Source organism: Antechinus flavipes, chromosome 2 (assembly GCF_016432865.1).
Source record: "Antechinus flavipes isolate AdamAnt ecotype Samford, QLD, Australia chromosome 2, AdamAnt_v2, whole genome shotgun sequence".
NCBI lineage: Eukaryota > Metazoa > Chordata > Mammalia > Dasyuromorphia > Dasyuridae > Antechinus > Antechinus flavipes.
The window spans coordinates 430,011,191-430,155,369 of NC_067399.1; the positions used below are offsets into that span (position 1 = coordinate 430,011,191).

The 144,179-nt window shown below is 35.2% G+C and overlaps 1 protein-coding gene across 2 annotated transcripts; it reads left to right on the forward strand.

The window, feature by feature from the left end:
- The first annotated feature begins 19,758 nt into the window (after positions 1 to 19,758).
- Positions 19,759 to 72,765, forward strand: SFXN1 (sideroflexin 1). Of its 2 annotated transcripts, none has more exons than XM_051978934.1 (12): positions 19,759 to 19,849; positions 43,502 to 43,562; positions 44,281 to 44,448; positions 45,039 to 45,209; positions 46,320 to 46,418; positions 55,053 to 55,128; positions 56,491 to 56,576; positions 57,627 to 57,754; positions 61,584 to 61,633; positions 68,704 to 68,753; positions 69,091 to 69,138; positions 70,491 to 72,765. In XM_051978934.1, exons 3-12 carry the CDS (start codon positions 44,285 to 44,287, stop codon positions 70,585 to 70,587), a joined length of 969 nt encoding a protein of 322 aa, XP_051834894.1. In that variant the 5' UTR covers positions 19,759 to 19,849; positions 43,502 to 43,562; positions 44,281 to 44,284; the 3' UTR covers positions 70,588 to 72,765. The 2 variants fall into 2 exon arrangements, with proteins under 2 accessions (XP_051834894.1, XP_051834895.1); XM_051978935.1 differs by lacking the exon at positions 19,759 to 19,849 and adding an exon at positions 29,529 to 29,611.
- Positions 72,766 to 144,179: the final 71,414 nt, after the last annotated feature.

The following is a 144,179-nucleotide window of genomic DNA, read 5'->3' on the forward strand; positions in this document are numbered from 1 at the left end:
AGCAATAGGCATGAAGTCAAAAAGACTCATCTTCCTGAGTTGAAATCTAACCTCAGACACTTCCTAGCTATGGGACCTGTTTACCACTGTTTTCCATCGGAACTCTTTACCTACTATTCGGTGCTTGAGCAGGCATAATTGGCAGCTCTAAGTCTCTTTATCCAAGCAGAGCTTGGCCAATCTTCTAATCGGCGATGATCAAATCTACAATGTAATCATCACAGCCTATAAAATAGGTCTCTGACCTCAGAATGAAGAAAACAATGTACAGAAAAGAACAAAATGTCCAGAATTTCCATGATGTAAAAATATGTAGCTTTCCTTTGATTCCTTCCCTTCCATAGTCAAAAATAATTTCTTCTTCCACAGTTGTCTCATAGAAGTTTCTTTGCATTTTTTTGTAAACTCTGGATTTTAATTTTATACTAAGAATCTCCCTTACTAAACTAATAAGTTCTATAAGGTCAGAAATAATGTTGTCTTCTTTGTATCATACAACACCTAGTTCAGAATCTAGCACAAAGTAAGTGTTCAACTATATGTTTAATATTAACATTTTTGAAAATATCTGCTTCATGTATAGGGTTACTTTAAATAGTTTAAATTTTTTCCATATAAACATGGCTGAACTACAAGGTAATGAAATCTCTATTCTTCCTGGTGTTCAATGATTCTACGAATCTCAGAATTTTAACTATGATTGTGTTTTTTTTCTGATTTTTTCATTTGGTACTTTCAGCAGACTCCTACTGAAAACATAGTCTTGCAGTGCCACTTACAGGCTTATTTAGAAATGAATAATGTATCCAAGAGAGTGGTAAAAAAGGAGAATCCTTGGTTCCTCCAAAAGAATTTTTCTTTCCTACTCCATAAAAACAAATATAATGTGAGGGAGAGAAGAAAGAACACTGAATGAAACATGATACAAATTGGAAACATATTAATCTAATGCAACAGTCATAACTTCAATCCAGAACTGAGAAAGTATAATCAAAACAATTCTGCTAGATTGCCCGGTAGCAGAGCCAGAGTGATAAAAGTACCAATTCTTCACACTCCTGTAATGCTAAAACCTACTGGGACCAGAATAGTGAGTGACCTCACTAAAATGGATTTGTGGGAAGACATGAACAAGAGATACACAGGTTGGATAAGGATTAAGAAATTGTTCATATCACTGGAAAGAATATCCATCTCAATGAGATAACAGATCCCAGGGATAATTAGAAGAATTGAAAATTCCTACCAGTATTAAGATTCCTTTTGAAGTTGTACATAGATTGATCTTAAGGAGATGGGAGATTTTAATAGAAATGACATCTAGGAGAGTTACATGAACTGATGCTAAGATGAGCAGAATCAGGAGATCATTATACACTTCAACAACAATATTGTATGAGGATGTATTCTGATAGAAGTGGATATCTTCGACAATGAGAAAATCCAATTCTGTTCCAATTGATCAATGATGGACAGAATCAGCTACACCCAGAGAAGGAACACTGGGAAATGAATATGAACTACTTTCATTTTTGTTTTTCTTCCCAGGTTATTTTTACCTTCTAAATCCAATTTTTCTTGTGCAACAAGAGAACCATATGGATCTGCACACATATATTGTATTTAAAATATACTTTAACAAGTTTAACATGTATGAAACTGCCTGCCATCTAGGGGAGAGGGTAGAAGGAAGGAAGGGAAAAATTGGAACAGAAGTGAGTGCAAGGGACAAGGTTGTACAAATTATCCATGCATATGTTCTGTTAATAAAAAGCCATAATAAAAAAAAAAGAGGTCCTTGAGGTCAAAATTGTTTTCATCATAATACTAAGAAGTTATTTGTCTGAAATATACCTTCCTTTCCAATTACATAATTGTGGGAGGCCAGATGTCCTTAATATACTTCAACCAATTCTATTAGTCTGTGTTTTCTTTCACAGCATGACTTACATAGAAATGTGTTTTGCATGACTACACATGTGTAACCTATGTCAAATTACTTGCCTTCTCATGGATCTACACTTAACACCATATACCAAGATAAGATCAAAATGGGTCCATGACCTAGGCATAAAGAACGAGATTATAAATAAATTAAAGGGACATAGGATAGTTTATCTCTCAGACTTTGGAGGAGAAAGAAATTTGTGACCAAAGATGAACTAGAGACCATTACTGATCACAAAATAGAAAATTTTGATTATATCAAATTAAAAAGCCTTTGTACAAACAAAACTAATGCAAACAAGATTAGAAGGGAAGCAACAAACTGGGAAAATATCTTCACAGTTAAAGGTTCTGAAAAAGGCCTCATTTCCAAAATATATAGAGAATTGACTCTAATTTATAAGAAATCAGGCCATTCTCCAATTGATAAATGGTCAAAGGATATGAACAAACAATTTTCAGATGATGAAATTGAAACTATTATCACTCATATGAAAGAGCGTTCCAAATCACTATTGATCAGAGAAATGCAAATTAAGACAACTCTGAGATACCACTACACACCTGTCAGATTGGCTAAGATGACGGGAAAAAATAACGATGAATGTTGGAGAGGATGCGGGAAAACTGGGACACTGATGCATTGTTGGTGGAGTTGTGAACAAATCCAACCATTCTGGAGAGCAATCTGGAATTATGCCCCAAAAGTTATCAAACTGTGCATACCCTTTGATCCAGCAGTGTTACTTCTGGGCTTATACTCCAAAGAGATACTAAAGAAGGGAAAGGGACCTGTATGTGCCAAAATGTTTGTGGCAGCCCTGTTTGTAGTGGCTAGAAACTGGAAATTGAATGGATGCCCATCAATTGGAGAATGGTTGGGTAAATTGTGATATATTAATGTTATGGAATATTATTGTTCTGTAAGAAATGAGCAGCAGGATGAATACAGAGAGGCTTGGAGAAACTTACATGAACTGATGATAAGTGAAATGAACAGAACCAGGAGATCATTATATACTTCAACAAAAACGATACTGTATGAAGATGTATTCTGATGGAAGTAGATTTCTTTGACAAAGAGACCTAATTCAGTTTCAATTGATCAATGATGGACAGAAGCAGCTACACCCAAAGAAAGAACACTGGGAAATGAGTGTAAACTGTTTGCATTTTTGTTTTTCTTCCCAGGTTATTTATACCTTCTGAATCCAATTCTCCCTGTGCAACAAGAGAACTTTTCTGTTCTGCAAACATATATTGTATCTAGGATATACTGCAACATATTTAACATATATAGGACTGCTTGCCATCTAGGTGAGGGGGTGGAGGGAAGGAGGGGAAAAATCGGAACAGAAGTGAGTGCAAGGGATAATGATGTAAAAAATTACCCTGGCATGAGTTCTGTCAATAAAAAGTTATTATAAAATAAATTAATTAATAAAAAAATTTACTTGCCTTCTTAATGAAGGGAATAAAGAAAGGGAGGGAGAGAATTTAGAACTCAAAATTTTTAAATAAAGAATGTTAAAATTGTTTTTACATGTAATTGAGAAAATAAATAAAACATTAATATACATACTTTAACCAAAACAACATATTGCCCCAGATTGGACCCAGAAAGCAGATATAATAATTAAACTTTTCTATTAAGCCAGGCATTAAATACATTTACAAAAATATGTAAAATAATGCTATTCTTCTCACTAATTTTTTTTGTAATTTTACACTATATATATTTTTTCATAAAAAATGACATTTAAATTAACATGTAACAGATGGTATTATTTTAAAATGAATACATATTTTAAAAATTTAAAAAAAAATGACATTTAGAATTTCAAATCCTAGTGGGGAAAGAAGATTAGCACAAATAGAAAGAACATTTTTTTTTTTTAATCCAGGACCAGTTTTACATTGATGGAATTAAAAAGTCATTGAATTTATAACCTTCTCAAATGATTGCCATCATAAACTTTATGCATCAGTTTTTAAAAAAATATTTTTGCTATTGTTATTTTTAATGAGGGAGTAGCTATTGTTTCACTTGTATCAATAATAGGGGGCATTCCCTCCACCAAAGCAGAATGGAAACTCATATGCAATTTAAAATCTAAGAGAGTTTTTTTTTTTTTTTTTTTTTTTTTTTTTTAAGGAGCTAGAGATTAAGTAGCTTGCCTAAAGTTATATAGCTTTTTTATGTCAGAAACAGGACTAAAACCCAAGCCTTCCTAACTCTAGAGCTGGAATTCTCTCCATGATGTCACTGTACATTGTAGGAAAGCAAACAAAATTCATTGAATTCAATTGTTGTGAGAAAAGTGTTTTCTTTTTAAATTATTAATATATTTTTATTTTTATCACTTTAATTTTATATTAGATTAAAATAATCAGCATATATTTAATTTGTTTTAATTAGTAAACTTCAGTAGCTCTAAATTGTCTTCAGGATCAAATACAAAATCCTTTGCTTGGTCTTCAAAGATCTTCAAAATTTAGCCCTCTCCCATCTGTTCATTCTTCCTGTACCTTACTCTCTGCCACATACACTTAAATCTAGTGTGTCTTATCTCCTTACAATTCCACAAATAAGACACTGGCTGATCCTCCATATCTGGAATACTTTCTCTCATCTTGTAATGCTGGAGAAACTGAGGCAGGATAGATATTAGAGCGTTATAATAATTTATTGGAGAGTTTGATTAAGTGACTGGATCAGACTCTCATCTCCAAGTATCCAGTATCAAATGTGGGGTCCCAAAGATTCTTTATAGGATTTAGTGATTAAAAAGAACAATGACAGGATGGGGGAGGCAGAGTGAGCACCAGACATTCTGATAAATTAGAAAGGTCTGGAGTCAAGATGTCTAAGATAGAGGGTCTTTCTCCTTATCTGGATTAAACATTCACAGTTTATAAACTTAGAGTAGCTAGCCCTAAGTTATATTAGTATTAATGGTTAGGAGTGGGGATATTGCAACCAGGCAGAATATTTCAGGGAAACTGAGGTAGAACAATTAGGAAAACTGAAGTAGAATAATCCAAGAAAATTGTGGCATAACAATCTCTACCTATTGCCTTCCCTGGCTTCCTTCAAGTCCAGCTAGAATCCCATCTTCTACAGGAAGACTTTCACAATCATTCTTAATTTTGATGTTTTTCCTCTGTTAATTATGTCCTATTGATGTTCATATACCTTGTTTCTATATATTTGTTAAAGATTTATTATTTCTTTTATTAGGTTATAAGCTCCTTGGGGACAATAACTGATATCAATTTAGTTTATTTCTTCTTTTATAAATCTGGGTATTTTATATTTTGGTCAATTAGAATCATTTCTTCTAAGGTAACAGCTTTATTGGAATGAAATTGCATACAAAACTTTCTGATAATTTTATTTCATCTTCAGTTGTTGTGTGATATGTATATGTATCTATGTATAACTTTGAATATGAGCAGTTTGGTTTTTGTCTCTCTTTTTAAAATCAGATAACCCAACAGTTTATTCTATTAGTTTTATTATTAAAAAAAAAAAACTCCTAATTTCATTCATCAATTCAATGTGGTATATTCTGAGTTTTTCTGGGATTTTTTTCTGATATAATTAAGCCCTTCTTTAGTTTTAAAAATTTAACTTTATTGCCTAATTTGAGGATTTTTTTAAAGTTTTTTTTTTCATTGCATGCTTAATTCATTGTTATGTCCTTTCTCTTGTTTAATGATGAAAGCTTAAATATATAATTTTTTTCTCTCATAACTCCTTTAAGCTACATACCTTACATTCGCTATGTATTATTATTAGCATTTTGTTTATGACAATGTTTAGTGTCTATTATTTGTTCTTTGATGTACCAGTTCTTTAGAATCATGTTAGTATCAAATACTTTAATTCTTTATTCACTAACACTATATTGAGTAGAATTTTGTTGCATTGTAACCAACAAATGACATGATGAATATTTCTACTTTTCTACATTTTTGAGGTCCTTATAATCCAATACATGGTCAAGTTTTCTAAAGATGCATGTACTTAAGAAAAATTTGTAAATTGCTTTTTATTTACCATTCAGTGACCTCCAGAAATCTATCTTTGCTAATTTTCTAAAGTTCTATTCAGGTTCTCACCTCATTTATTTATTTTTAGTTAGATTTTTGAAAAGAGTTCAGGTCCCTTTCAGATAAGGTAAATATGGGCAAGACCAAGAGAAAGCAGGAAAATTACGTTATGATTAAAGATGCTATATAAATTTCAATTTTTAACACATGTTCACCTAATTAACTTATTATTTAAATGCTGAAAAGAAAAGGTATGCAAATAATTGGAAGGAGGAAAAGGTAGTCAAATTAAATAGTGGAGAGCATGGGAGGACATATCTGAAATAGTGATTGATGCTCTTGATTAAGCTCAATTGAAGCACAATAAATCCTGCTTGGGACCTTCATTTTAATCATGAAGTTTATGTTTCAAGTCTGTTGCTTACAAACAACATATTGTTGAATTTTGTTTTTTAATTAATTCTGTTATCTTCATTTTGGGTGTATGCACATGCATAATTAAGTCTATTAATAGAATATTTCTTTCCATTCCATCCTGTTTTTTTTTCCCTTTACATATAAAAAGGTGTGGATTGTTTTTCTAATATTTGTGATCTATAACCAAAATAACCTAACTCTACCCTAGTGCAGATCTTCTCTTCCCCTTCCTAGAGGTTTGATCTTGCGTTTTTATGCTTTCTTCCTTTCTTTTTAATCCCCCTTAGTCCTCTTTCTTTTCAAAGAGTTTTTTGTTTTGTTTTGTTTAATATTGTTTGCTTACTTATTCTCTTAAACCACTATAGTTCCCCTTGTCCCTGATCCTCTTTTTTATCTCTTCAATTTACTATTTCTATATTTAGATCTTTATATGTCAAGAGTTGTAAGATGGAGAGTATATGCAATTGTGTTCAGTCTTTTCCTTATCAAGTTCATATGAAAGTGAGATTCATGTTCTTCCTACACTTTTTTCCATACACTTCAATTTATACACCTTTTTTGGTTGTGGTTTCCTTCTGTTCTTCCTTTATTTCCCAGTATAACCTTTTCCTCCCATTTTTGTCCTCTCTAAGACCATCAAAACAGGATAAAATCTTTCTTACCTACTTTTCTATGTAATTTTAAAAAAAGAATAGGGTTTTAAGATTGATGAGGTCTAGATTTGGGGTACCTAAATGAAATTAGGGTTTAGTTAAGGTCTAGTGGCAGGTTTGGGGTACAGGGAGTCAAGCAAAGTTCCCCTGCAACCTCCTTGGATTCAGCCCAAGGATACGGCGGTAAATGGGGTCTAGTAGCTGCGCAAGTTCCCAATAAAAGCATTTATTGGCCTGGAGAGCTAGATTGATAAAAGAGGTTTATTATTGGGTAAGCAAGGTTAAAGTATAGGCGAAGATAGAGATAAGGAGGGCACTGGACAGAGGGTCCAGTGGACAGAGGATCCTCACATGGTAGCCATGTTTGGAATCTCTGCAAAGAGGGGTTCCCAGCGGGGCCTTTTTATAATAGGAGACTTAGCTCGAGGGGCTTTGGGGTGTAGCCCCAAAGTTGGCTCAGATCCGGGTGGGGCTGGGACAGGTCTGGATCTTCTATTGGAATTCAAAGGCATCAGGATTTGTGAGTTAAAGGGCAATTTACATTATTAGCTAGGAGAGGATGGGAATCTACAAAGGAATCTTTCCCACATCATTTAGCTTGTTAAAACCCAGCCCCAAAGTCTAAGGAAATTGCTTGTAGTTAGAAAATAATGTGCAGTAAATAATAATAATATGGATCAGATATAGAATGGCTATTTTATTTTTATACATAAAAGAAATGCTAGAAATTGTGTGAGACAAAGACCACCGACTCAAATAAATCAAGGAGATTTCTCAAGGTAGAAGTAGAAAGGAATCTTATTACGATTTTGTGAGAAAGGGCTTCTCCCTGCCAACAAGCAGTCAGACAAGTAGAGGTGAGGTGCAGTCAGCAGTCAATGATTATATACCAATGATTATATATGAGTCTGGTGTAACACTCCCTATAGCCTGGACCTTTTCCCTAATTAGTCAGGATAAATGACCTCACATTCTAAGTCATAAATGAGGCAAAACTTCTAAGCCAACCACATATTTAGGATTATTAAATTACCTTATATGGAAGTTTTAATGCCAAGGTGGCCATAACTTAGTCTCAAAAGAAAAGGGTTGTATGATCCCATTCTCTGTAAACTACATGATTTCTGGAGAAAGAAACTTGGGCCTGGGACACAACTAAACTTCACTCAATTCTTAGAACATTGTTTCCATCTTGTGAGGTCTTAGCTTTCACAGTTCACTTCATTTAGAATTTATAAGCATAGATTTAATAAAAGTCAACAAAATATGATTCAGTAATTTAAGTTATGGCAGCTAGGTGGTACAATATATAGAATGTTGCACCTGGAGTCAGGAAGACTCCTTTCTATATTCAAATATGGCCTCAGACACTTCTCTGCTGTCTGGGCAAGTCACTTAATCTTATTTGTCTCAGTTTCCTCATCTGCTTGATCTGGAGAAGGAAATGACAAATCATTCCAGTATCTCTGCCAAGATAAACCCATAAAGGGATCACAAAAGGGACATGACTGAAATGACTAAACAACGGTTACAATCTGCCATAAAGCTAATTCTTAAAGCTCCTTAAAAGACAAAACAGTTTGCAGGACTGCTAACCAAGAATTTTTATAATTTGTCTCAAATGAACATTACCCAAACATGTCTACATGGAAAACATTCAGTGTTTTTCTTATTAGTGCTTATTTATTTCAATAATGTTAGAGTAGTTGCTGGGTGTCATCTTCCTTGACACCATTCATCTCTGACCTGCAATAGGACCTCCTGACCTCCTTAAGTCACACCTCTGCCTCAGTATATTCACTGTAGTGTACACTTCCCTAAGAGTAGAGAAGCCTAAGTTCACTTAGTTACAGCCCAGCAAATATCTTCCACATGGGAGATGTTGCCATATTATTAGGATAAAGAAGAACTCTACTTCTCACTAAGAAATTTCATGCTGAAAACTGCATTGAGAACTACAGCTGCATGAATACCAACCAGAAACTCATATTCTTTTAATTGAGGAAATATCCCTTTCTTTATCACCTCTTTCCAGAAGATTGACCAGAGAACCAATAAAGGCTTGTCACAACATTCCAAAGTCCAAAGTCCTTTCTGTGTTGACATATCTGAAGGTTAAAAGGAGCCAGAAAGTTGTCATCAGTCAAAGGACCAATAAATAAATCACCATGTCTTTGGTATTTCCTTTTGCTTCCAGAGAAGCTCTGGTCTGATGCTCCTTGGGTGGTCTCTCTAAGCCCAGTCATTCTTTGCTACACAGGAAACAAATCTCACTTTTTCAGGAGTAAAAACTCCCATTTCCTCCAATGGCACTTGGAAGATACTCCGGAACACATGTTCTGCTACAGGTTTCTTGGTTCTTCAGTTGTTTTTCATGCTGTCATGACTAGAACCTGATATTTGGTAATTTATCCATATAGTGTCATTGATTATATCTTCAAATATTTCTTGTTTTGGTTGGCATTAGGCATTACCCAGTTCCATGGTCACAAAAAAATCCATGCTTTCCCAGTCTGCCTTTCTTCCCTTATGGTCAAACTCTGGTACCATGCTTCATCTGCAGCTATCAATCATCATATGATGCATTCACTCTATGCTCAAGCACAGTGTCATGAGAACTAAAGTCTTGGGGATATATTCAATCAAAAAACATTTGATGAATATCTGCTATTTGCCAAGCTAAGTGCTGGATCAAGGTAAGTGGGGGAATGTATACCTATTCTATCAGATGTATCTCTGCTATAGAATATTACTTAAAGCTAAAATTATAACTATGACTGGGAAAAAAACAGCTATACCTAAATTTTCAGTTTAGGGTTTTGATATTTTGCTAGTACTCTGTCATTCTTCTACTCAAAAACTTTTGATGCTTTCTCACTACATTGAAATAACATATATATTCCTTATTCCCACAAATTTGACTCATTTTGCTTATCCTGGCTTTTCTCATATTACTTCCCTTAAGGTACTTTATGTTCTGATAAAAATCTGTCCCACAGTATAGCTATCTCCTGTTTTCTATAAGTTATATTCCATCTCATTGTCTTTGTCCTAAATGCTTGAAACAAGTCCCCATTCTTCACCAGATTATCTATTGAAATCTGTCCAAATTCTTTAAAGACCAAGCTAAGTATTACCTCCTATAAGAAAGGAAAAAAAGAAAATAAGCATTTATTAAGCACCTTATAAGTGCCAGGCATTGTGCTAAGTACTTTTTAATTATTTCTTTTGATCTTCATAACCAGTCAGGGAGATAAATGCTAATATTATCTACATTTTATAGTTGACAAAACTAGGGCAGATAGAGATTAATTTCCTTAATGTCATATAGCTAGTGTCTAAAACTAGATGCAAATTCAAGTCTTCTTGATTCTATGCCTAGGACTTTATCCACTACACCATTTCTCTTTCCTCTTGGCAATGGTGAGGTCTTCCTTCCTGTTTTCATCATAGAAATTTCTCAAACTCTAGCAATGTCACTTTCACTTATATCATAAGTTGTTTGTTTTCTTCATTTTATACTTGTCTTTACTATAGGATCAGATGTCTTAGAGCTGAAGCAACCTGAAAAATCATGTAATCCATCTTCTTAATTTTATGGATGAGTGTTATGGGCCAGAACTCTGAACTTGAAATAAGGATTCTTACAAGGTGTCAAGTCAGTGGAATTGATAAATACAATTGTTATCTAGTTTAGCATGGTGCTTAATAGTTCTCTAGTTCAGTACAAGTACTTAGTTTTTAATAGTGTTCTACAAGATTCACACCTATGATAATGGAGTATATAACAGTCAGCAAGGACTGTACAAGATTCATTCCATCTTTGGTCAGGCTCCTGGTGGCAGGCTCTCCTCCTGAATTTCCTCCATTGAGACCTAGTTACATCTGAAGGACCTCCAGAAAATTAGCCAATCCCCAAGTGAAGGAGATAGGACTTTGAAAGAGATAATAAAGGATTTTGACTTTAACACTTGCCTATTCTTGTGATTACTCAACTGAAATGAAGGCTGCCCTAAGACCTCAAGAAAACCAAACCAAGAATATTACAGATGAGAAAATGGAATCTCATAGAATGTAGGTAACTTGTCGAAGATCATGCAGGTAGATAGTAACAAGCTCCTGAAGAGTAGATTCTATGTTTTTTTTTTCCTCTTTGTGTCCCCAACAACTAGTATACAGTGTCTTGCATGTGGAAGATGCTCAGTAAATTGTGGTAGAATTGTATTGACTTCTTTCCAATTCATATGAATGAACAAAGGAGAGAGTACACTCTTCCACATTACATTTTTCATTTGATAATTCTCTTAATCACATTTAAATGAATGATTGATTTTGAGTATACTCCCTTCAATTATGCATTTCATAACCTATCCATCTCTGTGCCTCCTGCATAGCTCTGGCCCATGTTCTCACACAAGTTAATCTCAGAAGTCCAGTCAACTCTTCTTCAAGTTCTCTTGATCTTGTTATAACATCAAGGGAACCCATGAGCTGTCTTGTAGCTCTCCTTCACTCTTGCTTTGTGTCCAACCTGTTTTCCTTTTTAATAATACATTCTTTAATGGAATCTTCTACACAATTGATATGAAATTCAAATAGAAACAGATCCTTGCAAACAGTGTATTTAGAAAACTACAAATTAACATTATCTATATTGTATTGTGTTTTTGCTTATTTTTGTTAAACATTTCCTAACTATATTTTAATCTAGTTCCAGCTGCATCATGGAATTTTGCAGCTTCTGACATCTCTATACTATCTTTCCTTTATAATGTCTTGTTTAGAATTATTGGCTGGTATTTTTACAAAATTCCAGGATGTATTAGCAGTTTCTCTCATTATGCCTGCCCCTTCACATAGAACAGAAGAATCATGTATCTATTAAAACAAAAGTCAGAATGAAAAATCTCTCATTCCAATCCCAAAGAGCTAAATAAATAAGTATATACTAAATAGGTAAAATTAAACCCTCAAATTCCTTTTAACCTCTTAATGTAAAGCTGGAGAAACTGAGGCAAGATAGAGATTAGAGAGTTTTAAATATTTTATTTGAGAGGGAGAGATTGTGCTGGGGGCATGTTGTCCCCAGGGCTGATGTTTCAAAGCATCCAGCAGCCAATGCGAGGTTCCCATGAAATATATGTATATGGCTAACAGGGTAAAGTCCAAGGCAGGGGGATGGAGTCCAAACTCTGGTGATCAGAAATCTCCAAGAAGGGACCATCAATCCAGATTATAAATTCTTGATAATTTAGGAGGAGTTAGGAGCCAGGAATTCTGAACTCCCTCTTATCTTGAGTTTACACATTTTCAATTTATAACCTTAGTGTAACCAGCCCTAAGTTATATCAGTCCTAATGATCAGGACAGGGAAGGATTGCAACCAGGAGGGTTGAGGGGATTGAGGCAGAACAATTCAAGGAACTGAGGCAGAACAGTTCAGGAAAACTGAGGTAGGACAATAAAAGGGAACTGTAGCACAACATAAAAACTTTCTCCTATGACATCTCTCCTCCCCTCCCCCCAGGCCAAAAAAAAAAAAAAAAAAAGGAAAACCCTTTCTTTCCCAATCAAAAGCTCATATCTCATTTGGGGGACTATAATCCTTAAGGTCCTGCTTTCATAAAGGGCATGAAGGCCTGAGGCATCTTTTTTTATACATCTCAGCAAGAACATTTCAGTATGGAAACTAGGCTGGTATCTTCTTATGACAGGGCAAAACTAAGTCTAGAATCAGCTAGCAGCCAATTTAAATGGAACTTACACAAAGAACAGCTATTTTAAATTGCTTTGGTATCAGAACAATGGGAAGAGATGAAAGGAGAGAATCTGGAGAAAATTGAAAAGATTTCTATAAAGAGAAAGGAAATGTTGGAAAATAGAATTTACATAATCAATAACTGTGAGGACCGCATATTTTAAAGTCAGCCTGAGTCAGGAAGTCAGGATAAGGGAAAATCTTTGATCTTTATTCTTTGCAGAGATGAAGGGGAATGGCGATACAAAGTGAGAGCAATGGTGACAAAATCTGGCCAGCAGTGCCTCTCGCTCTCACACTCCACTCACCAAATCCTCTATGCAGTCTCCTATACAACACATCAAACTTGCACAGAGAGTGGGGTTGGGGCCATTCTTTCTCCAAGCATCTCCCGCTGTGAAGATATTCTCTTCTCAGTACCAGCCTCCATTTCCCTAATAGGACTTTGCAACTAGAAAGTCAGTCTCCTAGCAAAGCTGACTTCTCATGTAATAATAAAGTTCCATTTTTGCCACTTAATATTTTGGGTTCATGAATTCTTTCACAAAGGACCTGTGCCTCCGATCCAAAGGGGATTTCTACAACTCTCTGACTGCCACTAGAACTCCATCAAAATGAAGTGGCATACAGATTGGCTAAGATGACAGGAAAAAAATAATGATGAATGTTGGAGGGGATGCAGGAAAACTGGGACACTGATGCATTGTTGGTGGAGTTGTGAACGAATCCAACCATTCTGGAGAGCAATCTGGAATTATGCCCCAAAAGTTATCAAATTGTGTACACCCTTTGATCCAGCAGTGTTACTTCTGGGCTTATATCTCAAAGAAATACTAAAGAAGGGAAAGGGACCTGTATGTGCCAAAATGTTTGTGGCAGCCCTGTTTGTAGTGGCTAGAAACTGGAAATTGAATGGATGCCTATCAAATGGAGAATGGCTGGATAAATTGTGGTATATGAATGTTATGGAATATTATTGTTCTGTAAGAAATGAGCAGCAGGATGAAATGAGCAGCAGGATGAATACAGAGAGGCTTGGAGAGACTTACATGAACTGATGCTAAGTGAAATGAGCAGAACCAGGAGATCATTATACACTTCAACAACGATATTGTATGAGGATGTATTCTGATGGAAGTGGATTTCTTTAACAAAGAGACCAAACTCAGTTTCAATTGATAAATGATGGACAGAAGCAGCTACACCCAAAGAAAGAACACTGGGAAACGAATGTGAACTATCTGCATTTTTGTTTTTCTTCCCAGGTTACTTTTACCTTCTGAATCCAATTCTCCCTGTGCAACAAGAGAAATATTCAGTTCTGCAAACATATATTGTATCTAGGATATACTGCAACATATCTAAGATATATAGGACAGCTTGCCATCTAGGGGAGGGGGTGGAGGGAGGGAGGGGAAAAATCAGAACAGAAGTGAGTGCAAGGGATAATGTTGTAAAAAAATTACCCTGGCATGGATTCTATCAATATAAAGTTATTATAAAATAAAATAAAATATATTTTTTTAAAAAATGAAGTGACATATTCAAGAGACCATAAGTAAATTTAGGTATAGCTGGATCTGAAATAGCCCAGGCAATAAAATTCAAGACAGCCGCAATGAGGAAGATTTAGAATTTATTTGGTACCAAGCTCGGGACAGAATGATCAAATTCCGTGCTTTTCAGAACTAAAAAACAGCCTTATAAACATTTTTTGTTCAGCTTTGTTACATTGGAATCTGTGATTATCATTTTACAACAGGGTGGGAGCAGATATAGATAGATCAGTATCACCGCCCACCTGGAACAGATAACCTTAAGGGCATTGTTGAGCCGGCCTTTTGAAATACAAAAGAAATCCCCAATCTAACTAAGCAAACTTTCTTCTGCTGGCCAGAGGCGGAAAGGAGGGATTTGTCCATTTCAGATCATAAGATGTATGGAGAGGAATTTGTCAAATATAAAAATCCCAAAAGACCCATGATGAAGCATACTATGTGCCTCCAGAGAAAAAAACTGATACTGATAAGTTATTTTGGCCTATGCTCAGGAGAAAAACTAAGCCTGCATAAATAGATTGTGAATCATCAATATGTATAGCTAATAACTGAGTACACATGATAGAGGTTGAGATCATACAATACAACAGTATAGAAAGAAAACTGGAGCAGATAGGTGATAGGTAGATAGAGAGCGACCTGGAATCAGGAAGATATCTTCCTGAGTTCAAATCTGGTCTCAAATACATACTAGCTGTGAGCCTGAGCAAATCATCCCAGGAGTGGGCCCTCTTTGTCATTCACATGGATATAAAGCAGATAAAGAATCAGAAAAGTCTTAGGAATGACTGCACACCTCAAAGGAAAAACAAGGGTTTAAAGTACTTCCCTTCAAACAACCTTGCAAAGTAGATTTTATGCATGAGGAAGCTAGTCCAAAGTACAAAGGTGACTTTTACATATTCGCATAACTATAAGTTTCACAGCTAGCAAAGATCTGACCACAAGATCAATGCCCTTTCTACTACTCTGTAGCAAAGAACTACAGAACCCCTTATATCACTGTCTTGCTGTGCAAAATCAGAGTAGATTCATGCTCAATAACTGGGATGAGAAAGACACAATAGCAGATCTGTTATTGAAAATTTAGGTTCTTCTTCCATAAAATGAAAAGGTTGCATTACATGATTTTTTAAGACCTTATTTAATACTGAGATCCCACTAGCATCTCCCAATATAATTTTTATTCACTTGGGAAAGTATTTTCAGGCCCCTAAATGATGTTTATTCCACCCTGAATAATACTTCAATATTTATAGTGGAGACTTTTGAAAATTTTGTGTGACATAGTATGAAGTAAAAAGAAGTTTTCTAAAATGTACACAAGCTAGCTGAATTTAATTATGACTGTTAAACTCAGAGCAAATAATATCTCATTATATAAGTCAGCAAGATCTTATATCAGCTCTTTGACTTTTTATTGTATTCAGAAATGCCCTTGATTCTAGCTGACCTAAGCTTTGGATTTTTTTTTTTTCAATCAAAAACTGTTTGAATTTTATGTTCCAACACAAGTATTTTGCCACATTTGTTAGAATGAGATTAGTGGGCAATTTGTGCTCTGGCTTGCCTGCTCCTGTTAAATGGAAAAGCAAAAAATCAGATAAAATGTTTGTGGAAACAGTTACTGAAATTCTATCCCTAAAAAAAAAAAAAAAAATGACACTGGAAACTGAATTTCAGGATCATGTTTTTTTTTTTTCCTTTATTTGAAATTGTTAAAAGAGCACAATATCTATATTTTTAAAGTCTTCCTTCTTCCCTCTGCCTTCATTTTTTTCTACTTAAAAAATTACTTTTTTAAAATTTCTTTTTTCTTCTCTTTTCCTTTATCATCTGGCCTTCTTCTTTCTTTTCTTTCCTTTTTTTTTTTTTTATTATATCTTTTTATTTACAAAACATATGCATGGATAATTTTTTTCAACATTGACCCTTGCAAAACCTTCTGCTCCAAATTTTCCCCTCCTTCCCCTCACCCCCTCATCTAGATTGGCCTTCCTCTTTCTTCCCAACCTCTCTTTCCTTTTGCTTTTTCTTTCTCTTCAGATTATACATTTGTTGTCAGGTCTAGAAGAATATGTGACACATAGTATGTAGGCACTTAATAAATACTTCTGTATACAATTGAACTGCTCATTTCTAATGAAATGAAAGACTTTAGTGGAATCATTTCCTCCCAATGAGTCTGTTTCTTCTTGAGTTGAACAAGAAGACATCTAAGGGATCTTCTAGCTATAAATTCTATAATGTATTAAGATTAATGTGTGTTCTGTGGATGATGTGGATGATGAAAATATCAGATGATGGTAGAGACCAAAATGTTAGGGTTCAGTTATGTGAAGAATTTAATAATATCCATTCTCTCTGATAAAAGATTTATTAAGGAAAATCGGTTACAGATAAAATGAAGGGATAAACAGCAGAAATGGTAAATGTGAAATAGAGTTGGGAGTGATGAGATTTAGAGTTGGGGTACCCAAATGAAAATGAGGTCTAATGACAAGTTCGGGGTACAGGGAATCAAATGGAGCTCCCCTGCAACCCATTTGGATTCGGCACAAGGGTAGGGAGTTAAATGAGGTCTAGTGGCCGCACAAGCAGTTCTCTGCAAAGGAATTTACAGACCCAAAAACCTAGATTGATAAAAGAGGTTTGTTATGGGGATTGGAAGTAAGGTTAAAGTCTAGTTAGTAAAAGGTGTTAGGTAAAGAGAAGAGGGCACCGGAAACAATATTCCAGTAGGCAGAGGCTCCTTGGGATGTCAAGCACGGCATAGTTGGCATGTTTGGAACCTCTGCAAAGAGAGGGTTTTAGTCTGGCTCCTTTTATAATGAGAGATTTAGCTAAAAGGGCCTGTGAGTGGAGTCCCAAGTTAGCTCAGATCCGGAGGGGCTGGGACAAGCCCAAATCTCCTATTGGAATTAAAAGGGGTGCTTTTGACCAGATTTGTGAATCAAAGGTTCTAGCTTCTTGAATTGATAATGCATCAGCTAGGAGGGTTTGGGAATCAGAAAGGAATAAATCAAATCTGAAAGGATAGTTTCTTAAAGGGACCACCTGCTTCAGGAAAGTATGTGAAAGACAAGTTTCTCAGTGGAATTCATGATTACCTAGTAGAAAGGGAGTATCCCATAAGGTTGTAACATGTCCTTAGTTGAAAGGCTAAATCCTGAAAGAAACTTAAAATAGTTCCTTAGCTATAAGTTGGAGAAGTAAGGTTAAGAAGCATATGGAGTTAGGGGAGATACTATGTGGCATGGTGGAGGGATAAAGAGAAAGCCACCATGCAGCAGAGTACCATTTTATAGGGAAAATTTAATCTCAGGGACATGCCTGGGATTTTTGACAGGACATGCAAAGTAAGACTGCTCAAGCCCCCTACTGTGGATGGGTCTCAGTGATTTGACAGAACTTGGATTTCAGTCTCCATGACCTTTCCTGAGGGTGGAACCATGATTCCCCTACACCGATATCTATCAGTGCCTTATGCCTTCCTCAGGGATCAGTCCTTTAGTTTCCCTCTGTCCAACACTACATTCAATACCTCAACAAGAAAACTAACTCTGATATTTCCATATGCAACCTTCCCTTCATCCAGTCCTTGAACCTCTCACCCCCAAATTCTTCGAGTTTCTGCTGTGTTTTGTAGAGAGGGCTGATTCAATTTAGGAAAAAAAATAGACTTTATTCAAATGTGCTCCAGTTGAACTATAACTCTACCCTGTTACCCAATATGCATTAGTCTGTTATCTAGGGCAATATACAGTAATATCTCACACATTTATAGTTTTAAGTTTTACCAAAAGGCTTCCTCACAACTCTGAATTTGGTAATAAAAATCTTATCAAACCTAGAGCTCTTAGTAGGGCCGAGTGATAGGGTCTCTCATAGAGAGGAGAAATATACTCAAGTACAGAAAATTTGTCCCTTGTAGGAAAATAGTTAATAAAATGGATAAAATGTTGGGCCCTGGATCAGGAAGACCAAATCTGGCCTCAGAAACTACCTGTGTGTGATTCTGGGCAAGTCACTTAACCCTGTTTACCTCAGTTTCCTCATCTGTCAAATGAACTGGAGAAGGAAATTGCAAATTGCTTCAGTAACTTTGCTAAGAAAACCCCAGATGGGGTCACTAGACACTAGAGAAAACACTATTCAACAAAAAGGGAAATTGAATGGGCTAATGAGGAAGCTTGCAAGCCTTTAAGGAAGATCATAGTTGAATTTGCTAGTAAGGAAAGAGTGGAGCTGTGACTAGAGGAGGCTGATGATGTGGGAAGGAGAAATATTCAGCTGTCTCACAAGATTTCTTGGACCCAGAGTCATATGCAGAAGTCATACTTCAGGGACTGACTAGCTGAAAGATGGGGAGAAAGATTTGATACTGGCACACACCTAGACCCATCTTTTTTTTTTTTTAAACAGAATTTCTAACAACATGTCTCACGCAGACATATGGCATTTGTGCTTCTGGGCTATCTAATATTGGAAACTCACAATGATCGAAGGTTGGGGAGGAACTTTTGGGGCAGGGGGCAGAGATGACTAAGCCTTGTGGGAGGAGGAGCGACGGAGATACTTCTATTAGGGTAGTATGCTTGCTCTTCAAACTTTCCCTTAGAAATTGGATTTGAGGACCAAATAGAAAACGTGTGTGTCCAATTTCTCAGAAAAGGAGCTTTTTAGGGCTCCAGGACCTTCAGAAAACATGTCAATCAAGAAGTATTTTTTAAGCCTCTACTAGTAAGGCACTGTTCTAAGAGCCGGTCCGAATGCCCTGGGTAGAAAAGTGCTTTTCCAAGTCAACAAGGTGGATGATCTTAAAGGTATCTTCTAGATCATTATATACGATCTTCTAAGTCAAAATTTTTTAAAAATGTGGATTCTTATAACGTAAGGGGTTATGATTAATTATCATGAAATGTTCAGTTTATTTATCTATTTTATATATCTATATATCAAGGTCAGGTAAAGATTCTCTAGAGAAAAGGGGTCACAAATTGAAAAAGTTTAAGCCTTGCACCGCTAGGTTGCATACAATCACAAAAAAGGGGGGCTCTTCCCTTTTACTGCATTCCTAATGAAAGGAAGGTAAATTTGAACTCAGGTTCTCCACAACCCCTACTATTAAAGTACTGTTCTCCTGAGCTTAATTCTCAGTTCTTTACTTATCTTCTAGGAGCCCAGAGAAAATTTTCTTAACCTTTTTCGGCCCTGAATTCCATCTCACCGAAAAACGGGCGGAGTTGGACTGGAAAGCCTCCAGCCAACAGGGGTGGCTCCTTGCTAGGACTCGGGCGTGGGCTCAGGAGCTGGGCTGCGCAGGCGCAAGCGGGCGGGAGGAGACCGGGGGTGGGGAGGGGGGGTGGGACTGACTGGCGGGCTTAAGGCCGTGGGGCTGGCGGGAGCTTCTCTTCCGGGAGCAGCGGAATCGCTTGTAGAGGCTGCGGGAGCTAGCGGTGAGTTGGGCCGAGGCGGGCAGAGCCAGGGAGAGGAGGGTGGAGGGAGGCACCAGCAGCCTGGAGCATTCTATGGTTAGTCCAAGATCCGGGAGCGGGGACGGCCACCCCCTCAACATTCCACCTCCAGATACCTTGGACAGACCCCACGGATGACTTCTAGACCTGTCGTGGGGCTGGAGGGCACAGCTCCTATATAGGAGTCTTCCTTCTATCGGCATACCTAGGTCATCCACCCCATCCCCCTTTCTGGCTCCGACAAGTCCTTTGCTGGACTCTTGGGACTCAGGGAATAGCAGAACGGAGTCTGTCTCCAAATGGACATCCAAGATGGCGGCCGCCCAGGGGACCCTGTGCGACCGCCTGAAGGGGACAGCGGGAGTCGTTGCTAGGTGATGGACCTTGGGGAGGAAAGTCCTCTGAGATCCTCTACGCCTTAGCTTAGAAATCGTGTCTCAACCCATCAATTTACATTTGAAATTGAAGTCTGAAGAAGTCAGATGATTTCAGTTTGACCAACTTTTACCAAGTGTCTAATATATGACATGCAAATGTGACTTTGCTAGGTCACCCTGTTATAAAATGGTAGAATTCACATTGGAACCCAGATGCTCCTCGCTCTTCTCCAGGCTGAGGTTCTAACGCTTGAGGGATGAGATCCAGTATTGGCTAAGACCTCCTTTAAACTGTTTTTTTTTTTTTCAGTAAAGTGAGGATACTGTTATTTGTAATACTGATCTGCCACAGTTGTTGTGGAAAAGTACTTTTTTAGCCTTATTTATCATAAAAGTCAGCTAATTTTCTTGTTTAGAATTCGTTTAGCAGAAATTTATGTATTGCCTATTATGTTTGAGGCAGAGTGCAAAAGGAGAATAAAAAAATAAATAAGGAACATCTTTTGCCCAAAAGATGGGAATTTTGTGTTTTTTTAATATTTTGATGTTTTTCAATATAATTGTCTTCCTTTGTAAATCTATGTATTTTATATATTTACAAATATTCTAACAAAGGGGACAAAAAAAAAGGGACCTTGAGATCATTTTTAAAGGTGAAAAATCTGCCCTAAAGGAATTTAAGACTTGGAAATCTTAAAATGTTAGAGCTGGAGGATGCAACCACCTCATTTTAAAGAAACTGAAGCCCAGAGAAACTTGGTTAAAGTTACACAGCAAATTTATTATAGAGCCTAGAATAGAAACTCAGGTATCCTGATACAGGACTGAGAGCTCTTCCACTGTACCTCCTTGCTCTAAGTAGCTAGCTGGATGCACAGTAATAGATTATTCAATATCTCGGGGCCTCAGGTTCTCCAGATATAAAATGAAGACTCTGGTCTCCTTCAGGTTCTAACATTCAATAATTATATTGTACATTTATGAGTTCTCTAGAAATTCAGAGGCATAATGATCCCTGGGCTGGTATAGCTAGAGAAGGCCTTATAAAGCCTATGTAGATCAATAAAAGGATAGGAAATTTTAGGACATCCTTTATTTGTGTTACCCTTTGTAGGTATTGTGAAATACCTATATATATTACAGTACGTTTTGTGAAATGCAGGTTTTGAAATGTGTCAGCTGGGACCTCTTACCTTAATCTTTACAAAGAACTAAGTGATCTCAGTGGTCCCTTCTAGCCCTAAAATCCCTTGATCCTACATTAGTCTTGTGGAAGCTAGGAGACTGGCTAGGAGAATTTTTGTTTCTGAAAGGCGAAAAACTTAATTACTATTTGGAAGAATACACTTAACCTCATACTGTAAAGTCTGGTGTCTCAGGTTATAAGATAATATCTTTGTTCTTGTAGTGAAACATCAATAATAATGACCTAATTTTGAATAAAATCAGCTTGATCCCTACATTTTAAAGTAGTTGGAATATGTTGAATCAGCTCCTATCATAGTGTAAAGAACAAATGAATTATTTTCGAGTTTTTTGGGCAGCTGTATATTTTTTATAATTTTTTTCAGTAGAACTATTGTTAAACAGCTACAGTAGGCAATATTAATATTGGTATTATAGTAGCAACATATTGAAACAAAAGTAACTTCAAAAAAAATCTACAAAACTCCATTGATACTAGGGAACTAGAAGATGCCCTTCCTGACTTGACACAAAGTAACAAAATGCCTAGGTATAGAGTTTAAATACATTGAGTTTAAACAAATCCTTTTCTCCAATATTTTAAATTTAGTTGATTTCTCCCTTCATACCATTTTACATCTTTTTATTGTAGTTTCAGTTAAATATCACAAATATTTATTAAATACTTAAGGTCCTATGCTAGATTCAGAGAATTTGAAATCTTGTAGATTGGTGGAAAGGTCATGTATACAAATAAGTATGATATGAGTGAAAATAAGGAAAAATAAAAGATCCAGATAAACTTTTAGGAGAAATTTGAGAGGATAGGAACATTCCCCTAGAAAGGACACAGAGTGATAGAATTTTTTGTGAAAAAAGAAAGGGGAAAGACTTAAAAAAAAAAAAAAAAAAAAAAAAAGATGTTCCATAAGATTTTGCAAGGGTAATTGTTGAAAACAATCTTGGAGTATATTTTGAAAATAAAAACTATTCTCAGGAAAAAAAAAAAGAAAGAAAAACTTATTTAATGGGGAGAGGTGATCCAGGCTGGGGAGGTGGAATGAGTAAAGAGGTGAGGAGCAGTGAAGGAAGGGAAGCTGAATAGCAGTTTTTATCAGATATTTAAAGTGCTAAATAGAATGCTTCAGAAAGAAAAATGTGGGATAATGGATAGAGAGTTGCTGCAGTCTCAGGAAGAGCTGGATTCAAATCTCCCCTTTTTATATACTGGTTGTACAGTTCTAGTAAGTCACTTTCCATTGTAATGCCATAGATCATTATTTCTTAAACTATAGGTTGCAGCCCTATACGAGATCATGTAACTGAATGTGGAGGTATTTTTATTCTCAGTACCTAGCATTTAGTAGGCAGTTGAGTTTGCAGTAATATAAAGTTGGATGATTATTCTGTTCAGGTAATGCAAAAGATAAAGTAGAGAATGAATATACAAAATAGAGGAATATTAATTAGAAGACCAATACTACTATTATATAGAAGACCAGAGGACTTGAACTTGGCCGTACATAAGATCATAGATCTCAGACTAAAAGTAACTTTAAAGTTCATCAAGCTGTACCCCTTGTTTTATAGATGAGAAAGCTGAGGCCCAGGGAAATTATTGCCCCATGTGACACAGAAAGTGAACAAGCCAGTATGTGAACCTTGTTCATCTGACTTCCAAGTCCAGAATATTCCCTGTACCAAGGTTTCATTGAGAAGGAATTGAAGGTTTGAGGAGCTTATCTTATCAAGTGACTAGAGGGCTCATAAGAGTGTCAAAAGGCATTCTTTCATATTCTCATTCTTTGCTATCAATCTGCATGCTCTTTTCTGAGGCTCATTTTATCCTAGTATAACATTCAATACAGATAGGAATGTTAGTTCTTTAGCAATCTCCTGATCATTCTTCCTTTCTCAAAGAATTCAGTAGTTGGATTCAGCACTGGGTTTATACTTGGGAATTCAATATAAATGTTGATGTTTTTTCAAACACTAGTTCCTCAATTTATTTAGCTCTCATCTCCTATTTCTTGTCTTCACTTTAGGATGGTTATACATATATATGTGAACATGCCATCATCTCTTAAGTATTCCATTTTCTTTTCTCTATAAATTTTGAGTTTGAGATTCTCCCTTACCTATCCATCACCTACTGAAAAGGCAGATAATATGATAATAATGTTAATTATACAACTGAAATCATACAAAACATTTTCATGTTAGTCATGTTGTTTAAAAAAAAAACAGAAAATAAAGTGAGAAAATTATGCATCAGTGGGCACTCACAGTTTATTATTTTATTATTTCTCTCTCTGGAAGCTGATAGCATTCTTTAATCCTGAGTCCTTTGGTACTATCTTGGATCACTATATCAGTCAGAGTAACCAATTCCTTCACAGCTGATCATCATTAATAACATTGCCATTACTGTGCACATGGTCTCCTGGGTTCTAATCACTTTGCATCATTTATATAGTTCTTGGTATGTTGGGAGGTTTTTCCACTGAAAATCACCACCTCATCAGTTCTCATAGCATAATAGTACTCCAAAATCATATGCTACAATTTGTTCAGCCATTCCCCAATTGATGAATGTCCTTTGATTTCTAATTCTTTGCCACCAAAAAAAAAAAAGAGTTGCTATAAATATTTTATACATAAAGGTACTTTCCTTTTCCTTTGATCTCTTTGGGGTGTAAACCTAATAGTGGGATTGATGGTTTAAAGGGTATGCACAGTTTGATATTACACAATTGTTTCTAAAAGGGTTCAACCAGTTCATTCCTCCATGAACCTATTTTCCTTCATTTTCTCCATATTTCCAGTAGGTATGAGGTATTATCTCAGAATTGTCTTAATTTGCCTTTCTTTAATCAATAATGATTTAAAGCATTACTATATGATTATAGTTTTGATTTCTTCTGAAAAGACCTGTTTGTATCATTTGGCCACTTAATCATGGGCCTCTTATATTTTATAAATTTGATTCAGTTCTTTATATGTTTAAGAAATGAAGCCTTTATGAGAGAAACTTGCTGTGATTTTTTTTTGACACTGTTTCATTGTCTATTGTACTTTTTAAGATAAATGCAGTTTCCCTGTTTATCTTTTTCAGATAAGTCTAAATTTGCTTTTGCTTTGTCTGAGCTCAATTTCTACTCTTGCCTATTTCACTTTAGCTGAAGCAAACTAAACTGATCCAGCTCTTCATTTCAATTTGTTCAGTTGAACAGAAAGTTCATTTTTCTGTCCCAAATATGTCTTTTGTAAACAACATATTGTTGAATTCTGGTTTACAATTCATTCTGCAATATGCTTCCATTTTATGAGCTAATTCACATTTACAATTATGGTAACTGTATTTCCCTCTCTTTCATTTCCTTCTTTTTTACCCTTCTCTATTTTAATTCTTTCCATCCTCAAAAGTCTCTTTTGCTTCCTCAAATTTGCCCTTCCTGTTATTACATTTTCCCTCCTCCCCTCAATTCCATATTTTATTCCCTTTTCTTCCTATTTCCTTATTGGGTAAGACAGATTTCTATGCCCAATTGAATGTGTATATGTGTTCATCCCTTTTTGAACCAATTCTGATGAAAGTTAGATTCAAATATTGCTCTCTACTCTACGCTCCATTTTTTTCTTTATTTATAAAAGCTCTTCCTTATATAACTTCTTTATGTGAGAAAAGTTTTCCCTCTTCTACCTCTTCCTTCACCATTGTCCCAGTGCATCCTTCTTTCTTACCCCCTTTCTTTTTTTTTTTTTTGAGATCATCCCAACATAACTGACTCACACTTGTGCCCTCTGTCTGTCTACGTAGGCTCCTCCCAACTGCCTAATAATGATAAAGTTCTTAGAATCATTTTTCCATATAAGAATGTAAACAGTTTAACTTTACTGCATTCCTAATGGTTGTTTTTTTCTTGTTTACCTTTCTATGCTTTTCCTGAGTCTTTTATTTGAATGTCAATGAAATATTTCACATTTTCTATTTTTTCTATTCTTTCAACTTTGTTTCATTAAAGTTTCTTAATCTCATTGAGACATTGTCCAATTTTAATTTTTAAGGAATTATTTTCTTTAGTGAACTTTTGTGCCTTTTTTTTTAATTGGCTAATTCTGCTTTTTAAAGACTCTTTTAAGTGAATTTTTGTGCCTCTCTTTTCATAACTTTCTTGCAACATTCTCATTCATTTCCCCAATTTTTCTTCTACTCTTTCTTTAACTTTTCCAGGAATTCTTGCTGTTTTTCAATCCAATTAGCATTTTTCTTTGAGGCTTTGCTTATAGCTGTTTACACATCGTTTTCTACTTCTAAGTTTATGTCTTTCTCTTCTCTGTCACCATGATAGCTTTTTATGATGTTCTTTTTCTTTTCATTGTTTGCTTAGTTTTCCAGCCTCTTTCTTGAGTGAACTTTATGTTAAAGTTGGGCTCAATTTACCTCTAGGTAATGAATGCACTGTTCCAAGCAAGCTCCAGGGTTTTTTTGTGCTGCTGTTTTAAGAACTGTTCTGAGGATCTGTTAAGTTTTCAGTGCTTCCAAGGTGATGTGATGTGGGGAGACATCTGGTCTGCTCATTACCAAGGAAGGACTCCTGCTACTCTGCAAATACTAGTACTAGTGCTCCTTTTGGCCTTGGAACTTTAACCAGGTCCCCTACTCTTCTGCATCTGCAAGTGCTAGCATTCCTCTTGGCCCTAAAACTATGACTGGGACCCCTGCTTGCTTGTGCTATTGATAAAAGTAATGCTCTCTATGCTGAAACTATGACTAAAAAATGCTTAAATGTTATTGAGTTGCTAATCAGCACCAGCCTCAGGTCCCCTGTAATCTCTTTCCAGTTAGTTGCTGAACCTGCTCTTGTGTTCTGGGCTGAGAGCACTCCTGGTGTTCCTGCCATGCTCTGGGCTTGTGTCTACCTTGGTAGGTAGGTAACAGACCTCTCCTCTGGACCTCTTAAGTTGTTTTAAGTGGCAAAAATGTCTTCCTCTCATCTTTTATTAACTCTGCCACTTCAAAATTTTACTTGAAATTATTTTACAGTTGTTTAGAGAGGAATGCTAGCAGAGTTCAATTGGGTCCCAGCCTTTACTCCACTCTCTTGGCTCCCAATGTTTCATTTTCATGAAAAACAGAACAAAGCAAGCAAACAGCAACCACAAACACAAAACTCTGGAATTGCTTTGTCTGATTAAACCATTTCTGTCATTTTGTCCTCAAAACCTTCCACTCCTCAGATCTTACTCAAGCTATCTTTCTTGCTCTACCTTAAGTTTTCCCCTCCCCATTCTGTCCTTTACATGGCTATTTTAATATTTTGCTATCTTTTATTCTTGAACTTCAAGAGCATTCAAGAGAATTATCTGTCCTATTTCTCTCCTGAATTTGCCTTTTCCCATTCTGTGTTACTAAATAGAACTTATCTCATATTAGCCCTCATTACATGAGGGTCCTTTTCTGTGTAAGTGGGTTTGAGTTCTATAATCCACAGTGGCTATTTTACTTTCCATTGACTTTCTACTCTTCTATTCCCCCCAAATAAGAACTACTCATTTTAACTTTCTTCTGTTCATCTTCTAAATAATTGACATACTTTCCCATTCTCTTTTTCTTTAATTCGTTCTCTAAAGAGGGAATATTGTCAGCCCCTGTGCTGGTACACTTATTCCCTTTCCCTCTTGTCTTCTCCACAGATAGTCCTATCACCATAACACTTTCTCTAATATTCAATCTTTCCTAGTTTCTTCCAGGCCACCTACAAGGGGTCCCAAGTCTTCCCTTTCAAAAACTCTCAAATCCTCAGTAGATCCTATTGTTATGCCACAGTTCTCTTTTATTATCCTGCCTCAGTTTCCCTAATTTTCCTGATTCAATCCTGCCTGCTTCTCAGTTCTGCAAAACCTCCTCTCCTCTCTCTTTATCAGAATATTTGATAGAACATCAGAATGCCTCTCCCCATCCCAAGCTATTAGAATAGCAGATACTGTCTTATCAAGATGCCTCTCCCTATCTCCAGTGGCTCAGGCCACCCTGTCAGTCCCCTTCCCACTCTCAGCACCCTGACTCCACCCCTGCCTCAGTCTGAGGCACGTGTATATATGTCATTGAGAGCTCTGATTGTTTGCTGGATTCTTGGAGACAATAGTCTTATCGGCCCTGGGATCAAACATGGATCCATTTGATCCCAGTATATCTCTCCATTTAATAAATGATTAAATACTCTCTAATCTCTGTCTTTCTCAGTTTCTCCAGCATTACACTATCATCTTTGAATATACTTAGCTATTATGTCTCTCCTTTTCATCTAAACTTCATGAAAAAAGCTTCTTTCATCATACATAGCCTTCACTTTCCTCTCACTTTCTTCTAGACCTTCCAAGGGAAACTTTGGACCTCATTGTCCTACCATCACCAAAGATCTCTTAATTGCAAAAATTAATTATCTTTTCTTAAGTCTTATCTCTTCCTTATCTGTAGAATTTCATCCTTTCTGAGTTTTCATGCTCCTGTATTCTTATTGGTTTTCCTGTCTGATTGTTTTCCTTTGCTGGGTTATCATCTTGAATATATCCTCTAATAATGGTTATTCACAAGGCTATATGCTGGACCTCATTATATTCTCCATACTTTCTGTCTTGGGAATCTCATTGATTCATTCACGTGGGCTCCTATCCTGATGGTTACCAGAGTTATCTATAAAACCCTTAATTGTCTTCTGAGCTTTAGCTCCTTATCATAACTACCTTGGGGACATTTTGAAATGGATATCGTGAGCATCACATTTTCCCCTTGAATAACCCCTCAAAAACTCTTAGGAATTTCCTTAATTTTTTTTAACTAGAAGAATATCATGCTTTCAGTGCCCATGTTAAAACTGTGCTCTCATTTTCAACTCCTCACTTTTACTCATCCCACATATCCACTAGTTTACCATATTTTGGTATTTCAACGTCTGTTTTTGCCTTTGGTCCCCAGATACTTAATGTTGGTTTAACAACTCAAAGTTTTGAGTCAGAGTGACTAGAAAAATTAAGGGATTTAATGAGGGATTTAATTCAGAACATATCAACTTTAAGATGCCATCAGGATCTCAAAATCCTGGAGATTGTAGGCAATTGAAAATAAGGAACTGGAGTTCTAAGGAAAGCTTGAAAGTGGGTTTGAAGGTATGTTGAGAATTAGCAATCTGTTTAGAACTATTTTAAGATTTAAAAATGCATACAATTTTAATGTGGAAAAATTATAGTTCGATATCTTAGATAAAATACATTTTACTCTTCAACTTATTCAGTGCAGGATCCTTGTAATGTTTTCACTAACATTTTTAACCCTGTGTGATTACAAAATGCTCTTAAGTTATCTTTTCTATCAATATATTCTATCTAGCCTATGGTAAATTTACTGAATCATAGGAATCTAGGATCTCGGGGTTGAAAGGGATTTAAGAGATCATTTAGTCCAATCTCTTTATTTTTCAGAAAAGGAGGCTGAATACTATGGAGAAAGAGCAAATTGTCCAAGATCACACAACTTTTTAATAATGCATTGTATATGTTATCTTTCTTAGTTATGATAGCAAAGTTAAGTTTAAAATTGAACAAGTTTATGAATATGATTGATAAACTTAGAGAATGTTTTCCAATTTGTAATAAAATTATTGAGGCAGCATGTCATAGCAAATAAGGAACTGACCTTAGAATATAAGTTTAAGGGACTTTTAAATTTAATTGACCATGGGGTTCTGGATAAATCACTTAAATCCTCCAGGAACCTCTCTAAGACTTAATTGCAGAGAAAATTCCAGTCTGGTAAGGGAGAGGGATTTCTTCATCGCAAGCTCCCTTACTGATGAAAGCACAGATATAGGTTTTTTAAAGTTAAGTTTGTATTTAAAAATATAATTTCTTAGCACTTAATACAAATACCACATTTTACAAACGTTTTACAAATATATAATTTTCAGTGAAACTTTTAAGAGGAAAATAGATTAATTTTTGCCATAATTACATTGTATTTCCATTACTGAAGAGTTGAAATATCTGTTTATCTGTTTCACAGAATCAAAGAATGTTAGAACTGGAATGGACCTTAAAGATCATCTGGTTCAACTCTCTCACTCTACAGATGAGAAATTGAGATCCAGAGAGTTGTAGGGACTTGCTCAAGGTCATAGAGCTAGTAAGTGGCAGAATTCTAAGTCAGTTATTTCTTTTATTCCCCATTATGCCATTCCTCTACCAAAAAAAGCCCTAATGATAATGACAGTGCTACTTCTCTACATAGGGAACTTCAAAATGAATTGGTACCTTTACCTCTTTGAACTCTCTAAACCTTTGAAACAGTGGGCAGAAAAAAGACTAAGTTAAAAATTTTCTCAGGCTTTTCAGACACAAGTCATTTATGAAAGGTACTAAACATTAACCTGATTCACAACATCTTAAACTGGAAGAAATTTAAAGACCTAGAATTTTAAAAAGTTTGAAGATACTTAAGAAACAGTTTAAGTCCAGCTCATTCATTTTATGGAAAAATTTTTCTCAGAGAGGGGAAAAGACTTTTTTGGGGCCAAATTCTAGTCTTTGTTATTGCTAAGAATTGAAATCTAAGGTTCTGACTAAATGCAGTGTTCTTTCCATCATAACAGTTAAAGTTAGATTTATAGTTTTTGAAGGAATTCTCTTTCTTTGAGTTGGAATGTTTTAAAGACTCCAATAAAAATATTATAATTTAACACCATCCTTGAAGTTTATAACATAGAAGCCTTTTGTACTTCAATGAACAAGCATTTATTAATTGTCCAGTATATGCTAAGTAGGGTATAAAATTCTGGAGATACAAAAACAAAAGGAAAACAAGCCCTGGGTCTCAATAATAAAAATTACTTGAATAGCGGTAACGTTTAGGATCATTTAAGATCACCCTTTAAGAGAGATGAGTGTCAAAGTCATATACTAGCTTTTACTTATATTTTTATCTTCAGTCTGAAGTTCTGCATTTTATGTTCATTTAAGAGGCAGATGTTAAACCTAAGTTGTGGGGGAAAAAATCTGTGACCTTGACATGAACATTGTCATGCCTGAATGAGTACTGAATGAACCAGGGGTCATGCATGTGCTGTTGTTTTTGTTGCTAATATTAGAACTGGAAAGAGATCTTAAAACATACAGTGTCAGTACTAGAAGGAGACTTAGAAATTATCTAGTGCAAAATTTCTGTTTGCCAAATAGAATGATGCTGCTGCTAACATCATTGATGTAATTGGTATTGGCAGTGACAATTGATTTTCAGTGCTTAAAGTACAGCCACGGATCTTGTTATACCTACCTAACTTAAAGTATTTATGCAGAAAGTGTTTTGCAAAATTTTAAGCTCTTTATAAATATGAGCTGTTATTCCCCTAGCACGTGTTTAAAACAGCTAGTTGGTGCTGAGTAAGAATAAGGGCATTGAACAAAACTAAGGGAATTAAACTCTTGACTTTGGCACCTGATAGATTTTGGTGGGGTCATTATCTTAATCCATTTCTTGTGTCTCCCTCACATACAATACAATACTCAGGGAAGGAACTTTAATAGTTGGTAAATGAATGTAGGTAAAATTCTAATTTCTTCTAGGTCAATATTAAATATAAAACATCTCTTTGGTTAGTCCACTTGTTTCAAAAAATTTAGTAAGTAGAAATTTTGCATACCATATTTGAATTGTAAATTTCAAATGAATGAGGTCTGATATGGCAATTTTTTTATCCATTGAAATAATCAGTTTAATGTTACAGAGCTCTTAGCTTATCAAAACTTTCAAATATATGACACTAATGTAGTTTAAAAGTATTTTCTTTGCCTTTTTAAACAAAACACTTACTATGTGCCAATTTCTTCATTGATACTTCTACATTTGCATTATGTGTAGGATATTTTCCCAAATAGGAATAAGCCTGATTATTTAAATTTGTTAAATTGTTCCCTTAGATTCCTACACCAATATTGTCTAATTTTGGCTTGAAATTTTATCAAAATTTGTTCATATTTTCATCTGTTTAATTATTTTGGGGAGAACCTACATTAAAAATATTGCCTGTTTCCAAATTTTTGTGACTTCTTTTTTTGAAAAAGCCACTTAGCAAGTCTATTAAGAGTTGACTTTCTCCTATTTGTCAGTTGGAAATAATTGTACTTTTATGCCAAACTCCAGTGAATACCAAGAGTGTGAATCTGAATTAAATATTTGAGGCCAGGCTGAAGATATGCTTTGCAATTTTCATTTATTAATCTGAGAGCCAGGGTTTATATCCTTTTAAAACTAGCATTATATTAACACCAGCTAGATCCAGGAGATGCCATATACATTCCAAGTTTCATGCATAAACCATTCTTTGACTTTTCAATTTCTACCTTAACTAAGAATACCAAAGTACTTATCAAAACCGAATTGCAACTAGCATAATTGTGATGCTAATCAGTACCAACATTGTAAATAATTGTAATGTTAATACCAAAGTATTTATGAAAACAAGTTGTAAATAGCAGAATTTATCATACTTGTTTACATATTTACCCTTTTTGGAATGATCTGAGTTTTGTAAGAATGGAATGTGTGCTTATATTTTACATGTTTTCAGCTTTAGGAAAAAAAATTTCCAAATACAATTTAGATTTTTTTCCTCCTAATGCCTTCATAATGTTGAGGGGTGAGAGAGATCCTTTCAGCCATGGGGTTCCCTTTTTGTCCTGTCTACAAGCGAGGTTTTTTGACAAAAAAAAAGGTGGGAGTCATTATTTTTACTGTGGAACTATTTCCTCAGTGGGTTGCTTCCTGATTAGGAATTTGCAAAAGTTTGGATTTAGAATCTTAACTTTTATCTACCCTTCTATTGTTTGAGGCTAGGGAGCTATTAGAGGCTAATTTTTTTTCTTTTTTTTTTTAATATATATTTTATTTTATTTTATAATAACATTATATTGACAGAATCCATGCCAGGGTAATTTTTTTTTTTTACAATATTATCCCTTGTACTCACTTCTGTTCTGATTTTTCCCCTCCTTCCCTCCACCCCCTTCCCTAGATGGAAGCAGTCCTATATATCTTAGATATATTGCAGTATATCCTAGATACAATATATGTTTGCAGAACCGAACAGTTCTCTTGTTGCACAGGGAGAATTGGATTCAGAAAGTAAAAATAACCCGGGAAGAAAAACAAAAATGCAAATAGTTCACATTCATTTCCCAGTGTTCTTTCTTTGGATGTAGCTGCTTCTGTCCATCATTTATCAATTGAAACTGAGTTAGGTCTCTTTGTCAAAAAATCCACTTCCATCAAAATACATCCTCATACAATACCATTGTTGAAGTGTATAATGATCTCCTGGTTCTACTCATTTCACTTAACATCAGTTCATGTAAGTCTCTCCAGGCCTCTCTGAATTCATCCTGCTGGTCATTTCTTACAGAACAATAATATTCCATAACATTCATATACCACAATTTACTCAGCCATTCTCCAATTGATGGGCATCCATTCACTTTCCAGTTTCTAGCCACTACAAACAGGGCTGTCACAAACATTTTGGCACATACAGGTCCCTTTCCCTTCTTTAGTATTTCTTTGGGATATAAGCCCAGAAGTAACACTGCTGGATCAAAGGGTGTGCACAGTTTGATAACTTTTGGGGCATAATTCCAGATTGCTCTCCAGAATGGTTGGATTCGTTCACAACTCCACTAACAATGCATTAGTGTCCCAGTTTTCCCGCATCCCCTCCAACATTCATCATTATTTTTTCCCGTCATCTTAGCCAATCTGACAGGTGTGTAGTGGTATCTCAGAGTTGTCTTAATTTGAATTTCTCTGATCAATAGTGATTTGGAACACTCTTTCATATGAGTGGTAATAGTTTCAATTTCATCATCTGAAAATTGTCTCATATCCTCTGACCATTTATCAATTGGAGAATGACTTGATTTCTTATAAATTTGAGTCATTTCTCTAGATATTTTGGAAATGAGGCCTTTATCAGAACTTTTAGCTGTGAAGATGTTTTCCCAGTTTGTTGCTTCCCTTCTAATCTTGTTTGCATTAGTTTTGTTTGTACAAAGGCTTTTTAATTTGATATAATCAAAATTTTCTATTTTGTGATCAGTAATAGTCTCTAGTTCATCTTTGGTCACAAATTTCTTTCTCCTCCACAAGTCTGAGAGATAAACTATCCTATGTTCCTCCAATTTATTTATAATCTCGTTCTTTATGCCTAAATCATGGACCCATTTCGATCTTATCTTGGTATATGGTGTTAAGTGTGGGTCCATGCCTAATTTCTGCCATACTAATTTCCAGTTATCCCAGCAGTTTTTATCAAATAATGAATTCTTATCCCAAAAGTTAGGATCTTTGGGTTTGTCAAACACTAGATTGCTACAGTTGACTCTTCTGTCTTGTGAACCTAACCTTTTCCACTGATCAACTAATCTATTTCTTAGCCAGTACCAAATGGTTTTGGTGACTGTTGCTTTATAATATAATTTTAGATCAGGTACAGCTAGGCCACCTTCATTTGATTTTTTTTTTCATTAATTCCCTTGAGATTCTCGACTTTTTATTGTTCCATATGAATTTTGTTGTTATTTTTTCTAGATCATTAAAATATTTTCTTGGAAGTCTGATTGGTATAGCACTAAATAAATATATTAGTTTAGGGAGTATTGTCATCTTTATTATATTCGCTTGGCCTATCCAAGAGCACTTAATATTTTTCCAATTATTTAAGTCTGACTTTATTTGTGTGGAAAGTTTTTTGTAATTGTGCTCATGTAATTCCTGACTTTCCTTTAGTAGGTAGATTCCCAGATATTTTATGTTATCAACAGTTATTTTGAATGGAATTTCTCTTTGTATCTCTTGCTGTTGGATTTTGTTGGTGATGTATAAAAATGCTGAGGATTTATGGGGATTTATTTTGTATCCTGCTACTTTGCTAAAATTATGAATTATTTCTAATAGCTGTTTAGTAGAATCTCTGGGGTTCTCTAGGAATACCATCATATCATCTGCAAAGAATGATAGTTTGGTTTCCTCATTGCCCACTCCAATTCCTTTAATATCTTTCTCGACCCTTATTGCCGAGGCTAGTGTTTCTAATACGATATTAAATAATAATGGTGATAGTGGGCAACCTTGCTTCACTCCAGATCTTACTGGGAAAGGTTCCAGTTTTCCCCCATTGCATGTGATGCTTATTGACGGTTTTAAATATATGCTCCTGACTATTTTAAGAAAAAGTCTATTTATTCCTAGGCTCTCAAGTGTTTTTATTAGGAATGGATGTTGGATTTTTATCAAATGCTTTTTCTGCATCTATTGAGATGATCATATGGTTTTTGTTTGGTTGGTTATTGATATAGTCAATTATGCTAATAGTTTTCCTAATATTGAACTAGCCCTGCATTCCTGGTATAAATCCTACTTGGTCATAGTGTATTATCTTGGGGATGATTTTCTGTAATCTTTTTCCTAATATTTTATTTAAGATTTTAGCATCAATATTCATTAGGGAGATTGGTCTATAATTCTCTTTCTCTGTTTTCAGCCTACCTGGTTTAGGTATCAGTATCATGTCTGTGTCATAATAGGAGTTTGGTAGGACTCCTTCAATCCCTATTTTTTCAAATAGTTTATTTAGCATTGGAGTTAATTGTTCTTTAAATGTTTGGTAGAATTCACATGTAAATCCATCTGGTCCTGAGGATTTTTTCTTAGGGAGTTGGTTGATAATTTGTTCTATTTCTTTTTCTGAGATGGGACTGTTTAGGATATTTACTTCTTCCTCTGTTAGTTTCGGCAAGCTATATTTTTGGAGGTATTCTTCTATTTCATTTAAGTTGTCAAATTTATTGGCATAAAGTTGGGCAAAGTAACTCCTAATTATTGCTCTAATTTCCTCTTCATTAGTGGCGAGTTCTCCCTTTTCATTTTTAAGACTAACAATTTGATTTTTCTCTTTCCTTTTTTTAATCAGATTTACTAAGGGTTTGTCTATTTTGTTGGTTTTTTCATAGAACCAACTCTTAGTTTTATTAATTAATTCAATAGTTTTTTTTAATTTCAATTTTATTGATCTCTCCTTTTATTTTTAGAATTTCAAGTTTAGTGTTTGGCTGGGGGGTTTTAATTTGTTCCTTTTTTAGCATTTTTAGTTGCAAGCCCAGTTCATTGACCTTCTCTTTCTCTATTTTATGCAAATAGGCCTCTAGAGATATGAAATTTCCCCTTATTACCGCTTTGGCTGAATCCCACACATTTTGGTATGATGTCTCATTATTATCGCTTTCTTGGGTGAAGTTATTAATTATGTCTATGATTTGCTGTTTCACCCAATCATTCTTTAGTATGAGATTATTTAGTTTCCAAATATTTTTTGGTCTACTTTCCCCTGGCTTTTTGTTGAATGTAATTTTCACTGCATCCTGGTCTGAAAAGGATGCATTTACTATTTCTGCCTTACTGCATTTGAGTTTGAGGTTTTTATGTTCTAATATATGGTCAGTTTTTGTATAGGTTCCATGAACTGCTGAAAAGAAAGTGTACTCCTTTCTGTCTCCATTACATTTTCTCCAGAGGTCTATCATATCTAATTTTTCTAGTACTCTATTTACCTCTTTGACTTCTTTCTTATTTATTTTGTGGTTTGATTTATCTAATTCTGAGAGTGCAAGGTTGAGATCTCCCACTATTATAGTTTTGCTGTCTATTTCTTCTTGCAGCTCTCTTAATTTCCCTTTTAAGAATTTAGATGCTACACCACTTGGTGCATATATGTTTGATATTGATATTGCTTCATTATCCCGGCTACCCTTTAGCAAGATATAGTGCCCTTCCTTAACTCTTTTAATTAGATCAATTTTTGCTTTAGCTTGATCTGAGATCAGGATGGCTACCCCTGCTTTTTTGACTTCACCTGAAGCATAGTAGATTTTGCTCCAACCTTTTACCTTTAACCTGCATGTATCTCCCTGCTTCAGGTGTGTTTCCTGTAAACAATATATTGTAGGATTTTGGCTTTTAATCCATTCTGCTAACCCCTTTGTGGGGGAGTTTACCCCGTTCACATTTATGGTTAAAATGAGCAATTCTGTATTACTTGCCATATTGTTAACCCCTGTTTATGCTTTTCTCTCTTCTTTTCCCCTTACCCCCCACTTCCCACTTGCTTCTCACACCCCTCCCTTTTTAGTACCTCTCTCCCCATTTTAGAGTTCCTCCCCCTATCTTACCCCTTTCCCTCCCAGTTTCCATATTCCCTTCCACTTAGCTTATTCCTTCCCTTTTCACTTTTCCCTTCTCACTTTTCAATATGGTAGGAGAAGTTTTACCATAAATTGAATGTCTAAAATTGTTCCCCTAAAGCGAATTCTGAAGGCTGTAAGATACCCACTATATTTATCCCCCTCCATTCTTTCTCTCAGATATAATAGGTTTCCTTTACCTCTTCATGAGATGTAGTAACCCCACTTTACCCTTTTTCTGGCACAATGTCCTTTCCACATCTACTTTCTAGAACAAGGTATACATGTATTCTTTATACCTCTTTATATCAGAAATATAGTTCCCAAGATTAATCTTTACCTTTTTAGATTTCTCTTGAGTTCTATATTTTTAGATCAAACTTTTTGTTAAATTCTGGCTTTTTCATCAAAAATAGGTGAAATTCGCTTACTTCATTGAATGTCCATCTTCTTCCCTGGAAAAAGATGCTCATTCTAGCTGGGTAAGTTATTTTTGGTTGCATACCAAGTTCCTTAGCCTTTCGGAATATCATATTCCAGGCCCTTCGATCCTTTAATGTGGATGCTGCTAGATCCTGGGTGATCCTTATTGTGGCTCCTCGATACTTGAATTGGGTTTTTCTAGCCGCTTGCAGTATTTTTTCCTTCGTCTGAGGGTTCTGGCATTTGGCCACTATATTTCTTGGTGTTTTGATTTTAGGATCCCTTTCAGTAGGTGATCGATGAATTCTTTCAATGTCTATTTTGCCCTCTGTTTCTATGACTTCTGGGTAGTTCTCTTTGATAATTTCCTGGAAAATAGTGTCCAGGCTCTTTTTTTCATCATACTTTTCTGGGAGTCCAATAATTTTAGATTGTCTCTCCTGTATCTGTTTTCCAGGTCTGTTGTTTTCCCAAGAAGGTATTTCACATTCTTTTCCATTGTTTGATTTTTTTGGATTTGATTGACTGATTCTTCTTGTCTCCTCGAGTCATTCAATTCCATTTGTTCGATTCTGATTTTCAATGAAGTATTTTCTTCACTTACTTTTTTAATATCTTTTTCTAATTGTCCAATTGAGTTCTTTTGTTCTATGGAATTTTTTTCCATTTTGCCAATTTTATTTTTTAGAGAGCTATTTTCTGTTTCCAGTTCACTAATCCTATTTTTCAAGGATTTGATTTCTTTATCCACTCTGTCTTTAAATGAGTGAGATGATTTCTCCAGACACTCATGCCAAGCCTCCCCCTCCTTTTCCCATTTTTCTTCCAGCTCTCTTGTGAGAGCCTTTTTAATTTCTTCTATGAGATTCATCTGTGCTGAGGAACAGATGATCTCCTCATTTGGGGATTCACCTGGAGACTGTCTGTTTTTCGTCTCCTCAGGGTTTAGAGTCTGCTCTCTATCCATATAGAAGCTGTCAAAGGTTAAGGTCCTTTTCGAGTTTTTGCTCATTTTGTCAGAAAAGAATCAAAGACAAACTAGCAAAAAGAAAAAAAGGAAAAACCCCTAAATGGAGTCTGCTTTTTTGGGGGGAGGGGCTGGGTGGTGTTACCGAGCTTTCTCTACAGACTGCGGGGGCAGTAGCGAGGCACTACAGGGCTGTGCTGCACCTGCGCTCTGAGACTCCGAGAGCGTGCTGAGTCACTGTGGGGGAGGGGTGGCCAGGTCCTGAGAGACTCCAGCTGTTTGGGGTTGTATTCTTCACCTCCGGTGTTTTTAGCTTCTCTGCTGGGCTACTGACTTGCTGCCAGGGCAAAGTATCCAATCCTGCAGCAAAATTCCCCCCCACAGAGACAGCTGAGATCACACTCCACCCCCTCTCCAGTCTGCTCCTGTACTCTCGCTGCCACTGCCTGCCTTCAGCCTGCACCCGATCTAAAACCGTCCCCACCCTCGAGCAAAAACAGACCTTTCCTGGTGAATTTCAAGGATGTCTTCTCTTGGTAACTATTTGTGGGTTTTTTTTTCAGTCAAGCATTAATTCAGAGGCTTGTAATGAAATGGATTCTGAGAGAAAACGCGGAGCTTATACAGCTGTGTGCCTCCTCTCCACCATCTTGGCTGGAAGTCGAGGCTAATTTTCAATTCATTAAAGGATAGTGATTGTTTTCCAAACCAAAGTGATTCCCAGATTATTTGGAGATGGGAGATTCCCTTGGGAATGTGGTTGGAGGGTGGGGATCATTTTTAGGAATTTCCCCAGACCAGGTCGCTCACCCTCCACAAACATCTGGAAACACAGTTCTATTACATCAATAGTATTTAAAATGTTTTAGATTTAATATTCTTTTAATTTGATTTTCCAAAAAAGTATATCTATACATTTTTTAAGATGTAATAAAATTGTCTCTTACTTAATCTTCCTTCTTTCCAAACTCATAGAATGTTAGTTCTTTTTTATCTAGTTCAGTCTTATTAAACTTTTTCTATTCACAACTCCTTTTCACCTGAGAAATTTTATGTGATTCCAGGTATGTAGGTATATAAAATAAGCATATAAATTAAACATTTACAGATAATAAATCATAACATCACAATCTCACATTCTGTTACATGACCCCCATATAGGGCATGACCCACAGTTTAAGAAGCTTTAATTTAATTTATGAAGTATCCAGGACCCTTGTGTGCTTTATCAACTTTCTGTTTTCTAACTCTGGTCATTTTATTGTTTAAATACATTCAATAGACAATGTAGCTCCTTGAGAAATGAGGAGACAGGAATATACTATGAGTGTTTTGCTACCTATAATTTGGTTAATGCAATCACTAAAGTTTGAAATTAAAGGCTAAGGTTATTTTGAACAATCTATGTACTGTGTTTCACTTATTTGTTCTCTTCTTCATAATTATAGAAAAGCATTTGCTTTTATTTTGATTAATTCACATTCTCTAGAACTTAGAGCCCAGTTAAATTAAGTACTCTTTGGAAATAAAAATAAGGAGAGCTTAACTTTTTCACTCAACTAATGCATCTTAATTCACAGTAATAATACTGTTCTTAACATACTAATAGGGAAATTTTTAAGTACCAGAAGCAATAAAAGTGTTTACTAGATTGGAGGAATACTGTTTAAAATAAATCAATTGGCTTTTGCCTGGACCTTGTTTTAATTTGTTTCATTCAGGGTTGGGGTTAAGGGTTAAGGGTTGAGGTTAAAAAATACTTGTAACTTGAAAAATAAAAATAATAAATTATCAAAAATTTGCTTTCTGGCTTGCCTTTATATCTTTGTTACAAGACAGTCCCTAGCATATGGGAGGTGTTTGCTTGTTAAATTGAATCTTTTCTAGAGAATGTGAATTAATCTTAATTAAAAGCAAATGCTTTTTTATAATAATAGGTACTACAGTTTACTGAAGAGGGAGGGAGAAAGCAATATCCAACAGTAAGACCTATACTTCAGGAAATTTAATTTGACTACTGAGTAGAAAAAAGGTGGACTGGAGTGGGGAGAGACTTTTGTCAGGGATATCAATCAACAAAATATTGCAATAACCCAGGTGTAAGTTAGTGAGGGACTGCACTGGTGGGATTGCAGTGTCAAATGAGAGAAAGAAAAACATGTGGTGTTATAAAGATAGATTTGACAGGACTTGGCCACAGATTGAATATGGAAAGAGGGAGTGAAAAAAAAGTGATAAGTTAAGGATAATATTTAGGATAGGAGCCTGGTGACCAGGGAAATGGTGCTATCCTTTATAGAAAACATAGGAAGAGGAAAGGATTTAGAAGGGAAGCTAATGAGTTCCATTTTAAACATGTTGAACTGAAAATATCTTTAGCATATTAAATAAATAAGCCATTGAAAATGGGAGGCTGCAAGTCAGGAAAGAGTTGAATAGGAAGTTTTCAGAATCATCACGATGGAGGTGATATTTGAGTCCAGAGGAGTCGAGGTGACCATTGCAAATAGTAGAAAAGAAGAGAGCTTAGGACAGAGTTTTGAATGACATCTATAGTTAGCTTTCATGACCTGGATAAATATCCAGCTAAGGAGACTGAGAAGGAATGATCAGACAGATAAAAGGAGAATCAAGTGTGAGAAAACTTATTGAGCAATGGATATCAAGGACAACTGGATGATCAACAGTGTCAGAGGCTACAAAGAGATCTAGAAGAATGAGGTTTGAGAAAAAATCATTAAATTTGGCAATTAAGATATCATTGACAATTTTGTAGAAAGCAATTTCAATTGAATAATAAAGAATGAGAGAAAAAGAATTATAGCAGTATAATAGCAGTGAGGGTGGATGGATCAAATTGGGATTTTTTTGAAGGTAGAGAAGACATTTCATTTTTGCCAATAGAGAGTCTGAAGAATAGTGAGAAAATAGAAATTATAAAGAGGGACAGTTTGCTGGAGAAGTCAATATGGATCAGATCACTTGTGCATATAGAGGTATTTGCCTGGGCAATTAAAAGGGCTATCTTTTTATGTGAAACAAGGATAAAGGAGAAATAGTAGTGGACAGCTTTTGATTGGTAAGAGATGAGGAACATAGGATAAGCAAATAGATAAGCAAAGATGGGAGTGAAGGGGTTCTCTGAGTGAATGGCCACACTAGTTTTGAATGAAATATACAAAGCTCTCAGCTGAAAGAATGGCTAGAAAGGAAACTGGGAACTTTGAGGAGGAATAGAAGGGCTTGGAAAAGTCACCATGTTTAGTCAGATGGTGAATCAATTAGAGAGGTGTAAAAAGCCTCCCTCTAGTAAGGGTCCACTTGAAACCATGTAATAAAAATTTTAGCTGAACTAGCCAGCATGAGTTTTGTGATTTCTTCCAGTTTTGTTTAGCACCATATGAATTGTAGCAAAAATTGCAGATAGCGAGTAATCCAAGACCAGGGATTGACAGGGCAAGATCAATTAATTATCCAGTGACAGAAAAGACAGTGTTTACTAACCTGGCTCATTAAAGGGTCAGTACGAAGAAGGAAGGAAAAGAGAGTAGTGCAAAGAATGAGGTCTGAGAATGAATTGAGAGACAAAAGGATTAACAGTTACAATATAGATGAAAAATAGGGTTGAGAATGCAAGAGATAGAGTAGAGGTGGAATAACAACATTTTGCAGTAAAGAAATTTCAGAGATCTTGAACATAGAAGTGAAATACTTATAGTGATGACAATATCAATGGCAAAATGATAGGATCATGGATATAACTATCTTAGTTTTGGTTGGGAAATAGGTCATTGGAAATGAGGAAGTTAAGGAACTGGGAGGTATTTGAAAGAGTATCATCCTTCCCTCCTCCCTCTATATACTTGTGTGCATACATACAAACACACATGTATGCATTGAGGTTCCCCCCGTAAGTGGAGAAGGAGAGATTGAATCAAGCACTGAATTCATTGAGGAAATTGGAAGTGTGTCCTGGAGATCTGTAAGTAAGTAAAAGCCTTTTGATTGGGTGGAAGATAAAGACTGAATGAATGTCAGTGAAGGAAAGTTTACTAAATGATGGTGGGAGAGGAAGAACATCATTGTAGTTGTAATACTAAAGAGTATTAAAAATGTGTCACTTTGACCAGGGAGTGAAAGTAAAGTCTGTACTCTAGAGGGTAGCCAGGGAAGCAGGTCTTAGTGAATATAAGATGATGGAAGAAGTAAGAAAGGAAAAAGTTTAAGGTAAAGCAGATGTGTTACCTATGAAGCAGATACTCTAAGGAACATTTTAGAAAAGGTGGGTAGTCTTGCACTGAGATATTATTGGAGGATGTGAAATGGGATGAGAATAAAGGAGATTGTTAATCTTTGAAGTATGAATTCAGTTCATACTGAATAGTATAATAGTAACTTAGGGTATGTCTAGTGTTTAAGTTAGAAGTGTGTATAACTAAGGAAAGTGTGGTTGTACTAAGGAATACAATGGAAAGGCTGGTGCAGGATGGCTATGTACTATGAAATAAAGGTCAAATTTATCATACATGTGTGTATATGTATACATATTATATATATACATATATTTCCCAGTGCCTTATTAGTAAAATACTTAAAGCTCAAATTTTTCAGTAGAAATAAAAGATTTTGGAATGTTAAGAGTTAGGATATAGGCAAAGGGATTTTTTTTCCCTTTATGTACATTCCTACTATGGCTACTCAAAAGTATCATTAATCTCACTTTTATAATCCCCAAATGGAATATAATTGATAAGTACTGAAAGAGGTAAAGATATTAGTATAGAACATCTATAATAGATGAAAAATTATACCTACTTTGGAATAGCTGTGATTTTCTATTTTTCCTTTTTGTATCTCTTGCACTTAAAGAAAACTGCTGGTTATTCCTCTTTGAGCATATACCAGAATGAAGTAAAAGCTTATGTTAATCCCAAATCTGTACTTTAAGCTTAAAACCAAGATTTGTTGAATGATTTGTCAGTGGACAATTTTCTGTTGAATTAACAACCAGATGCATTTAAACTTTTCTGCTGCCTGTTTTACATTGTAAGCTTCTATGAGACCATAACTTTTGTCTTATTTGCTTTTAGAGAGCCCAGCATGGTACATGATATCATGTATCAAGTTCATGAAAATACTAGAAGGAAAAGTGCTTTTGGAGGTCAAACATCAGTGACTTAGAAAAATCCTAAAGAGTTAACCACACTACATAGTGCTTAAGTGGCTTGTCATGATTCCTTCAAGCATGGTACTCTCTCCACTATGCCATATTATTTGCACACAAGGACATTTATTTGATGATGATTTATGACAGATTTGGAACACATGCATATCTTTTATTCTGAAGTGAAACATTACTATATCTAGTTTGTTTTTTGTTTGTTTTGTGTTTTATAATAGAACGTGGGAAGACACTACACAGTGTATTCAAGAATTTTGTGAATTCCTTGACTTAGGATCTGTAAGTCTTCAAGATCTTTTCTCCTTTTTAAATTCTTCAGTATAGGAACTCACCTTTTTTCTTTAGAATCCGTGTGTGCGCAGGTGTGTGTGTGTGTGTGTGTGTGTGTGTGTGTATGTGAGAGAGATATTGATCAAGGAAGTTTTATAGCCTCACCAGTACTCTTAACATTTTGAACATATTTGAATCAAATTGATGATCTGTGTCCCACTCAAGGCTAATTTAACCGTAATTTGTAGATTATTGGAGAATCTGTTAATCTAATAGTACTAGACCAATAAATATTTTTTGAATAAAATATAATGCAGTGCTAATTTGACATTGTATTTTGTAATTTTAATTGATTTATGATGGCTATACTTAAAAATTGGGTTTTTTTAGCTTAAAACTCTGTTCTTTTTGATATATAATTCATGCCTTTTTACTTCAAAATTTACATGATTATATTTATATAAAATACTATGCTACTTTAAATAGTGGGTTGGAAGATGGCTTGAAAGAGAATTTATTTGGACATCTCAGTTCCTGTTGAAGATTTAGGCTATTTAACTTTCTATATGTCTTTTAAGTGGAACATTAATAAAGTTTACTATTTCTGGCCATAATGGTTTTCATGATTAGCAAGAATACATAATCCTTATTTTATCTTCTGTCTTTTTAAGTTTAGAAACAGTGTTTAAGTTTAAATACTGAAAGGACCTCTTTTAATTTTATATAGAACTATGTCAGCTGAAATACCGCTCAACATTAATATCAAAGAACCACGATGGGATCAAAGCACTTTTATTGGAAGAGCCAGTCATTTTTTTACTGTAACTGATCCACGAAATATTTTGTTAACTAATGAACAACTAGAAAATGCAAGACAAATTGTTCATGATTACAGGTAACATTTATAGTAAGTTTTTTTTTTTTATTTGATCATATTTATGTAAAAAAATTTACAGTTAAATCATATCTCAAGAATTAATCTGTTGCTAAGCTTGCTGCCTCTGAATAGAATTACTTGTTAATCATCTCAGAATTATGGTTCAGCCACTTACTTTAAACATTTGTTAAATATTGTCTGTTGAAAGACAATACTGGAATAGGAGTTGACAAGAGTCAACCTTGATCCCAAGGAGCTAGTCATCTTTTAGGGGTAAAATATCTACGCAGGTAATTATTATTAATTTATAAGAAGCATCACAAAAATTATCATGCCTTATATATCAACATGAATTACAAAGGATAAACATACAAAACTTCCACAAAGATCTTTTTTTAAGATAAATTAAATCAAATCAACCTAAACTTTGGTACTTAGTGATTTTAATGCAAATGTGGGAATAGTGTACATGAATACTTTTTATAGAGTGGAAAAAACTGTAATACACTGGGGTGATTGTCAAATCATATTATTAAAAAAATGTGATTACTAGTGACCAATTTAAAATTAATAACATGTTGTCCTTGATTTCTTAAAATTTATTTTAGAAAAGGAATTGTGGCTCCTGGGCTCACAGAAAATGAATTATGGAGAGCAAAGTATGTTTATGATTCAGCTTTTCATCCTGACACTGGTGAAAAGATGATTTTGATAGGAAGAATGTCAGCTCAGGTTCCCATGAACATGACAATCACAGGCTGTATGATGACTTTTTATAGGTAAGTTATATAATGCTCGGTCATTTAAGTAAGTTTGCAACAAACCATATTGATAAAGTATAATTTAATGGAAACTGAAGTATTATTTTTAAAGATTTATTTAGTTTTGCTTATTGTATAACTGCTGTACTTTTTTTCTACCAAATTGCATTTAATGAAGAGATAAAATTCTATCTAATCTTATTTATAAAGAAAAAATTGGAGAAGAAAAAAAAAGTCTACCAGAAAAATCATCATTTTCTCAATTTTTTCTTTTGTATACCTGTACTTACATAAAGGCAAAATAAGCTTGTAAGATTTCTTGGGCTTTCTGGACCCTCAAAATGGATCAATAAAACTCTAAAATTCTAAAAATATGAATTGTAGGGGGTTAAAGCATTGGTTCCCTAATCAAATGTGAATACTTCTAGGTGGAATAAAATTTTGTGTTATATTTCATATCTTAGTGAGTGATTTTGCTAGGTGCTTAACTAAGAGCTAGTTTTGATTGCAAAGAAAATGGTCTTAAGTGGACATTGAAGTCTGAGGAGACAAAGACTTATTTATAAAGAAAAAATTGGAGAAGAAAAAAAAAAGTCTACCAGAAAAATCATCATTTTCTCAATTTTTTCTTTTGTATACCTGTACTTACATAAAGGCAAAATAAGCTTGTAAGATTTCTTGGGCTTTCTGGACCCTCAAAATGGATCAATAAAACTCTAAAATTCTAAAAATATGAATTGTAGGGGGTTAAAGCATTGGTTCCCTAATCAAATGTGAATACTTCTAGGTGGAATAAAATTTTGTGTTATATTTCATATCTTAGTGAGTGATTTTGCTAGGTGCTTAACTAAGAGCTAGTTTTGATTGCAAAGAAAATGGTCTTAAGTGGACATTGAAGTCTGAGGAGACAAAGAAACACAGGAAAATTGAAATATCCAAAGATAAGCTTTATAATTGTGCATTAGGCCAACCCTACTAATTTATAAATCTACAATAAATATTTAAATCATCTTTTTAGCCTGCTTTTTTAAATAAGTATTGTTGAATTTTTTAATAATCTCTTTTTCTTCCTCTCTTTTTGCCCCTTCCTCTATTCTCTTTCTTTCTCTTCTTACCCTATGTCCTCAGAACGACCCCCGCAGTGGTTTTCTGGCAGTGGATTAATCAGTCTTTCAATGCTGTTGTGAATTATACAAACAGGAGTGGTGATGCCCCTATTACTGTTAGGTAAGAATCTATTGCAATAACTATGATTTTAAAAAAATATTTGATTATCTAATTTGTGTATCATTTTGCCATGTGATTTGTTTTAAAAGAACCTTTTTATAATAGGTTTTTCAGATTACTGTTCTAGCATAGTATTAAATGAAAGAATTCTACAAAATGAAATCCCTGTTTTATGTCAAAATAATTTGTCAGTTTCATATATTTGTTGTTGTTATTCATTCATTTCATTTATGTCTGAATCTGTGATCCCATTTGAGGCTTTTTTGTCAAAATTACTAGAGTGATTTGTCATTTCCTTCTCTAGTTCAATTTATAGGTGAGGAATCTGAGGTTAAACAAGGTTAAGTGATTTGCTTAGGATCACACAGCTAGAAGAGTCTGAGATCAGATTTGAACTCGATTTTCCTAACTCTAGGCCCAGCACTCTGTGCACTATAACATCCTCTAGTTGTCCCTTCATAGATTTAACTTTTATTAAATTTGTAATGGCATAACTGTCTTCTTGCTCATTTCTCCTTGGCCTGGTATAATATGGGTTATAGCCAGTGAGCTTTAGTTAAACTTAGCCACTCTCTCACCATAAGCCATGTAGAATGGTGATGCTAAGAACAAAATTGGGTCAGTAGTATACAGCTTAGTATTTCTAGAAGGCTTAGTGAAACCATGATGACATAATTTTGTCATATTTATTTTTTTAAGTAGATCAGCTAAGAAATAAAGTTAACAACCCCAAATCACCTGCCTTATTTTTCTAGATCAGCTGATGTTGTTGTCTTTGAGGCTTATTGTAGAAATATTATCACATAGTCTTAAGTGTGCAAGAGATCTCAGAGAATCATATAATCCACTTTGTACTTCAGCAGTAATCACATTTACATCATTATATCATCTAACTTATTGAAAATTTACAGAAATAGGAAATTCACTGAAGTTCTGTCAGCTCTAAATCTGTGATTCTTTGATTTCTCATGGCAGTCAGTTCTACTTTGGGACACCTCTAATTATGAGCATCTCATCAATGGTTTAGATCACACTTTAACTATGCCTGCTATATTCCACTGTGACCCTTATCGAGGAATTGTTGTAAGATGGCCATAAGAGGTCAACCCAGTCTGCTAAGAGTCTACCTTTATTTTTTCCTGGAAACATGAGGATATAAATGGAGTGCTAGTAACAAATCATTTCTGCTAAAATATAATCCATTTTGTTTCTTATATTATCTCATTTTATATTTGCAATTTCTAAAGTATTCTAGTTGTTTTATTCAAGAAAATACTCATAGAGTTAGTCAGCAGGTACTTATGAAGTACTTCCTATATATTTCTCCATATATAGTGTGCTGTTCACTAAGGGATTAAAAAAAGAAAGGAAGAAAGCTCCCTACCTTCAAGGAATATATATTCTATAGAGGAGACAACCTATAAATAACTAAATATATCAAAGCTATGTAGAGAGTAAATGGAAGATAATTTAAAAGGAGATGGCATTAGCAACTGGAGGACCAGGAAAGGCCTACAGAAGGTGAGAATTAACCAGAATCTTGAAGGATGTCAGTGAAAATAAAAGGTAGGTGTGAGAAAGCAAAACATTGAGATCATGATGAATAGCTAGCATGAAGATATGGATATGGGAGATGCAGGGACTTGTTTGAGTAACTACAAGTAGACTAGTGTAGCAGATCAAGAATGCATGGAGAAACTTAATAAATGGTCAAAGGATATGAACAGGTAGTTTTCAGAGGAAGAAATCCAAGTTATCAAAAGGCATATGGAAAAAAAAATGTTCTAAGTCACCAATAATTAATCAATGCAATTAAAACAACTCTAAGGTGAACCATCTCACCAATCATATTGGAGTGCTTAGCCAATCAGATTGTTTAAGATGACAACAAAGGAAAATGATAAATATTGGAAGGGCTGTGGAAAACAGGTGTGCCGATATACTTTTAATGGACCTGTACAGAAATCCAACTATACTGGAAATCAGTTTGGAATTGTGCTCCCAAATTGTGCTACCCTTTGAGCAAGCAACCCCTCCATTAGATTTTGTAGCCCAAAGAAATCAAGGAGAAAAGGGACTGCTATGTAAAATAACATTTACAACGATTCTTTTTATAATGGTAAAAAGGGAAAAAAATTGGAAAACTGAGAGGACATTTTTGAGTTATATGATGAAGATTGCAGAAAGTTTGGAACAGGGAATGGAGAAGAAATAGAAGCATGGATTATAGATTATTTTCTCAAGAAGTTTAGACCTGGGAGGCAGAACCAAGATGACAGAGTAAAGTCAGGAACTTGTCCAATCTCTCCCCCAAATTAACGACTCTAAACAAATTTTAGAGGTTGGAACACTCCAAAAGACAGACTAGAATATTTTCTAGCTGAAAAGAATTTAGAAGGTTAACAGGAAAAGGTCTGTGATACCAGGGTGGGAGTATAGTGTGCAGTCCAGGTGCAGGTCACACTGGGGTAGCCCTGGACCCAACTCCGGCCTTAGCTCAACCTCTGAATCAACAGCAGCGTTGGTGTCTTGCAGACTTCTCAGCCTAGAGACACCAAAGAGGAAATGGAAGGTCAGCAGAAAAGATCTATGGAATTAGGGTGGAAGCATAGAGCATAATCCTAGTACAACCTGTGCCATTGCAGCCCTGGCCTTAGCTCCAGCCCAGAACCCAGATCTGGCCCCATACAGACTTCTGAATCAGCAGCAGTACTGGTGGCTTCTAAATCTCTCAGCTCAGACACCAAAGAGAACTTAGAAGATCAGCAGAAAAGGTCTGTGGAACCAGGATGTGAGCATTGTGTAATCCCAGTGCAGACTGTACCAACATAGCCCTGACTCCAGCCCTGACCCTAGGCCAACCCCAGCCTTGATTGAACCCCTAAGTCAATGAGGCAGGATAACTGAATTAACAGTAGTTCTAGAGGCTTCTGATATCTTGGCCTTGGGAACACCAGAGTGGACTCATAAAGTCAGCAGAAGAGGGTCTGTGGCAGCAGGATGGGAAATCTCAGTGTAGTCCCAGTGCTGGCAGCACTAACACAGCCCCAGCCAGAAACCCAGGGTCTGAGTGTCAGCAAAGCATAACTGTTTGATATAATACATTAGATCTTACAGCTAAAGTGGAATGGGAACACTCCTAATAGCTCCAGGACAGAATAGAGTGCTTGTGGCCAGGTTCCTGGAATGATCTTTGGGAAAAAAACTGCACAAAACCCGGGAAGCTTGAGACAGTGCACCCTCTACCCTGGAAACAGAACTCTATTTTAACAAAAGAATTAAAAGCCAAGTAATAGGCTAGGAAAATGAGCAGACAACAAAAATATTTCTGACCATTGAAAGTTATAATGATGACAAGGAAGATTAAAACACACACTTAGAAGGTGATAACAAAATCTAAGCTCCTACATCCAAAGCCTACAAGAAAAATAAGAGTTGGGCTCAGGAAAATATCACAAGGGTAATCAAGTATAAGAGAGAGAGGAAAAAGTTAGGAAAATAATTGATAGTAGTGCAAAAGGATATGCAAAGAATTTTGGTGGTGAAGGTGAAGAATGCCTTAAAAAGCAAAATTGGCCAATTGGGAAAGGAGGTACAAAAGTTTATTGAGGAATATAATTCCTTAAACAATAAAATTGAGCAAATGGATGCTAATGACTTTATGAAAAATCAAGATATAATAAAGTAAAACCAAAAAAGAAAAAACAGGAAAAAATGTGAAATATATCATTGGAAAAACAATTGACCTGGAAAAGAAATCCAGAAGAGATCATTTAAAAATTATTGATCTGACAGTCATGATCAAAAAAAAAAAAAGGCGTGGACATTGTCTTTCAACAAATTATCAAGGAAAATTGTCATGATCTTCTAGAACCAGAGGATAAAATAGAAATTGAAAAAAAAATCCACCTATCACCTCCTGAAAGAGATCCCAAAATGAAAACTCCCAAGAATATTATAGCCAAGTTCTAATATTCCCAGGTCATAGAGAAAACATTGCAAGCATCCAAAAAGAAACAATTCAAGTATACAAGTATAGTGGAGCTACTGTCAGGATAACACAAGATTTAGCAGCTTCCAAAGAGCAATGAAGCTAGGATTACAACCAAGAATTACCTATCCAGCAAAACTGAGTATAATACTTCAATTTTATCTTCAATAAAATAGAGATTTTCAAACATTTATATGCAAAGACCAAAGCTCAATGGCAAGTTAGATGGAATAAGGAGGTAATCAGGAAAGTGAGATCATAAGGAATTTAATAAGGTATCTATTTGCTTTCTTACTTGGGAAGATGATACTTATGAGTTGACTATGAAGGGATAATATCTTTTTTTTAATGATGAAATTATGGGATGAGAGAAGAATGCACTGGGAGAAAGGGAAAAGTGCAAATTATCTGCCATTAAAAAAAAAAAAAGTAATGAGGGAAAGAGAGTGAGAAGAGGGTGAAAAAATGAACCTTACTCTCATCAAACTGACTCAAAGAGGAAATAACATACATACTCAATAGGGGTATAGAAATCTATCTACCTTGAAGAAAAATAGGAAGAGAATGATATATGGGAAGAGGGTAAGGGTGATAAAAGAAAGGACATATTGTAGGAGGGAATGATCAGTAATAAAACACTTTTGAGGAGGGATAGGGTTAAAGGAGAGAATAAATGGTGGGTAATACAATTAGCAATAATTGTAAAAAGAATTCTGAAGCAAGTTTCTCTGATGTCTCATTTCTCAAACATACAGGGAACTGAGTCAAATTTATAAAAAGTAATACCATGAACTGAACTATGCCCATCAATTAGAGAATGGCTGAATAAATTATAGTATGTGAATATTATGGAATATTATTATTCTGTAAGAAACAATCAGCAGAATGATTTCAGAGAGGCCTGATGAGATTTACAGAAACTGATGCGAAGTGAAATAAACAGAACCAGATCATCGTACATGGCAGCAACAAAATTATATGATGATCAGTTCTGATGGATGTGGTGGCTCTCTTTAACAGGAGATGATTTAGACCAATTCCAATGGTCTTGTGATGAAGAGAGCCATCTACACCCAGAGAGAGGACTGTAGGAATTGAGTGTGGTTCACAACATAGCATTTTTCCTCTTTGTTATTGTTTGCTTGTATTTTATTTTCTTTCTCATTTTTCCCCCAGTTTGATTTGATTTTTCTTGTGCAGCAAGATAATTGTATAAATATGTATGCATATATTGGATTTAACATATAGTTCTACCATGTTTAACAAAAACTGGACTACTTGCCATCCAGGAGAGAGGGTGGGGGAAGAGGGGCAAATTGGAACACAAAGTTTTGTAAGGATTAATGTCAAAGAATTGACCATGCATATGTTTTGAAAAACAAAAAGCTTTAATAAATTTTCTTTTTCTCCAAAAAAAAAAAAAATTAGAACCATGCCACAAATTGATAAATGATCAAAAGATATGATGTGTATCCAGAGGGCTATAAATTCATACATAAGCTTAGACTTAACAACACCTTTACTTGGCATGAACATTAAAGAGATTCAAAAAGAAAAAAGAAAAATATTCATAGCAGCTCTCTTCTCAGGGCAAAAAATTTGAAAGTTGAGGGGATGCCCATCAATTGGGGAATGGCTCGATAAACTGGTATGTGTTTATGATGGAATATTATATTCTATGGAAAATGATGAACAGATGCTCTTAGGAAGAAAAAAACAAACTTAGCAAGTCCTCCATGAATTCAAGCAAAGTGAAATGTATTGTATACAAAGTAATAGCAATGTTCTGTGGATGATTTTGCTATTGTCAGTAGTATAATCATCTACGACTACTATGAAGGATATGATGAAAAATCATATCTCTTTCTCTCTAACAATTTTTCTTGAAGATTTTTATTTTCATCAGGGTAGGAGATCTGTGGTTTTTTTTCACATTTGCATAACTTCACAAGTGATTTCTTAATTGTGGATGGGGAGAAGGGAGAACCTAGAACTCAAAAATGTTAGAAAAAATTAAAAAAAAAAGTTTAGGCACAAAAATAAGAAGATATATGCTTTGGTTTTCATTCATAAGTCTTTTACTTTCCTCATTCCTGAATCTTAGATCCTACTTTATTATATAGTTTGCATATGTTTTGAATTCTGAGCTATGCCTGTTTTTATCAAAGTCATTGAGTATCACAATGTATATTGACCTTATTTAGAGATTCTTATCAAATTCTTCATAGAAGTTAATTGCTGCTGCTTCTGTTGATGGTACATAAGTTTCAGCTATCTTTATTATGGTGTTTTGGGTTTTTGTTGTTTTTGTTTTTGTTTTTTGTAAAGTACTTAAAAATAACACAATTCAAGATGGACATGTATCTGCTAAAAGGTTTCTTATAGCTTTAGACACATTAAGATCAACTCCACAAATTCCTATATTTTGGTTTAATTTATATTGTTATATTTAATATATATTGTCTCATATATATTATCATATATTAATATTAATGATTTACTTCCTCCATTAGTATATATGCTCATTCATTGGTCAATGGACAAGGATTTCACTTTTAAAGAACCAATAATTAAGTTAATGTTTCCATCATCTAACAATATTAATACCCTCTGTTCCCTTTTCTACCACTCTGCTATTTACTGAAGCAATAGAAGGAGGCTGTGTCATTTTTACTTAGTTATTTTTACTTATAGTTATTGTTGCTATGATCTATCACTAAGGAGCAAGCCTATTAGCAATGAGTTTCTAAATTTTTTGCTAGGCTGGTTCTTGGAAGACATGTGTAGCCTGTACTTAAGATTATATTTGAAGCCCATACAACATGACAGAACCTACCTGAGCTTCCTGACTTCCTTGGATCCAGAGTTATTTCTATATCAAAAGGAATCATTGGAGTACTACTTTTTCAGAAGGTTTTTTATTTTTTCTTAAAATAAAGCTGAAATTTGCCTCTCCACTGTTCATTCCTTATAACTCTGGTCTCCTGATCAGAACAGAATAAAATTAATTGCTCTTCTACATAACAATCCATCAGATATGTGAAGAAAGCAATTATTTGCTCTCAAAGACTTATTTTCTATGAGCATAGCAGTGACAGTTTTTTTCAACTAATATTTAGATTTTCATTTTCCTACTAGTTGCCTTTTTCATATCAATATCTCTTCTAAAATATGTCTCAGAAATAAATATAATATGCTATATGTGGTCCGACCAGAGCAGAGTTCAATAAAGCTTGGACACAAAATTCTCATTTAATACTTTTTAATTTAGGGCTCCATTTCCTCCATTAAAAGACGTTTTTTTTTAATAGTTCCCTGTAGTAATGTGGAAATAAGGATGCCAAGTTAGATCATTTTGAATTTTTTTAGGCAAACACTTTTGATTAATGTAAGCACAGCAAGACTTGACTTGACCGCTTTAATAATGTAATTGTTTTTTTTTTTTTTAATATACTATAAATTGTTTAGCCAAAAATCAAATGTCTCTGTATTAATTAAAAAAAAATTAAGAGCTAACTATGCTCAGAACTTTGTAATAAGGAGTGAAGAGTAAGAGAGGGCTTCTACCCTTGAGCTTATTCTATTTATCATTTACTATTAACAGTTATGCTAATTTTTTGTTATCATTTCTCACACTCAGTCTTTCTCACTTGCTCACCCTCCACCTTGTTCTTTGTTATCTCAATCTCCCTCTCCATTTTCTCTTGCACCTATTTCCCTTTTTCTTTTTCTCTTCTTTTTACATATACATACATACATATGTATGTCTGTGAATATATGCATCAATACAGACTTTAAAAATGCACTAAGACTTTTGAAATAACCTGTATAATGTCTCCAGCCCTCCTCTCCCCTTAACTCTTATCACTAGATACCCAATAGATATTTAAAATCAGAGATTCTGAAGACATCTCATACTCAGTATGTCTGATGTTGAATTAATTCTGTGTCTCCTCAAACTCTCTAAACTTTGCTGTTTTCTGTTCAAAGTACTACCCATATTTTCAGTATCCCAGAATGATAAATTTCATCATTTTCTTTCACTGCTTACTTTCCTTCACTTAAGTATCAAATTAGATGCCAAATCTTGACATTCTTTTATGTCTCTTTTGAACTCAATATAGCTACCATCATAATTTAGCTCCTCACTGCCTCTTCAGCAGATTATTGGGAATAATAATTTGCAGTTATTTACAAATTTCCTGGGAAAACTCATTATACAGGTCATACCTGCACCAGTCTTGCTTATAAACTCCTTCCAAAGTAGTTTTTCCATAAGTACATATCTGAATATGTAACTCCTCCACTCAATAAACACTGGTGGCTTCCTATTGATTCTAAGAAAAATTATAAACTCTGTTTAGTTTTAAAACTCCTGACCCCTGCCTGTCTTTTTTGTATCTGTATTGATTCCCCCCTTTACAACATAAAGTCCTTATCCTAAGATTTGTTTCATTCTTTGTTCATGCATCTGCCATGCCTGGCATATAAATTTGGGTTAATTGGTATTTGAGAAGCATATACTGTGAAAAGAAAGTTCTGAGTTGTTGACAGATTCTTTTTACTCTTTTGTCCATAATTATTGGATAAAGTATCACAATACAATTTATTACTTAATGTGATATATGTGTTGTTCTTTACAGTCAATTGGGGACAGCATATGTATCTGCCACCACAGGTGCTGTAGTAACTGCGTTGGGACTTAATGCACTAACCAAGGTATTTTTCATTTTTCCACAATTAAACTTTTTGGCATCTTTTTTTTTCCATTGGTCTCTGTAACTTTTTCCCAGATCTTTCTTTCCTTCAAAAAGTTTTATAATTCTTCCTCATAATCAATGCCTAATACCTAACACCTATTCTTTTATTATGATGCTCAATAAGTAAATTTGAGAATCATTTAAAGATAATATTTAAATGTGTATGTACACACATTTATGTACACACATATACACACAAATATGCCAAGTCTAAAAATATAGCATAACATGAAAGAACATTGAAAAGTGAAGCTTGATCTTTTGATGCTTTCCTGAAAGTATATATAATAGATTTATTTATATTTATATATTTATTTATATTTATATTTAATTATGATTCCTTTTAATACATAATGTTACTATTCCTGAGATTCCTGTTTAAATTTATCTTGCAGATTATTCTTATGTCAAAATATACACTTTCACCATCTATACTCCTTTTTGACAGCCCATATTCTTCACTACCTAGCATTCAATTTAATTTTCTACATGGAGATTTTCTTTAAGCAAAACCAAATCAAAAGTGATGTCTTTCTCTGGATATATGACTGCCATAGACAAAAATGAATATATCCCAGACAATAGAAGAAATGTTCAAAAAGTGTGGCCAAGGACACGTTAATTTTGTGATGCAGGATCATCATCAGCTAACTCAACATTTTGTTTCTGCCCCAAGTTCTTGGATAGAACAGTTTGAGACAAAGGATTTCATCAGGGATGCAGCATAGAAAAACATATTACATAGAAAATCACACTTGAATACCAAACTAATTGAGTCGCACTGCTCTGTCAAAGTATTTGTCTGGTATTTCTTACCTTCCTTCCCAGACACTTCTGCGACCACTGTATTGTGCATCCAAGCATTTATCCATTAGTTCTAATTATTTTTATATACAGTTTCAGATTAAGACAGATGATAATTTTTAAGTCTACTGGCTACAGGTTCTGCTTCCCTATCCCATACCTCATCCTTATTGCTTCCTTGATTGTGGAATACTATTCTATTCTTCCTCAGACCTTTTTTTTAAAGCACTTTCCTTATTATTTTTTTCTAAATTATATTCATTTTATCCATACTAGCTTTTAAGCTTCACTAGGACAGGAACAACAGCAGCACAAACAGTACAGAAACGATCTTGTTCTTTTGCCTGTAACTTCCTTAATGCCTAGGATGAATCCTTATACATATTAGGGAATTAATAAATGCTTAGTGAGCTAGATTGAATTAAATTTATGGTATTATATAAAGTTTTTAATAGAGAAATAGATCATTCCATATTGTTGAGGTATTAAAATGATTTTTAAATTTTCTTTTCTGTAGCATGTCTCACCTCTCATAGGACGTATGGTTCCTTTTGCTGCTGTAGCTGCTGCTAATTGCATTAATATTCCATTAATGAGACAAAGGTAGGATTATCATACTCTTTTGGAATAGAAATGTCCCCTCCACAAGCTTGTATTGGGTAGTAGGCACTGTCTCTCTAATATTAACTTTTGGTATTCTAATTTTAAAAAAAAATGGTGCTTTTGAGACATAAACTTAGTTATGTGTGAGACATTAGATCTAGGTTAAAAAAAAGTCTACTGCCCAAAACAAATTGAAAAAAGAATTTCCTAGAGCACCTGTTTTAGGCTTAAAGTAATATTAATTCATATCTTTGGAAGTATTTTTTTAGAACTGGCAAAAATTAAAAGGAGAAGAAAGAACAAGAAAAGGCATTTTGGATCGGATTACAAGCATCAGGGTAAAAGTGGGATTTAGAACTTTAGTGTTAGTAGCTGTTAATGGAGCATGTTGTATCCACTAATAGTATATAAGCTTTTGTATCAGTATGGAAAGGATTAATTCAATTAAATTATAATCCAATATACTATCTCTATTGAGAAACTATTAATTAGATCTTTTTAATTTTATTTTACTAGATTTGTGATTTCATTGAAATAGGTAATTTTTTAAGTGAGGAATTCCCTTTACTAAAAGAGGTTAGAAACTCCTTTATAGTGGAGAGCCTTCAAGAATTTCCTGGGCACTGAGATGAAAGCCTTCCCCAAGTAGGACACAATCAACATGTGACCAACAGGTCATCTTTACTCCATTTACTACCCCGTACCTTCTTCAGAAATGTTATATTAGCTTTTTCTATAAGTTGCAATCTTAAAGTGGCATGTTATTAATGAAATTCTTTTTTGGTCCTATGTAACAGTTTAAAAACAATGTACTTATATGATTTTTTTTCTATCACACCTAAAATAAATTTTTTAGTATTCTGAAAAAATAATTATAACTTTCCTAACAGATAATTCAATATGTGTATCTAGGTCTTAAAAAGATTGTGTATTTACTGAATGTGTTTTGTCCACAAAATTCAAAAGCATATATATGTGTGTGTGTGTGTGTGTGTATATATATATATATATTTATTTTTATTTTTTTATTTTTTTTTTATTTTCCTATAGGGAACTCAAAGTTGGTATTCCTGTTACAGATGAAAATGGAAACCGATTAGGTGAATCAGTCAATGCTGCACAACAAGCTATTGCACAAGTGGTTATCTCAAGAATCCTTATGGCAGCTCCTGGCATGGGTTAGTGTGGTTCATTAGATAACTTATTTTTTTTTTTGAGATGAGAAGGAGATAGGATTAAAAAAAAATAACCTTTAATAGGAATGTCTAAATTTTAGGGAAAGGATTAAGTCTTACAAATGAACTGTGATTCAAGTGGAATTCCAAGGACTATGGTTCAAACTGGGTCTCTTAAAATATTTTATTAAAGACTTCTAAAACTAGTCAGTTTAGGTCTTACAGTAGGGATTTATTTAATCTAGAATTGAACCTGTGCTCTAATTATAAATCATTTGAAGATTTGTCAGTTCATATTTAGAGCCAACCCAGCATAAAATTAAAGGATAGCTCAAACACAATAGCATCAGAATGTGAAATTCATTGCACAACTACTGTGTAGCTAATATACCAGTCACTAATACAGGTAGTCAATGTGTGATTTATCAACCAGGAGAAGTAGTAGCATCAGGTACACTGTTACAGACTCCTAATAGTCAATCTAGTGATAGTTGCCCAGATTTTGACTCCCAGCAGCAGAATCCAGGAATATCCTGGACTGCAGCTATTACAGCTGACCATCCTTTGGTCACTATCTATGTAAATGGCATACCATTGAAAGGGTTGGGGGACACAGGTACAGATTGTACAATCATTAGAGATGCCAGTTGGCCCCTTCATTGGCTAAAGATTAAGGCAGACACCCATATGTCTGGCATAGGACGATCAATAGCAACTGAAGTTAGTGCTACCCCTTTGAGATGGACATTTGAAGGTGAAACAAGAGTTTTTACTCCTTTTGTAGTTGAAAAAATCCCCATCAATCTATAGGGAAGAGACATTTTACAGCAGTTAGGATTACAAATGAATACTTTGGCTTTTTAGGTAGGGCTGCTGTTGAAGGCCTGCCTGCACTTTCACTTGTTCCCATTCAATGGAAAACTAATACAGCAGTGTGAGTAAAACAGTGGCCCTAAGCAAATGATAAAATTCAGGCCTTAATAGATATAGTTAATATAGGAGCAACTTGACCAAGGACACTTAGAACCTTCTCTAAGTCCTTGGAATTTCCCTGTGTTTGTTGTAAAAAAGACATCTGGAAAATGGAGGATGTTGACAGATTTAAGAAAAGTAAATGAACAAATGGAAACTATGGGAACTCTTCAGCTTGGACTTGCATCTCCTACTCAATTGTCTAGAGAATGGCCTCTTTGGGTTGTAGACATTAAGGATTGTTTTTATTCTTTCCATCTAGATAAGGAGGATTTGAAAAGATTTGCCTTTTAAGAGCCCAGCATTAACATAGCAGAGCCTTATAAAAGATCTCTATGAATGGACAGTTTTGCCACAGGGAATGAAAATAACCCTACTATATGTCAAATGTATGTTGCTACTGCTCTTACTCCAGTAAGAAAAGCATTTCCAAAAGTAATGTTACTACATTACATGGATGATATCTTGGGGTGTGCACCTGAGGAGCAAATGTTAGAAGCATGTCTACAAAAGACCATAGAAACACTAAGGAACTACAAATTGCATATAGCGCCAGAAAAAAATTCAAAGATATGCTCCTTTTCCATATTTAAGATATGAAGTATACCCTAAGGTGCTTACAGTACAAAAGCTTTCTTTAAGAACAGAAAAGTTGAACACTTCGAAAATTAATAGGAGATGTCCAATGGATGCGTCCAATGTTAGGCTTAACCTATCAATTACAACCATTACATCACATTTAAGGGTGTTTTGAACTCACCACTTCAGCTTACAAAAGAAGCTCAGGTGGTTTTGAGAGAAGTTGAACTAGCTTTATCCAATGTGTTTGAAAGAGTACTCAAAAACCCTTGGAAATACCAGTTTTTGCTACAAAAGAGGCACCCACAGCAGTCCTTCATCAAGGAGACAGTGTGACCGAGTGGATGAACCTCCCAGCACAACCAGAAGAAAACCTTACTCCTTAATCAGTGCTTGTGGCTCTTTATATACTCTATTATATATCATCAGAGGTGTCAATCTTGTAGAACAGGTGTCAGTCTTGTAGAACTATATTAAGTACTAAGTACATGTAAACTAAAGAATCATCTTAATTCCACTGAGTTAACACCTTTTTGTAAGATTAAATCAATCATACTGAACTAAAAAACTATTAATCACCATACTAAAGATAACCATTGTCTTTTCAATTCCACTGAGTTAACAACTTCTTTCAAGTATTCTTCTCTAGAGTTCTGCCCTTTACAGGATCCAGTGCTAGTCCGAAAAGAAATCTTGAAATCATTTTTTAAAAAGAGTGATAAATAGCTAGTCCAGTGACACTGGAAACTTTTCTCCCATCTTAGAGAAAATTTCTAATTGAATAATCATAAATACCATAGATATTGCTCATATCATAAGGGTTATTTAGAAAACTTCATTTTTAGATTTACATTGTATTGAGATGTGAAACTGAAACTTCTCATGAATGTCACATCTAGAAAGTTTCCCCTGTGTATTAAAAGCCTTCCCTTTTCATATTTATAATATTTATCTCATGTGTATTCTCTGATGACCATTGAGATAGTTTTTGATTCAACTCTACCCCAACCATCTTGTTGGATTTCTCATTTATGGGCTGATGTCTCTGATGTCTATTATAATGAAAGAAAGGATTCAATAAGAGTCCAGCTCATGTTATGTAGGATTTTTTACCTATGTCTGAGGACAGTTTGTTACTATACCATTCACATGAACCCTCTGATGTCTTTGTAAACTAAATTGTTAATTCAATGTTCTGTATAAAATCATTTGTAGTTTATATATTGTGAGGTGTTTTTTTTTTTTTTTTAAACTGTGAATTTTAAAAATATAATCAAGTTTGCCAAGCTGACTCTATACTCTCAAAGTACACCATAACACTCTGTTGACTCTGGGATCTCAATTTGAATATTCCCTCTGAAAGTGCAAATCACAAACCCATTCATACTAATCTATTGATCCTTTGTGATGTTTTTACGTGTTCGAATTTAAATTCAGATAGGGTGACCAAGAATCCTGGGAACCTTCTTTACTTTCTTCTCATTTGGCAGAAATATCGGTGGAGCACCTAAGATGCCTACTTTCTTCAATCCCAGGACCAGTTGCATTATCTTTTCTAGTTGTACATTTCTCTAATATCTTATGCTCCAGTTCTTTTTTGAAGGTGTTTGTGTGTGCGTGCGTGCATACATACGTGTGTGCATTTGATATATCATGGGTCAGCATAACAAATCAAAATGGGAATTTTGGGAGAGTTTTGCAGAAGCACAGACAATGTGCAAAGGCCAGTAGACAACACAGAAAAATTTAGTAACTCAGAAATGTATAATATACATGTATAGTACTGTTTAATATCAATCCAAAATTTATAATATACTGTAAAAACCCTATAGAAGGAAAAAAATTCATGTCTGGTACAAATGGAGGACCAAAACATTTGACATAGATTTTTCTAGATCCCCTGTGATGTGGAAGGGATAATTGTATAACTTTGTGTGTGTGTGTGACAGAATGTCACACTTTAGATAGACATTGTTTGTCCATTTAATATTTTTCTTGTAGATATTTAGGTCAAAAACTTTGAGTGGTTATAGAACTCTTCCAGGAAGTTCTGAACTGCAGAGTTCCAGGATCAGTAAACAACGTAGTGTCATCAACAAACAGAAGCATTTCTAGGACTTTAATATCTATTAGTTGATCTTTTTTTTTAATACATAAGAGGATCCTTTTTCTATGTTTAAATAGCCAGAAAGTGACATGAATTTGCTGTAAGGTTGCAATAGAAAATGTTAACTATAATTAATTCATTTGAAGTTTTAAGAATATTTTCCTTTCCATTCAGCCATCCCTCCATTTATAATGAACACTTTGGAGAAAAAAGCATTTTTAAAGGTAAGTCTATTTATGGCATCTTTTTGATTTATATATATATATGTGTGTGTGTGTGTGTGTATGTGTGTGTGTGTGTGTGTGTGTGTGTGTGTGTGTATATATATATAGTATCAGACTTCCTAGGCTACCACCAAGCATTTCCCCTTTCAGTCACTCTCCTGTTCTAATACAAACTGATGAATGAATAAAAAGCACTTGAATAAAGTATTCCTGTTCAAATAAAAAGATATTTCTTATTTCCAGAGCATTTTTTTTTCAGAAATTTGAAAAACTTCCAGAGATGTAATAAGCCCACTACTTCTGTTGAGTTATTAGACCTCATTCATCTTGAGCTTTAACTGAACATTTATGTAAAAGTAAAAGAAGAGATACTGTATTTGGACTAGTAAACATAAAAATTACTCCACAGAACATCCTGAATGGGCAATACTTTTCCTCTTTAAATACAGAATTAATGCCTCAATACCTTATCTGAGGACCCCTCAAGAATTTAGCACACTATTTTGATGGTAGTGATCCCAAAAGAATAAGTAATCATGTAACTCATTTGATTTATTTCATATTTGAAAACTGATGGCTAGGTTTTAGTCTTTGATAAAATAGAATCCAGCTCAAGAAAAGCAAGGATTTTATGATGTCTCAGAATAAATTCTACTTCAGTTTTGACCGTGGTATTTTAATATAAGAAAACACATTTGGGACATTTATAGGTTTTTTTTTTTTAAATAAATTCAGTTCACTTAGTAATCAAGCATTTGTTAAGAACCCACTTTAACTTTAATAGTAAATCTGCCAGATGTATAGGAAACAAATTTAAAAGATGATAGTAATCCTTCTCAATGAGCTTACATTCTAATAGGGGAAACAGAGGAAAGACATTAAAAACAAATAAATTCAAAGTAGTTAAATACAAGTTAGGAGGGTAGCCTGTAGCATTTGAGCAATTGGGAAACGCTTCACCTTTTATCTGCATTAATATGATATTTTGATCACTATGTGAATATGTTGATTAACTTAAAGACACTTAAAGAATGTATTAACTCTTCAAGTCTCTATAATATTGCACAATGATAATGGTTGGGAATGTCTAGAATATCGGCACTCCATTTCAAAAACATTAGCACAATTTTTTTTGTGTGTGTGTGGGGGAAGCATCCTATGTAATATACTGCAAGAGATAGAGAGATAATAAGAACTACATGATCCCTGTCTTTAGCACCTCATGTCCTACTGTAAGAGGAAAGTTTAATCCAATGTAATCAATAAATATGGTGACAGAATGACTGAATGTTATCATATTTTCCCAGGAAAAGTTAGCCTTTGGGAAGAGAGAGAGAATATGAGTATATATTTGTGTGATACACATATACATGCACACTGAATCAGGCTATCATTTATTCAAAATAATTATCAGACTTCTTATATTTCTAAAGGTACAATACCATGCACAACGTCAGGGAGGTCCCAAACATACATAAGAGACATGTACTCCTTTTCCCTCGTAAAAATAACAATTTTGTAAAATAAATGTTTATAATATGCATAAGAACAGTATTATATCAGATCAACTTTTTTGAAGAAGAAATACGTAATATAACCAATGTATGGCTTTTACAAATTTTGCAGATGAATTTGAGAGTGATTTCTTCAAGGTAAAATGAATTAGCAATGAACTTTGATTTAACCAGTACCTTCTTCATGTCCGTCCATTCATGACTTCCAAAAATCCATCATTTCATAGCATCTTGGCTCCAATGCAGTGACAATACTTCCAGTATGCTTTACTAACAGACATGCTTCCATCAACATTGTATATGACTGATTTTACAAGAAATGTACATTTGTCTTTTCAAGCCTTTTTTGAAACAGGAAAAAAAATTTTTGGCTAGTTAAAGATGGAGGAACAAGAGGATAGCTGGGTTATATATTGCAAGTATTATTTCATTATTCTCATGACATTTACAGTTGTTTTGTTGTGTCTGAATTTCAATAATAGTGGGATGATTGTGCTTTTGTCACAGTATTAAAACTGCAAAGGATCTAGAAGTTCATCTAGGTCAGATGTCTTATTCTGCAGGGGTAAAGACAGACCCAAAGAGAATGAGGCACTTGCTCAAAGTCACATTAAATTCTGAGCAGCAGAACTAGGACTTGATGCCAGAATTCTTTTTTAAATAGAACATAATTATGTCTATTGGATAATTTACTTCCATTGGCAAGTGGAAGCTATTTTATTTCTCTGTATAAATAAACAGACCAGTGATGCAAATATGATCATGGTACAGTAGAAAGAATGTTGGCCCCTAGAAGGAAGGAGGGAGCCTCAAATACCAGCACTTACTTGTGGCTTAAATAAGTCACAAATTCCAAAGCACCTTGGATTCTTAATCTGCAATATGGGTTTAGATTAGATAGCCTTCCAGTTCTGGATTTCTTTAATGAATCCCTGTCAACTTCTTTATGTTATGCATGTTCCTAATGATGCATGTAATAAAATGAGATTTGCCCGTTATCTGTAAAGCACATTGTATATGCCTGAGTCAGAATCATAAGGTTAGAGACCTTAAATGCCTATTCCATCTCTTTCATTTGCTAGATGAGGAAGCCATCAAACATGTATTACATCTAGCCCCTTCTCTTTGTACTCGGGTAGCCATTACCTGAATGCAAATTATCATCATATTTTGCTTGGATTAATATTTTAGCCTCAGTTTTTCATTTCCACTCTTCTTTTCTCAACCTTCTTTGCTTGCCTGAAAATCCTTTATACCACCTCTTGTGCTTAGGAGGTATTGGAATAAGAATTTCCCAGCACAATGTGAGGAAGAAAAGAAGTAGTGGGATATAGCATAAATAAGCCTGAACTCAGAATATCTAGATGAGAAGTCTGGCTGTGCTATTTGTTAGTGGTGTGATCTTGGGCAAGTAATGTCTTTTCTGATAAATTCAGTTTCCTCTTCCTCTCAATTGGGAGGAAAGAAAAAATGGGAACAGTAGCAGGGCCAGAATTAGAGATGGTTTTTTTCCATATCAACTACTAGTTTAATATGATGATGTTTACATCAGCTTTTTTGTTGTTGTTGTTGTTGTTGTTGTGTAGAAGCTGTTGATTAATTCTGGATAGTGTGCAGTCCTCTGCCCCTTCATACTTTTCTACATTGCTAGGTTTCAGTGGTAGGTTCAGTCTAGTTAATTGTTGAATTTTGTCAATATTGAGAAATCCTCCAAATGTGGATTACTAGGAAAGATCTTAAAATCCTAGTCAGTGAAAAATTCACTTCATCTCAATGGCCACATTGGGCTTATAATTTTATAATCATACCATTGGAGTTAATCATTGCAGTTAATGAAGACAATTCCTCATGATAGGAGCAGTGTTTTTCTGGGTTTTCTTAACTTAAATCTTTTGAGGATCCATGGTTTTCTTCTCCCTCCGTTACTGCAGATCACAGCACTATTCTGTATGTATTCTGATACATATCCTTATGAGTTTCTGGAGCCAAAAAAGTAATCATCTCATGCTTTTTTTGGAAAGCGTTTCTGTGCTTATCCTCTTTTTCACTAGGGAAGCAGAGTATGGATCTGGGGTCAGAAGACCTGGGTTTGTGATATGGTTTTGGACATGTAATTTTAAATGTTTTGGTTATCAGTTTCCTTATTTTCAAAACAAGACAAATTGAGTTCTAAAGTCTTCTCAGATTAATTCTAGTCCTAGATTATTAGGACTAGCTAACCCTATTCAAAAGCTTTCTGACTTAATAAATACTGCCATCGTTGTAACTTGTTGGTATGATCTCTCAGAACTAACAATCTCCTTCTCATGAAAAAAGGGAGGAATTTATTTGAGGTTTGCTTTTTTTTTTTCCCATTCATTTTAAATCAGGGAGAAATTATTAGTGAGTGGATAGTAAACTCCCTAATTCTATAATTTTCTAATACATTACTTCTTTCTGTATGATGCAGTTCAGTATGACTATTCATTGTCTAGAATTCAGTCATAGATTTTTCTAAGCTGGATTGATCCTTAGATCTTAAGTACAGTGCTCTTACTGGACAGATATGGAAGAAAGTTAGTCTTGAAGGGGAGAAATGACTTGACCAAAATCAAACAGTGAAGTAAGTAGTAGCAAGACCTCTATTAGAATTCAAATCTCTTTTGATTTTGCCATGATACCATAGTGTTTTTAAATGTCAGGGAACATAGGTAGCATTTTTGTGCTCCACACTTTTATACATTCAGTAGGGTGTCAGATCCTCAAGCTGATCAACATATTTCCTTTCTTATATTTTCCCATAGAATTAATTTGGGAAAAATATCAGTAGTAGTGGGAAGATGGCAAAATACTATTGCACAAAATTTGATGTGTTTGTGAATGTTTTTTCATTAAGAATGGTTTCCATCACCATTTTTGTAATCTTTCTGATGAACCATCATTAGTAATTAAACTGACATTTTGATTAAATAATAATGTTTCATTCCAAATTTTAATTTTAAAAATTGTTCCAACATAAAAAGGTATCTCAACTATCTACTCATAATACTGATTATCTCGGTTAGCATAATATACAAAAGATAGCAAGTTGCAAGTTTGTCCTCTACAAAATATGTCAAAGAAATCTCTTTTCATGGATTTAGATTGAACCCCCCCTGCCTTCTAAAAGATTAATAGAGGAAATATTTTGAGTCATGTTGGAAATTAGTCTCATTCCTTTATAGTTATATTATAAATGTTTAGAGTTACAAGGGACTTTTAGAGGCCATCTTTCTTATTCAACCTCATCATATTACAAATCAAGAAACTGAAGGATAGATGAGATAAGGAACCTGTTTGGGGTCATACAGTGATGAAAGAACTAAAATTTGACCCGAAGTTCTCAAATTCTAAAACCAAAAGATTTTCCACTTTTCCAGGAGCATTCTCAAAAAATGCCAAAAGTTTATTGAGTAAATGATGTCCTTATCAGGATTAGAACCGAGATCTGAGTCCTAAGACATTTTCATTGTACTACAATGCTTTTAAGTTAAAATGACTAGAAACTACTCTCATCTACAAAATTTAAAATTTCTACTGTTTTAAATCAATAGAGTAATCAATAGTTACTGTAGTTTTCATAAGGTATTCCAAACATATTTAAGAAAAAATGGAAAATTTATTGAAAAGAATTTTAATCTTTCAATCCAAAAGATTGAAACCACCTGTTTTGTTTTTTTTAATGTAATTGTAGGTAAAAGGATGCTGATTACATTAAAATGACAAATTAGATAAAGCAAAACAAAAAAATAACTTTTTAATGTGGTTTGAAACACTTTCAAATGCTCAAAAGTAACTTCTTAAAAGTGTATATAATTCAAATAAAAGTGAGATATAACACTCACTAGGAATATATAGCAATAAAAATGCAATTCAAGAAAGCTTTATCAAGTGCCAATTCTGTGCAAGTCATAAAGTAGCCCCAAAAGAACATTATAATAGCATTATATAATATTTAGCCAAATAACTACAAGGCATTATGAGAAAAAAGAATTTTATAGCTATAGGGATTAGCGGAGACTTCATGGAGAGATGGAGTTGACATGAAAGCTTGTATATTCCTGTAAATTTCTGAAAGTGGGGGATGAAAATAATTGGAATCTATTGGGCTTGAAAGAGTCAATTTGGATTATATCTTAGATACCAGATTGAGGAATTTATATTTTACCCTAATAAATGTCCTGTGAAAATTTATGAACACAGGTGATTTGTCAAGCCTGTCCCTTAAAATATTACCAGCAGCTGTTGTGGAGGATTCATTGAAGAAAGGAAAGATTGGAAGCAGAAACAGCAAATAGAAATCTGATACTGTATCTAAGCAAGAGATAATAAGATTGTGAATGGGGATGGTGATCATACGAATAGAAAGGAGTCATATGTGTGATGAGTGTTTCTAACTTTCTCCAACACATACAATAATCACAATTAGGGTTTAATGCATGATGAATACCCTTAACCTTTTTTTAAACATTTATGATGCTTACTTTAAATAACATCATTGTCCTTAAGTTTTCCAAATAGCACACAGCAATCACAGTTAGTGTTTTTTTTTTCCCATAATTCTCTGAACTCACACATTAAGACATTCATTTGGCAACTTGTGTAAAACACAAGCTAGTATCATATTTTCTTCTGACCAAGTCACTGTCTGCATTTGTGACAAATACCTAATCATTGGGATCAACTCATCTTGAGAATTCATGTCATCATCCTGCTCATGTCTACAAGCTCTACCCCCTAGAGCCCTCAATCCTGAAAGCAGGAATAATATGTCTGGGAAATTTCAAATAGTAGTAACTTACATTCCTTGTGTAATTAAAAAAAAAAACCTGTGAATATAAAGTCTTTTCCTCATAATGAGATAACTAATTGCAAATATTATTAACCCATATTTTAAAGATGAGAAATCTCAGAGTCAGGGAGGTTAAATGATTTGACTGATCATGTAAGCAGTCAGTTTAGGAGACAAAATTTCAACCCTATTTTGATTCAAATAGACTGCTCTGTAAGGTTATCATTAAGCAAGAAAATATATCATTGGCAGTGGCTAACCACAATTTGATTATTTCTCCAACTATATTATTTTTTGTGGTTATGGTAACAATTTTCAAGTATTTTAACTAAGGCTATTTTTATTGCCTCCTTTATTAACTTAAAATTCCAACTTCTTTTTTTCCCTTATCCAAGGACCAGCAAAACTTACTCATTTAACTTTGTTCTCACTAACAAAACAAGAAAAAGATGTTCTGAACCTTACTTATGTGATGGTAATACAATTAATCAAAGTTAATTTGTGCTTGAATTCTTGCACATAATTTATATATTCAAATATTGACATGTGCTGTTAAAGGTCAGTTGATCTTTGATTACTTACCCATATGTAGATTTTGGATAGGGTTGAGAAGCCTGAATTGGTAGCTGTTAGCATAGTATGAAAATTTTACCATTTCCCTAAACATGGTATTTCATCAGCCTAAGAAATTGTCCATAAATATCTGGTGCAAAAGAATTTTGATTATAATTTTACTTATACTGCAGAGGTTCCCCTGGATGAGTGCTCCTATTCAAGTTGGATTAGTTGGCTTCTGGTAAGTAATACTCTGGTTCTATTGTTTTTAAAGGATAAAGGGGTGTATGGGAGCATAGGGAAACAACAGAAAATGTAAAACCATTTGTTGGCCCTTTGTGGAATAAATATTTTACAGGACCATGGAGGAGAAGTTTAGCATAACTTGGCCTCTGTTTTCATTAGATGATTTTGTACCATGTTTAATTTTAAACAAGTATTTGGAGAAAATACATAGTAGTGCATAAGATAGCTATCTAATCACAGTATTTTTTGGTAATGAAAATTGTATGTCATGACTGCATGATATAAACCGTATGTCTTCTATGATGACAAAAAATTTCTTTATTCTTTTATAGTTTGGTGTTTGCTACTCCTCTGTGTTGTGCATTGTTTCCTCAGAAAAGGTAATGTATTTAGCACTACTCACTATTTTATTTGGAAAAAATATCAATTTAGGAAGATTAAAGTCTTATGTACTGGGATTTTAAGGAATCATGGAAGAACAAGACTAACTTTAATAAGACATGCATTAACTCAGGTAGAAAATTTAAGATTTGAATCTAATCAAATCAAACTCAGTATCTCAAAAGAGCTGCAATCATCATAACTTTACTATGAGATTCTTTTGATGTCTCCATTTGATAGAAAGTAAACTGTGGATTCTTGAAGGAAGGCCTTAACAGTCTTCCTAATCTAGAAATCCTTCCAATATGGTTCTGGTGACAAAGTGTGTCTTTCATCTGAGGCCTAGCCTAATTGCAGAAAGACTTACTACCAGAATTGATCTTTAAATAATGTTTTTTTTTTTTAAACCACAGTAGCAAATGGAGATTGTTCACTAGAATTACAGAGAATGTCTAGACATTGTTAAAATTGTGGATCTGTGAAATAATTTTATGTAAGAAGATCCTGGACTTTGAATCAGGAGACCTAAGTTTAAGTTTCCAAATCAAATATTTGCTAGCTGTCTGACTGGGCAAATCAGTTAATTCATGTTTCTAGAGTACTTCATTATATACAAAACACTTTCTCCATGACCAAATTGTGAGGGCAGCAGCCTACATACAATCCTCATTTTACAGCTGAAGAAACTGAAGTTCACAGAGTTACATTTTATCTTTGTTTTATAGTCACTGTTTTACTCTCAGTAGAACAAAATGAATTGCTACAATATGTCTTCAATTTACAATTTATATTTTGGTGGAGTGAATGAAATCTTTCCCAATGATGATTTTTCTTAAATATGTAGAATAAAATTTAGAAATTACAAGAAGCAATGTTTTATTTTTATTTTAGGAGCAAGGTACTTTGTTTCTGATTTAGTTATGATTTTTAAAAAAACATGTAAATACTATGTACAGAGTATTGTGTGAGATACTTGAAAAAATAAAATGTTGAAATGAGACATGGACCCCAATTTCATGCACTTTCAATTTAAAAAGGAGATAAGACAAGTGGAATTTTATTATATGGTATTTTGTAAGTGCAATAGACAGAAAACAAAGTGCTATGTGAATTCTAATAAAGGAGAAGATGAAATAAAAAAAAAACTTCATGGAGAAGATCACATTTGAGTTGGTTTTTAAAGAAGAGTAGGACTAAAATGGAAGGAGAAAGAGGATTGTTTTTTAACCAAATACCAAATAATATTTATCTTCTATCAACTCATTCCTGACTTTCCGATCTGCATGAATGTTTCATTTCATTTGTTGAATTCTGGTCAAGTCGTAACTTTGCCATTTTTTTTCACATTCAGTTCGATGTCTGTTACACGCTTGGAGCCAGAATTGAAAGCCAAGATTCAAGAGACCAGTCCTGAATTAGAATGTGTGTATTTTAATAAGGGATTATAAATCGGAAGAAGACTTGAACATTTTAAAGATAATCATGTAAACCCAAATACATTATGCCAGTATCGGTAAAAATGCCTTTGTCTTTATAATTAGTTAACTTCCCTGGTATCCAAATTTACCTTATTCACTAAATATGTTAGCTAAAATTGTACCTTAATACAAAGGATCTTGTTATCTTTGAGAAAACCATCCTGTCCCTTTCAGAGTTGGTGTTTTTAGAAGAGTTTTTAACAGCCCACAGCCAGCATAAGACTGGGCACAAAGTAGGCACTTAAGAAATATTTATTGATCAATTAATTGAAAAAAATGTTTACATCAAATATCAAGCAATGGAAGGTGATTTAAAAAATAGATCCAACTTGTATCCCCATCTATGGTCAAGAAGACTTTCACATATAGGAGGGATTCAGGGCAGGCCAAAGACTAAGAGGATAGAAGACTGAAATCATTACTCTTGACATGCAGCCTGCTGCTGCCTCTGTTACATGGAGCATAGACCCAGATTTCTACTTCTTTCCTTAGGCTCAAATCAAAAGATACTTTTAGGCCTTTTTGTTTAGTAAAATAAAGGCTATCCTTATGAGCTCTCCTTTCAGTAATTTTTTTCATTTAACAATTTATGGGAAATGAATTTCTTTTTGTATATGCCTCTGTTTTTAAATTCCTAAGAAGGCATCTACCTTCCTTTGAAATAGATGGATATTATTTGGAATTACATTACACTATTATTTAGTATTTAAATAACTTTAAAATTGCCTAAAGCTATCAAACTACTACAGTTTATCAATACTGTATTTTAAAAGTATATTAAAAACATTGATATTTAATCAAGATTGTCTGATTTTTTAAAATTAGTCATCAGCAAGCATTTGTTTTATGTGTCCAGTTCCTTGTGTTGGCTTCTATTTCAAGCTCTTCTTGGCTTTGAGAAAGACCAAGAAAATGTATTTGATTAATCAATGACCTTACAAACTGTACTTGAATGTTCTCTATTACATTCCATCTTCTGTATGAATATATTCAGTGTGCACACCACTTTGCTTATATTATTTGTAACAATTGGCAGTATAATTGATATAAGATTAGACATTAAACTTTAAGTTTGTAGTGTTAAAAGTAATAAAAAGAAGATTAAGCATATCACTGAAAGTAGATTCTTGTTATGCAGAGGCTAAAGATAATATATGGACATTTAGAAAATAATAGAATAGTAAGATATTTTTACTGTTTTATCAGAGTAAATTTCTCACAAACAAGATTTTTTAAAACTTGTTTCTGTGTTTTTCATCTGAAAAGATTAACAGATCTGAAGCTTTAGTCTCCTTGGAATGATTCTTATCTGTATCTCTCCCATCATTCTTTTACCTCATATTTTTTGTCTTAAAACTGTTTAGATGGAGAAGAATGGCTTCCCCAACACATTCTGAACATTCAGCATATTTTATTTTATTGCAATAAACACATCTGCAGAAAAACCTCACATTCCACACTGACCTTTATAGTTTACTTGGTGCCTCTCTGATTTGTTACCATACATAATATATTCATGTTGATATATTTCTCTTTAAATGAACTGATTTTTATATATTTCGTTTGCCTCATTTGACTTTGAAAGGCTCCTGCCAATTCATTTATAAAATCATTTCAGCAACCTAATAATTGATTCATATTAAGTGTATGTTTTTCACTAGTACAGGACATACACTGATTTGAAGATTGATAAATTATTCACACTAAGAAAATGTGACCAAAGCATAGACATAAAGATGACAAATATCACGGATACACACACACACACACACACACACACACACACATATACTTTTAATTTTGTTTATTGAAGCTTCAGACTATTAATGCTTTTCTACAGATCATTTATTTTACAGTTTCAAAGTATTAATAAGAAGAACAAATGAGCAAAGCTCAGGCAATTTATGCTGGTCTTATAGAAAAAAATATTTTTTTTAATTTAAAGTGCAATAAGATCCTAAAGCTGGTAAAGATGAATAGTTATTGATATTTCTATTAATGCTCTATAAGAGGAATATAATTTTAAGTGATGGCAGTGACTGATATTATTAATTTCAGTATTAGCAATGTCTTGCCAGTGTTGATGGAGTCAATGTACTATTAAATTCAACTGGATGAAATATTAAATAAACTCAGATTGAAATGAAATTGTCTTTTTTTTAACTATAGTCCAGATAAATGTAATTTCAAATTTTAGTTAATGGTGCATACATTTCAAGCACAATAATCTGATTTACCACTAATAGCTTAAAATTCCTGATAAGAAATAATCTTTGTATTATACATTCTTTAGAGGATATTTTTCTGCTTTTTGTAATAATTTTTCCCATTTCTTTCTTAATGAAATTCTCTTAGACCAAAATAATCAATGAAAAGAACTAGTTTTTGTTTTGTGTTGTTTTTTAATGTTTGAACTCCAGCAAAACTAGTATCCATTTTATGATAGGTTTTAACAAAACAAATCCAAAAAAACTTCTGAAAGAAATTGGAAGAAACTACAAAGGAAAAATAACATTATTATATTTTTAACTTGGTCAAACCATCTAATTTGTGATGGTTATATTTGTTTAGAAATGTGCTGGGGATGTTGGGTTTGTTGTTGTTTAGTCATTTCAGTTATATCTGCTTCTACATGACCCAATTTGGAGTTTTCTTGACAAAGATACTGGAGTGGTTTACCATTTTCTTCTCCAACTCATTTTGCAATTGAAGAAACTGAAGCAAACTTGCCCAGGGTCACATAGCTACTAAGTATCTGAGGCCAAATTAGAACTCAGACTCAGGAATATGAATCATCCTTATTCCAGGCCTGATGATCTATCCACTATTTCACTTGAGTGCTGGATACATGGGCCACATGCCAATGTAACATTTTTTGTTGCTTTTAACTTTCAAAAATTCCAATAAAAGCTGAGAGGGAGTATATATATATATATATATATATATATATATATATATATATATATATATATATATATCTCATGTAAAGGTAAAACTCCAGTTTTGTCCCATTCCTATGAAAATTGCAATATAAGGCACAGAACAAAGGAGATCTTATAGGCCAATTCCATTATTTGACAGAAAACCCATTTTAGATGCATAAGAAAACTTTGTGATAATGCTGTATAGAGTAATATATAGTATGCTGGCCTCAGAAGTAGGTTGATGTAGGTTCAAACATTGCCGCTGACATATCCTACCTGTGTGATTTGGCATAAATCACTTAACCTTTCGATGCAGCAAGGAACTTTAGAGCTTAGAGAATAGTATCTCCGTTTCTCTATCTGCATTAGTGGATAGAAGTCACAATATGGTTATAAGGGGCTCTTAAAAAAAATATACAATGCCAGCAAAAAAAGATTAGAATATGCCATGCTTAATATTTAAGTATGTATTCTGTTTAAGAAAAATCTCTGGAAATAAAGTTTATTCTTGCAATTACAGTTATAGTAAATAATAAATGGATCCAGTCATTCACATGGGCATGACTTAGCCATATTTCTATAAGAATAAATTCATACAATGTTTTCAGTTATTTCAGCCATGGCCAATTTTCCATGACCTCATTTGGGATTTTCTTGAAGATACTGGAGGGTTTTGCCATTTCCTTCTCCAGTTCATTTTACAGAGGAGGAACTGAGGGAGAAAGGTTTGCCCAGGATCACCCAATTAGTAAATGTCTTGAACAGTATTTGAACCCAATTTAGTCCTCCTGACTCCAGGCTTGGTGCTCGCTCTATTATAACATCTAGCTGCCAATTCATATAGTAATTGTACATCAAAACATGAGGTGGATCTCAGAACTCGAGTAAGGTACTAAAAATTTAACCTATAGTACCAGAAGATATTGAAGTAGCTATACTGCAGTTATAAATATTGTAATGAAATAATAGTTGGCATTTCCCAGTTTAGAGTTTTGTTCATACATTATCTACTTTGAGCCTCACAACACTGAAATAACAATAGGTATCATTATCCCCATTCTGTAGATGAGAAAACTGAGCTTTCTAGAAATATGCTTTGTTCCACAACTAATATGTAATTTAGAAGCAAAATTTATACTTGCAGTTCTCTTCTAAGTCTGAGTTCAGTGCATTTTCCAATATTATGGTATAAAACAGTGATGTCAGTCAAGTAGAAATGGGTAATACATAATATCTGTGGACTGCATATTGACCTCTACCACAAGTTTATATATTTTTTCTTTTTTTTATTTATCACAGATTAAAATCAGCTAGGAACTACATTTTAGTTTGGTTCAGGCCATAGTGTTATGTGTTGTGTGTTGCCAATAGGTACATATTTAATACTGCTATGGAATATCAAAACTAGAGTCAGAAGCTCTTAGTTCAAATCTCAGCTCTGCTGTTTATTTTAGCAAATCAACCCTGCAGATCCTCAGTTTCCTCATCTGTAAAATTTTAATAATACCTGCCCTCCCTACCAGAGAAGGTAGATTGTGAGGACTTGGGGGAAGGGAAACAAATAAATTGCATGTATATGCACATATATCTATGTATATACTTTTTACATGTGCATATATGTATGATATGTAGATGTCCCTATAAACAAAGACAGATGGACTGATTACCTGAAAAGCGATGAATGACAAGTAGACAACCATGTTCTCCCACTGATATCTTTACAATGTCATGAAAAGGCAAGAGAGGCTTCCAGTACATTGGATAGACCCTCTATAGCAAACATAAGAAAAAAAATGGACAAAATTCAGTCTGAGAAGGCATGAATAGATTGTTATCTACATCATTGGAAGGAATCTCCAAAATGATTAAGATTACATAAACACAAGTGGATAAGCCTGTTAGAAATCATTTCAGAATGTCTTTAGTCTTCATTGTATTGTTGGAGGTACCATGATTGTTCTAAGCTGGACCTGGGATCAAGGTTAGTCCCTGGTAGTCTAGATGAGTGGGTCAAAATGAGACATTTATAAATCATCTAATAGGTAATTAGTTTCTACAAAAGTCATCGTTAAGGACACCTCAAATTAATTCAGCTAAGTAAAGTTCCCTTGCCCGGAACATGATCTATTACTTAACCCATCATAATCCATCAATCAAACTTTTAAATGCCTCTGAAATTCCTTGTGGCTACTTTGTGCTAAGGTAATAAGGAAGTGACATCACCAATTTAAGCCATTAGACCTGGAGTAATACCTCAATACCATATAAGGAAAAACTAGAACTAGCCTATTTTGTGTAGGGAAGAGGGGATAATAGGATATTTTCACTGCAATTATAAAGGAAATAATGCTAGATTTGGAGTCTGAGTACATGAATTTTGAGTCCCTGCTTTGATGATAACTTGTGTGACCAAAGATCAACCATTCCTTTCTTTGTATCTTACTTTCTATACATCTAAAATGAGAGGCTTTGATAATATGATCTTAAAGGTCTTTCCCATTTATTAATTTATGGTCTGAGAAAGTTGGATTGGAGAGTCTAATAAGGTTTTCTTCAACCCTAAATTGCTGTTGCTTATTTGGTTTACTTAAATCTGTAGCTCCTAGATTTTGAGACATCAGAGACTTTAGAGATCATCTAATCCAAACACCCCATTTTATAGATAACAAAACCGAAATGCCTTTTTAATGGAACAAGGAGCCTTTTCCCCCCATTTTTTCCTCTAGCTAGAATAAAGTAACAATTTGCTCATACCAACCATTTTTGATCTCCTTCCTAAATTATTGTTACTTAAATTTTGACCACCTAGTACCATAATAACAGGTGAATACCTGGGAAAACTCACTGATGCATTTCTCTAATCCTGTCAGATAAGCAGACCCATCAGAACCATGAGGAATGCCTGAAACAAAAGTATAAACCCCCAAGTTGTTAATGTGAACCATGATCTTAAAATACCAGTAGATGTAATGATTAATATGGGAACCACACAAAGCAAAGTATGTCCACTGGGGTGGGTTTATTCCCATTATCAGAATACTTGTAAAAACTCTTAGCTCATTTGTGGCACATAAAAACTACAGGAAGTTCAAGTATCCACCATAACCTATTGCTACCAAATTGGGTAAGCCCAAGAATCCTGGTGTGGCAATACCCTCTGGAGTCAACTCTAGACAACTTATCCTAAATACTTGGGAAAGAGCTCACACTAAAGTCCTTGGAACTATCAAATGATATTAGAAACTGAAATGATTTTAACTGTAGAAATGATATTAAGGAGACTACCATCTGATTTGCTGCAGCATCCTAAGACCCATGAAACATTTCCATCTGACATTCAACCAAAATCTATATGTTAAAATCCCTCCAATTAGAAAGGGAATTCCTTCAGAGCAGAAACTGCCTTAATTTCCTTAATATCTCCAGTATTTAACAGTGCTTTGCATGTAGTAAGTACTAAGATATTGAGAGGAAATGGAACTTAATTGCTAAATGAAGGTGCCAGAACTGAAACCGAGGCCTATGCACTATACCTTGCTATCTAAGTGATTTGAACAGTGATACTCCCAAGGAAGTATGAGGGAACAACTTTTGGAGGCAAAGCTCTCCTTCCAACAGTTGTCTATGACTCCTGTTGCATTGGTATCCTATTGAGGATAATGCCTATATTTTCACTTCTGGTTTGAGAAAAACTCTGACATGTTTACCAAGGGAATTTTATTGATACTGAGGTGGAATTTAACTATAAACCTAAATAACACCATTTAACAGTATGGCTGTAGTTTATTTGGAAAGGGGGGGAAGGATTGGGGGTGGGAAATATATATATACACATACATACATACACAGAGACATGTCCTTATCTATGATGAATTCCTCATATACTATATCTAGACAATCACTTATATGGTCACCTACATTGCCTATATTGATTTTTCTGACCTTATGTCTTGTTAAAAGCACAAGTCCCTTAGGGACGAGAATGTTTTTAATCCCATGTATTTGAGGATTCTTAAAATCCTCTTCTCTCCTACATTTTTTTAACTCTCCTGCATTTCACATCCTGTAAAATTGTCATTGCAAAATACTTTTACTGTAGCCAATTAGAAGAGTAAGCATTTATTTTGATTTTGCTGTTTCTTAGGTTTTAAAAAATGATTTTTTAAAAAGTTGAGTTTGCACTCTGAGATACTGAGTCAGAGGTCTGGGGAATGATTCTAAGCCTACCACTCTTTGAACTTCAGTTTACTCATCTTTAAAATGAGATTAGATTACACAATTTGTGAAGTCCTTTCAATGCTAAATCCTGCTGTGCTCTGAGGAAAGTAAAGATCCAAGAACTTGAGTGATTTGCTCAAATTTTAGAAATAGAAATAGGCTTCATTGAATCCAATCTCATCAATTTGCTGAGAAGGAAACTAGACTGGAGAGGATAAGTTTGCACAGAAAGCAACTAGGTAGAATTTGAGCCCAGGTTTCTGATGACAAATTAGTTATACTTTGAATTCATTTCAATTATATGTAACTATTGGACAAAGCAATTCCATCAAATAGCTGACAGTCATTCTTCAATCAATACACACCCATTTTGTTATAAGTTCTTTGCACAATTCTATCATTTCTATAGAATGCAAAAAAAAAAAAAAAAGTTGTAAATATCTTGGGGAGTTTTCCCTTGGTGGTATTTCTTAAAGGACATGAAAAAAAAATTTTTTTTTTTGGAAAGTTCAAGTAAAGGCTGGATGATCATGATCATTTCATAGAGGGTATAGGTCAAGCTAGATAATTTCAGAGGGTCATTCCAACTCTGACACTAAGACTCAAAATTGAAGAGACAAAGAACTTAACAAAGGACATAAGGTCAGTGATATTGGCATGAGAATCAAATGACTTGGATTCAAATTTCACTTCTAGTGCTATCTGGTGTGACATTGGACAAGTCACTTCTCAGCCCTAGTGTTCTCATCAGTAAAGTAAGGAGGTTGACTAGATGACCTCTAAGAGCTTAAGGTCTTTCAACTTTTATCTTTTGTGTACTTGCAATCTTACCACACTGATCACATAAACCCAAATCACACTCAAATCAAGATATCACTTTGTGATATCATTGATCCTTTTCAAAACAAAGGATATAACAACAATCAATAGCAACTATACTACTAGTACTAGAAACTTTGCTGTATCTCTAAGTGATCGACTTAGAAACCTCCTTTTCCTCATCGTCCTTGGCAAGAATAAGATCTTTAAACAATTTCCTGAGTTCCCTTAGTCATTTTTGAAAGCAACCAGCAGAGGACAGTATTGCTTGCAGAAATCACCTCCCCACCTTTCTCTCTCTCTCCCTCTCTCTCTCTTCCTTCTTTTCTCCATCCCCCCTTTCTCCCTTCCTCCTCTCCCTCTCTCTCCTATCTGAAATACAATTGTTTTCATTGCTTAGGTGGTGGATTTCTGAGTGTTCGAAATCAAATCTCAGGAGAGCTAGATAACAGCAATTAGTATGGGGCATATGATGTTGTTTAGGGTCTACAATTAAATCAAAGTAGGAAGCAATTAGTATTATAGCATAAATCATTATCACAAAAATTAATGAAACAGTTGAATAATTCCAGACAATATTCAGTATCTATGAGGTCACTGACCTCACACTACAGAGTGATGGAGGGACATTTCTGCCTTTACTCATTAAAAAAAACTACTAAGGCTGTTTTAGCTTCCCATTATAATTGTTATTTGGTCTCCTTCTTCTGAGACCTGTATACAAACAGAAAGCAAATGATGAAGATCTTCATGGGAGATACTGGGACAAGGCAGAATATGGTGTCGTTGTTGTTTAGTCATTTTCATCATATCTGACTCTTAAGTGACTCCATTTGGAGTTGGTTTTTTTTTTTTTTACAAAGATATTAGAGTGATATTCTCCAATTTATTTTATAGAGGAGGAAACTGAGGAAAACAGGGTTAATATGCCCAGGGTCACATAGCTAATAAATATCTGATGCCAGTTTTGAAAGCAGAAAAAATTACTTTTTTTGACCTCAGGTCAAACCTGTAATATACTGCAATATAGTTGATTTCTACCACTACTATTTGTGAGTGGGAGGAGGATTAAATTAGGCCAAAAAATAATTACTCAGTTACTCCTAATCTTCAAATCAGAAAGGGAATTAAGAGGCTAGCTATAATCTCTCAGACAACCAAGTATTTCTATGGATATTGTATAAGGTTAACCCAGAGCTCCTATGTTCTTCATTCTGTATTTCTACAATATCCTTCTGGCTACCTTGAATAAAATTAAATCTTTATTTCATTGGGTTGAATTGAGCTGAATTGAATTGAATTTCTCTCATCTCTATCTGCCAGTATCCTGAGCAATTTAAATATAATAAATAACCTACTGAAAAAATGTCATAAAAAGAAGTTTTTCTTTGAAGACAGAGATCTACCCTCTTTTAAGCTAATTCAAAAAAGAAAAATTCCAATGTATAAACTAACATTACAGGATGATCATTTCACATAACTCATAGCATTCCTTGCTTAAATAAAGTTATTTAAAATGCTCCTTAGGGCATTTAAAATATATTGTGTTCAGGTCACATATATTTTAAAACTTTCTGTCAAATATTGTGGGTTGATGTACTCATTCTTGATGGTCATTGCATCTTCCAGCTTTTTTGAACTACCTATTTTGGTATGGTTGCCCTACTAGTTTGCATTTGTGCAATCAAACTCAAAAAGAGCATTTCAAAATCCAGTGTAAATATGCCCATCTCTTCAAAATCACTTCAAGCCAGTGTCATTTCTGTCTATTATTTATTAGTCAGAATTTCTGGAGTTTGTGAAAAATTGAAGATGTTTTCATGAGCTCAGATTCTTCAGTTTTTTCCTTCATCGGCTTTTGGGCCAAATATAAGCTCTCTTGTTGGCACTTAAAAAGCCTGATCCCTTCCTACTTCTCCAGGCTCCTTTTGCATAACTACCCCACACTATGTTTGGCTTACACACAACTTTACTAACATCTCCAGCCATAATGGCCCTCCTTGCTGTTTCTTCCACATGATGTTATATCTGCCATTTCCAAGCTGATATATTAGTGGCTCCTCAGGTCTGGAGTATTCATCCTCCAGATATCTGCTTCACAAAATTCTTGATTTCTTTCAAGAATGGATTCAAGAGCCACCTTATAGAAGGCTTTTATTGTTCCCTCAGCTACTAAGGCCTTTCCCTCCAATGTTACTTTTTATCTTTTTTATTCTGTATGTATGAATGTTATCTCCTAGGTTAGATTTTAAGTTCTTTGAATGCTAGGAAGGTCTTGATTTCGTGTTTGTATCTCCAGAACTAATCCAGAATAAGTGTTTCATAATTTCTTTTTCATTCATTTTTGGGGGAGTTTTTTTATATTTTATTTTTTTCCAATTGTATAAACAATTTACACATTTTCTTTAAAATTTTTGAGTTTAAAATTCTCTCTCTTCTCCTCCTTGTCTTTTTGATGGTAAGCAATTTGATACAAATTATACATTTCATTCTTTTTTCATTCATTCATGAATGATGAAATATATGAATACCTCTGAGGGCTCTGTTGTCCTCAAGCTCAACATCAAAGAATCAAAGACTCCTAGAAGCTTTGCATAGGGATGGCCATTCAAAGTCATCTGAAACACTCAGTCATCCAATGTTAAGAGTCCCTTCTACAGGATCCCTGAGAGGCCAGTCATCTGATCCCTGTTTAAATGTCATTCATAAAATGACTTTAAAAACTGGATTCTAAAATCATGATGAAAATGATTTTTAAAAAATGAATAACAAAGCAAAAGTAGAAGAGATCCAATCCATGAGAAAGATTACGCCACACTTAAGTGGGTAGAGCTCAGTAAGAAAGATGAAATCTGAAACCAGTAGGCAGAACCACAACCTAGAAAGTTTGACACACTTGCATTAATTAGAGGAGATACTTCCAGAATCTGCTTCCCCCTCAACCTGGATTCATACCCCAATAATAAACAAACTCCTATCTCTTACTCTGTCATTTCTAGTAATACTGAATTACCAGGACCCACATTTAACACCACATACCAAGATAAGATCAAAATGGGTCCATGATCTAGGCATAAAGAATGAGATTATAAATAAATTAGAGGAACATAGAATAGTTTATCTCTCAGACTTGTGGAGGAGAAAGAAATTTGTGACCAAAGATGAACTAGAGACCATTACCGATCACAAAATAGAAAATTTTGATTATATCAAATTAAAAAGCCTTTGTACAAACAGAACGAATGCAAACAAGATTAGTAGGGAAGCAACAAACTGGGAAAACATCTTTACAATTAAAGGTTCTGATAAAGGCCTCATTTCCAAAATATATAGAGAACTGACTCAAATTTATAAAAAATCAAGCCATTCTCCAATTGATAAATGGTCAAAGGATATGAACAGACAATTTTCAGATGAAGAAATTGAAACTATTACCACTCACATGAAAGAGTGTTCCAAATCACTATTGATCAGAGAAATGCAAATTAAGACAATGCTGAGATATCACTACACACCTGTCAGATTGGCTAAGATGACAGGAAATAATAATGATGAATGTTGGAGGGGATGCGGGAAAACGGGGACACTGATGCATTGTTGGTGGAGTTGTGAACGAATCCAGCCATTCTGGAGAGCAATCTGGAATTATGCCCAAAAAGTTATCAAACTGTGCATACCCTTTGATCCAGCAGTGTTTCTATTGGGCTTATACCCCAAAGAGATACTAAAAAAGGGAAAGGGACCTGTATGTGCCAAAATGTTTGTAGCAGCCCTGTTTGTAGTGGCTAGAAACTGGAAAATGAATGGATGCCCATCAATTGGAGAATGGCTGGGTAAATTGTGGTATATGAATGTTATGGAATATTATTGCTCTGTAAGGAATGACCAGCAGGATGAATACAGAGAGGCTTGGAGAGACCTACATGGACTGATGCTAAGTGAGATGAGCAGAACCAGGAGATCATTATACACTTCCACAACGATATTGTATGAGCATGTATTCTGATGGAAGTGGATTTCTCTGACAAAGAGACTTAACTGAGTTTCATTGGATAAATGATGGACAGAAACAGCTATACCCAAAGAAGGAATACTGGGAAATGAATGTGAACTATTTGATTTTTGATTTTCTTCCCGAGTTATTTATACCTTCTGAATCCAATTCTCCCTGTTCAGCGGGAGAACTGTTCGGTTCTGCAAATATGTATTGTATCTAGGATATACTGCAACATATTTAACATATATAGGACTGCTTGCCATCTTGGGGGGGGGAGGAGGGAGGGAGGGGAAAAAAACGAAACATAAGTGATTGCAAGGAATAATGCTGTGTAAAAATTATCCTGGCATGGATTCTGTCAATACAAAGTTATTATTAAATAAAATTAAATTAAAAAAAATACCGAATTACCAATTGCACAAAAATAAATCACCTATCTCATTACGCTACTTCCTGTTACCTCATTTTCATCTAACTCAATAGACTTCTAATGTCCCACTCCAGATACACCAGCCCTTTCTACCATGCCATTTGGAATTTGGGTTCTATAATTAATCTTAGACCTCACCCACTCATGTTCCTTTTATCTTTTGGCATCCACAGAGAACTGGATCCACCCAAAAGACAACTGCCTCCTCCTGTCATCCTTTATAGTCCTGGATATACTTATTACCTTCCTACTTGGGTTACAATCTCACTGGTCCTGAGGAAAGTGCCAGAATAGTTTTTATTTCCTACTGCTTCTTCTAGAATTTCCTTTCCATTTCTTATTATTCAAGAAGTTTTCCCCTTTAAGGCTTACTGTGTCCATGTTTTTCATTCCATCCAGATTGTGTTGACTTTCATCTACAGGCCCTCAGGACATACTCCATCCTTTCTCAATGAGTTCCATGCTTTGCTCATAGTTCTCTCTATAATCCAACTCCTGGTTTTATATCAAGAGATTTCAATATACATGTTAATGATTCCTCTAGTACACTAATCTCTCAGTTCTTTAGTCTATTCAATTCCCATGACCTGCTCTTTCATTCTACTACAAATTATATGATACAAACATGATAATGATCACTTCCTTGATCTTGCCATTACTCAAAAATGTTCTACTTCCTTGATCTATAAATATGAAATTCAATTATTCAGCAATAACATTCCAATTCTCCAATGATTTTCTTAAAATTATTCTTTATTCCTTATGATTTTCTATTCTTTTACCTCATAGTTCATAGGCTATGCCTTCTTTATTCTGACTATAAATCTTCTCCCTCCCTAATCTAGATCCCTTCTTTAAACAGATCAACCTTATTCTTAAATCCTCAATCTCTTGTTCTATTTCTGTGCATACCTTGTCAACTCCCAAATCCAGAATGCTCCCATCAATAATTGGCCTACTCATCAACTGTGGAGAAAATCTGATAGATGCTATGTGTTATCCACAGTCCAGCCTATATGTGGGAAAGTAGTAGAGATCACCCTTAAAGATGTTTTGGCTCTGGGTTTACTTGGAGAAGATTCAGTCTTGAATGGGTTTTGATCCCAAGAAGAGGGAGTTAAACTCTTTATTCCCCAATTCTCTCTTTGTCCTCCCACTCCAAAGTTACATGGAAAAAAAGCTCTTTAAAAAGCTTTGGTTTAGCATGTTTCTAAGCAGTTAGACTCAGAATCAGGAAGACCTCAGTTCAAATCCAACTAAGACACTTATTATCAACATGATACTGGGCAAGTCACATAACTTCAGTCTATCTGTTTTCTCATCTGTAGTATCTTCCTTTCAGGGCTATTGTGAGAATAAAATGAGATAATATTTATATGTTCTACAAATCTTGAAAAGCTATACAATGAGAATGGTGATGGAAATGGTAAATTACAAAGCAGATATCTGATAGAAAACAACCTCTACCACAAAAAAACTAATAAGCATGAATTAAAAACCTATTTAAAATAATAGCTCCAAACATTTATAAAATGTGTCAATCCAAAACCTGACAAGAAATTCACAAGAATATATGACACTGTCCAACCTAAGTCAGCATAAATAGATAAACAGAAAGTTTGGCAGAGTTTTGGCATTTCCTGACTTGGAGAATGGATTGGAGCAGGAGCCAGCAGTACACAGAGTCCTCCAGTGCCTAGAGAGAGGCTGTGTACTAGCACAAAACAGAGTCTTAGGCCCATATCAGAGTACCCTAAGACCCACACTAAGGCACTCACTTGGGACAGTGCCAATTGGCAACTTTTTCATCCACTGTCCAATAATGGGCTGCAAATCCAAGAACAGAATGAGAAAGAAACTTATTCACTGTGGTGCTATTGCCTTCCAGAAGTCTTGAGTGGTGTACTGAGAAGGGAAGCCAGTAGTCAGCATGGTGGAGCTCTGTCCCCAAACTCAGAGCTGGGTCTCACTTCTAGCCAGTCTTAAGAGACATAACCAAGGTGGGAGACCAAAGGAGAGCTACAGAATCAAAGGAGAGCCTACAGTTCTGCCACTCAGAACTGAGTCACTGGCAGAGTCTAGCAGTAGTCTATTCCTGCATAGATCCGCCAGATCAAGAAGCCTAGACCTCAGGACTTCAGGCTTCAGACAGGATTGGGGTAGGATTGAGGATTGAGTGGGGGAAGTGGCATAGTAATCAAGCTTTTCCCTGGATAGGTTTCCTTTTAGGAGCATTAAAATTTGCAAGTAACCAGTCTATCTCTGAGACTCTGAAATAACATAAAACTTCAATACTCCAAGAAAACAGCAATAAGATGAGTCCAAATTTTCACTTCATAAGTGCAGAAGAGTTCAGCCCTAACTTTAAATTGAAAGTCAAGAAGCAAATTAGAACAAAGGAAAACAAAAAGAATCAACCATAATGAGCTACTGCAATGTCAGAAACACTAAAGACATAAACAAAGAAAAAGAGAGTGATTCCAAAACAACTATAAGTAATTATCAGAAAAACTTAGTCTGGACACAAACTCAACTAAAATTTTTGAAAACAATAGAGAATTTTTTAAAAAGCTATAAAATATTTTTCTAAATGCAATGAGAGTGTTTGAAGAAAAAAATAGAAGAGAAATGAGAGCTGTGAAAGAAAAAAAATAGAAAGGGAGAAAGTTTGGCATGAGACACACAAAACTTTATTTGTGACAAACTTCCTAGAAATATGAATGGAGCAACTAAAAGCTAATAATTTCATTTGGCAACAAGAAATATTAAATTAAAGTCAAAAGTCTGGGGGGAAATGAAAGAAAATATAAAGAATCTCTTAGCAAAAACAAAAGATTAAGGAGGAAAAAATTAAATCATTGAACTATCTAAAAATTATGCCCGAAAAAAGAGCTAGATATACTATTTCAAGAAATCTTAAACAAAACTGTGTAATAGAAGAGCCAAGAAGTAGATTAGAGGCATGAACTCTTTCAACATCCTTCTCCAAACAAATTTAAAATAAGACTTCAAATTAGAATGACAAAATCAACAAAAGGTCATTTGAGACATTTTTCCAACTTTAGAAAACTTAAGGAGGTTAGCAGAAGAAGTTTGGGATCTCTGGGCAGAGGCCTACAAACATGGTAGCTAAAATAATAGCCATCACAGCAGCAGCAGCAGCAGCTTCAGGAGCTCTCAGCTCAGACATGGTAAAATATTCCAAGCAGCCAGGAATACATAGTCTTGCTTTATATAAATGGATTATTCTGCAGACTTCTGCAGAAAGTGACTTGCATAATGTGAATATGCTTAGGTGTAAAGGACTGATGCACTGGGGTCTGAAAACTGAGCACTTAAGGTTAATTACCAATTGAACAATACTCTATTAGCATATGCTTAGAAAATGGCCCTTCCCACTATTCTGTGATGGTTCAATCTTTTGGTGCATACAGAATTGTGGGAAGGATTAGGGGATGGAGTAAGACAAACCAGAGTCACTTTGGCAGTAGATGAAGAGAAGGAAGGTTGTGGAGATCCTGTGTTCATCCTGCTCACTTCTGCCCCTAAAGAACAAGAATAAAGACCAAAGACTTTTGCTTAATCTGACTCTGGCTGATTCTAAGCATCTAGGGTGCTAACTCGGTCTTCACACTTGGGGACAGAGGAGAAGGGGAGACAAGAAAGGATCCATACCTGTGGAAGGAGGTGAATAGGACTTGGTGGTTCAAAAACACATGGGGACTGGGGGGAGGGGGGTGAAAGGGGGAAGCAAAAGCATGAGAAGAAACTTATAAGGTCTGGAGATAAAGAAAAATATTTTCTCTTTGAACTGGGAACTCTGGAATTTGACTATAACATTCTTGGGAGTTTTGATTTTAGGATCTCTTTGAGGAGGTGATTGGTGAATTCTTTCAATATCGATACCTTCTGGATGTAAGATAGGAAAATTTTTCCTTGATAATTTTTTGAAATGTGATGTCTAAGCTCTTTCTTTGATCATGACTTTTAGGTAATTCAACAGTTGTTTAATTATATCTCCTTGATTGAGAGGAGGAACACATGGTGGGAGGGCAGACATGGACATGGAAAGGAAAGGACAGGCAACATGTTGGGAGCCAGGAACAGATATGCAGAACCCAGATATGAACAGAAGGAAGAGACATATGGTGGGGCAGACTTGTGGGTAGATGGAGGGAGAAAAAGGTCTCCTCTCTTAGTTGTGGAAGTATCAACATAATCCTGAGCCAATGGCACCTGCAGTGGTGGTGGTCTCTCTTCTGCTTTCACTTGAAGGTTTTTTTTTTTAAGTTTTTCTTCTGAGTAGGGGGTGGCAATGGGAGTCTGCAGAACACCAAGGTGAGGGGTAAAAGTGGAGAGAGAGATCAGAATATTGTACAGTAAAGTTAACACAGATTTTTTTTTTTAGAATATAGATTTCTTTCAGAATTCTTTACATAAAGTCAAATTTGCCTAATGTGAATTTATATAAAGTAAAAGCTCTCTGTATTGTGGAATTAGAGTCAGGAACACACCAAAGTTAATGCCTTCTATATCAAAGAAATATAGCACTTAGACTGTGATATTTTAGAAGGTAAAAGAGCTAGGATTACAATCAAGAATAATCTGCCTAGCAAAACTGAATATAATCCTTCAGGGAGGGATATTGATATTTAATGAAATAGGGGACTTCCAAGCATTCTTTTTTTTTAATTAAAGCTTTTTATTTTTCAAAACATATGCATGGACATTTTTTCAACAATAACTCTTTTTTAAAAAATTATAATTTTTTATTGACAGAATCCATGCCAGGGTAATTTTTTACAACTTTATCCCTTGCATTCACTTCTGTTCCAGTCTTTCCCCTCCCTCCGTCCACCCCCTCCCCCAGATGGCAAGCAGTCCTATACATGTTAAATATGTCACAGTATATCCTAGATATAATATATGTGTGCAGAACCGAAGTTCTCTTGTCTTCAACATTAACTCTTGCAAAATCCTGTGTTCCAATTTCCCTCCCTTTCCCCATGCCCTTCCTAGGATGGCAAGTAGTCCAATATATGTTAAACATGGTAGAAATATATGTTAAATCCAATATATGTATACATATTTTTACAATTATTGTGCTGCACAAGAAAAAAAGAGAAGCAAAATAAAATGCAAGCAAACAACAAGAAGAAGAGTGAAAATGCTATGTTGTGAACCACACTCAGTTCCCACAGTCCTCTCTCTGGGTGTACATGGCTCTCTTCATCACTGAACGATTAGAACTGAATTGAATCATCTCATTGTTGAAGAGAGCCATGTCTATCAGATCACTGTATAGTCTTGTTGTCGCTGTGTATAATGATCTCCTGGTTCTGCTCATTTCACTTAGTATCAGTTCATGTATGTCTCTCCAGGCTTCTCTGAAATCATTCTGTTGGCTGTTTCTTATAGAACAATAGTATTCCAAAACATTCATATACCATAATTTATTCATCCATTCTCACACTGATGGGCATCCATTTGGTTTCCAGTTTCTTGCCATTACAAAAAAGACTGCCACAAACATTTTTGCACATTGGGTCCCTTGACCTCCTTTAAGATCTCTTTGGGATATTGGCCCAGTAGAAACACTGCTGGGTCAAAGGGTATGTACAATTTGATAACTTTTTGAGCATAGTTCCAAATTGCTCTCCAGAATGGCTGGATCTGTTCACAGTTCCACCAACAATGCATTAGTGTCCCCTTTTTCCCACATCGCCTCCAACATTCATCATTATCTTTTTCTGTCATCTTAGCCAGTCTGAGAGGTGTGTAGTGGTATCTCAGAATTGTCTTAATTTGCATTTCTCTGATCAATAGTGATTTGGAACACCTTTTCATATGACTAGAAATAGTTTCAATTTCTTCATCTAAAAATTGTTCATATCCTTTGACCATTTATCAATTGGAGAATGGCTTGATTTCTTATAAATTTGAGTCAATTCTCTATATAATTTGGAAATGAGGCCTTTATCAGAACCTTTGAATGTAAAAAAATGTTTTCCCATTTTATTGCTACCCTTCTAATTTTTTCTGCATTAATTTTGTTTGTACAAAAACTTTTTAACTTAATATAATCAAAATTATCTAATTTATGATCACTAATGATCTCCAGTTCTTTGGTCACAAATTCCTGCCTCCTCCACAGATCTGAGAGATAATCTATTTTATGTTCTTCTAATTTGTTTATAATATCATTCTTTATATCTAAATCATAAACCCATTTCGACCTTATCTTGATATCTAGTGTTAAGTGTATACTAGGTTTCCTAGTCTCTGCCATACTCTCATTTCCAATTTTTCCACCAGTTTTGTCAAACACTGAATTCTTATCCCCAAAGCTGGGGTCTTTGGGTTTATCAAATACTAAATTGCTATAGTTATTGACTATTTTGTCCTGTGAACCTAACCTGTTACACTGATTGACCACTCTATTTTCTAGTCAGTACCACATGGTTTTGATGGTCGCTGATTTATAATATAGTTTTAGATCTGGTACAGCTAGGCCACCTTCATTTACAATTTTTTAATTAATTCCCTTGAAATTCTTGACTTTTTTGTTCTAGATGAATTTTGTTATTATTTTTTCTAAATCAGTAAAATAGTTTCTTGGGAGTCTGATTGGTATAGCACTAAATAAATAGATTAGTTTAGGTAATGTTGTCCTCTTTATTATATTCGCTCTACCTATTCAAGAACACTCGATATTTTTCCAGTTGTTTAGATCTGACTCTATTTGTGTGAAAAGTATTTTGTAGTTTTGCTCATATAATTCCTGACTTTCCCTTCTTACAAGCATTCTTTTTTTTTTTTTTTTTTTTTTTTTTGGCTGAGGCAATTGGGCAGTTGGGGCTAAGTGACTTGGCTAGGGTCACACAGGAAATGTTAAGTGTCTGAGACCAGATTTGAATTCAGGTCCTCCTGACTTGAGGGCTGATGCTCTAATCACTATACCACCTTACTGTCATCTTTCCAAAGCATTCCTGATGAAAAGACCAGAGCCAGAAAATTTGACATTCAAACAAAAGATTTGAGAGAAGTATGAAAAGGTAAACATGAAAGAATAATCATAAAGAACTCAATAAAGTTAAACTGTTTATATTATGTGGGAATGTTATACATGTACTTCCCAAGAACTTTATCATTATTACATTAGTTAGAAGAAATTTACATAGACAGAGGACACAGGTATCAGTGAATTATGTTGGAATGATCTCCCACAAAAATGAAGGGATGAGAAAGAGAGATGCACCTGGAGAAAGAGTAAGGAAGAGGTAGAATGAGGAATTTTTTCTCATATCAAAGAGGCATGTGAATAGCAGGGTTTTTTTTTTTATTATTATAGCTTTTTATTTACAAGATGGGTAATTTTTCATCATTGACAGTTGCAAAACTTTTTGTTCCAACTTTTCCCCTCCTTCTCTCCCACCCCGTCCCTGCAATGGCAGGTTGACCAATACATGTAAATATGTTAAAGTATAAATTAAATACAATATATGTATACATGTCCAAACAGGTATTTTGCTGTACAAAAAGAATAGGACTTTGAAATAGTGTACAATTAGCCTGTGAAGGAAATCAAAAATGCAGGAGGATAAAAATAGAGGGATTGGGAATTCTATGTAGTGGTTCATAGTCATCTCCCAGAGTTTTTTCGCTGGGTATATCTGGTTCAGTTCATTATTACTCTATGGGAACTGATTTGGTTCATCTCATTGTTGAAGAGGGCCGTGTCCATCAGAATTGATCGTCATATAGTATTGTTGTTGAAGTATATAATGATCTCCTGGTCCTGCTCATTTCACTCAGCATCAGTTTATATAAGTCTCTCCAGGCCTTTCTGAAATCATCCTGTTGGTCATTTCTTACAGAACAATAATATTCCATAATATTCATATACCACAATTTATTCAGCCATTCTCCAATTGGTGGGCATCCACTCAGTTTCCAGTTTCTGGCCGCTACAAAGAAGGCTGCCACAAACATTCTTGCAACATACAGGTCCTTTTCCCTTCTTTAAAATCTCTTTGGGATATAAGCCCAGTAGTAACACTGCTGGATCAAAGGTTATGCACAATTTGATAATTTTTTGAGCATAGTTAAAAATTGGAGTAGTAGTTTTTTTTACAATGGAGAGGAAAATATGGGAATCATGGGTATGCTTTAACCTCATTCTTAATGGATCAATTGGTTCGCTCAATTGTAGATAGAAATGTAACTTACCCAATAGGGAAATAAGAGGAGTTGATAAGAAAAATGTGGAGAGGTGATGAAATGGAAGACTGATTTAGGGAGACAGTAGGTAGAAACAAAATGGTCTATAAAAAAAGAAATAGAAGAAAATGAGATGAAGAGAAATACACAGTAATCACAACTGTGAATATGATAAGATAAGCTCACTAATAAAGTGGAAGCAGATAGCAAAATGGATTCGAAACCAGAATCCAACAATATGTTGTTTACAAGAGACACTCTTGAAACAGAACACTCAGGTTTAAAATAAAGGGCTGGCATAGAATCTCACAAAATTTAAACTAGAAAAAGGCAGGGATATCAATCATGATCTCAGACAAAACAAAAGCAAAAATAGACTTAATTAAAAGAAGTAATCACCTAAACTACATTTTGTTAAAAGATACATAGACAATGAAAATTTTTACATGATTCTCTGATAAAGGCTTCATTTCTGAGATATATACTGATTATTGAACTGCATCAAATTTGTAAAACACACACACACACACACACACACAGAGAGAGAGAGAGAGAGACAGACAGACAGAGACAAAGAGAGAGAGAGTGACAGGAGAAAGAGAGGGGATAGAATAGAAATAGAAAGAAGATACCAATCATCTCTTAAAAGAAATGCAAAAATGAAAACACCATAATAAAAATCCAGAAGTTTCAGGTCTAATCCAATCCAATTCAGTTAAAATTGATTAAGTACCTACTATACACCCTGCTTTGGCTACAAGCTGGGGCTACAATTAAGAAAGAAAGTCCTTGCTTTCAAGGAATTTACAATCTAAAAGGAGACAGGAAAGCAGGGGATAGACTTTAGGGGCTACCTGGTGCAGAGACATCATGTTTCATGTAATTAAAATCAGAGCAGCAAATGAAAAGTGGAGCAAGCTAAGAGACCATTTTCTGCTGTCTATGAAGAAAGGCACTGGGAAAAATTTGCTACTCCACTCTTTAGCCTTTTAATCAGAGGGAAAAAGCAGCCTGAGGGGCATGTGTCAAGCAGCTAATGGAGACTTGACTTAGCAGTTGGATTAGTTTAAAGGGAAAATGTTGTAAGTGATTAGAAAGAAAGAAATACTGGGGAGCCACAGTTAGGATAGCATATGATTTACTATAAAGGAGTGGAGAAGTTGTAGAAGGCAAAGGATATAGACTGATGCCCAAAAATAGACTGAATCTTTGCATTTATCATACACTAGATTACTATAGTCATTTACTACTTTGTATTGTGTATCTAATCTATTCTACTCATCTTCCATTCTGTTTCTTAGCCAATACCAGATTGTTTTGATGATTGATATTTTCATAATACAGCTTGAGATCTGGTACGGTTAGGCTACCTTCCTTAACATTTTTTTTTGATTCTCTTGATATTTTTGAGCTTCTGTTCTTTGAAGTGAATTTTGTTAATACTTTTTCTATCTTTATAAAATAAATTTTGGTAATTTGATTGGTATGGCACTGAATATGTAAATTAATTTAAGTAGAATTGTCATTTTTATCTTATTGATTTAGTTTATCCATGAGCAATTCTTTAAATCTGATTTTATTTTTGTGAAAATTGTTTTGTAATTATGTTCATATAGTTCCTGGGTTAGTCTTAGCAGGTACACTCCCAGGCATTTTTTATTGTTTACAATTATTTTGAATGGGACTTTTCTTTTCATCACTTGCTGCTGGACTTTGTTGGTAATATGTTGATGATTTGTGTGGATTTATTTTATATCCTGCAATTTTGTTAAAATTGTTAATTATTTCAAATAGTTTTTTTTAGTGGATTCTCTAAGTATACCATCATATCATCTGCTAATTTCTTCCCTCATTATCTATTCTAATTTCTTTCATTTCTTTTTCTTCTCTTATTGCTTTAACTAGCATTTCTAGTACAGTATTCAATAATACTGGTGATAATGGCTATTCTTTTTTCAACCTTGATCTTACTGGGAAAGCTTCTTGCCTTGCTATTTTAGATGGATAATATCTTAGGAAAATGCCATATATTTCTGTGCATTCTCATGCTTTTAATAAGAATTAGTGTTGTATTTTATCAAAAGATTTTTTCTATATCTACTGAGATGATCATATTTCTTGGTTTTTTAAAAAATTTAACATGGTCAATATTTTAGATCTCATGGGTTTAATTATCATTTCTATGCAATTGAACCCTAATTCTATTTCTTTATCCCTAACTGCTTTTCTAATCCCTACTTCCATATTGACTCAAAATGTCCAAAAGAGAACTCATTATTTTTTCTTTTCTTTTTTTAATTATTTTTTTCTTTTTTTTTAATTTTTATTTAATAATTACTTTATATTGACAGAATCCATGCCAGGGTAATTTTTTTTTTTACAACATTATCCTTTGCACTCGTTTCTGTTCCAAGTTTTTTCCCCTCCCTCCCTCCACCCCCTCCCCTAGATGGCAAGCAGTCCTTTATATGTTGGATATGTTGCAGTATATCCTAGATACAATATATGTTTGCAGAACTGAACAGTTCTCTTGTTGCATAGGGAGAATTGGATTCAGAAGGTATAAATAACCCGGGAAGAAAAACAAAAATGCAGATAGTTCACATTCGTTTCCCAGTGTTCTTTCTTTGGGTGTAGCTGCTTTTGTCCGTCATTTATCAATTGAAACTCAGTTAGGTCGCTTTGTCAAAGAAATCCACTTCCATCAAAATATGTCCTCATACAATATTGTTGTCGAAGTGTATAATGATCTCCTGGTTCTGCTCATTTCACTTAGCATCAGTTCATGTAAGTCTCACCAGTCCTCTCTGTATTCATCAACTCATTATTTTTTCCTAAAAACTCAACCCTCTTTTGCTCCCATTTATTTTTCAAAACTCCTAGGAAAAATTTGCACTTAGTTTTGTAACTTTGGTGGTGTTTTCTTTTCCTCACTCTTACAAAGCTGATATATCTAATCAATACCCAAAGTTTGTTATTTTAATCTCCACAACATTTCTCATATACTTTCCCTTTTTTGCAGTTCACACAATGACCACCCTAATTAAACCTTCATCACATTTTACTTTGACTCTTACTATGGCCTCCTTGCTTCAAATGTCTTGCTATTCCAATCCATGGTTCACAGAGCTTCTCTACAGCTCAAGTCTGGTCCTAATATTTTCCTCCTCAATGAAGTCTAATAACTCCCTATTACCTCCATGATCAAATATAAATAACTCTGTTTGTCATTTAAAGCTCTTCAGTATCTGGTCCCATGGCATTCCCTAGCCAATAGTTCTTGTTCTACTCTCTGAATTCAAATAGCTCCAGATAAAAAAGATGAAAAGATCATAGAATTTCAGGGTTATAAAGATTCTCAGAGATCATCTCTTTCATTCCATCAAGTCTCTGTAAAGACTTACAAAACAAACCATAGGAAATATGAATGTTCAAATCTAAAATTCAAAAAGAAAAAAAACAAACAAACAAAGAGATACAAAAGTGCTGACTGGAGAAAGAAGGCAAATTGAAAACCTGAAGTTAAAATAAAACTATTGAAATATTTTGATGGAGGAGAAATGGTGCATAGATTGAATAGAAATCAAAATAAATGAAATGAAATGAAAGGTAGGCAACATCATTAATGCCTTAGATGCATTTGTGTTGAGTGAAATATTCAAAGGGATGCGGTATATAATGAGAAATTCAAATGTAAACCAAGTTTGTGTTTTCCCCACACACGTAGACACATCTTCTGGAGATTTGAAATTCTCATCTGGAATGTCAAAAGATATAGGCTGTGCTGGCCTTGTAAACAGGTTTACAGAACGATATGTGGTATAATTACATTTTCAAACAGATATTATATCTTCTCCCTCTATACTTTTGCAGAAATTATATCCTATACCTAAAATTCTTTCCTTACTTCTCTCTTTTTGAATCTCTAATCTCTTTTAAATCTTAGTTCAAATTCAGCCTCTTAAAAGTCTATCTTGATTCATGCCACATGCCTTGTCCCCATCCCAAATTGCTAAAGCACTTTCTCCAGCTTACACATTTATAGTGTGTATATATATATATATATTGCTAGCAGGTGAGCTATGTAGGGACAGGTGCAGTTTTTCTTATTTTTCTTTTTTTTATCTTTGCATACCTCAGCTAAGTGTAGTAGCTGGCACTTAGTAGGTACTTAATAAAAACTAATTGAATGGATAGATAGATAATTTGAGAGGTCTATTAAAGTCTTAGGGCATCAAGTAAGTCCATGACACCAAAAGTTGATTAAGATTATCTGAATTATTTTTTTCAATGGCCAACGAGTAGAGAGATTGATAGGGGTAAATTCAGGATATACAGTGACATACTGCCATGAATCTTCAAATTTTCCAAGAGGTTCCTTCTCCCCCCCCCAAAAAAAAAAACCCAAAGGCACTGAGCATTAGAATATAAAAAGTGTAAAATTGGGGGCATGGAATCTCCCAATATACCACAAAAATTATTATTTTTTGAAATATTATTATTATTTATTTAATTATTATTCTTATATTCAGTGATTTTGAAATAGACTAGAAATAGAAATTCAGTGTCAAACTACATAGGGTTAAAGTGGCCTTTACTGAAACCCAATTACAATTCATACCCAATATTAAGTAAAAGAGAATGCAGTGCTTGTCATGTCAACTTTTCCAAGTCTGGCAGGCTTGACTTTTTTCCATGGAGTTTTCTAGATGCTAGAGGCTTTAGGTTACAAAATACATTTTAAATGAATTTTTTCCTCATAATGAACTTAGGTACATTTATGTACCTAAAATGAAGGACCACCCTACCTCAAAAGGCACTTTGTAGCAGATTTCCCCTCAATTTATCACATGAAAAAGGAAAAGGAAAAAGTGGGTATTTGGTGACTATTGAATAAACACAACTTCAGGCTTATGGTGGGTACAGGCCTGACTATTCACTTCTTCATTTCAATGCCCCCTATCATTATTGTAGGGACTACTCAAAGTGTCTCAGTAGGAGGTTTGCTGGTTTGACACCTCTGCATTATGGATCATGCTATTATTGTTGTTTGACCTTCACTCTCAAAAAGGACCGTGACATCAGGGAGCTGATGCCATGACATACAAGTCAATTGAATTTGAATGAGGAAAGGCTGTGCATGGTTACCTGCCTCACTTTCCCCCCCAGCTGGGTCCAGTAGCCAGATATAGATTAGAATTACTGGAGATGGTCCTGGGTGCTGTGGGAGATTTGGCCTTTTTAAATTAAGATCTTGACCAGGTTTCAGTTTGACTGAGGCCACATCCATTCATTGATTAAAACTAGGTAGATATTAAAGCAAAGGATGACTTCTTTCATCTAGTCAAAAAAAAAAAATTAAATCAAAACAAATAAATAAATAAATAGCTCCGGGCAAGGAAGGCCCGCAGGGTTTTTGGCAAAAACAGAAATGATTGCTACCTGTATTCACTCTGAGTTAATATGGACCCAAACAATGATCACTAAGGAGTTGGCCTGAGATCTATTTTTATTCCAACAGTAAAAAGAATGGTTAGTTTAAGGCATGGTACTTAAGAAAGAAATGTAGCCAGTAATCCCCAAGATATCTTGAAAGGGTTCAGTGATCCAAAAGAAAAAAAAAATTTTTTTCAGAACATCTATAGGTAAGGGTATAATACCTTATGTAGATAGAGAAAGGAGGGAGGAGAGGGGGTTTTCCAAAAATTAAATAGCCCTACTCCCAATTTCAAAGTCACAATTAATATTAGCTTCTATATTCTGTGATGCCTTGGTGAGATGATAAAATGGCCACAGATTGATGGACCATGCTACCTCTCATTTGATATCTATTCCTTTTTTTAAAAAATCAATTCAAATGCCATCTATTAATACAAATTTTCACTGTGCTTCGTGGGTTGGCAAAGACTTTTCCCATGCTAGTCTCACACAACACTGTTCTGTACTTTTCTTAGGTACCACATAATATTTTGTTTTACATTTATGTGTAAATTATGTATTTTATGTAATGTAATTACATTTTATGTGATATAAATTACAATTATGTATTTTTTCTTATACTCTACCAAATTATAATCTCCATGAGAAGGCTTTTATCATTTTGTACATTCTAGAGACCTAGATGTGTTCTTCGTATAATAAAGTGTCGATCAAGTATTCAATCTATTATCTCTAGCCCAAAAGTTCTTTTATATAAGGATTGTAAATGATTGTGTTATATACTAAAGAAAGTATCAAAGATTCAATCAATCAACAGGCATTTAAGCACCTCCTATGTACCAAATGCTGTGCTAGGAGTGGAGAGTACAAAGACAAAAGGAAAGCAATCCCTGCCTTCATGGGGATTCCATTGGAGAGACAAGATGAATATATGTATGCATTTGCAAAATAGATGATTATGGGTTGACTTGGGAGGGGCCTAGGTTGGTGAAGGGCAGATCAAGAGAGGCCTCCTATAAATGAAGCTTGAACTGAGCCTTAAACAAGGTTAGAGATGCTCAGAGGGAAAGCTCAATAGATTTCATGAAAGGTGGGTAGGAATAACAGAACACAAAATATATGGCATAATGATCCTTCCATAAGCCACAGACAAGCCATGTAGGGATTTCAAATAAGTGCAGCCATGGTTAAAATCCAAGAAAAAAGCACAGAGCTGCTAAATTCATTGTTATTACTAGTAGTAAACCTTCCCCAGAGGCCAGCAGCTTGATGGAATTGTTCAATGATACTTCTTTCCTGCTTGAAGGAAAGATGAAAATGAAACAAATAGCCCATTAGCTATAGAGAAGGATTGAGTGTGAATGGCAAATAGCTTTTTTCAATACTTGTACTTGAATCTGAGGAATGAAGAACAAGAGCATTGATTTAAGAAGACTCAGAGGTAGACATAACCTCAGAGACTATTTAGTGTAACAATCTCATTTTGAGAGGCGGAAACTGAGATCCAGGGAAGGGAAGTGACTTATGGTCATTAAGACAAATGACTAAGGCCATGAAAGTATTAATCAGCAAAGCTAGAATTAGAAAGCTTAAGTCTTTCCAAATTCCATGTGCTTTCTTCACCATACTTTCCCTTATATGAGAATGTGGTCGTGGCTCTGTATATGCACCTACTATGAGATCACAACTCATAAAATGGTAGCTATCTTCATCTATAAGACGAGTCACTTTTCCCAGAGTCACTTCTAATTCTAACCTTTTGTGCTTCCTCCCCACCTGTCTCTGAGAATTTCTAGTTTCCTGCAAGGGTCAGTTTAGGTGATACTACCTACAAGAAGTCTTTCCTATTCTGCCAGAGGTCAGTGTCTCATGCTTTAAGTTGTCTTGTGTCAAGTTTACATATAATTGTGTATGTATGTGTGTACGCATAAGTACAATGTTTATATTCACTTTCTAGAATTAAGTCCTCCTTTGAGGAAAATGAAATATTTTCTCTACCTAAGTGTCCCTCTGTTTGGTAAAAAGAATACTTTATTTGGAGTTAGATAACCTGGATTCAAATCCAGCTTACTGCCTATGTAATCTTGGGCAAATCCTTTGACTTTGCTAGGACAACATTTCATTATACAGTAAATAAGGGTGAGCCAGATGATTTCTGGGATCTTTTCTAGATCTAAATCCATTATCTTGTGATTATTATAAGAAATCTTTGGGCCGTTTTACCTACTCCTCCACTTGAAACTTTAGTTCATGCCACTCATACTTTCATCCTCACTTACAATGACAGATATGAAAACACTTCAAAAAGGTGAAAACATCATGGGACACAAAATGTTGCCATTATACTCTTCCTGGCAAATTTGTCACTATTTACATATAGGCAAATTCTACACACATAATAAATATAAATATAATAATAACAAAAAATAAAATATATTACATATAAATCCAGACTTGAGAAAGGAATTGGTAGCAAACTTTGTTGTTGTTCAGTAGTGCTTGACAACTTTGTAAACCTATGGACCATACTGTCTATGGAGTTTTATTGGCAAAAATATTGGAATACTTTGCCATTTTCTTCTCCACTTCATTTTACAGTTGAGGAAACTGAGGCAGACAGGGTTAAGTGATTTACAAATGATCACACAGCTAATAAGTGTCTGAGGTCAGATATGAAATTAGTCTTCCTGATGTTAGACCTGGTGCTTCATTTATTGAGTCATGCACTTACCTGGTAACAAGCCTAGATCCAAATCAAAGCAAGCAGTTAATCTGAGAAGACAAAACAGAACAAATAGTTGTTTTTAATCCTGTTTGAAATAAGTTCCATTTTCACTTTCTGTGTCTCAGTTTACTTCTCAGTTGGAGATAGGTTAGATAACTTTAGAAATGTCTTCTAACTCTTTATCTATGAGTTGATTCCAAATGTAAAAAGCACAGGCACTTTAACTAACATTTAAAGCACTTTAAGATTTACAAAGAACTTGATTCATAATAACCATTCACAGCAGTCCCATGTTGCAGATGAACCAAATGGCGAGAACTTTTGTTTAGGAAGTAGACAGGAAAATTGCAGAGAATAGGAGCCAAGTAGAAATCCGTGCTGGAGATGTTCGTTTTAATCATGAGATTGTAGTATAGAACTGAAAAAGGATCACAAGACATCACATAGACCACATAGAGGGGTAAACGATATAGTCACAAATATAGATCTGGTTCATATACATGTCCTTTGATTCCTGATTGTTTGTGTTATATTTTGACTCAAATCAGGATCCATGTTACAAAAAATAGAAATCTGACCCCATACAAGAATTGAGGTTAACTAATCATCAAATAGAGGTCAGGCTTTATTTAATCTGATTAAAAAAAAAAAAAAGACTAACATCATAAACAGAGGTTCAGCAAAAACAATTAATACTTCAATTGAGTCTGATAATTTATGCACTCTTCTGTACTCATTGTCCTCCATATCCACAAAGAAAGGGAAGGCTCATTTTCACAATCATTTTTCAAAACCAAATTTGGTCATCATAATTATACCTACAGTTTCAGGATTTTTGTTGTTGTTCTTCCCATTTGCATTTTTAATTTCTGTTATGTACATTCTTTTCCTGGATCTGTACACTTCATTTTGATTTATTTAATTCATCACTTGTTTGCTCTTTTCTGGGGGCAAAGACTTGAAAATTGACAGGATATCCATCAATTAGGGAATGGCTGAATAGATTGTTGCATGTGATTATGATGGAGTACTATTGTGCTATAAGATGATTTTGTTTTGTTTTTTTGTTGGGAGGGAGGGGGAAAATCGGAACAGATGGAACAATTTTTTTATAGGATCGTTAATGGATTATATTTTGAGAAGTTTATTTACTGGGTAAGGTGGTGCACATATATAATCCCTGTTAGTGGGGAAGCTGAGGTTAGCAAATATTGTGCTCAGGACTTCTGAGTTGTGGTGGGCTAAGTCAGTGGGAGATCCACATCAAGTTTGGCATTTAAATGATAAGCTCAAAAGACTGGGGAGCCCCATGTTGTTTAAAGAGGAGGAAAAACACTCAGTTCAGAAATAGAATAGATCAAAGTCTTAGAGAGGGATTAGGTCATGAGTTGTCCCTGAACTTTCTGCCTGGCCACAATAAAAAAAATCCAGGCTTAAAAAAAATTTTTAAAGAATGCTAAAAAAACCAAAAAACCACCTTTGATCATTTATTCACTGGATAATGGCTCTTAGTCTAATTTGTGCTAATCTTCTAGTCAGGCTATTGTATCCTTATCAGAATATTTAATAACAAAGATTTTTTTCCTCAAATAAAGGTATATTTTCTCATCTCAGTTATATTAATTTTATTCAACATAAATGCCTTTCAATTCCAGGTCCAACAGAATTTAAGGAATCTATCCCCACTTGTAGTATGAATGGTGCTGAGGTTGCCACTTGATTTGGTACCATGTTCATTCTCATAGTGCTGAGTTTTAAAGGCAATCCATGGACAAATGTGAATATATCATTATAAACTATAACTTGCAACCTCTGTATTTGATCAGTAATCTCTAAGTGTTCAGCCCATTTTAGCAGACATTATTTATTTAATCAATTGCAATATTCTTTTTCCTAATAAGCAATTGCTTATCTATTTATCCATTTATTCACCCATCTATCCATCCCTGTTCCCCTAAACTTAAATAAATATTATAGTTAATGTTTTCTCAACATATGGAAAATATATATTTGTGTTATATTTTGTTATATGTTATGTTATAATGTTTTAGCTGTGTGAAAAATTAAAGTCAGGGTCATCTCTAGCCATCCTTGTAGCTAGACTTCACACTTCTGAGGTGAGCTAAGAATGAGCTAAACAAAGCTTCTCAGGATCTTTCAAGAATTCTTGTTTTTATTCACATAAAAAAGCAAAACTTTACTCTTCCTATTGAATATGTCCTTTCTCTCAGTCCCCTCATGGTCTTTTCCCAAATACAATGAAAAAATAATATTTTTAAAGATGACAATTAAAACTTTTTACAAATAGCTCTTAAAACTCAATCTCCTTATAGGTTTTTATAAGAATTCTCTGTTTCTTTCCAAGATATGAATTAGAGAAATTCATCATTTCATACTTTCTTCAAATTCCCACCCTTAATCCTGCTTAAAGTGAAAATTAAGCTAATAGCTCTTAGATTCTAAAACTCTTTAAAGATTTGATCATTGTACAGTTGTTTTTCAGTTGTGTCAGAATCTTCCTGACCTTTTTGAAGTTTTCTTGGAAAATATATTAGAATAGTTTGCCATTTCTTTTTCCAGCTCATTTTACAGATGAGGAACTGAAGGAAACAAAGTTTAGTGACTTGCCATGGGTCATACATCTACAGTAGCAGTATCTCTTATCTAGGAAAAATTACTGATAATGTTACAAATGTATTTAAAATAAATTACTTTACCTTTTCTCACTAACTCTATCTTGCTTGTTTAAGAATTTTCTACCCAGCTATAGCTGTGGAAGACTCCACCCAGCTTCCTTTTAAATACCAACTCCAAGAAACCCTTTCCAGTATATTAACTTTGAATCAACAAATCAGTATTAATGTTATGTTAAAGAAGCTATGTCCATACAAGATAAGTGAGTTGATAGCCTATAGATGAATTAGTTTTTAGTAATTTGAAACATCATTAATGCCAGATCAAAATCCACATAAATGAGGTCAGTGTGTACCTCTATAATTAAGATTTTAAAAATTTTTAGTTATTTATTTATGGAGTGAAATAAGCATTTCTATAACAGTATAATTTTAAAAAGGTAATTCTACATGAAATTACAACTCTATTATATACAACTTACTCATCCTTTTAAATACATAATAAAATTATCATATAAATTTCCCTCTTTTTTCTTCCCTCCCCCACCTTAAAACTAGTTACCATTAAACACAAATACATACATATATACACAGATATATGCATATGTATTTCTGTATCTGCTTTTTCACTGGATGTAGATTGCTTTTTTCTTTATAGTAAATTTCAATATTTATAATGCTCAAAATGACTTTACTCCAAATCATTCTTAAAATAATATTGCTGTTACTGTGTACAATATTCTCTTGATTCTACTCATTTCACTATTCATTATTTCATAGAAGTCTCTCCATGTTTTCTAAGATTACTAAGCTTACTTATGTCTTATAGTAATATTATAGTAGTATGCCATCACAATCATATACTACGTGTTCATCCATTTTTTGCACTCTTGTAGTTTTTAGCTACATGCCACCACAAAGAGAGCTGCTATAGTCATTTTAGAACAGAGAGATTTCTTTTCTTTTCCCCTAATCTTCTTTAAAAATAGATCCAAAAGTGATATTATCAAGCCCAGCAGTGTAGGCAGTTTAATAACTCTTTGGACACAATTGCAGATTACTCTCTAAAATGGTTGGCTCAGTTTATAATTCCACTATCAAAAAATTAGTATCCCATAAATTATGGTATATGAATGTAATTGGATATTATTGTTCTATAAGAAATAATCAGAATGATTTCAGAAAGGCCTGGAGAGACTTTCATGAACTGATGTTAAATGAAATGAACAGAACTAGGAGATTATACAATGATCATACAACTAGATTATACAATGATCAAGTTTTTTGGAAGTGACTCTTTTCAACAATGCGGTGATTCAGGCCAAATCCAGTTGTTTTGTGATGAAAATTGCCATCTGCAACCAGAAAGAGGATTTTGGGAACTGGGTATGAATCACAACATAGTGTTTTTACTCTTTGTTGTTGTTTGCTTGCATTATGTTTTCTTTCTCATTTTTCTCTTTTGATCTGATTTTTTCATGTATAGCATGATATACATAGAAATATATATATAGAAGAATTGACCATGTTTAACATATATTGGATTACTTGCCATCTAGGGAAGGAGGTAGGGGGAAGGTAGGGAAAAATTTTGGAACATAAGGTTTTGCAAGGGTGAATGTTGAAAATTATCCATGTTGAAAATAAAAACCTTTAATTAAAAATAAATAAATAAATTAGTGTCCTGATTTTTTCACATCCTTTCCAATATTTGTCACTTTCCTCTTCAATCATATTAATCTATATGATAGATGAAATGATGTCTCAAGATTGTTTTGATTTTCATTTCTTAATGACTTAGAACATTTCTTCATATGATTATAAATTGTTTTGATTTTTTATTAAAAAACTGCATATTCATATCCTTTGATCATTTATCATTTGGAAAATGACTTATATTCTTATAAATTTTACAGTTATGTATTTTAGATATGAGACCTTTATCTAAGAAAGTACCTATAATGACTCCCTCTCCTAATTTTTTGCTTTCCTTCTAATATTGGCTACATTTATTTTATTTGAAAATAAATTAAACTTTCTTAATTAAATAAATAAATTTAAATAAAACTTTTTAAATTTAATGTAGTAGAAATTGTCCATTTTATATCTAACTTTACTTTCTATTTCTTTTTATTCATAAATTGCTCAGTTTTGCATAAATCTGATAAGTAATATGTTCCATGTTCTTCTAATTTTCTCATAATATCTCTCTTTATAACTAGATCAGATCTGATTTTTCTTGTGCAACATGATAAATGTGAAAATATATATAGAAGAATTGCACATGTTTAACATATCTTGGATTACTTGTTATCTAGAGGAGAGGTGGGGGAAGGGAGAGAGAAAAATTTGGAATACAATGCTTTATAAGGGTAAATGTTGAAAACTATCTTTGCATATATTTTGAAAATAAAAAGTTATCATTAAAACAAAAAATAACTAGATCATATATCCATTTTGATCTTATCTTGATAAATATTGTCTGATATTGGTCTATGCTAACTTTTTAGATTTCCAAATAATTTTCATTAAAAATGAATTCTCATCCTAAGATCTTAAGTCTTTACACTTGTCAAATCCAAGGTTATTAAATTTATTTAATAATGTAAAGTGTATGTCTATGCTGTTCCAATGATTGTCTTTATACTTCAGACATTGTCAGAACAAAGTTCATCAGAAGACAATAAATATATAATACAATATTAGGTAGCTGAGGATATTAAATCACTAAATTCATTTTTAAAAAGTCAAATCTAAAAGAGTCCTAGAGATCTTTTATTTCAAATGTCTCCCTACAAATTCTATTAATTAATGTTACTGTAACTTTATGAGCCAAATGGAATAGTTAGGATTTGATAGTGCTGATAGTTTTTTAAAAACTGAAAACTGATATGATTCGAAAGAAATAAGAGAAAACAGAATGAGAAAAAAGATTTGTTCATCTTAATTGTTACTTTATGAAAATATAGTTTGAAGAGAATTATAGAAGAACTGAGTTTAGAGAGATATTAGAGTGATTGCTTGAGAGAAGCTGAAAAAATTTGTTTTTTGTTATGGCTGTAGAGAAGCTAGAGAAGACAGAATATGGTTCCAATTAAAATATTTTCTATAAAGTGTCTTTACATTTCATATTAAGTATCTTTATATTAAGAAGAAAATGAAGAAAATTACCAGAAGGGACTTTATTTATATAGGCCCTTTTCCTTTTTTGACTTCTTTGAGACGCATATCTGTAGAGGACCACAGTTAGTGGGGGAACTCTGAGTGACGTATAAGACCCTTCAGCCCAGAGGAAGCATGCTAAAAATATCTGGTTTGGCTTCCCATTTTCCTTATGAAATTTCTCACCTCCCTCCCTGAGAAGTCAGGGAAGACATAACCACCTGTGTTCTACTTCAAGCAAGGATACTTACAGCAGGGTGCTTACTCAATGTAATTGATGAGTTAATGATTCTCTAGTTCACACATACTTAGTGTAATATAATGATGTAATCACTCTAGTTGTCATATACTTAGTGTAATGTAATGATGTAATCACAATAGTTGGTATATACTTAGTTTGATGTAATGATGTAATCATACTGAGGTATTTAAGGGCTGAGAAGACTGGAGATGAGATATCATATCTCATACTCAGGTCTCATATCTCAGATTCAGATCTCAAATTCAGACTCAGACACAGACACAGAGGAGACACAGAAAACAGAAACAGAAACAGAGATCCTCCTGGTGGCTCTCCTGCCTTCATCACTCCTCCACCTAAGATCACAGGTCATCCTGGGATCCTCCAGAGAGTTAGTTTGAACATTACATGTTGGTACCCAATGTGGAGCAATAAACATGAGGCTCTGAACATAAGGACCTCCACTCAGCAGTTTGACTGACACACTTGTAAGCTCCTTGGAGAAGTCCTTGTGACCTGGTGTGGAGTTCTTGTTCTTCTTTAAAATAATAAGATAATGGTTCTCTCTGGGAGAAAGCAGGTTTCTCGGGGAGGTTTTCTGGAGGCAGCCTTAGTATTAGTTCAGATCAATAATTACCCCAAATGCAGCCAGGTCATAAAAGTTCAGATCTTTTATTGTCTCCAGTATAGTCCAGTTAGCTTAGAGACCTATCTCTCTGCTTGGTTCTAAGAGCTCTTGCAGCTCTGTCCTTTGCTTCTGCCTCTGCTTTCTGCAGCCTCCAATTCAGCTCCAAGATGAATCTGTCTTGCCTCCGAGAGAGGGCTTCTGGCTCTCAATCTCCCAGAATGCTCCTCTCCGACCTCAGTCAATGTTCGGAAGTAAAACTCCTCACTCAGAGAGGGCTTCTGGCTGAACTCACTTGACGCTCCCTTCTCAATCTAAATTCAGCTCCACTCTCAACTTGTAGCTTCTTCACTCTGAAAAACTTCCTTGACTGGTCCATTGAAACTCTATTTATGCTCCTTCGAGAGAGGGATTGTGGGATGTGAGAGACAGGGATTATGGGTTTCTCCCATAGTGCTCTCTTGCCCTAAGAGCTTCAAGGAGGTGTGAATTTGGATATCTCATACTAAACCCTGAAATCTCCCAAATGTATGAACTCCAATGAGTAAAGGTATGAACACAAGCATTGTATCAATTAATTCTACTTAGTACCTTGTTTCAGGTTATGGCCCAAAACATCTTGTAGGATTAGATCAATGATACTGAACCATGCTAAATTAGATAATTATTGTCTCTATCAACTCTAATGACTTAACAGTTTGTAAAGATTCCAACAATCTGGGAAATAGCATAAGTACAAAAATAAACAAGCAGGAGACTTTGGTAAGGGCTAAACTAGTCATTTTCATTTTTTAGCTGAAATGGGGCAAATACTAAGAAAAGAGACTCCCCCACTCTGAGTGTGTAGGGGGGGGGATAGCATGTATAGTTAGGTTAATAAATAAGCAAGGTTTGTTGGTTACTTGGGAGCAGGTCCTTGAACTCTTAAATATATTAGAGTGCACATCTTCTTGGCTCTCTAATGAAGAAAAATTAGAGCCAGATGTATGGAAAATAGTGGGAGAACAAGTAATTGAATATTATGAAGCTATGGGTCCTGATTCAATTCCTGAGGAAACATTCCTTATGTACAATATAATACAGTTGGCTTTAAAGGAGACCATAAGTTCTAAAAAAAGGAAAAAAAATTAATGTGAAGAGCCAGACAAAGAAGTGTGAGGAGAAAGAGCAGGAGGGGGGTGGTATTGACAAAGCAGCTAAAAGGCATGGAGAGTTGGACAAGAAAGGTCTTAAATACCTTAAGGACAGTGCTGAGGAGCTTAAAGAGGGTGGTGCTTCTCACTTTCACAGTTCAAGTTCACTTTCCCTTACACCTGAGCAGATACCCTTAGGGCATTCCCCATCTCCTGATCCTCCTCTCTCAATTTCATCTTTATGGGCAGAGGGAGGAGGGGCAGTGACACCATCAGCACCACCCATACAGCAGTTTTGTCCACCTCCTATGACACAATTACAAAAGTCACATATACAAAAGCTAAAGAGGAAGGGCAAGATACATCTGATTTGAGAATAGAGGCATACCCTATTATTGAAGAGTTTGACTCTTCAGGTCAAGCCAGGGGAAGATACACTCCTTTTAATCTGGAAATTATCAAAGATCTGAAAGGGGCTTGCATTCTTTATGGGGCTACATCATCTTATGTTTAGATGGTATCAGATAATTTGACTTAGGAAATTTTAACCCCAAGTGATTGGAAATCTATAGCAAAGACATGTTTAGAACCTGGAAAAAACTTGTGGTTTTCTGCATGTAGTGAACTCTATAGAATACAATACGATAGGCAACCTGGAGTTAATATACCAGTCACCTCTGATCAGCTAGCAGGTATAGGTCCTTATGTAGACACTTTACTGCAGAGTAATTACCCTATAGCAGCATATGAGCATATGAGCAAATTGCTTCCGTTGCTATCAAAGCATGGGGAACTCTCTCAGGAAGACAGGATAGAGGGGAAGCCTTCATGAAAATAGTGCAAAGTCCAAATGACCCTTTGCTGATTTCGTAGGACACCTGCAGACAGCTGTCATACGAACTATTGGTGAAAATGTAGCAACAGAAATTACAATAAGACTACTTGCTAGAGGAAATGCTAATGAGGATTGTAGAAGAATTATGCTAGGACTACACAAGGATGCTCCTGTAGAGGAGATCATAAGATGTTGTGCCACAGTGGGCACAAATACCTTTTATACCCAGGTTATGATGCAGACTTTTCAAGATCTGAACATGGAAAGATAGGGTTCCTTTTGGCAAGTGACTTCCAAAGACATTTGTCAATGCTTTAAATGTGGTAAAGTAGGGCATCTGAAAGCTCAATGTTTGCATAAAGATAAAATGAAAAAAACAGGGTGGGAGAACAAGATCCAAAACCCCATGTCCAAAATGCAACAAAGGCTTCCATTAGGCATCAGAATGTAGATTGACTCAGGGAAACAGGAAGTGGGGCTTGGCTCCAGACCTAGGCAAAAACCACTTGGGGCATGATGGCAGCCAGTGTTACACCCAAAGAGTCTTTATGAGCTCAGTATTCCAACATGATCAATTAGCCAAGAAGCAATCTAATGGGGGAAAGGGATTGCAGTTGGGGATACTAGAGCTGTATGCAGCTGGAACTAATGAGATAACCCCTGAAGAGGTGAAATCTGTCCCTGTCCATAGATCCCTGGTCTCCACACACAGTAGGCTTAATCATTTCACCCCTAAGAGTGCTTACAAAACAGTGTTTATCCATTCACAAACTTGGGAAATTGGAGAATATGTAGCTAATATCCCAGTCACTAATACAGATAGACAATGTGTGATTTATCACCCAGGAGAAGTAGTAGCATCAAGTTTACTGATACATACTTCTGATAAGCAAGTTGGTGATATTTTCCATATTTTGACTCCCAGCAACAGAATCCAGGAATATTCTAGACTGCAGCTGTTACAGCTGATTGTCCTATGCTCACTATCTATGTAAATGGCATACCATTGAAAGGGTTGGTAGACACAGGTGCAGATTATACAGTCATTAGAGGTGCCAGTTGGCCCAGTCATTGGCCAAAGATTATGACAGACATTCATGTCTGGCATAGGAGGATCAATAGCTTAATAATCCTCTTAAAGGATCAACTATCTTTACAGATGCATCCAAACATAACATTTGTGTTGTGTACTCTTATGACTTAACTATAAAGAGAGTACTCAGAACTCATTTTCAGTCCATTCAGCAAAATGAATTGTCTGCAATCATGCTAGCTCTTACTTATTATCCAGATCTAAATATAACATGTGATTCAGCCTATTCAGTAGCTGTGGCACAAAGAATCCCCACAAACCAAATAAAATTTGTAGCTTCTAATATCTATTAGCTCTTTAAGGAACTTCAAGAACAAGGGAGAAAGCATCCAGGTAAGATTTATATGTTGCATGTCCATTCTCATAGTGACAGGTTCTATTTTTGATTGTAATTCAAAGACAAGATAGCCTTCTAACCATATTGGCCAATACTCCTTTATTTCAGACAGCCCAAGAATCTCATTCTAAATATCATCAGACTGTTCGAACTTTACATTTGCAATTTGAAATAACAAAAGAGGAATTTCAGAGCATAGTAAAAGCCTGTACAGCTTGCCTTCCTTTTCATGCTCTTGCACTCCCTCCTGAGAAGAACCCTCATGGCTTGAGACCCATTGAAATTTGGCAAATAGATGAGACTCATTATAAATCTTTTGATTGTATGAATTTTATCCATATTGTAGTGGACACCTTTTCAGTATTTACTTTTGTAATACCAGTAGCAAAAGAGACAGCCTGAATGGTTACTGAATTCCTTATACAAGCATTTGCAATGATGGGTGTGCCACAAGGAATAAAAACAGATAATGGACCTACATATACTTCTGAACATTTTGCACACTTTTGTGCACAGTATCAGGTTTTATACACCACTGGCATATCCTTTAATCCTCAAGGACAGGCAATAACAGAGAGGAGAAACAGACATCAAGACACTCCTCCAAAAACAAAAGAAAGGGGGAGCCACAGGTAATCCTAGAAAATTTCTAAATTTAGGTCTTTATACAATTAACTTACTGATTTTGATAAAGATGCACTGGCTCCTGCAGACAGGTTTTGTAACCCATTGGAAGGGCAGTGTTCAGTGTGAGCAGTTCTACTATCTTTAGATAATCACTAGGTGATATGGAGAGATCCAGAAAATAGTGAATGGAAGGGACCAGATAAGTTAACTTCTTGGGGGAGAGGGTTTGCTTGTATCTACATATGGAGAAGAAAGAATCAGATGGGTGCCAAGAAGGCATATTTGCCTTGCCCTTCAGAGAGCAACAGAGCAGACCCTTGAAACAAAGGAGAAGACCCAAGAAACATTGGGTGTTTCCATCGCTGACTGCACATGTCACTGAAAAAGCATGACTGTTAACCCAGTGAATATGGAAATTGACTTATGAACATCAACAATTAGTAATGAGACTGATGCAGGACTTCAAAACCTGCAGGAGTCATTGGATTCCCTGGCACAAAAAGTAATGGACAATAGATTGGTTTTGTACTATTTCTTGGCTGCTTAAGGAGGTGTATGTGTGATTTTTATTTATATACTCTCCTTCTAGGCCTTATGGACATGTGTAATTCCTTATGTTGATTCTTGTTGTTTGTTACATCACTACTAACTTGTGTATTACTATGTGCTTGTGTAATACCTTCCATGCTGCTGGCCCAGCATGTTTCAAGTATACCTGTTTCAAGTAAGACCCTTCAGCCCAGAGGAAACCTGCTAATGATATCTGGTTTGGTGTTTCACCTCCCTGAGAAGTCAGGGAGGGTATGATCAGCTCTTTTTTGGTGTTTTCATCTCTCTTCCTGAGAAGTGAGGGAGGGAGTGACCATCTGTGTCCTAAAACAAAAGAAAAGCAGGAGATGTAGAGAGCCGGAATTCTGGAGAAGTATATTTGAAACAAGGATACTTACAACAAGGTGTTAACTCAGTGGAATTAATGAGATAATGGTTCTCTAGTTCACATGTATGTAGTATGACATAATGATATAACCATTCTAGTTGGTATATACTCAGTACGCTGTAATGATATAATTGTATGTAATTGTGATGTAATTGTAATTGGGTATTTAAGGGCTGAGAGAACTGGGGACACAGTGAGTCAGAGTGAACACATTGTGAAGGAGACAATAAAGACTTTAGATTCATTCCTGACCAGGTGACTATCCTGCTGAGACCAAGGCCTTTCCAGAGGACCTCCAGAAAGCTAGCCCAGACATTACAAAAAGGTGCTCCAAATCATTATTGATCAGAGAAATGCAAATTAAGACAACCCTGAGATCCACTATACACCTCTCAGATTAGCTAATATGACAGGAAAAGATAATGACAAATGTTGAAGGATGTGGAAAAACTGGGACACTGATACATTGTTGATGGAACTATGAATGGATCCAACTATTCTGGAGAACAATTTGGAACTATGCTCAAAAAGTTATCAAAAATGTGTATACCCTTTGACCCAGCAGTGTTACTATTGGGCTTATATCCCAAAGAGATCTTAAAGAAGGGAAAGGGACCCACATGTGCAAACATGTTTGTGACAGCCCTTTTTGTAGTGGCTAGAAATTGGAAACTGAGTGGATGCCCATCAGTTGCAGAATAACTGAATAAATTGTGCTATATGAATGCTGTGGGATACTATTGTTCTATAAGAAATGACTAGCAGGATAATTTCAGAAAGTCCTGGAGAGACCTACATGAACTGATGCTAAGTGAAATGAGCAGAACCAGGAGATCATTATACATGGTAACAACAAGATTATATGATTACCAACTCTGATGGACGTGGCTCTCTTCAACAATGAGATGATTCAAAACAGTTCCAATTGTTCAGTGATGAAGAGAATCAGCTACACTCAGAGAGAAAACTATGGAAAATGAGTGTGGACCACAACATAGCATTTCCACTCTTTCTGTTATTGTTTGCTTGCATTTTTATTTTCCTTCTCAGATTTTTCTACCTTCTTTCTAGATCCAATTTTTCTTGTGCAGCAAGATAACTGTATAAATATGTGTGTGTGTGTGTGTGTGTGTGTGTGTGTGTGTGTATTGGATTTAACATATACTTTAACATATGTAACATGTATCGGACTACCTGCCATCTAGGATAAGAACTGGGAGGGAAGGGGGGAAAGTTGGAACACAATGTTTTGCAGGGGTCAATGTTGGAAAAATTACTAATGCATATGTTTTGTAAATAAAAAGCTATAATAAAAAAAATCCTTTTTGCCACACAGATTTCTGGTTCATGAATTCTTTTGTATAGGAATTGCAGCTCCGACCAGAGGGGATTTCCCATTCCAATTCTTGTACCTCATCACAACTACCATTAACCTCAATATTTGCACCTTATCAGTATCATATCAATTGTTATTTTTATATTGAATTTTACATTATTCAAACTCATGTGAATTGTGATGTAGATGTATTTTAGATCCCAACTTCTTTTTTTTTTCTTTTAGCAAGGCAACTTGGATTAAGTGACCTGCCTAGGGTCACACAGGTAGTAGGTGTTAAATGTCTGAGGCTCAATTTGAACTCAGATCCTCTTGACTTGAGGACTGGTACTTTATCCACTGCACCATCTAGCTTACCCTCAGTTTCTTAAACTGTGGTTCATGACCCCATGTAGGATCTCATAACTGAATGTAAGGAGAACAAAGCCAAGATAGAGAGATCTCTCTCCCAAACCCTTCCAAATGCCTTTAAATAATGACTAAACACATTTTACAGCATCAGAATCTATAAAAGGACAGAGTAAGGCAAGATTCTGGGAAGATGGCAGAGTAGGTTGGTAAATTTCAAACTCTCCCGATTTCTCCTACAAATAGAATAAATTTCTGTCTCAGGGTGAACATAGACTGGTGAAAGATCAAGATGATTTGGGGCAGAACAGAAAGACTACAACCTGGGATTAACCCATGTGAAATGCAAACACTTCTGGGCTAGCTCCACAGAAACACCAACTTGGAAGCCTTGTGACTAGCTGGATATAGCTGGAGCCTCAACAGGAAACAGAGAAATATTCACCTCCTGGACAGCATGTGGAGTCGAGGTCTAAGTCTGGGAGGACTGAGGGAACCTCGGCTGATTGAGAACACCAGTCCCAGTTATGCTGCAGAGACATGGCCTTAGGTAAAAAGGAACTAGAACCCTGTGAGTGCATCAGCAGTGGGGTAGAGACACTGTTGGCTGTGTGCACTTGTTGGAAGGTGGAGTTCTTGATTTGGGGTTCCAGGTCAGAGGGGAGTACTGAGGTAAAATCAAATGCACCATTGCCCATGCCAACCACAAGATTAGAGGTGCTTACACTAATACCTTTTACTTAAAAAAAAAAAAGAACTGGCAAAGAAGAAAGAACTTCACCTTTGAACTTTGAAACATATTATGGGAACAGGGAAGACCAGAGTTCATCTTCAGAGAACACTTTAGCAAAACAAAAATTTTTTTAAAAGCTTCTACCCCAAAGAGTAATGTGAAATGGCTTCCTATCCAGAGAGAATTTATAGAAGAACTCAAAAAAGAATTTAAAAATCAAATGAGAGACTGAGGAATAACTAAAAATAAAAATAAAAATAAATCCAAGAAAAACAAGAAGATTGTGAAAAAAATTAACTAGAAAAGAAGATCTTAACGATCTTAAAGGAGTCTTAAAAATGAAAATAACTTTTTTGAAAATTAGAATTGGGCAAGGGAAAGCCAGTGAAGTTTTAAGAGACCAAGAAATTGCTTATATAGAGAATATATAGAATATATATATAAAGAGATAAAGAGAGAGAGAATATGTATAAAGAATGAAAAATTAGAACAGAATATGATCTTCTAAGAAAAACAACAGATCAAGAAATGAAAATATAAGGATAATAATATTTGGACTACCTGAAATCTGTGACCAAGAAAATGAACCTTGATAGTATGATGCAAGAAATAATCCAAAAAAATTGTCCTAAAGTGATAGAACATGAGGGAAAAGCAGAAATAGAAAAAATCCACCAAGTACTACTTCAAAGAAATACTTTGTGGAAAATACATAGGAATATTATTATTTTTCTTTTTTAATAGCTTTTTATTTACAAGATATATGCATGGGTAATTTTTCAGCATTGACAATTGCAAAACCTTTTGTTCCAACTTTTCCCCTCCTTCCCCATACCCCTTCCCCCAGATGGCAGGTTGACCAATACATGTTAAATATGTTAAATTATAAATTAAATACTATATATATGTATGTATATATATATATATATATATATATATATATATATATATATATATATATATATCCAAACAGTTATTTTGCTGTACAAAAAGAATCGGACTTTGAAATGTTATATAATTAGCCTGTGAAAGAAATCAAAAATGCAGGTGGACAAAAATAGAGGGATTGGGAATTCTATGTAGTGGTTCATAGTCATCTCCCAGAGTTCTTTGACTGGATGTAGCTGGTTCAATTCATTACTGCTCTATTGGAACTGATTTGATTCATCTCATTGTTGAAGATGGCCATGTCCACCAGAATTGATCATCATATAGTATAGTTGTTGAAATATATAATGATCTCCTGCTCCTGCTCATTTCCATAGGAATATTATTGCCAAATTTTGAAACTCCCAGATCAAAGAGAAAATGTGCAACAAATACAAGAAAACAACAATTCAAACACAATGGAGCTATAGTTTGACTCGCACAGAATTTATCAGCAGGTATAATTAAAGACCGCAGGTCCTGGAGTCATATATACAGGCAATTAAAAGAATTATCATATACAGAAAAATATCCATAATATTGAATGGAAAAAATGGGCATTCAAAAAACTTAGTAGATTTTTAGGACTTTTTTTCAACCAAAACCAAACTCAATGGAAAATTTAACATATCAGAGCCAATATCAAAGATCAATTTCAAGGAACTCAACATGGACAAATTGTTTATATATTTTTTTTAACATTGGAAATGTATACCATATGTTTAAGATTGATATCAACAACAGGGCAGCTCAAAAGAAAGATTGGAGCAGAGTTAAGGTAAAAATAGTAATTATATTGTACAAATGAGGTGGAGAGGAAGAATGGGGACAGAGGCATTAGAGGGAAGAGGAAAAGATCATAGCTCTGAAAACCTACTCACATCAGGAAATGAGTTAAATAGGCAACACTACATATAAACCATGAAGAGTATAGCACCCTCTAAAATCTATAAAGAAATAAGATGTGAGGGATAGGTAGAGTAGATGGGGAAGCAAAGGGTGAGGAAAGAAGACAAGGGAGGGATTGCTGGGTAAGGGGAGATTAAGTAATAGGAAGGCAAGATAGGAGCAGAATTAAAGCAAAGGGTCAGCAGGGATAGGAAAGATATGTGCATGAGGGAGATGTATATATTTATGTGTATGTATATATCTATATATGTACATAAAAATATATCCCTTCTTAACTATAACCTGCTTGGGAGGGGTGGGGATGGAAGGGGGAAAATAATAAAGTAAAAAAGGTGTAGTATGGAAAACTAAAGAACAATTTACAAGAAAGTAAAGAAAAGATGGACACTCATGAATACAATTTCTTCTCTCTCTCTCTCTACACACAACACACACACATACACACACACTTTTTTGAATTGAAAATTTGTTGTTATATATTTTGAATCCTCCCTGATATTCTGCTGGACACATGACAGAGTTCTTTTTTGTTTCATTTTGTTTCGTATTCCTTTTCTTTTTCTTTTTTCTCACTCTGTTTTTTTTAATAGAATAAATCTTTTTTTAAAATAAAAGACAAAGTGGAACAATTTTCCAGCCAAAGACAACCTGGAAGGTCAGCAAGAAAGGTCTGCTGCACCAGGATGAGAGTTCAGCATAGCCCCAGCCCCAGTCCAAGCACCAGCAAATCAGTAATCAGAGTCAATACTAGTGGTTTTCAGACTTCTCAGTCTAGAGATATCAAATACAAGTAGGAAGATCAACAGGAAAAGTTTGTCAGTAGGGACATAGGGTCTTAGGAAACCAGCAAGCCAGGAGCTGGTGACAGGGCATTGCAGATGGCAGGTTCCACAGGCCTCAGCCCAGAGGATTCTCTTTACTAGCACTGAGGAAGAACTCTGTTGCTCAAGCAAATTATGGCCACAATGGAATGGGAACCCTCCTCATAGTTCCAGGACAGAAAATAATGCTTTTAGTCAGTCAAACACACTTGCTTGTTGGATCATAACACTTTGGAAAAACTGAATACTTACATTTCCCTAGAAGGATTTCCAAAAACAGCTTCACAAAATCCCTGAAGGTTAGTTCAGTGCACTCTCCCCTTTGGAAACAGAACCCTACTTTAACAAAGAGTTAAACATCAAATAATAGGCTGGGAAAATGAGCAGGTGACAGCAAAGATTCTGATCATAGAAAGTTACTATGGTGACAAGAAAGATCAAAATACAGAAGAAGATGATAGCAAAGTCAAAGCTCCCAAGCTTCCAAGAAAAATAAGAATTCATCTCAGGTCATGGAAGAGTTCCAAAGGGATTTTGAAAATCAAGTTAGAAAGTAGAGGAAAAAATGGGAAGAGAAAGGATAGTTGTACAAAAGGAAATACAAAAAAGCTAATGAGAAGGATGTCTTAAAAAGCAAAATTGGCCAAAACAAAAGCTCACTGAGGAAAATAATTCCTTAAAAATCAGAATTGAGTGAATGGAAACTAAGGACTTTATGAGAAATCAAGAAACAAGAAAAAAACCAAAAGAATGAAAAAATTAATATGGAAGTCAGGAAATTATGATTTATTATAAGTAAATATTTGATTTGAATACCTTTTCATATTCCTATATATCCAGGATTACATAAAAATTGCTTGGTTGAAAAGAGGTAACAAGTGGAAAAAGTTTAAGAAGCCCTGCTCTAGGTGGGGTGGTGGGGGGTGGAATTAACAAGTATATAAATAACTAATATAAACTAAAAAATGACAAAGGTATGATAGATGCAAAATGGCATGTATCTTTGTGCTTGTCACCCTAACTTTTTCCCCCCTACACCCTCAACCTATGTTTCTGTCCCTATACCTTTCCCTCTCATTCCTTTTCCCACTATATTTTGCTTCTCTTACTATCCCTAATTTCCTTTTTCCCTCAAGTATCTATAATATTCATTTTTAAAATATATCTCTGAAGAAATAAAACTAAATTAAATTGCTTTTTACTTATGTGTAGGCCTTGACATAAAATGTTTTGTTGGGGAGAGGGAAGATAGAGGATATGGGTCTTAAGAAGCTTTCCATTCCTACTCTAAATAGACTTTTCAAATGAATCATTAAGAATAATTAAAACCTTTAAATTCTGTAGAACTCAACACTATTCATCAAAAGAAAATAGTAAATCTGTAAAAGAAATTGAAAAAGGAAATGGCAACACCCTGCAGTTTCTCCACCAAGAAAATCCCAAATGGAGTTTTTAATGAAAGTACTTAATAACCACAGCAGCAGCAAGGTGAGAACTCAGAAACTGAGGATTCACACCTCCCAGCTGAGGTTAAAACTCTGTATAAAAGGACTTAACAATAACCACAGCAGCAGCAAGGTGAGAACTCAGAAACTGAGGATTCACACCTCCCAGCTGACGCTCCACACCCTAAAGCTCTGTATAAAAGGGCCCGCACAAGCAACATGATCAGAAATAAGCTAAGAAGGTTCTTGGAGTTGCCTGAGACTCTAGATGTCCTACACTCTAACTCCAATGCAAAAGGAGGTAGCTGAACTCACTACCCCCACAAATATAATGAATTCTGAGATTACCATCATGGAAGAGCAGCCAGAAATCATCTATCATGATGAAACTCTCTCAGATGTCCAGGCCCAGATAGACATCTCAGAATCAAGAAGTTCTGAGATTACCATCATGAAAGAGCAGCCAGAAATCATCTATCATGATGAAACTCTCTCAGATGTCCAGGGCCAGACAGACATCTCAGAATCAAGAAGTCCTGAGATTACCATTGTGGAACAGCAGCCAGAAATCATCTATCATGATGAAACTCTCTCAGATGTCCAGGCCCAGATAGACATCTCAGAATCAAGAAGTCCTGAGATTACCATCGTGGAACAGCAGCCAGAAATCATCTATCATGATGAAATTCTCTCATATGTCCAGGGCCAGCTAGACATCTTGGAATTAGGGACTCCTAAGATTATCATCATAGAAGAGCAGCCAGAAATCATCTATCATGATGAAATTCTCTCATATGTCCAGGGCCAGCTAGACATCTTGGAATCAGGGACTCCTAAAATTATCATCGTGGAAGAGCAGCCAGAAATTATCTATCATGATGAAACTCTCTCAGATGTCCAGGCCCAGATAGACATCTCAGAATCAAGAAGTCCTGAGATTACCATCATGGAAGAGCAGCCAGAAATCATCTATCATGATGAAACTCTCTCAGATGTCCAGGCCCAGATAGACATCTCAGAATCAAGAAGTCCTGAGATTACTAATGTGGAAGAGCAGCCAGAAATCATCTATCATGATGAAACTCTCTCAGATGTCCAGGCCCAGATAGACATCTCAGAATCAAGAAGTCCTGAGATTACCATCGTGGAAGAGCAGCCAGAAATCATCTATCATGATGAAACTCTCTTAGATGTCCAGGCCCAGATAGACATCTCAGAATCAAGAAGTCCTGAGATTACCATCATGGAAGAGCAGCCAGAAATCATCTATCATGATGAAACTCTCTCAGATGTCCAGGCCCAGATAGACATCTCAGAATCAAGAAGTCCTGAGATTACCATCGTGGAAGAGCAGCCAGAAATCATCTATCATGATGAAACTCTCTTAGATGTCCAGGCCCAGATAGACATCTCAGAATCAAGAAATCCTGAGATTACCATCATGGAAGAGCAGCCAGAAATCATCCATCATGATGAAACTCTCTCAGATGTCCAGGCCCAGATAGACATCTCAGAATCAAGAAGTCCTGAGATTACCATCGTGGAAGAGCAGCCAGAAATCATCTATCATGATGAAATTCTCTCACATGTCCAGGGCCAGCTAAACATCTTGGAATCAGGGATTTCTAAGATTATCATCGTGGAAGAGCAGCCAGAAATCATCTATCATGATGAAACTCTCTCATATGTCCAGGGCCAGCTAAACATCTTGGAATCAGGGATTTCTAAGATTATCATCGTGGAAGAGCAGCCAGAAATCATCTATCATGATGAAACTCTCTCAGATGTCCAGGCCCAGATAGACATCTCAGAATCAAGAAGTCCTGAGATTACCATCGTGGAAGAGCAGCCAGAAATCATCTATCATGATGAAACTCTCTCAGATGTCCAGGCCCAGATAGACATCTCAGAATCAAGAAGTCCTGAGATTACCATCGTGGAACAGCAGCCAGAAACCATCTATCATGATGAAATTCTCTCACATGTCCAGGGCCAGCTAGACATCTTGGAATCAGGGATTTCTAAGATTATCATTGTGGAAGAGCAGCCAGAAATTATCTATCATGATGAAACTCTCTCAGATGTCCAGTGTCAGATGGTGAATCAGGGTAATGCCCTGATTCCCCCAACAGACTACAGCAGGCACTCCCCGGCTAGGACAAACACAGATCATGCTCTGATACTGCAAGATTCTGAGAATAAGAATTCAGACTACAGAGAGACGGTCTTCCAGAACCTGAATGAACACATTCTCTACTTAATACGACATCGAAGGCGGCGTTTCAACAAGCTCCCATGCAAAGCCAGAAGGAAACTTACCTATGACCCTTGATCTGCTCATCCCCAGCTGACCCTTAAGTGGTCTGATCCAATAGTGGCTGCCTCTATCCCTTACTGACTATGGCACCCACACTTAGACCCTTCCTATTCTTTGATGTCTATTCCCTCTCTTCTACTCAATATTCCTTGAGTGTTCAACCTGCCCCCAAACTCTGATTCTTTGCATGCCCACATTTGAACATTGTAAAATATATGAATATTTTCTGGCATGAGAATATCTTCATGGCAAAAAAAATCTTTTAAAAGAAAGAAAATAACAAAACGCACACACACACACACACACACACACACACACACACAACTTGTTTATAGAACACAATATCTGGTTTTGTCTTTTAATATTTCTGATAATAGCATTAACTAGACAAGACCAAAAGAAAAGAATAGTCAACTCTATAATAAAATTCAATTTTGCAAACACTGGATGCTCTTTAAGTGGAACCTCCAAGTTCCAGGAACTAGTAGGATATAAATAATCCAGCCTCAGACACTTACTAGCTGCATGACCCTGGGCAAGTTATTCAAACTTTGTTTGACTTAATCAATTTTAAAAGGAAATAACAAACCACTCCAGTATCTTTGCCAAAAAAATTCCATGGACAGCATGACTATGTGGAATTATGAAGAATGAAGACATGACTGAAGGATTGAACAATAAACTGATTCTATGTGCCACTTTTCACTTTTGTACTTTACTATTTTTCAGAAAGGATAAGCCCTTTAACTTTAATAGTTTATTGTATTTGTCCTAAGTTTTATTGCTTCTTAATATAAACTTTATTCACACTGTTGTTGTCTTTGTGTGTGTGATTATTTTGCTTCGTGACTGATTACTGGATCATACCACTAGAGAAGTTTTTGGAAGTTAAACTCTGAAAAAAAATAAAGAAGAACGGTTCCAATTAGGAGGAAAAGGGAGCGTTAAAAAGAGAATTATATAAATACAAAAGGAATCATTATTTAAGAAATGTACAGAAAGTGGAAGCAAGAATAGTTATCAGGAAAAACAATAGAGGGCACAGCCAGTCATATTAATGCTTGAAATGAAGTGATGCTGGCCAAAAAAAAAGACAAAAAAGGCTAGATTTGGTTTTTAGTTGCATTGGAAATACAGCTAAATGAGGACAAAGAAGAGATAAGCCTACTGCTTGGAATGGAGGGGATGCTGATAACTCACAATAGAGAGAAGGAAGAGCTGTTCAATTCAATTGGCTTCTATTTTCACTACTAAGGAGAACGAGCTCTGGACTAGAAAGGACTGAACAAAAAATGGGTAACAGGGAGCTGATAGTCAAGATCAGCACAGAGAGAGAAGGATCACTTTACTGATCCTGGAGAATTCAAGCCATGACACCTAGACGGATTCTTCAGCTATTAAAAGAGTTAGTAAGGTGGTGGAGAGGACACACATCTATCTAAGCTCCGTCTTGCTCTCAGAATACTTTATTTCATGACAAGGCCTCGAAATTAGTGCTTGACTGAAAAAACTCACAAATAATTACTTGAAATTCTCTAGACAAGGTCTATTTGTGCTGGGGGGCGGTGTGTGAGGGGGAAAGAGGGAGGGGTTTTGTCTTTTAATCTATATTTAGAGGGATTAGGAGGGAAGATAGTTAGATCAGGTGCAGACTGCAGGCAGGCAGTGAGAATATGGAAGGCAGCTAACACTGAGCAGACCTGAGGGGGGGTGGGGTGTGATCACAGCTTTGCAGGAAGGTCTAATGGGGTCAGCTGCTGTTGATTGGGGCCTATAGGCTCATCCTATAGAGGGCAATGGGACAGGAGGTCGAACACATGTTCCGTTCTCATTTAAAATGTTAAAGAGGTGAAACAAGCTTGTGAAAGCTAGGGCCCTAAGTCGCCCTATACTATGCAGATTTTACAAATAAAATCAAGTAGATATGCCCTTACCCCAGTGATTGGAAATGTAGGCATCTGCTTGTTTTACTACTGGTCAATCAGTAGTGTGGCTATCAGAATTTACTGAATCAGCTGAGAAATATGCTGTGGCCAATGACCAGCAGGACCCGGAAGAGTCTGTGCTTATAATTACCGGCACAGGCCGCTATTCCACAACTCAGGCCCAGATATTATACGATGTGAATGTTTTCCCCTATCTCACAGTGTGCTCTGCAGGCTTGGGAGAGAATAAATAAGGAGGGGCTGGTACAGCAATATCTCACTTGAGGGTCCCCGAGAATCTATTCAAGATTATGTGTCCCGATTAAAAACAGCCATTGACAGAGTTATAGGGAAAATTGGTGCTTCTGACCTTCTTTTCAGGCAACTGTTAAAAGAGGGAATGAACAAGGTGTGCGGGAATATAGTGGTCGGATTTTCTATAGAAATTCCTGTTGCTGAAATTATAGATAGATGTAATGAAGCAGATTATGAGGCTGTTGTTACTGAGGCAATGGCCTCAATTATAGCTCAGGGGATACACAGAGGGAGGACAGAAAGATAAAAGGAAAGAAATAACTGGCAGAAAAGGACATTTCCAAGCCCAATGCCATAAGTGGCCAATAGGAGGTGGAAAATTCTTTGACCTTGCTTGGGGCAGGATAGGCCACGTGGTAGAATTTTGTAGGACCAGGAAGAGAAATAATACTGCAGTTCAGGGAAACTGGGAGGGGGTCCCATGAGGACCCTAAAAAAACATACTAGATAGATTAGGATCAGACTTTGATGAGAAATAGTTACAGTATTTGGTGAATGCAGTTGAGGGTTTTAACATTAATCCATGGACTACTGTATGTGTTGAGGTACAACCTAAGCCTGGAGAGAGATTAGTAATCAGACTTTCAGAATATGCACCTATGATTATACATACTATGATATTAAAATATATGGAACCATTTAACTTAAAGAGAGATCATCCAATTGCTAAAGCACTCTCATTACATTCTTTTGGTGAGGTGAATTTTACTCAAATGATTGGGTAAGAAAAACCCACGTGTACTATTTATATAGAAAATAGGCCATTCTTAGGAATGATTGATCCAGGAGCTGAAATATCTGTTACAAAAATTCATTGGCCTCTTGAATGGCTGGTTCAAATTCAAATAGTAACAGTTAATGGAGTAGGCTTTATGGCCCGAGCCAAAAAAGACTCGTGGCATCTTGAGGACAGCAATTGCTTTAGTATTCAGAAAAAATTTAAAAACACAGCTGAGTTACTTTCTAAGCAGACATTGCAGTTAGAGAGAGTGGAGTTTTATATCTATAGAAATGCAAGGACAGTTTTTGGAGCGTTGGAAATCCCCTTGCTCACTTCGTGGATTTTTCATTTCCACAGGTTGGCTTGATTGCCCAACCCCCTACGAGTATTTATAAAACAGTGTTTATTTATAGAATGATTTGGGAAACATCTGTCTTAATCACTAGTATAGATAGACAGTGTGTGATCTATGATCCGGGAGGAGAAGTAATATCAGATCTATTGATTAACACTCCTGAAATACAATTCAGTATTAGTAATTCAAACTTGGACTTTAGGCAAAGGAATTTAAGGATATTTTGGACCGAGGCTTTCACAGCCGAGTGTCCTTTGCTCATTATCTGTATGAATGGCAGACTATTGAAAAAATTGGTAGGCACAGATGTAAATAATATAGCTATTAGTTGTGTTAGCTGGATGACCACAGCAAATACTTATGTGTCTGGCATGAAAGGATCTATGATAGCTAAAATAAGTACTACCTCTTGGAAGTGGAAATTTAAATATAAGACAGAAAAATTTGTTTATTTTACAGTTGAAAGGTCCCCTATTAATCAGTGGGGAAGAGACTTCTTAAAAAACGAGAAAATTCAAATTTCATTAGGCATAGGACAGAAAAGATTTAACCAAGGACATTTACAAGCTTCTCTAAGTCCTTGGAATCCCCTTGACTTTATTATAAAAAGGAAATTTGGGGAATGGAGAATGTTTATTGATCCAAAAAAAGTAAATGGACACGTGGAGACAGTAGAAGCTCTTCAGCTTGGGCTTCCATCTCCTCAATTGCTTGAGGAATGGTCTTTTAGGATTAAAAATTTTATTTCCCTAGATAAGGAGGATTTGAAGGAATTTATCTTTTCAGTGCCCAGCATTAATTCAGCTGAGCCTTATAAAGGATTTGAATGGACAGCCTTGCCACATGGCATAAAGAACAGCTCTACTTTGAATCAAAGGCATGTGGCTGATGACCTTGCCTTTGTAAGAAAAGTATCTCCAAGAGTTAAGGTGGTACGATCTTTAAGAGGAAACAGTACTTTAAACTCACAATACCAGCTTTAAAAAGAAGCTCTACTTTAATTGCTCAAAGATGGACAAAAGCAGCTATACCCAAAGAAAGGACACTGGGAAATGAATATAAACTGCTTGCATTTTTGTTTTTCTTCCCGGGTTATTTATACCTTCTGAATTCAATTCTCCCTGTGCAACAAGAAAACTGTTCGGTTCTGCACACATATATTGTATCTAGGATATACTGTAACCTATTCAACACGTAAAGAACTGCTTGCCATCTGGGGGAGGGGATGGAGGGAGGGAGGGGAAAAACCGGAACAGAAGTGAATGCAAGGAATAATGCTGTAAAAAGTTACCCTGGCATGGGTTCTATCAATAAAAAGTTATTAAAAAAAAAAAAAAAAAGCTCTAGAGACTCCAAAAGAGACTGAATTGGCTTTATCTAATATGGCTGAAAAAATAACTAAAAAAGTATTGAAAATATCAAATTTTGTTATAAAAAAAGACACCCATAGAAATCCTTCATCAAGGACACAGCATAAAGTGGGTGAACCTCCCAGCACAATCAGATAAAAAATTTAAATTTTACCCAGTAATTGTGGTTAGAATTTCAATAAAAGCCATTGAGAAAATAGTAAAATTATCTGGGACACGACCTGGTAAATATATATCTCTCTCATATCAGTGCATAAATTGATATGTATTGTGAAACCATCCCAGAGTAGAAAAGTTTATTGGCTACAGCTCTAAGCTTGCACGTGGGTATGTAAAAATAAATTTTGATTCAGCTTATTCAATAGATGTGGTACAAAGAATTGCCACAGCTCAAATAAAATTTGTAGTTTTTTAAATATATTATCAGCTCTTTAAAGAACTTCGGACTTCCGGTCAAGATGGCAGAGAGGAGGCACATAGCTGTGTAGCTCCACGTTTTTCTCTCACTATCCATTTCATTACAAGCCTCTGAATTGATGCTTGACTGAAAAAAACCTACAAATAGTTACCAAGAGAAGCCATCCTTGAGATTCGCCAAGAAAGGTCTGTTTTTGCGCGAGGGTTGGGACAGTTTTGGATTGGGCGCAGGGTGCAGGCAGGCAGCTGAGAGCACGGAAGGCGGCTCACAGCCGAGCAGACTGGAGAGGGGGTGGGGTGTGATCGCAGCTGTCTCTGTGGAGAGAGCTTTGCTACAGGTTTGGATACTTTGCTCTGGCAGCAAGCCAGCAGCCCAGCAGAGAAGCTAAAAACACCAGGGTGAAGAATACAACCCCAAACAGCTGGAGTCTCTCGGGACCTGGCCACCCCCTCCCACCCCCACAGTGACTCAGCACGCTCTGGGATCTCAGAGCCCCACTGAGGGCTAGTGCCTCGCTGCACCCCCTCCCCCACCTCCTCCCCCCAGTCTGTAGAGGAAGTTCCGGTAACACCACCCAGCCCCTCCCCACAAAAAGCAGACTCCAAATTAGGGGTGATTTCTTTTTCTCTTTTTTTTTATAGTTTGTCTTTGATTCTTTGACATAATGAGCAAAAAACTGAAGAGAACTTTAACCCTTGACAGCTTCTATACAGATAGAAAGCAGACTCCAAATCCTGAGGAGACTAAAAACAGATAGTCCCCAAGTGAATCCCCAAAGGAGGAGATCATCTGTTTCTCAGCACAGATGAACCTCATAGAAGTAATTTAAAAGGCTCTCACAAGGGAGCTAGAAGAAAAATGGGAAAAGGAGAGGGAGGCTTGGCAAGAGAGTCTGGAGAAGTCATCCCACTCAGTTAAAGAGAGACTGGATAAAGAAATAAAATCCTTGAAAAATAGTATTAGTGAACTGGAAACAGAAAACAGCTCTCTAAAAAACAAAATTGGCAAAATGGAAAAAAATTCCACAGAACAAAAGAACTCAATGGGACAATTAGAAAAAGATTTTAAAAGAGTGAGTGAAGAAAACACTTCATTAAAAATCAGAATCGAACAATTGGAATTGAATGACTCGAGGAGACAAGAAGAATCAGTCAAGCAAATCCAAAAAAATCAAACAATGGAAAAGAATGTGAAATACCTTCTGGGGAAGACAACAGACCTGGAAAATACATCCAGGAGAGACAATCTGAGAATCATCGGACTCCCAGAAAAGCATGATGAAAAAAAGAGCCTGGACACTATTTTCCAGGAAATTATCAAAGAGAACTGCCCAGAAGTCATAGGAACAGAGGATAAAATAGATATTGAAAGAATTCATTGATCACCCACTGAAAGGGATCCTAAAATCAAAACACCAAGGAATATAGTGGTGGCCAAATGCCAGAACCCTCAGATGAAGGAAAAAATATTGCAAGCAGCTAGAAAAACCCAATTCAAGTATCGAGGAGCCACAATAAGGATCGCCCAGGATCTGGCAGCATCCACATTAAAAGATCAAAGGGCCTGGAATATGATATTCCAAAAGGCTAAAGAACTCGGTATGCAACCAAAAATAACTTACCCAGCTAGAATGAGCATCTTTTTCCAGGGAAGAAGATGGACATTCAACAAAGTAAGCGAATTTCACCTATTTTTGATGAAAAAGCCAGAACTTAACAAAAAGTTTGATCTACAAATACAGAACTCAAGAGAAATCTAAAAAGGTAAAGATTAATCTTGGGAACTATATTTCTGATATAAAGAGGTATAAAGAATACATGTATACCTTGTTCTAGAAAGTAGATGTGGAAAGGACATTGTGCCAGAAAAAGGGTAAAGTGGGAGTACTACATCTCATGAAGAGGCAAAGGAAACCTATTATATCTGAGAGAAAGAATGGAGGGGGATGAATATAGTGGGTATCTTACTGCCTTCAGAATTGGCTTTAAGAGAAAAATTTTAGACATATTTAATTTATGGTGAAACTTCTCCCACCTCATTGAGAAGTGAGAAGGGAAAAGTGAAAAGGGAAGGAATAAGCTAAGTGGAAGGGAATACGGAAACGGGGAGGGAAAGGGGTAAGACGGGGGAGGAAATCTAAGGTGGTGGGGGGGAGAGATACTAAAAAGGGAGGGGTGTGAGAAGCAAGTGGTGCTCACAAGCTTAATACTGGGAAGGGGGGTAAGGGGAAAAGAAGGGAGAAAAGCATAAACAGGGGTTAACAAGATGGCAAGTAATACAGAATTGGTCATTTTAACCATAAATGTGAACGGGGTAAACTCCCCTATAAAGAGGAAGCGGTTAGCAGAATGGATTAAAAGCCAGAATCCTACAATATGTTGTTTACAGGAAACACACCTGAAGCAGGGAGATACATGCAGGTTAAAGGTAAAAGGTTGGAGCAAAATCTACTATGCTTCAGATGAAGTCAAAAAAGCAGGGGTAGCCATCCTGATCTCAGATCAAGCTAAAGCAAAAATTGATCTAATTAAAAGAGATAAGGAAGGGCATTATATCTTGCTAAAGGGTAGCATGGATAATGAAGCAATATCACTATTAAACATATATGCACCAAGTGGTATAGCATCTAATTTCTTAAAAGAAAAATTAAGAGAGCTGCAAGAAGAAATAGACAGCAAAACTATAATAGTGGGAGATCTCAACCTTGCACTCTCAGAATTAGATAAATCAAACCACAAAATAAATAAGAAAGAAGTCAAAGAGGTAAATAGAATACTAGAAAAGGTAGATATGATAAATCTCTGGAGAAAATGTAATGGAGACAGAAAGGAGTACACTTTCTTTTCAGCAGTTCATGGAACCTATACAAAAATTGACCATATATTAGGACATAAAAACCTCAAATTCAAATGCAGTAAGGCAGAAATAGTAAATGCATCCTTTTCAGACCACGATGCAATGAAAATTACATTAAACAAAAAGCCAGGGGAAAGTAGACCAAAAAATAATTGGAAACTAAATAATCTTATACTAAAGAGTGATTGGGTGAAACAGCAAATCATAGACATAATTAATAATTTCACCCAAGAAACCGATAATAATGAGACATCATACCAAAATGTATGGGATACAGCCAAAGCGGTAATAAGGGGAAATTTCATATCTCTAGAGGCCTATTTGCATAAAATAGAGAAAGAGAAGGTCAATGAATTGGGCTTGCAACTAAAAATGCTAGAAAAGGAACAAATTAAAAACCCCCAGTCAAATACTAAACTTGAAATTCTAAAAATAAAAGGAGAAATCAATAAAATTGAAAGTAAAAAAACTATTGAATTAATTAATAAAACTAAGAGTTGGTTCTATGAAAAAACCAATAAAATAGACAAACCCTTAGTAAATCTGATTAAAAAAAGGAAAGAGGAAAATCAAATTGTTGGTCTTAAAAATGAAAAGGGAAAACTCACCACTAACGAAGAGGAAATTAGAGCAATAATTAGGAGTTACTTTGCCCAACTTTATGCCAATAAATTTGACAACTTAAATGAAATAGAAGAATACCTCCAAAAATATAGCTTGCCCAAACTAACAGAGGAAGAAGTAAATATCATAAACAGTCCCATCTCAGAAAAAGAAATAGAACAAACTATCAACCAACTCCCTAAGAAAAAATCCCCAGGACCGGATGGATTTACATGTGAATTCTACCAAACATTTAAAGAACAATTAACGCCAATGCTAAATAAACTATTTGAAAAAATAGGGATTGAAGAAGTCCTACCAAACTCCTTTTATGACACAGACATGGTACTGATACCTAAACCAGGAAGGTTGAAAACAGAGAAAGAAATTTATAGACCAATCTCCCTAATGAATATTGATGCTAAAATCTTAAATAAAATATTAGCAAAAAGAGTACAGAAAATCATCCCCAGGATAATACACTATGACCAAGTAGGATTTATACCAGGAATGCAAAAGTTCCTCAATATTAGGAAAACTATTAGCATAATTGACTATATCAATAACCAACCAAACAAAAACCATATGATCATCTCAATAGATGCAGAAAAAGCATTTGATAAAATTCAACATCCATTCCTAAGAAAAACACTTGAGAGCATAGGAATAAATGGACTTTTCCTTAAAATAGTCAGGAGCATATATTTCAAACCATCAGTAAGCATCATATGCAATGGGGAAAAACTGGAATCCTTCCCAGTAAGATCTGAAGTGAAGCAAGGTTGCCCACTATCACCATTATTATTCAATATCATATTAGAAACACTAGCCTCGGCAATAAGAGTCGAGAAAGATATTAAAGGAATTAGAGTAGGCAATGAGGAAACCAAACTATCACTCTTTGCAGATGATATGATGGTATACCTAGAGAACCCCAGAGATTCTACTAAAAAGCTATTAGAAATAATTCACAATTTTAGCAAAGTAGCTGGATACAAAATAAATCCCCATAAATCCTCAGCATTTTATACATTTTATACAAAATCCAACAGCAAGAGATACAAAGAGAAATTCCATTCAGAATAACTGTTGATAGCATAAAATATTTGGGAATCTATCTACCAAAGGAAAGTCAGGAATTATATGAACAAAATTACAAAAAGTTTCCACACAAATAAAGTCAGACTTAAATAATTGGAAAAATATTAAGTGCTCTTGGATAGGCCGAGCGAATATAATAAAGATGACAATACTCCCTAAACTAATCTATTTATTTAGTGCTATACCAATCAGACTTCTGAGAAAATATTTTAATGATCTAGAAAAAATAACAACAAAATTCATATGGAACAATAAAAAGTCGAGACTCTCAAGGGAATTAATGAAAAAAAAATCAAATGAAGCTGGCCTAGCTGTACCTGATCTAAAATTATATTATAAAGCAGCAGTCACCAAAACCATTTGGTATTGGCTAAGAAATAGATTAGTTGATCAGTGGAAAAGGTTAGGTTCACAAGACAGAGTAGTCAACTATAGCTATCTAGTGTTTGACAAAACCAAAGATCCTAACTTTTGGGATAAGAATTCATTATTTGATAAAAACTGCTGGGATAACTGGAAATTAGTATGGCAGAAATTAGGCATGGACCCACACTTAACACCATATACCAAGATAAGATCGAAATGGGTCCATGACTTAGGCATAAAGAACGAGATTATAAATAAATTGGAGGAACATAGGATAGTTTATCTCTCAGACTTGTGGAGGAGAAAGAAATTTGTGACCAAAGATGAACTAGAGACTATTACTGATCACAAAATAGAAAATTTTGATTATATCAAATTAAAAAGCCTTTGTACAAACAAAACTAATGCAAACAAGATTAGAAGGGAAGCAACAAACTGGGAAAACATCTTCACAGTTAAAGGTTCTGATAAAGGCCTCATTTCCAAAATATATAGAGAACTGACTCAAATTTATAAGAAATCAAGGCATTCTCCAATTGATAAATGGTCAAAGGATATGAGCAGAATTTTCAGATGATGAAATTGAAACTATTACCACTCATATGAAAGAGTGTTCCAAATCATTATTGATCAGAGAAATGCAAATTAAGACAACTGTGAGATACCACTACACACCTGTCAGATTGGCTAAGATGACAGGAAAAAATAATGATGAATGTTGGAGGGGATGCGGGAAAACTGGGACACTGATGCATTGTTGCTGGAACTGTGAACGAATCCAACCATTCTGGAGAGCAATCTGGAATTATGCCCAAATTGTGCATACCCTTTGATCCAGCAGTGTTTCTATTGGGCTTATATCCCAAAGAAATACTAAAGAAGGGAAAGGGACCTGTATGTGCTAAAATGTTTGTGGCAGCCCTGTTTGTAGTGGCTAGAAACTGGAAATTAAATGGATGCCCATCAATTGGAGAATGGCTGGGTAAATTGTGGTATATGAATGTTATGGAATATTATTGTTCTGTAAGAAATGACCAGCAGGATGAATACAGAGAGGCTTGGAGAGACTTACATGAACTGATGCTAAGTGAAATGAGCAGAACCAGCAGATCACTTTACACTTCAACAACGATATTGTGTGAGGATGTATTCTGATGGAAGTGGATTTCTTTGACAAAGACTCAATTTCAACTGATAAATGATGGACAAAAACAGCTATACCCAAAGAAGGAATACTGGGAAATGAATGTGAACTATTTGATTTTTGATTTTCTTCCCGAGTTATTTTTACCTTCTGAATCCAATTCTCCCTGTTCAGCGGGAGAACTGTTCGGTTCTGCAAACATATATTGTATCTAGGATATACTGCAACATATTTAACATATATAGGAGTGCTTGCCATCTAGGGGAGGGGATGGAGGGAGGAAGGGGAAAAATCGGAACAGAAGCAAGTGCAAGGGATAATGTTGTAAAAAAAAAATTACCCTGGCATGGATTCTGTCAATATAAACTTATTATAAAATAAAATAAAATTAAATTAAAAAAAAAAAAAAGAACTTCAAGAGCAAATGAGAACACACTCAGGTAAATATTATATCCTACATATCCATTTTCAGAGTGGGCTTTGAAATCATATCTTTTATAATCAGGCTGTCTTATATTTGCAAATTGTGATAACTATAGGGGAAACTAGGAGCATGGCAAAAGACTATACAGCTTGTCTTTCTTTTCAGTCTCCTATGCTCCCTATAGGACAAAAACCTCATGGTTTGAAATTTAAGGTTTTAAGACCAATGGACGTTACTCATTTTAAGAGGCAGAGCATCCATGTTACTGTGGATATACATTCTCAATTCTTTATGGCTTCACTCCAATGTGGAGAAGCAGTTAGACATGTGATCAACTATATTTCCATTGTAGGAATCTCACATGCATTTAAGACAGGTTATGGATTGGCTTATAAATTTTCTGCCTTTAGGTCTTTTGCATTGAATTTGACTTTGCCCATTCTATTGGCATTTCTTATAATCCTTCTAGCCAAGTCATTACTGGACAGACTATTTATACACCCAAGATGTTCCCTTTTAAACAAGGGAAGGGAATTTTGGAATATGTACAAGATGTGGCAATACATACATGTGATTGCTTGCAATTTTTAAATTATTTTAATTTTACATTTTAAAACTCTTTTGATTTTGCATTTTAAAATTATTTCTATTTTACATTTTTAAAAGTATTTTGATTTTACATTCCTAAATTATTTTGATTTTACATTTTTAAATTATTTCGGTTTTACATTTTTAAATTCTTTGGATTTTAGCAATGCACTTCTGGTATACACAGAAAATGCAGCTAACTAATAGATTGACTGACTTTTGTTTGACTTTTGTCTTTTTGACAAGAACTTTCTTTCCACAGTGATGTGGAAAGGCCTGGGTGGCATTTGAAACAGCCTAAATAGGGTCAAGATTTGGGGCCCTGGGTACATCCCTTTCATTCTAGATGCAGATCCAACAGCAGAGGAGTGGATCCCCACCAGAGACATTTGTGACCTGGGAATCCAAGAGAAAGACCAGACAACAGCCCAGAGGGACCAGCCAGATGTCAGCATCCCTCCAGATGCTGATGGCAGCAATGTCCCTCCTGACTGTGACACCAGAGACAGCAGACACAGCTCCATTAACAGCTGAAACGGACTGTCTTGGGTGATTTGCAATATAAAGACTGTAAATGGACAATGGGCCTGCTTGCTTCTCCCATGGCTACTTGCCTGGGGAGCCTGGGGAGAGGCTTTGCCCTGTGTTTTCTATTTAAGGACTATGCTTTTAAGTTAGCAGGTGAAAAACCAACATTTTATGTTGGTTAATGTCATTGAGACATTAACCTGTTAATGTTATTGAGACAATGTTACAGGACATGACTTTGCTTATGTGTACCTTTTTTTGTGTGTATTTTGCACCTTTATCTGTGATTTCCTTTAAAAGATGTATACAAGTGCAATAGAATTGTGACAAGCATCATGTATGTAAGTGCACTAGAATTGTGAACTAGAATTGTGGCAATTGTACTAGAATTGTGAGAATTGTGCAGAATTATGACATCATGGTGACATCCTATCTCATTGACATCCTGCCTCTTTGGTATCTTCTCTCCTTGGGCATGACTCTAGTGAGTGGGTTAATTGGTCTGTTGCTTCCTGCCTCTTTGAGCATGGAACTCAGTGCTCTCATTGATAAAGCAAATTGTAGCTGATGCTAAGTAGCTTGATATGGGATGAGCGGTCCCCCCTTTGAAAGAAAGGGGATTTGTAAGGGTCTATTAGAGAGGTCAAGCAAGCCTGATTGAGGTCTTCTAGGTCAATGGTCTCAAGGTCCCTGAATGTGATTGGAGTTGAGTACTTAGGAACTTCCTTCATGGGTGGGACCTCCAGCCATGGCAGGAACCCTAAAATCTCACTTTGAGATCTTGTCAAGTTCCGGAGGTAATCTTCATCATCGATTGGCGTGTGCCTGTGACCTCATAGACCTGATATAAGTTCAGAGCAGGAAACACTCTCTCTCTTTGCCAGCTCTTTTTCCCACCTAGAGCTCGACCATGGGGAGTGATACCAAGATAGTGCAGGAGGTCCTAGAGTGAGGTGTAAACTATATGAATAAAGTCTAAGCTTGTTTGCCAAAACTTTTGGGTACTCTGTTGTGCTCAAACTGTGTCCATATGAGATAGCAGCCGGAGGATTCTGGGGACCTCAAAACAGAGATAAGATTGATATTATATTTACCAGCAATTTCTCTAATCAGGTCTGGGAATTAGGATTGATTAGCAGTGGTTACGTGCAAGAAAGACCTCAACACACTCTAACTACTGATAGCTTCTATATAGGTAGAGAGCAGACTACAAAACTTGAGGAGACTAAAAACAGATTGTCTCCAGATGAATCCCCAAAGGGAGATATGATCTGGTCCTCAACACACAAGACAACAGTGATGACCGCATTAGCACCCTGATACTTTAGAATCATCCGGAATCAGGATCAGCAAAAATCATTGATCTTTATTCTTTATGGAGGTGAACGGAATGGCAATATGAAGTGAGAGGAATTGCGACACGAGTCGCAGGACCAGGAGTCACTCTGGCTTTCTCATTCCACCCTCTAAATCCTCCATGCAATATGTCTATACAACAGATCAAGCCTGCACAGAGTAGTGGGTAGGACCATTCTTTCTCCAAGCATATGCTAATAGAGTATTGTCCAGTTGGTAATTAGCCTTAAGTGCTCAGACCTTAGGGCATCAACTCAGTTTCAGCCCATTACATCTCCCACTTTCTTTTGTTTTAGAATATAGGTAGTCATGCCATCCCTGACCTCTCAGGGAGGTCAGAGCCCCCAAGGGGAGGTGATAACACCCTCCCTGACTTCTCAGGAAAGGAGATGAAAGCACTAAAAAGGAGATGACCACGCCCTCTCTGACATCTCAGAAAGGGAGATGAAAAGCACCAAAGGGAAGTGGGGGTTGCTAACGGGTTTCTGGGCTGAAGGGTCTTATTAGAAACAGATATGCACAAACCCAACAGCATGGGAAGTATTACATAAGCACACAGCAATAACGCACAGGCTATTAGTGATGACTCTCCCCACAGTCAATGCAGGCTCAATGTAGTGTAACAAACATGAATTATACATGCAAATAGTGATATAACAAACAATATAAATCAACATGGTGTTGTAAAAGATATGCTGTCAAACAGATTTAGGGATTTAGATAAGGGATACCTGGTACATATATAGGGCTCATGACTTCTATTGATCATTTGCTCTGATTATAGAAATTTGTTATAAGAGAAAAAAGCAGGGATATGATTATAATAGCATCAAAACAGGTCCTTCAGGCATCAGCCTGAAAGCACATATATGACATGACAAGGCATCCCTTATCTAAATCCCTAAATCTGTTTGACAGCATATCATGCAGTAATAATTAGCCAGACTCAAAAAAAATCAGGTAGAAAACAGAGAAACAGAACTGGGAAACTGAGCAGAAGGCTCTCACCTTAAGCAGAGCTAAGGTTGTGTTTTGCCTAGAGGTGTCATCTATCTATACATTTCCAGAAAACATTCTCTGAGTAATTGTGGCATTTCTCTTGAAATGGTGGGCTACTGACTTAATGATTAGGCAATCAAATTCAGAACTCAAAAGAATGTCAATTATGATCCCAAGAGATTTTATCTCTAATAGCAAATTCTACCAGTCACAGCTTAGGGCTAGATATATTATTTTAAAAGTTTAACAAGACTTATATACATAGGAGATTTCGTTTAAGATGTTTTATATGTTTAAACTTATTCTGATGCAAAGGATCAATCATTATACAAGTTTACAGATCCTTAAGAAACAGATCCCTTGTTTACAAATTATAAATCCTAAGTAGACTCAGTTCTCAAGGCTGATGACCTTGTTTACCGTGATGTTTTCAAGAAAACTGGAAGGCTTATAAATTAAGGGGAGTTGACAGAGATCCCAGGAAAGGGGCTGAACTTGCTGTTGCCCACCCCAACTATTCTTAGTGTTTTTGTGGGCTGTGCTGTTTAATACCCCCCTCCCCAATCTGTGAAGGTGGAAAGGAGTTCACACCTCATATTTGGAGGTGAACTGATAATGGCTTTCATCTCATCCCTCTTGTTATATACACGGTAATTACCAATTTTAGATTGAACAAGATGACAATAACTTCAAATAACTTAATTAACAATTTTAGAATTTTTCTTAAGTAATAGCCAAATAGTCTTAGCTTAATTTCTATTCCCTTAAATAAGTTTCCTTATTGTTTCAGGGGAAAAACGAGATAATTCTTAAAATTGAAATAGAACAGATTTTAAAATTGACAACTTTAGTTAATGAGATTCCCTAAATTCTGATTAAATGTTCTAGACAAACTGAATTGCAATTTGGGTATTTTCCAATTTACACAAATCATTTCTCTTTTGTGAGCTAGGAAAAGGTGTCAGTTTCTAACAGGGCCCTCAGAACTGTGACTCTCGATAAAGAGTTTTTAAAGTAGTGGCAAACTTATTTTCTGTTTTCCTAAAGTTCAGTGCAAATAGATTACAATTTACATATCCCTTTAGTGGGCTTTAATTAGAGCTCCTTTTAAATTGCTTTTACTATCTTATCCCAGACAAATTTCCAAATTACTTTAGAAGGAAGTAATCAGTTTAATTGTTAATTAGTTAAAATTGTTAACTAAGTTATTTGAAGTTATTGTCATCTTGTTCAATCTAAAATTGGTAATTACCGTGTATATAACAAGAGGGATGAGATGAAAGTCCTTATCAGTTCACCTCCAAATATGAGGTGTGAACTCCTTTCCACCTTCACAGATTGGATGGGGGTATTAAGTAATAAGTTTATCAGTTTATCACATCTTTAAAAAAATAAAGTTATCAAATATGAAGCAATTAACATTCATATAGCTAACCACTTTTGCAATCATATGGTTTTCACAACAACATTATTTTTCTTTACAAATTAGAAAACTGGGCAGAAATAAAATAATTTGTTATAAATTGCTTAGCTAATATATATCCACAATTGAAACAGAAAATGGTAGTCTTACCAAATACAGAGGCTGAGGGTTTTTCTCACCTCACACTGCCATGCTGGGTATTGCAAGAGGTACCTGAATTCTTCTTAGGCAGATCTTGGACAGAACCTGATGAAAGCTGGAGTGATGGGTGCCAGGTTATCCCTTTGATGGTAGTTTCAAGTGGAAGGGCTCAGGGGATGCTGACCATTGAGCCTTGCCCCCCCTCCATCCCCATTCCCAAGCTGGGTTGAGGAAGTGTTTGGGCAAGGTTGTGTGGAGTCTCCATGGGCTTTTCCCTCTATTTTTACAGATAGGAAGAATTTGATTTTTAATCTCATCTGAGATAAGAGGGGTTAGCAAACAGGGACTCAGGCTATTGTTAGCAATCCCCACAACTGATATACACTCCAGGGAGTGGAATGGAGAAGGTGACTTAATACCTTCTGGGGCATTTCCCAAAGAAGTGGAAGGGAATTCTGGACAAGATAGGAATCAAGGAAAGGTTAGCAAAAAGTTGTTCTTTACCTGGTTTATTTTTTCCTTTTTCTTTTCTTTTAGGAGGGGATAAATTCCTGGAATTATCCCTAATGTTTCAGGAATTTTTCTTGCAATCTTAAAATGACTAATTGCCAAACTTCTTAATGATTGCTTTCAAAACTTTGAGAATTTGCTAAGATGTTTTGCTCTCAAAACTTTGAGAATTTGCTAAGATGTGTTATTTTAATTTAATGAACTAACTTTTTTTGTAGTCCCCAGCTTGGCCAGAGCTGAAATGTACAGAAAAATATGGGCTTTTTGAGAAATTTTCCCAGCATTCTAATTGCAACATAGAAGGGTTTTCGTCTATTTGTTTGCTTGGCTTTTTTTTTTTTTTTTTTTTTTTTTTTTTGCTGGTTATGTTTTAAATCATTCCAGGTCACAGGACAAACATGACACAGACATTCTGCACAGAGATGCAGACACAAACAAAATGACATGAAAGAGGGCTGCCCTATCTGTGCTAAAAGTCATAAAATTTTGGCCAAAAGTTATCCTATAGCACTTCCATCTTCTCTGGCATCCCAGAGAAGGGAAAAGGTGGCAAAGGCTCCCTAGGAATTTTGCCAAAAATTCCAAGAGTTTCCCAATCTGGGTATCCCCATTCAAGGAAAACTTGCTGAGAGTAGTTCATGACAACCCAGACAAGCCTTCTTCCAGTGGCTTGGATTATCCTACTATAGGATTGCAAAAAATGGGGAGCTTATCTTGACACAGAGGGAATCAAGCAGGGGAGGCCAGACTCTCCCAAGCTCAGATGTTGAGGTTGAGAAGAGAACCTCAAAAGTTTGGGGCCACAGACTGGTGTCATGTTGCAAGGTGTCTCAGAAGAATTTGCAGGCTTGAATCCATTTCCATATCAAGGGGTAAAGTTTATTGTAATTGTAATGCCATTACAAGCAGGCTAAATTCCAAAAGAAATTTGTAAAGTTCTGAGAGGAGAGTCCCCTTTATCCAGCTTTCTATCATTGACATGGTAATTCTATGGCCCAGAGGAGTGATCTCCAGAATTTGATTATCATTGACCAACACATTATCTATCTGACAGTCAGCAATGAATTGAGGAGTGGTCTATTCACTATTGTCCCAGAAGTTTGATCTGTGGGACTATCCTGAAGCTATCTGACTGAGGATTGATCTATTCAGAATCAGACATATTTGGGCATGGGAGTTTCCTGAGGCAAATTCCAAAGCCAGAAGATTTAGGATTACTGTTTTAATAGAAGTCCTCCTAAGATCAGGGGACCACAAAATCATATTACATCACTTGGACCTGGGTACGCAAAGGTAAAAATCAAACAGTTCCTTCCCTCAAGGAGCTTACATTCTAGAAGAAGAATTGTGTGCATATATTAGTAAATATGAAATAAATAAAAAATGTTTTTCTTTGGGTTTTGGAGGGGTTTTGCAAGGGAGACAATAATAGCAAGGAAAATCAAGAAAGACTGCATGTAGAAGGTAATGCTTGAGCCGAGCTATAAAACATATGAATTAAACATACAAGTATAATACACATTGCCCAATGAAAGAATGGTCAAAAGTTATTTGCCAATCAAAAAAAAAAAAAAGCAAACTGTTAAAAATTATGTGAAAAGATACTTAAATTACCTTTTCAAGCAAGGAAAAGGGGTTTTTCCACCTTTAAAAATATAACCTTCAGGTATTTTAGAAAATATTACCCTCAAACTCATATTATTTGTTCCTGGATGTCATCTCTTCTCTCATCCAAATTCTTTCTTAACATTTGTACCTAATATAGTTAAAAATTACTTTTAAAAGTGTTAGCCTTACTATCCAAAGTGGATAATCAAGTGGATAAAAACTTTCTCTTTACCAGATTTTGATATTCTATGAGATGATTTGCCCATAGTCTCTCTCTCTCTCTATTTCTTCCTCTCTCATATTCTGTCTCTCTCATTCTTTGTCTCTGTCTCTCCTTTGTTACCTCTCTCTCCCCTTCTCCATCTAGATATATTATATGTATAGAGAGATATATACACACACATTTAAGTATGTATGTATATATATACATATATGTAGATGTATATCTATTCTGACTATATCTATATCTGTGTCTATATCTATCTCTCCACATATTGGACCAACACTGTAGATGAATTGTTATCAGAGTCAAGAATTGAAGAGGAAGAGCAATAGCCTGGCTTAGAAAATTGCATAGTGCTTTTAATCACCTTAAATTTCTCCCAGAAAAAAAAAAAAAAAAAACCTATTGTGCTTGTTTTTATTTTTTAAATGTCAACATACTTTTAGTAATACTATATGGTTGGGAGACATGAACTGCAACAATATCTTTTAAAAATTAAAGCAGTGGGTCACATAAAAGTCAATAAAAAGATTTATGATGGAAATGAACAGACTATATCATATCACAATAATGAATTGCTAAGGAGAAGGGGATGTAGAGAATATATGGCTAGAAATGGAGGAAGGGTTGTCCTATAGTGAGAAGGAGGAATAATAGCCAGTGAATATTTAGCCTATGTGTTCCATTCACATATATGGAAAGTCAAGAGGTCTTGATGAAGTTCCTACTATATTGGGTAGCACTCTCATTTAGGATTTATTAAGGACATAAATAAGAGTCACGTAGGATGAGATCATATAGGATGGGTTTCAGTATCCAATAGTGTAAAATACACATCAATGAGATCAGAGATTAATTTTTTTAATTAGCTAAGAGAATCTGAGTCAATTCAACAAAATTTAATTGTAACCAAATTGTGTGTAAAGCAGTAGGCTAAATTCTGGGGGATGTCATGACAAAACCAAAAAACAGGCCTATCCTTAAGGAGTAAATCACTTAATTTGTGCACAGATAAATCAAGACAAGATAATATGAATCCAGAAAAAGCATTAGTGTAATAACCGCGTATTTAAAATCAGCCGGAGTCAGGAATTCAGGTTAAGGGGGAAAATCTTCAATATTTATTGAAGTGAAGAGGTGAATAAAGATTGCAATAGCAAATATAGGCAAGAAAGATTGCGATAGTAATATGGGCAGCTGCGACAGGAAGCCAGGTAACAGAGAGCGATCTGAACTGAGCCAACCGTCGCAATGGCAATCCCAAAAATCTCTCTTTCCCCTTCCTTTTCCACTCCCCTGCCTCCACCCACCAAAATCGTCATTTCCTATACAACACATCAGGACTTGCACAAAGAGTGGGCGGGGGCCATTCTTTCTCCAAGCTTATATATTAATAGAGTATGGTCCAATTACTATTTAGCCTCATGTGCTTGGGACCTCAGTGCATCAACTCAAGCCTCAGCCCATTACACATTAGGAATTAGGGGAAGGGAAAGGAAGGGAGACTTCCTGGAGAGGTTATCACCTGATCTGAAGCTTAAAAAAAAAGACAAGAATTCTCAAAGAGAAAGTATATTCTATATAAGAGTTGACTTATATACATGTATGGATGAAGGAGAGGAATCCTGAGTTCTGAGAACTCATAGTTTGGTTTTAACCTGACTGTTCATGAGAAGAGTGCTATGAAATAGAGCTGGAAAATTGGAATGAAATTAGTTTAGAAGAGGTCTTAAAATCCAGGAACTTGTAGTTTTATTTTTCAGAAAACAGGGAAACATTGAAAGCTTTTGAGTTAAGATATAACATGGTCAGATTGTGTGTCTTGGATTGATTTTTTGACATATGTGAGGAGAATGGAGGTTAAAGGGAAAGACCAGAAAACACATGGAGAGAAATTAAAAGGTTATTGCAATAGACCAGAGAAGAATAACAAAGGCCTGAATTGGAATAGTGGTCTTGTGAATGCAGACAAGGGAACAGATACAAGAGAGGAGAAGGTAGAAGGAATAGCAGCAGTTGTTTGGGTGGGGAGGGAAGGTGAAGGAGAAGCAAGAGTTGAGGACCATTCTGAGATTACAGATCTGTGTGACTTGGGAGAATGGAGATGAAAAGGTACTGGATCACCAGGTAGGATTGGCAGATAAAGCCTGAAGTACTGATAAGATTGTAATATTTCCTGAGGCAAGCAGGGAAGGGAACTAAAGGGGATCAGCTCAATATTATGGTCCCATCTCCTGGAGAGGTCTTGGACAACTCCACCTTACTTTATCCAATCAGAAATCCAAGTTATATAAAACCTCTAAGATTAAATTTCCCCTATAAATCTGTTCATGGCCTATGCCATCTTTGCTGAATCCCTTTGGGTTAGCCTAGCATTCTGTCTTGTGCTATCTTTCCTCTCATCTCTTCCCCCATGCCTCATGGTGTCTTTCTCCTGCTATAGCTAACTAATTCTTTTAGTGTGCTAAACTTCTCTATGGATTTAGCTCTTTAGTCAGTAGAGTACTCCACTTGTGATATATTCTCTTTCTCCTAGTTAATTGTGAGTTTCTCTAGGGAACTTGTCTTTTCCATCATTTATTGTTAAAACTCCTTTCCTTACTATTATATGCTCTCTCAAATCTATTTCATATTTACTATTCTTGGTGCCTATTTTGTCTCTTAATTTTGTGTATAACTGCTTATCATAAATAAAAATACCTTTTGGCAGAGACAAAGGCTATTGTGAATTTGTCACATGACCAAACCCCAACATTTGATGCCAAACCTAATATTTGATGCTATTTGCTCCCCTGAATCTTATCGTTTTGTGCCTAAACTCAGTCTCATCAGTGATAGTCCCCTTGGCAGAAACAGGGCCCTTGAAAAGTCATGATCAGAGGCTTGGCAATGATTTTCAGTTCTTTCAGTACCTGAAAGTATGGTTTGTTTTTGCATGAGAATTTAAACTCATCAAGGGAAACAAGCTTTTTTTGTTATTATGCCTATTATCATGTTGAATATAACAATTTATAGTAACAGAAGATTTTTCTTCAATTATCTCATTTTATCCTCAAATAAACACTAAGTAGATTCAAAGGGCAAGTATTTGAAATCCCTTTCTATAAGTGAGCAAACAGGCCTAGGGAGGTTGTGACTTGCCCATGTCTTTTAGATACTATATAGTAGAATTGAATTCCATGTTTTCTTTTTTCAAGCTCAGCTCACTTTGTACAGGAGGGTGGTGCTACCTTTTATCTCTTTGGTAAGAAACTTGCAGTCTAGAAAGAGAGTGGAAACAAAGACAAAAATCAATACTATATAAAGGATTTATACTATAGAATAAGTATAAATAAAGTAACAGAAGAGGATAAGGGGTAGAGAAATCATAAAAAAATTCATAGAAGAGATAGCATTTGAGATGAACCATAATTATATGATTCAATTGCAGTATTTGCTTCTCTTTGGGATACAGAACTGTGGTGTTCTTTTCTTTTATATAATATAACTGTTCTCTCTGGGAGCAGGTTCTTGGGAAGGTTTTCTGGAGGCAACCTTAGTTTCAGTTCAAAGTAATAATCAACTCAAATACAGCCAGCTGATAAAATCCAAACCATTTATTTTCTCCTTCCAAGTCTTGGGCCCAGTTAGCTTTCTTAGAGACCTATCTCTCTGCTTGATTCCAAGAGCTCTTGCAGCTTGTCCTTTGCCTCTGCTTTCTTCAGCCTCCAGCCAGCACAAAGATGGAAGATGGAATGAATCTGACTCTGCCTCCGAGAGTGGGCTTGTGGGCTTCTGTATCTCCCAGGGTGCTCCTTGGCCCTGAGAGCTTCTTGCTTATATGCTGTTCACTGAGTACACACCAATCATTATATCACTGGGAAACCATTATTTGTTGTATGATTAAATCAATGCCAAACTAGATTTAAACATTGTCTCCTCAATTCCACTTATTTCAAGTTCTGGCCCATAACATCTCCTTGTAAGATCAGATCAATCATACTGAACCATGCTAAATTAGGCAACTGACATCACTTTTTAAGGATTCTAACACAGAACCAATAAGTTTGTACTTACTTGTAATAATAGTTGTTCTAGTTATTGGAAGTATCCAAAGAATGTATGTATTGTCTCTAGATCTTCACTGGAAACCTTCAAGAAGAGAAAGGATGACCAATTCTCAGAGATGTGGCTGATGGGATTCTGGTTCCCAGGCAAGTTGGATTATATGGTACCTGAGATCACTTCTATCTCAAAGATTCTGTAATTCTATGAAAAAATGAAAGAATTCTATTCTCTAATATCTAGGTAATCTATTTAGGACAAATACTATTCATTCCACATGACTGCATTCATAGGAAATTGATGCAGAATAAGCTGTCACAGAAAATAACCAAAAGAGATCAGGAGATTCTCCAAAAGAGTAATCCTGAGGAAAGACTTTAGTTGCCAGTGTCAGTATATCATCTGTGAAGGTGACTTTTATAGCAGGAAGCATTAATGAATCAAACAATAAGCATCTGTTAAGTGCTTACATTGTGCCTAACACTGTGCTGATATCTGAGAGTTAAGAAGAAAGGAGCAGAGAATGTACTTAGAAAGGCACTGTAACATAATGGAAAGACATTGAAACCAGAACAAAGAGTTCCAGATTCAATTCCAGTTTAAACACTTGCTACTTGCAAAGTTTGCTCCCTGTGTTACTCTTTTGACCTGAGCTTTCATATAGATAATAATATTCACATTACCTACCCACTAGGTTGATGTGAAATTCAGAAAAAAAATAATATATACAAAGCAATTAGTAAATTCAAAGAAGAATCTAAATGTCAGCTTGTTTATATTATTGTGATTATAAACCTTTCTGTGGATCTCTCCTTCAGTGGCTTATTGTGCTCTAAAGGCAACCTTGAATTCTTAAAGGCTATGCCAGCTAAATGAAAACTCTATCAGGTTCTACCATGCTGGAAGCACTTCAGATCTGGTTTCTGAAACAGAGTGTCTGCTTTGAGAGGTCCGGGTTTCCTCAGTATGGAGAGTTTCATCACCAGAGAGTGGCTGGAAACTTGAAGTCCATTCCTTGGCCATGGCAATAAATGAAACAGAAAAATACAACACATCCCTCAGAACTTCTGCTTTCATGTTACCACAGTAGCAAAAATGGGTAGGAGAGAGCTAGAGGATAATCACAGAGAGTTTTAAAAAGACAATCCATAAATATCGATTTAGCTATTGTTTCCCTAAATATGAGATACTTGCCCAGTGACCAACATATGGCATGCTGCTATAGGAAAAAGATTGAACTGATCTTAAAATTTTTGCTAAAAAAGAAACCAGAAGATAATAGCAAGCTTCAGTTAAATGGAAAGATGCTCACC

Bases quoted from the DNA above. Each gene is read 5' to 3' on its own strand.
- SFXN1 (XM_051978934.1), top strand. From the start codon at position 44,285: ATGTCAGCTGAAATACCGCTCAACATTAATATCAAAGAACCACGATGG. The intron at 45,210-46,319 runs GTAAGTTATATA...CTATGTCCTCAG, and splicing joins TGTATGATGACTTTTTATAG to AACGACCCCCGCAGTGGTTT. The intron at 55,129-56,490 runs GTATTTTTCATT...TCTTTTCTGTAG, and splicing joins GACTTAATGCACTAACCAAG to CATGTCTCACCTCTCATAGG.